Below are 118,402 nucleotides of genomic sequence, written 5' to 3' on the forward strand. Positions count from 1 at the left end.
CCTCTGTTGTACTAAATATGCAAAAAACTGAAGTGAATCGCATGTATACTGGCTTCAACAGTTCAAAGAAATTTGAGCACATTAAATCTGAGCTCAACTTTAAGTCTAAAACCGTATGTCTGTTATTAGTTCTAGAAAATGGAATAATGTAAAAGTGTTTTTTTTTTCTAGTTTCCCACTTATTCTTGTTTTTTGGTCTACATTCCACAATGTGGAAATTCCACCATTTTTCCTTTTCTAGCACTTCCATAATTTTATCCATAAACATAGCCCTGCATATTGCACCAAAAGACTTAAGTTGGATGTTCTTAATTACTTTTTTTGTTGAATTTTCTTTGTAATCAATCCGCAGAGCCTTTAATGTGATGAAACTATATTTAACTAGAAACTAGTGGCTGGCCTGCCTGGTACCTTCGGAGGGACCTGACCGATATAATCCACCACTGTGACGTTACAGGAATACAAGCCACCAATGTTATAAACAAAAACAAAAAATATTAAAAGATCAAACTTTAAGTGTTCTGCTCTAAATGCACCATTCAGATCTGGTAGTTAAAGGGATCCATCATCAGTTATAACAATAGACTTTATTTGAGAAATATTTATTTTAGATGTAAAAACAATACAGTAATAATTCTGTAGACTGTTATAGTTTTTACACATTTTAATAAAATACTGTTACACAAACGTTGCCATGTTGTTTACGCTACAATGCATTCTGGGTAAATGATGCTACTTTGTCCAATTGCAAAAGCTCCGCCAAGCCAAAACAGAAATGAATAATGCTTTTTTAGCCTTTTTAAATTGAACTTGAGTGTGTTGAAATCGACGGGAACGTAGAAATCACAAGAGGTGGTGAAGATGAGGAGGAGCAAACGGAGGAAGAGGACAGATTTGGCTGTAGGAGCTGCTGGTGTTTTGCTGCTGCTGCCTTCAGCTTTATAAATGAAACTATTCAGTACTTCTATAGATCTGTGTAAGGTCTGATAACAGCTGTTTAGGGTCCGGTCCGGTGTTTCACATTCAGTACTGGCAGCAGTAGAAACAGTTCTATTATCATCTAAAATAAACTTCCAGCGATGCTCGTCTCTGATAATTATCCCAGCATTTTCCCCCTCACTAACCAGCAGCAGTGGGGTTTAGGTGCTTTGTGGATAAAAACAGTCGGCACGGGATTTGGTTTTAGCTTGTGAAGTTTAGAATGTGGTGGAACGGGAGATTCACATCATGGATGTGCAGCCGACAAATCTGCAGCAACTGAGTGATGCCATCACGTCAATATGGACCAGACTCTCTGGGGAATGTTTCCAGTTCCTTGTTGAATCTAAGCCTTCAAGGATTAAGGCAGTTCTAAAGGCAAAAGAAGGTCCAACCCGGACCTGAGTGAAGTTTTGCCCCCTCACCTTCTTCAAATCAGATAAAATTGCTGTTAATCAACTCAACAATGTTTGTGCATCAAAAGTTTTTTTTGTGCTGCTTTGGGTTTGAAGATATTAATGAAAGTTTAAACGTCAAAAGCTCAACCAGCACCCCCACTTATACTTAATCAAAATGACCTTTAAACTTCCATTAATATCTTCAAACCCAAAGCAGCACAAACAAAAAAAATGCTGAACAAACAGAATTGAGTTGATTGATAGCAATTTTGTCTGATTTGAAGCAGGTGGAGGGGCCAACTTCACTCAGGTCCAACCTGGTACTATCAAGGTATACCTAATAAAGTGGCCGTCAGTGCAGTGCATCTGTTCAACAGAGAGTTTCTCTGACAGGAGGAGACTCTTTAGACTCAACACAGAAACACTGAGGAACCAGGGAGGTGGAGTGAAAATCCAGGATAGAGAGGTTCAGTGAATTTGAATTTGAAGGTGTGGAGGAGGATCAGTGAGTCAGAGGAGACTCTGTGGAAGGACAAAATGCCAGCAGGATAGTCCACATACACTGCTACTCTGTTAGAGACTGAGGAGGAGATGACACATTGTATGTTATTGTGCAAGACAGAGAAACCATGACGATCGGAGCATCTCAGACTCCAGCACTGATTCAGATCATACGCAAAGTCTCTCCAGCCTCTGCTGATGCTTCTGTAACTCACTGTAACACACATGTCGCCTTCCTCTCGTCTTCAGACACTTTGAGGTTTCTTCCCACTGTGTTTGTGTCGATGGCGAGTTGACAGGAATCTGATGGAGAGAACAAACACAATCCAGCTGCAGTTATTGATCATTTATTGACGCTGATGATGACTGCTGAATGAACGATGTGACAGTTTTAAGATTGTTGAATGTGAGCTGCTATGTTGTCATGAATCAACTGAGATGAGGCCAAGGTAAGACCACTCTGCCCCCATGTGGAAGTGGAGTGAACCTTCGACAAATAAACACGGAGAGAAGGAGGAAGCTCACTGTTACCTTAGACATTTGGTGACATTTTTGCCTCATCAGCTAACATCAAGGCATAGAAGACAGGCAAAATGTTTTGAATGAGTCATACATTGGGCTGCACAGTGGCACAGTTGGTAGAGCTGTTGCCTTGCAGCAAGAAGGTTCTGGGTTCGATTCCCGGCCTGGGGTCTTTCTGCATGGAGTTTGCATGTTCTCCCTGTGCATGTGTGGGTTTTCTCCAGGTACTCCGGTTTCCTCCCTCAGTCCAAAAACATGACTGTCAGGTTAATTGGTCTCTCTAAATTGTCCCGAGGTGTGAGTGAGTGAGTGTGTGTGTGTGTGTGTGTGTGTATGGTTGTGTGTCCTGTGTGTCTCTGTGTTGCCCTGCGACAGACTGGCAACCTGTCCAGGGTGAACCCACCTCTCGCCCCGAACGTTAATTGGAGATGGGCACCAGCAGCTCTCCCGACCCCATTAAGGGACAAGGGTGTTAGAAAATGGATGGATGGAGTGCTAAACTGCTAAACTGCTTTTGAAAAAATGAATGTGTTTCATACGAGCATGTAAAGGAATTTTGAAGGGGGAATAAATTATTTTTATATGTTTTACCTTCAAAATCTCTTCAGCTACATGATGGCCATCAACTCTTTGGTGGCTGTTGAAATTCATTTTTGTTTGTTACATAACATACTACAATGTTAAAGTTTAATTATGGTGCTTTTATTTTCTCTTTATTGCATGAATATTGTCCAGCTGTACTAATCTGTCCACTCACATCTTTTGCCAACACAATTTATAGAACATGCAGCAAATACAATCTGCAGCACCTTTTCTGGCTTTAGACCCAGAGCTTCCAGACGTAGCTGCACTGTGTCAGAACAGCAGGTTGTCCTGGTGCTTAGAATTGGCATTGCTGAAGGATGGTTGGCCTCTATTTTATTATTAGTAGTATTAGATATTCTAATCTTCCAAATATTCAAATATTTGACGATAGTTGTGTTGGGCGCAGTTCATACTTGCAAAAAGCCTGTGAGCAACTACTTAATGTATTAATCACATCCACTTCCATGTCAGGCTGTGTACAAATATTTGAGCCACATGCCTGTTCCAATTTGCAGCCACAGCACACAGTTATTGTTTTGGCCCAGCTTTACACATTAATCTTTTATTGAATTGCTAAGCAGAGTAATAATGACAAAAACCTTCATTCAAACATGTTGCAGTTATTCCATCGAACACTGTTGTATTCAGTTGTTGAGTCAGCTGCAGGAATTTAACCATCTTTTACATTTTTTCCAGACTCCGTTTGTGTTTTGGAAGTGGAATGAACATTATTCCTCCCTCTAAGTGATCTGGGAAAAGAGAGTCCAGAGCATGTTCCTATGACCGCAGCACATGTGTAATAATAAACCCCAACACTTTGTCGGAGGTTCAGTTCCTCCAGGAAAGGGGTTTTTGATTTTGGAGGAAACTAGACCAGCAATTGGTCAGACACTGAAAAGTACACTAGGCTGATTGACATGTGATGTCATGTCAGATGAAAAACACACTTCCTAAGACCTGGTGTCAACCTTTGGACTCCAGCAGGATCCATCCTGAAAGAAGGAGGGAAGGAAGATCATCAGTGTCTTTCAGTAGCAAACATGGACATTATGTCTCTCTGTCTTTCCTCCACTGAGACAGGAAATGTCCAACATATGGACTCATTCACGTGTTGTAAACTTCCAGAAAAAGACAGAAGAGTCAAGAGCTGACAGATGGGCTGTGATGATGAAGAAGATGAAAACATTTCAAAATGTGGTGGATGTAGGAAGGACAATTGGTGCTGCTGCAGCACAACTCATTTCTCCAAACACAGGAAAATCTCCAACAGAGAGGAGGAAGGAAATCCCTCAGTAACAACATGAAGAAACTCACTGAAGCCTAAAAGGACATCTGAAAACTAAGGAAACATTTCTAGAAGCCACCAGGTGGCGCCGACTACATTTACAATGAGACCAAGAACCAGATGCAGCCTCCTGGAGCAAAGGGTCTGAAAGTGTCCAAGGAGCATCTTGAACAAGGCCTCCAGCAGATAAAACAGTCCAAAGTCTTTGTTTGCATCGTCTCCTGTTCAGCTCTACATGCCTGTCAGAGACTTCAGCTCCTGGTGAGCCTGGAACAGACTCAGACTGTCACAAACATCCTGACATCTTCAGGGTCTGTCCACCTGGCTTTCCTGCCCCCCCCCCACCAGGCTAAGTATTGTTTGTTTTTCTCTTCGCCTCTCTCTGCTTCATGCTGTCACGTTGCTAGGCATCATGAGTTACGCTGAGGTGGGGCGAGGGACAGTTGGTGAAGGTTAGATCTGTCTAAATTCACAACTTCTCTCTTTTACGGTCTTCGTTTATTCACGGTCTTCGAAGGACCCATCTTACATAGACCGGGTCCTTCGAAGCATGCAGACCCTGAATTTGAACACGGCTTAAATTTCAACACTTCTGTCAACAAAGATTTGCGTCATAGCCTGCGACACACATTTCTCTCAATTTGGCGGGGTGCCAGGCAGGTGTTGTAAACAAACCAACGGGTGTGTGATGGGCCATGAATGGCAAAAGGAAAAAGAGAAAAATAACCGAGGAGAACAGAGGATTCAACAATCCTGGGAAATACAAATGGTTAATCAAACTTAAACTGTGTTCATTTAATCTTACCTATTTTACCTTTTCAAAAAGTAGAATAGGTCAGATTTTACCTTTTGAAAAATCTTAAAAAGTGCTGTTTTACTTTTTTAACTGCATGGTGTGTTTTATTACACTCCGTTTGCCCAGATAAGTGGCACGTTATGCAAGTTCCGTTTTGTAGAACAGGCTGCTGTTCCCGTAGCAGTGGATTTCCTCCTGTATTATTTTCCTCCAACAAATTATTCCAGTAACCGAAGCACATACAGCTTTTAACCTTCATCTTCCCATTTCTGACGCTGAAATTCAATATCCTCAAGCTCTGACATACCAGGCAGCTACAAACCACGTGTTAGCTTTAGTGGCTAAGTGTTGGCTACAGTCCGTTGTCGCCTTGATATCAGCAGGAAAATGAAAAAACTAATCACTGGATTGTACGAGCTAATTACTGGACACAACAAAACTCAGTTGTTGTACCAGTGGCTCAAAGATATTTTAACTTTTGTGTCCTGTTCATGGTACAGCTCTTACTATGGCTAAAAACAATAGAAGCAAGCAGGACCCGGAAACAATCTATGTGGCGAAAATTTAAACAGAAATACATCACCACTACTCATGGCATATAGGCCATTGATAAATTATTGAAATAACATTTACATCCTCAATGATGGAAAATAATGGAGAGAAATCTGGTTTCAACAGCATTGAGAACATTGTACCTGAGAGTTGCCAGTTTGCAGTTTGGACTCTTCAGTCCAGCATAAAGAAGCTCCACTTCTGAATCCTGAATGTCATTATTACTCAGGTCCAGTTCTGTCAGACTGCAGGTCTGGGAGCTGAGGACTGAGGTCAGAGCTACACAGCTTCTCTCTGTGAGGTTACAGTCATTCAATCTGAGGAGACATGGAGAAATATCTGGAACAATCAATCCATCAAATAAAGCTAAGAAAATCAAGAATGCAGTGGTTTGTGTTCAAAGAGTATAAAAGGTCAAAAGACAAAAGTTGATCAATCTATTGTTGAAATAACATTTACATCCTCATCGATGGAAGGTAATGGAGAGAAATCTGGTTTCAACAGAATTGATGACATTGTACCTGAGAGTTGTCAGGTTGCAGTTTGGATGCTTCAGTCCAGCATAAAGAAGCTCCACTCCTGAATACTGAAGGTCATTTTTACTCAGGTCCAATTCTGTCAGACTGCAGGACTGGAAGCTTAGAAGTGAGAACAGAGCTCCACAACTTCTCTCTGAGAGTTTACAGTCACTCAGTCTGAGGAGACAAGGAGAAACATCTGCAAGTTGACATCCATTCATCATGGATGAAATGAAGTTGAGAAAAACAAGAAAGAAGTGGTTTGCATTCAAAAGAAGAAAATGTCCACAAACAAAAGCTGATCGATCTATTATTGAAATAACATTTACATCATCATTGATAGAAGGTATTGGAGAGAAATCTGGTTTCAACAGAACTGAGAACATTGTACCCGAGAGTCGTCAGTTTGCAGTTTGGATGCTTCAGTCCAACAAATAGAATATTTGCTCCTGAATCCTGAAGGTCATTGTGACTCAGGTCCAAATCTCTGAGACAGCAGGACGGGGACCTCAGGACTGAAGTCAGGGCCACACAGCTTGTTTTAGAGAGTTTAGAGTAACTCACTCTGAGGAGACAAGGAGAAATATCTGGAATTAAACAATCATCTATCCATCCATCATGGATGAAATGAAGTTGAGAAAAACAAGAGAGCAGCGGTTTGCTTTCAAAGGGACAAAATGTCAGAAAACAAAAGTTGATCGATCCATTATTGAAATTTACATTAAGATCTAATTAGTTCATCTCACTTAAAAAAGTTATGCAAACTCATTGTATGAAAAAATTAAGCAAAGTAATCTTAAGATTAGTGCATAACTAAACCCCATTTATTTTAACAGTACTAAATCAAGTAGTAAAATTAACAAAAACATTATGTTTATGTAACTTAAACAACATTTTCTTGATTGAGTCCTTGTCTTTGTTCTCTTGCTTCTTGTTTTAAAGGTTTTATTGACTCTAGTGGTCTTTCAGGTTGGTCAGACAGGAAAGTGGGAGATGAGAGAGGAGGAAGACATGTGGCAAAGGTCATCAGGCCGGGAATCGAACCTGTGACAGCCACGTTGAGGACTAAGGCCTTCATATGGGTTGTGCTTTATCCTGAGCCCCAGCAGCACCACTCGATCCCACTTCATACAATTTATAATTACACTAAATATTTGAAATACATCATTTATACACAAAAATATTCAGTCTGATAAAATAAACAATTAATTCACTCTCTGCTCGTGCATCATAGTTACAGGAACACCAGAAGCACAAAACAAAGGTTCCAGCTTTGGACTGTTGCATGTAGAAAAAAAAGAATTAATTTCATTACTGGCTCAACAAAAGAAAACAAAACAAAACTTTAATCTAGTTGACTGTAGCCTAGCTTAAAGTAAAAATAATACATGGAGACTTGTTCTGATGTTCTGCTATGTGATTGTGCTCCTGTTCATAGAAATGCAGGGATTAGTCTCTTCATGAGTCAGATGAGATAAAATACTGACTCCAGAAAAGATAAGAAAAAACTCAAGTAAAGAATTTGTACTTGGATGCATGCAGTAGTAACACAAAGTACTCTCCAACACAGAAAATATCCAACAATTTAGAGTTGGATTTCTAAATTAAACCCTGGTGAAGGTTTTAAAGGCAGATATCTGTATATTTTTGTGTTATTTATGCTGCTCATGTTTTTTTAAATGCATAAATTTAAAAAAAAGTAATGAGAGACCTTTCAACCATAAATTCCAAGTAACTTACCAAGAGTGAGTGTTGATAGCAATTTGATGAAAACTGATTTAAGTCAACCTACTATTTTTATTTAAATATAATTTTGCATTTACAGTGTACCTCCTCATTGATGGAAGGTAACGGAGAGAAATCTGGTTTCAACAGAATTGAGAACATTGTACCTGAGAGTTGTCAGGTTGCAGTTTGGACTCTCCAGTCCAGCATAAAGAAACTCCACTCCTGAATCCTGAAGGTCATTGTTACTCAGGTCCAGTTCTGTGAGACTGCAGGATGGGGAGCTTAGAAGTGAGAACAGAGCTTCACAACTTCTCTTTGAGAGTTTACAGTCACTCAGTCTGAGGAGACAGTGAGAAATATCTGGAATTAAAGAATCATCCATCCACCCATCAAATTAAGCTAAGAAAAACAAGAATGCAGTGGATTGCATTTAAAGAGTATGAAGGTCAAAAGACAAAAGTTGATTAACTTATTGTTGAAATAACATTTACATCTGGTTTCAACAGAATTGATAACATTGTACCTTAGAGTCATCAGTTTGCAGTTTGGACTCTTCAGTCCAGCATAAAGAAGCTCCACTCCTAAATCCCAAAGGTCATTGTTACTCAGGTCCAGTTCTCTGAGACTGCAGGATGGGGAGCTGAGGGCTGAGGTCAGAGCTTCACAGCTTCTCTTTGAGAGTTTACAGCCAATCAGTCTGAGGAGACAGTGAGAAATATCTGGAATTAAATAATTAATCAAAAATGATTTTCTTTTCAGTCCCCAAAATTCTCTTTGGAAAGATTGATGGAGGGTTTTTTTCCCCATGTTATTTTTTTGTTATGAACCTTTTCATTATAAATACTGATAATATTGATGTGCATCTAATCATTAGCAGATTTATCATGATTAAAAATAAAAGTAATAACAATCTGTGTCCTTACAGAGCTTTGTTGGAGGCTTTAACCACTGGCAGCAGCCTCAGAAGAGCATACTCTGAAGCAGAGTATTTCTTCAGGTCAAACAAATCCAGATCTTCTCCTGATGACAGTAAGATGAAAGCCAGAGCTGACCACTGAGCAGGAGACAATTCATCTGTGGAGAGACTTCCTGAACTCAGAGATTGTTGGATATCCTCCTCTAGAGAACGATCATTCAGTTCATTCAGACAGTGGAACAGGTTGATGCTTTTCTCTGCAGACACATTATGACTGATCTTCTTCTTGATGTACTGAACTGTTTCCTGATTGGTCTGTGAGCTACTTTCTGCCTGTGTCACCAGACCTTGTAGAAGTCTCTGATTGGTCTGCAGTGAAAGTCCTAGGAGGAAACGGAGGAACAAGTCCAGATGTCCATTTAGACTCTGTAAGGCCTGGTCAACAGCTATCTGATGGAGATGTGGTATTTTTAGCTCCCCCCGAAATGAAGGCTGGTCAAGTATTATTAGTGTTTCTTCAATTGAAGGCATGTTAGATGTTGCGATGGACATGTGACCCATCCGGGATGTATGCCGTCTCTCGCCCAAGCTGTCTCGCTGACGATAGGCACCAGCACCCCTCCCAAACCCACTAGGGTCAAGAGTGTAAGAATATGGATGGATGGAGGGATGGATCTTTTTAAATGAAGGCATGTGAGATGTTGTTAGTATTTCTTTCATTGGGATGACCCCCAGGTGTTGGTTTGACCACTGTAAGACCTGCTCAACAGCGTTCTGATGAGGAGACTTTAGTTTAGGTATATTAGGTAATGAAGAACTGTTTTTGTTTTTTTTTTCTTCGATCCTTATTCTTTGTTTCTTGACACTAGAGTTGATGAAGGTCAGATGAACATGAAGAGCAGCCAGAAACTCCTGAACACTCAGATGGACAAAGCAGAACACCTTGTCCTGGTACAACCCTCTCTCCTCTCTGAAAATCTGTGTGAACACTCCTGAGTACACTGAGGCTGCTCTGATATCGATGCCACACTCTGTCAGGTCTGATTCATAGAAGATCAGGTTTCCTTTCTGCAGCTGATCAAAAGCCAGTTTTCCCAGAGACTCAATCATCTTCCTGCTCTCTGGACTCCAGTGTGGATCTGTTTTAGCTCCACCATCATATTTGACCTTCTTCACTTTGGTCTGAACCACCAGGAAGTGGATGTACATCTCAGTCAGAGTTCTGGGCAGCTCTCCTCCCTCTCTGGTCTCCAACACATCCTCCAGAACTGTAGCAGTGATCCAGCAGAAGACTGGGATGTGGCACATGATGTGGAGGCTTCGTGATGTCTTCATGTGGGAGATGATCCTGCTGGCCTGCTCCTTATCTCTGAATCTCTTCCTAAAGTACTCCTCCTTCTGTGGGTCAGTGAACCCTCTGACCTCTGTCACCAAGCCAACACACTCAGCAGGGATCTGATTGGCTGCTGCAGGTCGTGTGGTTATCCAGAGGAGAGCAGAGGGAAGCAGTTTCCCCCTGATGAGGTTTGTCAGCAGAACATCCACTGAGCTGGACTCTGTAGCATCAGTCAGGATCTCCTTGTTGTGGAAGTCCAGTGGAAGTCTACTCTCATCCAAGCCATCAAAGATGAACAGGACCTGGAAGTGTTCAAAGCTGCAGATTTCTTTGGTTTCAGTAAAGAAGTGATGAACAAGTTCCACCAAACTGAACTTCTTCTCTTTCAGCACATTCAGCTCTCTGAAGGTGAATGGAAATATGAAGTGGATGTTCTGATGGGTTTTGTCTTCAGCCCAGTCCAGAGTGAACTTCTGTGTTAAGACTGTTTTCCCAATGCCAGCCACTCCCTTTGTCATCACTGTTCTGATTGGTTGATCTCTTCGAGCTTGGACTTTAAAGATGTCCTCTTGTCTGATTATTGTTTCTGGTCTGTGTGGTTTCCTGGATGCTGTTTCAATCTGTCTGACCTCATGTTCATTATTGACCTCTCCAGTCCCTCCCTCTGTGATGTAGAGCTCTGTGTAGATCTGGTTCAGAAGGGTTGGACTTCCTGCTTTAGCAATCCCCTCAAACACAGACTGGAACTTCTTCTTCAGACCAGATTTAAGTTGATGTTGACAAATTGCAGCAAGATGTTCTAAATTAACAGAAAACATAAAATCAGGAAGGAAACAAAATAATCTTTGGAAGATTATTCGAATAAATGTGATTCTATCTCTTCAAACATCAATAAATGTGTCATTTATCCATCAGGTCAAATCTTTGTAGAAATCCTCTTACTGCTCTGTAGACAGTCAGCCAGCTCCTCCTGCTTCATTTTCCTCAGGAAGTTCAGTGTGATCTTCATCACTGCCTCTCTGCTGCTCCTCCTCTGCTCTTCATCCTCACCTTCCAACTCATCATCTTCTCTCTGACTCTCTGAGCATTCTGGGTCATCTGGGCTCAGAACTTTCTGGATCTTCTTCAGCTCATTCTTCACAAAAGTGACAATGTTTTCCTCCAGCAGCTGGAACAGAATAATAGATGATGGAAACATCAGACTGTTATCATGGAAAAAAACATCAGAACCATGTTGACTGACAGTCCTCTGGTCTACAAAATGCAGCATGGAAATGACTGAAAAGAATCCATGAAAAAGTAATTTTTGTACAAACCATAAATATGGAGTCCAGTTGTGTTTGGTGCTGCTGGGCAGACTGACCACTAGGAACCTCTGAGCTCTGCTGGTCCACTCTGTGGAGGAACCAGGAACAACCAGGAAGTCGGGAAATATTCATCTAACAGTTTCCACAGATGAAATCACCAAGAGCTTCACAATAAGAGTCTTCAAAACTTGAAAAGCTGAGCATCACATGAACACAATACATATAAGTTAAATAAAATAAGATTAAATAAAAGGATGACCACAAATAACACCCCCATTGTAAGGTTTTTTTTTCTGTGTATTAATTTAGGTTTCTGTGTTCAGTTGAGTCTCTGTGTTGTCCTGTCTACCCATTGATTGCTTCCAGCTCTGTCTCATGTTCCCTGATTACTCATTATGTATTTAATCCCAGCTGTGTCCCCTGCTCCTGATCAGGTCCTTGTCTATACTGTCGTTTGTCGTGTCAGCGTGTCTCCTGGGTGCCTGTTTTTTGAGTTAATTCAGATGCTACCTGTTCTGAGCTCCTAGCCTTCTGCTCACCTGCGCTGCCTGAATTTTTGTGTTTTGCATTTCATCATTAAAACCATTATCATTATTGCACTGAATCTGGGTCCTCTGCTTCAATCCTCACGATTTGAGGATTGAAGCAGAGGACACCCATCACACATTAGTTTGGCTGAGCTCCAGTATATCTCACCAATCACATGGTAAAACTTTCTTTTCCTGCTGAACTCATATTACAATGAACACAGGAACCAAGTCTTGATAAAGCAGACTGGTTTTACCATGCATTTTCCAGTGGGTTTTGGAGATGCAACACTGCAGTTACAGGCCAATATCCAACCTTCCATTCATCAGCAAAATTATTGAAGTCATTTCAACAGTTTAATAGCTTCGCAACAATGACCAACCACTTTGATGTTTTTCTGCCTGCTTTCCGTGCTCACCATAGTATGAAGACTGACCTAGTCAAAGTGTTCAATTACATCCACATGAATGCACACTGTGGAAGAACCACAGTGCTGGTTCTGCTGAATCTGACCGCAGCATTTAACACCGTTCATCATGACATACTACTGAAACCATATCAGAGTTGGGTCGGACTCTCCGGTCAAGTGCTCAACTGGTTTAAGTCTTACATAAAGAACAGGGATTTCTTTGTTTCAATAGGTAACTTATCATGGCAGTGGACAGAAGTCACATGTGGGGTACCCCTAAGCTCAATCCTAGGATTCCCTTATTTAATATCTACATGCTCCAACCAACGTTCCCTCTAATTTTTCATGTGTCTGGGCATACACAAAAGTGGTCCTCAGTGTTGCTCACTGAGGACCACTGTGAGCAACATCAGATGTGCACGCTGTAACCACACACATCACACCCGTTCAAAATCATAGCAAGTTACATGGCTTATTAAAAGAATCAAATCACAGCAGCAATTTTTGTTTAATTAGTTTACTTTTAATATAAGCGATTTGGCCCACTTAAAATGAAAGACAAAAATCTTGTTGGCGTTCATGAGATGTGTAGTACGTTATGTGAGTATAAGAGTCCTGCTTTGGATGGAATGGCACATACTCAGACAGCCATTCCATCCTAAAAGAACCGCATTTCTTTTTTACTTTGTCTTGGTGAGCGGATGTGTCGCTGCCCGTTCGTTTCGCCATAAGGGGTTGCGTTTCTTAACTCCGCCACACTGTTGTTAGCAAGCTAACCTGCACGGTGCGTATGGGCAGGACACATAGAGCTATCAACGCTATGATTGGCTGCATAACATAATTAAACCGTATCGTATCATTGGCTGAACATCTGTCAGTCACTGCGTTACATTGAAAAATGGTACGGAATAAGACATTATTGGTCTAATTTAATATATTAGATTCGGTCTAATATTAGATATTAATTAATACCTTTATGGTGGATTTTATTTTATGCGCTGCATAGATTTTCTTGTGCGCTGAGACTGTGCGAGCTTAGAGGGAACATTGGCTCCAACTAGCTCAGATTATAACAGGGAATAAAATTAGCTACCATGACGACGCGGATGATACATAGGTCTATGATAGATATTTTTCATGAACCTACACAAAAGAACCACAGACAACATATATGAATTTTATGGCCAAACTTTTGCAAAAGGAGAAGACTCAGCAAACTGCTCCTTCGAGCCATTCACAGAGCGTTCTGCCCTCTCTCTGCTAGAGCAGACCTTTTATTTCGGAAAACAAAAGTGAGATAGGATAAACAATAAAACGGATGGCAAGCTCTATCTAACACACAGGTCATCAAGCTCTTTCCCTAGAGAGCGAATTCTGGAGGGAACAATCAGTTTTCTGGAACAGAGATATTCGACACAGCAATCAAAAAGTTTTCACACAGCACGTCATTACTGATTAACATTAGACTGAATATGAACTAAAGTAATAATAAAATGATGATACAAAAAATGTCTAACAGTCTACATCACGATGTCACCAGATGACTCAGAACTCATCCAAGCACTGAATAGATAAATGTGTGGATGTGCCAAAACTTTCTCCAGTTGAAAAGAAACAAAACTGAAGTTATTATCTTTGAATCTAAAGAGGAACAGTCAGCATGCAACTTCAGTTATTGCAGCTAGAAACTAGAGATCAAGTCTGAAATCTGGGTGTGGTGATAGACCCTACGAAGACAGAGTTACAAAGTTGGTGGTCTAAAGAACATTTCCAGGATTGAAGGACTGATGTTCCAGCAGCAACGCCGAATTCATTTGTGAGGTTGGGAGGCCATGGAGTGTTTTGTCATCCCTGTTACGCACTTTGAATGTCAGGAGTGCACACTTGTTCAATTGACATGATAGCACTTGTCAATCAACTCAGTGGGTTTATCGCCATTTGTCCTGAAGTAAACATCCCTTACCTGGAGAACAAAGTTGTCAGGTCTACCATGCACTGCGTTCTGGCTATTGATTTGCTGATTGTTTGCTACTAAATGCACTGCAATCGAGATTTGGTGGAAAAAGAAAAAATTGTTAAAAGTTGTCAGTGGGGAACATGCACAAGGCACGCTTTATTTATGCCATTTTCGAAACTGGAGTCTGGAAAAATGTAAAAGATGGATAAATGCCTGCAACTGACCTCATTAATACAGTAATCAACGGTATTAAAACTCCATGTTTGTATGAAAGTTTTGTCACCATTACATCATATGCTTAAGTGAAAAAAATATATAATAAAATAGATGTCAAATGTCCTAAAGCAATCCCAATTTTGAGCAGCAGAACAATCTAATAGTTGGAGCGCATCATGACATTACTGCGCAGCGCATCTACATCTGGATGCTCTGGGTCTAAAGCCAAAAGGCTCAGATTATATTTGCTGCTTGTTTCTCAAATTGTGCAGGAAAATATGTCTGAGTGGGACAGAGAATCAGCTGAACTGCTGACAATATTTTTGCATTAAAAACAAAATGAAAAACACCGCGATTAAACTTTAATGTGCTTGTTATTTATTTACCAAACAAAAATGAATTCCAACAGCCAACAAAGACCTGAAAACCTTCAGTGGCCATAAGTATTGATGGCCACTGATAGTTTTCAGGTCTCTGTTGGCTGGCTTTTGGACGAGCAAAAATAAACAACAACAAAAAAAAACTATTCGCACAATTATTTTTCGACCTGAGCAAAAATGATCTGCTCTGGGAAAAGTGTGGGTCGACAAGGGAACGATTTATCTATTTTTTTCCATCCCAACAGCTAGTTGGAAAGAAGATATCATCGCAGTTCTCTAACTACAGCATTTGGGCCAGATGTGACACATATACCGAATTCAGTAACACTTTATGTGAAGGGGTGTGCATAAGACTGACATACTTAACAGTTCAAAAATAATTTTGAACTGTTATGCGATCTGGAGCTTTAAGTATTGAATTCAGATTTCAATGCTGTAGGTTTTGTGTGTGCCTCTGTCTGTATATACACAGAGAGATGTCAGTCACAGATTGTCAGAGTTGCATGCAGTCTGTTTAAATGTCTGATTGGACCAGCTGAAGGGCAGGGCAGGGCCGTAAAGTGGGGGGGCCAAGAGCTGGCACCTCCTGTTCCGGCACCTATGTGTTCCAGCAAGGTATGGAGAAAGTCATCCATGCATTTAATAACTGCAACAGTGTCTTTGCAAGTCTACCTAAAAAAAAAAAGAATAATCAATCCTCCAGCTGCAGCTAATCCTGCTGTTGGTGTTCTGACTAAAACCAGGAACGTCACCCAGTTCTACAGCCCTTCCACTGGCTCCATGTAGCTTAGAGAATATAATTTAAAATTCTGTTAGTTTATAAATCAGTGAACAGTTTAGAACCACAATACATTAAAGGTCTGCTGTTGTTGTATCAACCTTCCAACCCTCTCAGGTCTTCTGGTTCTGCTCTGTATGTAGAACCAGAACCAAACATGGAGAAGCAGCATTCAGCTTCTATGCACCACAAATCTGGAACAAACATCCAGAAAACTGCAAAACAGCTGAAACACTGAGTTACTGAGTGTTTACTGGGAGGCAACTGCATTTCGTTTACAAAAGAAATATTAATTTACTTAACAATCCATTCAGTTTATTAACATGTAGCAAAGAGCCAATCAGAGTGAACAACAACCCAATCTAAACATTTCACTTCAACTAGAGGCTCAAAAACGAACAGATCTGAGCAGCTAAACATGATGTAGCAGCATCCAGGATGCCTCCAACAATTATTCTTTCTTCTTTCACTGTTCTGGAGAACATTCACAATACACTATTTCACATGGGCATATTTAGGAAAAAGAACTGAGCCTTTTCTAAATGTGTTGAAATATCATGTTATTTTAACACGTGTTATTTCAAGCACATGTTGAAATAAAAACATTTCAGACTGACTCGGTTAACTGAGTAACACCAGGTAGATCCAGCTCGCCACTCTATGGTCCAAAAGATTTCTTTTTTTTTACTTTTTAATTAATTCACCAATTAGTGCATGTGAAACAAGCTTTACAGACTAACAAACACTGGCATTGATATAGAAAATATCAAATAACTAATTAAAAAAGAAGATGCACATTAACATGGGCAAAAGACAAAACAAAACATAACCAAATTATGTCAGAAAACAATTTCAATTTCATACGTAGGTTAGAGTTTTTTTCTTTCTTATAATCTTGGCAGTTATTTTTTGATTTGCATTACTATTTTACTTTTCACTAATATTCCTGGTGTTGATTAATCTAGGGTCACAGTCTATTTTGGGTAGAAATTAGACAGAGGCAGAAAAAAATAAAATAAAATAAAAGCATATGGCAGAACAATAATTAAATAAATTAAGGATAACTAAAAAAACGTGTTTTGTGATCTTAGGATCTCCCTTTTCCCTTCTGCTCTTAGTTCCTGCAATGTCAGTTCCTGATTCATTCATCACAGTTACAGCAGGTGGATCCAGCTCACCTCTCTGATGATGAAGGTCCAGAAGACTTAAACTCAATACCAATCTCCTTTGACCTGTCGCTCTTAAAGGACATACAGCTGGGTTCTGGTTCTGGATCATGGGCACGCTTCCGTCTTTCAGGAATCCTGACAAAAAAAAAAAGTTATCATTAAAAGACATTTGAATAGAGGGGAGTTTTGCATTACAAATATTTTCTATACAACTATAAACCTAAGAGCTGTGAAACAACAGAAAGAGACAGTTAAAAATATATTCTAAATAATTCCTAACTAAACTAGTTATATGTGCTCCCAAAGAACTGGAGCCCATATTTCACATAAGAGAATAGAAATGTGGCGGAAGGAGCTGAGCTCCTGTTAAAAACATGTGGGAAAAAAAACATTTCAGACTGATTCAGTTATCACTGTTACAGCAGGTAGATCCAGCTCACCTCTCTGATGATGACGGTCCAGAAGATTTAAACTCAATACCAATCTCCTTTGACCTGTCGCTCTTAAAGGACACACAGCTGGGTTCTGGTTCTGGATCATGGGCACGCTTCAGTCTTTTAGGAATCCTGACAACAACAAAAAAAAACTCTCATTAAAACATTTAACCCTTTAACTACCGCACCTAGAAAAAAACCTGTGAAAATTTTTTTCTTAGCATTTCTTTTACCCCAGGGTGATCTATAAACACAATCAATTTTTTTTTTTCAACAGACCCTGTGGTTTTGGAAATATTGATCTCTACCAAACGGTTGAGATGTCCTTTATGGTTAAAGTTCATCTCTACCAAACGGTTGAGATGTCACCTAATGGTTTAAGTACATGACATAATAAAAATACCAAGTACAATAGATAAATTAAAATAAAATGTTAATTTATAAAGAAATAAGCAATAAAAAATGTCTGGGGCATTGGATAGTTTATTTCTGTCACAATGACAAAACATTGGTTTTAATTTCAACTAAAGAAAACATTGCGTTGAACAAGGAAATATAGAATTTTTAATTTTCCCATCTTGACTGTCTGATTATTAAAGTGCAACAGCACAAAATTCTCACATTCAATCCACTTCTGATTATAGGTAACAGTGCAAAAAAAATCATTTTTACATTCAAAAAAGAAAAGAAAATACTGCAGAATAGAAACATTTATTACTTTTATATCTCAGCACACCTTTTCTGTTTTTGTGCAACAGCATGTATTTTGGGACACAACTGTCATGTATCTGGAGGATTGATTGAACTAGTGTTACTTGTTTTCATTAAAACTTTGAAAAAACATGGCAAACACAGAAAAACATCAAACATTAAAACATTTCATATGTGTTTGCAAAACAGCCTTCATTTTGTGCATTAGATGCGCTTTACCTCTGGTGATACAACTTGAAGCATTCCTGGCTCGCATTCAAACACAGGAAGACATTGCATTTCTCACATTTCCACCTGGACACTCCCTTTGGACACAGGTTGCATCTCCCTCGTTTTTCACAGTGAAGAGGCCAGTGTCCCATGTTGTCGTAGCGCACATCTGTTTGTGGTTTTGGTCGTGATGGTCTTGAGATGTAGCCTGTCTGCTCTGGTGGTGGAGAGCTGGAAGATGGTCGGCCAACTTTGGATGCTGGCTTATTGAACTGGTTCAAACTGTGGCCAACTGTTTTTTGGGGGGCCTGAGGTGTAATTTGGATTGGGGTTGTCATTTGGCTGCTCCAATCGAATAGTTTTTAGGGTGCTTTCCTTTCCTTTTCTTCTTTTTTTATGAGGTGGCTTTGTGAAAGACCTGCTTTTTGAGGGAGCCTCCTCTTCATCCAGGGATTCGAATGAGGAGTCTCCAGCATCATCTCCTTGTGTGGGCTCATAATCTGGATCTTCAACTTGGTCATCGCTCAGATCACCATCAGATTCTCGGGGATCATCTGGCACAAGGGCAAGACGAGTGCGTGGCCTCGCGCCATAGAAGGATTTAGCATCCATCTAGTGGTGGTTGAAAAGTTAAAATTAGTTACTAGTTGTGAAAATTTTGATTTTCCCACATTTATTCTAAAATGTTACCATATTTGCTAATATCAACTCAGAAAGTCGCAAAAATTATTTTGTCAGATAATGTTATAATTATTCTTTGTGTATAAGACTTTAATAACACTTATTGTTTCATATTTATACCAATAGATGAAAATAACTTGATTTTATAGCAAAAAAAAAAAAAGTTAACTACGTTAGCTTAATTAGCTACATTTACCATTAAGTGACATCTCAACCGTTTGGTCGAGCATATTTTCAAAAAATTATTTGACCTTTAATTTAGCTTTTTCGGTGATATCAAGTAACATAATTCTGTTTATTAATGTCTATAATACTATCATATGCCAGAAAACGATTCCTACCTTTCAACGTTTTACCACAACCAGTCGATATATGTGACAGAGTTTCAGGGTTCTGACTTCGTGGTTGGAGAGGAGAAGAAGAACTATTACTATTTAAAGAAACAGTGCCCTCTAGTGGATTTCTTTAGCATATCGTCCTTCAAGCAAGTGGCAGAGATGGCTCAATCAGGTTAAGCTAAGTTAGACACTCCTCATATTGAGATATAGAGACCCAAAATGTGCTCAACCAAATGGTTGAGCGGGCAGTTAAATTAATGGAGTTTTACTTGATGACTGATAGATGATTTTCTATATGACTGTAAATTAAGAGAGCTGTGAAACAACAGAAAAATTCTAAATAATTCCTAACAGAACCAGTCAAATGTAGTCCCACCGAAATAATAGCACTCCAAGGTTAAGGTATTAGATATTTACTGTAGATAACAAAAACATTGACATTACAGTCACATTTTTCAATTCCAAATATAAACAGCTTTACCTGTTAAATGAAGGATCAGATTTAGGCAGAAAACTAGCAGAATTCAAACACAAAGTGTACCATTTTACAATCTTTAAAACTGTCATTTAAAGCATGGGGTGGTTTCTTCATGTCTTCAATTGGAATATCTTGCAAAAAATTTAAATGAAATCATTGTCAGAAATTGGTGGTTTTATCTTTTTTTCAGGTTCTGCTCTGGTGGCTTGTTCCAAATTTTCTCTTAGCAAGTCACATTTAAAACCTTCAATAATCCGTCTGCATCAGAGACACAGTTGTTCTACATGTTCTTAACTTCATTCTCAGACTGCAGGTTTTACTTTGTGAAATGATCTCATGCTAACATTTCACAAAGTAGAATGGGAGGCACATCCTTCAGTTATGGTTCTTCTCCCATGGAAGCAGCTCCCAGTTTTAGTCTGGGAGGTAGACATTTTCCCCAATTGTTGGACAAGTGGGGAGTAGTAGGGATCCTCTCTGACTCAATCCAGCCAGTGAGGATCCAACCACACATACGGACCAATTAGTGCAGTTATTATCACAGATGATCATGTCATCCTCATTTTCACTGTTGGCTAACAAATATTACAGGTAATACTGTTCACCTATATCCTATCAAGGTGACTGATTTTTGGGGTAACTTGCTTCCGGTCTGCTCTTATGGGAACAATCTACTGTGAACTGGTTGTAGACATATACTAGCTGTTTTTCTTAATTTAGTTTTAAGATAATCTCAATTAGCTTAGAGCTAATTTGGCCTCATTTCCAAAACTGTTCAAAATAAACCTTGGTCTTTAAGTGTGTATATTCATACTTGACATTTTGGTGCTGATATGTACAAATCCACAGTATAGTTTGGTGCAACCCATTCTTAGTTGAAACCAAATCTGATCTAGTTTCCAAAGTCCTCTTACATAAACCTGATTCCTCAAATTTTACAGTCAAAATTTACACATTTTTTCCCCACTAGTTCCATACAGCAGCATCTCAAATCACAATGTGATAAAATGAGCACCAGGCAGCTCCTAAAGGGTTTGCCATTGCTAACAACCTCCAATATCCAATTGCAGTAGCATTTGTTCTTTACGTCTTTATCTACAAGTTCTGTGTCTTCCAGTGGCTTCATATCTGTGATCCATGCTCGGTGCCAGTAAATATTGGGTGAGAATCAATACAAAATATTGATAATGTCTTTATATCAAGTTGGTATCAGTATTGGATCAATACTAGCAAGGTTTCTCCCAGAAAACTTGCTAAACTTGGTGGTCTGGGCACCAAGGCAGTCCACCAGCCTCCGTACCCAGACCGAGAAGATGTGAAGTTGACAGGAAGTGTAAAAATATTACTGGATTATTATACATGCTTCTGGAGTGGTTCTGGAAAACATTCAACACACACCTGTCCACATATAAACATGGAAATGTGCTGAGCTAAGTAAACATTTACAAAACATTAATAAAAGCATTTCAGACTGACTCATTCATCACAGTTACAGCAGGTTGATCCAGCTCACCTCTCTGATGATGAAGGTCCAGAAGATTTAAAGTCAGTAAAAATCTCCTTTGACCAGTCGCTCTTAAAGGACACACAGCTGGGTTCTGGTTCTGGATCATGGGTATGCTTCATTCTTTCAGGAATCCTGACAAAAATTAAAGCTACTAAATTTAATGGAATTTTACTTTAAATATGATTTTCTATGTGACTAAATTAAGAGAGCTGTGAAACAACAGAAAAAGAAAGTTCACAAATATTCTAAGTAATTCCTAACAGAACCAGACAATTTATTTCCACTGAAATAGAGAATTAGTACTAGATATTTACCATATCTAATACTTTAATCTTGGTGACGTTGACGTTACGGTCACATTTTTCAGTTCCAAATAAAAACAGCCTTACTTATTAAATTAAGAATCAGAAATATTCAAGTGAAACTCAAATCTTTTTCAGAAATTGGTGGTTTTATTTCACAAGTCTAAATAATTCCCCAGAACTAGCCGTGTGTAACTCCCTTCCCTCCAAAAACAGCCATTAGTTTCAGGAAGCTCGTTCTCTGGTTTAATTAGGAGCTGCATACTTTTAAGCACACTGCAAGAAAAATGGAGAGAAAATTATGTTCCCACATTTCTCATCATTCATAGAGGAGGTTAAAAATAATCTAAGGATTCTTTTTAGTCTAGATGTCAAGCTTACATAAAGTCACAGAGCCTTCCGTTCTCTCACATTGCCGCATTAATGACTTTATGGGATTCTTTATAAATAAAATGTTTAGTCTTTATGAACCACCAAAGAGGAACAGCAGCTTCATCACCACATCTTTGACCTGATACAGAGTGAATGATGAGTGAAAGTAGCTCTGCATGGTTGGAGATCTCACCTCTGACCTCTGGTGATTTCAGATGGAGGGACTTCCTCCTCTCTGTCCTCACACTGATCCATGCTGTTAAAGTCACATACACATCATCTCTCACACACTTTGTACCTTCACCTGTAGAGGAAACACAAATCATTCATCTGCACATCAACTCTGATTATTATTTACATCAGAAGTTTTAGGAAAAAAAATCAGCTGTTCCTCTTCTGATTGGCTCTTCTTCACTTCAGCGTCAGTTGAAGTGACAGTGACTGTACTTCAGCTCCTGTACTTCTACTAAAAGTCCACTAGATGGAGTAACTGAGCAACATTACCATTCACTGACGTTGATTCAGTCTGAATTCACTTAAGGAACTTTTTTATTTCTCCATTATCAAACTCGACAAGTGGATAATCTGAATCATCAAAGATGATGATGATGATGATTAATTTAATAATCTGACTAAACCAAACACATTTCAGCCTTAATGCCATTTTAATTTGAAATGGAGGACGCAGTAGGAAGCAGCTTCCTACTTCTGGAAATGAAAACATAACGCACGTTGTTCCGTGTAGAAAACAAAGAAACGTCAGGTGTTTAATTCCACTTCATCACTAATCTAATAATCATGTAGATTTTTCTTCAAACAGAGATGAAACGTTGTTTGTTCTCCCAACATCAGAGAGCAGAAACGAGCAGGGAAGTTCCTAAAGACAAAGTGAAAGTAGGAACAATATTCGAACTTACAATTTGTTCAGTCTATGGTGTTGAAAAACATCTGAACATCACAGATAGAGGCCCAGGAGAACCGGACGAGATTTAACCTTTTTTCTTTCGCTTTCTTTTTCGACGAAACTTCCCATGTAAACATATCTAGAAGCAGGGCGGTGTTATGTCAATCCGCGTTTCCCCATCAGATACGGTCCCCTGTGTCCTCTTGCCGCTCCGCCCACGCGGCAAAATACCCACGTGCTCGTGCTGAGCACTGAGAAAGCACGCGCGTAGTGAACTACGGACGCCGTGAAAGCTCAAACAATATGTTTCGGCAAAGTTGTCACTTTCTTCACGTTTTAGCGGGAAACTAATAATAATAACAATAACAACAACAACAATAACAACAACAACAATAAATAATAATAATAATAATAATAATAATAATAATAATAATAATAATAATAATATTATTATTATTATTATTATTATTAATAAATAATAGTGATGATAAATACATGTATGTCACATAGATATTATAATTATTATAAATGTATATATATGTTTAGTTATATATACATCTATATATATTTATTAAATAAAAACAGGGCAATGTATTTTAATACTCGATATTACCCATCAGATACCGTTCCCCTTGTTTTACAGTGGGGGTTCGGTATCTGATGGACTTGTTTCGCCCATCTGTATCTAATGGGTGATTTTAACATAGGGATGGGCGAAATATGTCCATCAGATAGGGTTCCCCCACTGTAAAACAAGGGGAACGGTATCTGATGGGTAATATTGAGTATTAAAATACATTGCCCTGTTTTTATTTCATAAATATATATAGATGTATATATAACTAAACATATATATGCATTTATAATAATTATAATATCTATGACATACATGTATTTATCATTTATTTGAACATAGGGGGAATGGTATCTGATGGGCGAAATATGTCCATCAGATAGGGTTCCCCCACTGTAAAACAAGGGGAACGGTATCTGATGGGTAATATTGAGCATTAAAATGCATTGCCCTGTTATATCATATATGTATATATGTACATATATACATTTATAATAATTATAATATGTGACATATATGTATTTATCATTACTATTATTTATTATTATTATTATTATTACTATTACTATTAGTTTCCTGCAAAAACGTGAAGAAAGTGACAACTTTGCCGAAACATGTTGTTTGAGCTTTCACGGTGTCCGTAGTTCCCTACGCGCGTGCTTTCTCAGTGCTCAGCACAAGCACGCGCGTATTTTGCCGCGTGGGCGGGGCGGAGCGGCAAGAAGACGCAGGGGGAAATCGTATCTGATGGGGAAACGCGGATTGACGTAACAGCGGACACTAAATCCTCGCCCCTTCAGACCATAGACCTCACATTGGCTGTACACATCGCTGCAGCAAACAGAAAGGGTCTCATACCTCATTTGGAAATGGGACCATTGCAGAGCTGTACTTGCAGCGAGGTCTTTCTCTATAATGCATGCATGGGGTGAAACTCAAGCTCTATGCATAGACCACTTGCTGGGATTTAAATCCTTCTTATTGCAAAACAATGGGCTGTGCAGTTGGTAGAGCTGTTGCCTTGCAGCAAGAAGGTTCTGGGTTCGATTCCCGGCCTGGGGTCTTTCTGCATGGAGTTTGCATGTTATCCTTGTGCATGTGTGGGTTTTCTCCGGGTACTCCGGTTTCCCCAAAAACATGACTGTTAGGTTAATTGGTCTGTCTAAATTGCACCTAGGTGTGAGTGTGTGTGTGCATGGTTGTGTGTCTCTGTATTGCCCTGCGACAGACTGGCGACCTGTCCAGCGTGAACCCCGCCTCTCGCCCGGAACGTTAGCTGGAGATGGGCACCAGCAACCCTCCCGACCCCACTAAGGGACAAGGGTGTAAAGAAAATGGATGGATGGCACAAACAACTCTTCCACCAATTTCAAATCATTTGCAAATAAAAATCTGGAAAGTGATGTGTGCATTACTCCTCCTTTATTTTGATGCTCCTACAAAATCAAGTGCAGCTTATTGTTTTTTGAAGTCATCCGACTGGTAAATAGAGTTCATGTTCAAAATAAAGATTTTAACATTTTGATCAGCGTATATTCATATGCTAAAGTGATCCAGTCAAAGTCCAGACAACAAGAATGTGGAGAAAGAATTTGAAACTATGTTAAAGTTATTTATTTTATATAAAAAACCAAACTTTCTGGAAATTTAAACATTTTTCACACTTTCATCATTTTTGCTTTGATAAAAATGACTCACATCCAGCAGGTGGCACAATTGCACCAAAGTTCTCTTAAAATGTCTTGAGACGAGTAAGGGAGCTTTTGTTACAATCTCTTTACATCATATACTCAGTTCAGCAACACTTATCATAATGAATAAATAATTATAATTCTGATACCACCGAGTCAAATAAAGCTGATTTCTTCACACACATATATAACTGGAGTTTTCACATTATATAAAAAAGACATACATTGACTTTTCTATACATTTTAAACTTTTTTCTTGTCCATCTTCCTGTTAAACATATAAGATTGTAAAAAGTAAAATAATGATAAACTATACTTAAAGAATTCATGCCGGGGTCAGAATGAAACAAAAAACAAGAACGATCAAATGTTTCTGGACTGAACACAGGAAATGACTTGTTGAATCTGTTTAACACTGACAAGTAAAAACCTAAAGTCTCTGTCAGATTACCAAGACTGTCACATTTCCTCACACGCTGCATCCCACTGCCTACGTCCCCTTTCCGTTCAGGTGACCCATAGTCCTATTAGTCAGCACATTTCCTGTTTATATTCCCATCTGCAGCCAAACTACAGCTGCAGTCACCTTGCTGCTGCCTCAGTGAGGGACAATTACAGGGAAGTTGCTTCATTTTCTGTCAACGCCGCAACCACAAGGCAATCAGCCTGATAGCAAAGCTGAAACTTTGCTTTGCTTGTAATTTTCAACCTTTAATCCAGCATTCATGGATCTGTCAGTGACAGCAAGGCGTCCATGTTCTGAAAAGGCACGCTAACTCCACACCATCACCAAACCAGCACATTGTTTGATTGTTGCTACATTGTTCTTCTTTCTGAAATGTTGTGCCAGTTTCACCCAAGGTGATGACATCAGCCTCGTTAGCCACAGAGTAGTTTTCCTGTAGCCTTGAAGAACATCAAGACATTTCTGGCAAATCTGAGACAAACATTTGTGTTATTTTTGTTCAGCTGTGGCCCTCAGCTTAGAACCTTCCCAAAGATCTAATTTTTGTCTAATTGTTCATTCTGACAGTTGAATTATGAACACTGACCTTAAATGAGGCTTTTGTGACCTCATGGATGATATTTTGGTAGGCCGTGCAACTCAGCCAGGCTGCACCAAACTTTCACCTAATGACACTTCCTCTACTTCCATTGCCAAACCACAACCATAGACTGACTACAATTCTATAACAGCACAGAAAATCAATGTCATCGTTCACAATTTCTTCTTCTGTTCGCTGATTGGCCCAGTTGTTGAAATTCTACAGCAGAAATCCAGCTGAATGGGAGAAATCCCAGTCGACCAACTGAATCATCATGAGAATCTAGCAGAATTGCATAAATAGGCAGTAACTATATCCAGACTGATAGATACTGACTGTGGTTCTCATTTGTTCTTGGATTTGTCTAAATTGGGACACGGTGTGTTGCTTTGTGTCAACCGTGCTAAATGTTGTCATACAGGTTCTGCCAAAGCAGTTTCTCGTCTCTACAGGTTGGACAGTAATCAGAACTGGATGTGGAATCAGTGAAATATGACTCAGCTTTCAAAAAATGTGGACAATCCTCAAGAGGATGGTTTGGGAGGGTAGCTTTAGGTTTACTCCATTAATATTATCTGAATACTGGACATTTTTACTCAGGTGATCTTGGGCTATTTTTTTTCCTCAATGATCCAACACGTTCAATCATAACAATGTGAACAACTTATTAAAAGATGCGTAATTCAACAACCCAGACATGTTGTAAAGAGGATCAGCTTTGGTTACTATATGCTGAGAATTTAATCTCTTTACTTGAATGTTTGTTGAACTTCTAACTGTTGGATTTCTATTGACTTTTGTCCACATAAGGAACTTTTTAAAGATGATTTTCCAGCATTCATCCTCAAGAGGGCGCACATCCCTTTCATACATGCACATACAACAGATCCAGATTCAAGTCGAATACTTGGGTTTTCCTTCCTGTCACATGAAAGCTGACTCACTTTGAGGGTGGTCAGTGAAAGTGAATCATGGCTGAAATAATCGGTCATTGTTTGTATTTATGTGTGTCGTGGAGGGGATGAGGAGAGGGTGTCGTGATTTTAATCTCTGTCCACTGGAGCACAGCCAAAGTGAGCAAAGGCTTTCAGCGCAGATTAGACAGCATTATGAATTTAAGAGGACGCAGCGATCACGATGCTGACTCACAGTGAGACGGTCAGATGGACAGACGTTCCCCCCCAGGCGGTGAAAGGGTCACAGAGAGCACATGCCCCTTGAACCTGCATGGAGTTTAATCTGCTGATGGATTGTACAGCTGGCTGTCTCGTGGCTATCTTTATTTTGTCGGCGTCATTGTGCTGTGTCAGAGAACATTCATCTGAGAAAACACTATACTACTATAACCTTACTTAATTCAAATAGTCTAGCTGGTCCCTTTGACGATATGTTGGGTTTGAACAATGGAACATAGAGGATCGTACAGTCTAAGATTTGAATGGACACTAGGATGCACATGAAGCACCGCACAGCAGGCACCATTCATGTGGACTCTACGTTCTCAGGCCCCCTCCACTCTTAGGCCCTCATCATCCCCAAAAAGTACCTGCCCTTGCTGTAACCCCAACTCTACTCTACTCTTACCCTACTCTAACCCCAACCTAACCAAAATCACGAACTGCATTGACAATTTATCAAATTACATCTTGTTAACAAGCTTATACTGTATTATGAACCAAATTTAATTTTTTTTTCTTTATCCAGGTGCTGGAATTGGTGTCAGACTGTGAGACCTCATGGTGGTTTTGTGACCATTACTCACAGGTGCAGCCAGGAGGCCTGTGGTGGTTATGAAGAAGCTACAGAGAGCCATACCATCAATTGGGTGACTTAGATGACCAGAGAAATATTAGTCATGCAATCCACACAACTGGCCTTTGCAGAAGGATGGCAAAGGAAGAAACGTGTTATAGAGGAAGTCAAAGGAAGCACCTTTTGCTTCAAACCATTTAGGGTGCACAGCAAACTTGAAGAAGGAGGTCTTATCAATCAATCAAATTTTATTTGTATAGCACATTTCAGCAGCAAGGCATTTCAAAGTGCTTTACATAATTAAAATAAAAACAGCATGTGACATTAAATAAACAGTAAGAAAGAGAAATAGACTGGGACTCTAAACCCCGTAGAACTTTAGTTAAACGTCGTTTAACTGGGACGTTTTCCTTATACATAAATGTGACCAAAAGTTGTTGTTTTTTTAAGTTTTATTGGCTATGGTAGCCTTTATTTGAGGTCATCAGGCCAGGACTCACACCTGTAACGTTTGCATCGAGGACTAAGACTTCCATATGTGGGTTCTGCTTAACCCCTGTGCCACCACAGCACCCCAAATGTTACGTCTTAAGGTACAAAGGGCTATATGCAGCAGAAACCACACACTGCGGCTCATCCTTGAAAAAATTATAATAAAAGCACCATGCCTCTACCACCGACCAGGGAAGCTGGCCAGAATTAAATGATAGATGGATGCAGATTAATACAGGACATTGTGGAAGCTGCAATGACCTACTTGAGTCTGGGGTGGAGTTTCACCTTCGAGCAGGACATAGACTTTGTGTCTTGTAATGTCCAGAAGTTCATAGAATCAAAAGGAAAGTTGAATTCCTGCTTGAAAAGTCTGAAAGCCCTCTCCAGACCCGTGTTCACATTGAAAGGTTCACATGGGTAATACTTGCATCATTGAGAAGTATGCTAGCCAGTTTGAGACTCCTTAAATAAGCTCCACTGTTGGTATATCAGTTATGTGTCAGTGGTTATGATGTCATTGAGTTTTTCTAAAAATAACACCCTGAAAAACATTGTTAACCAATTTCATTGGTAATAATTACTAACCTTGCGAAGAAGCAAATCCCACTGGATTTTTTTTTTCTTGTTTAATTGAGCTTGGGTATGATGCAATTTCCATCTCCAAGTTGTAAGCTTTGTCAGCCTAAGTTCTGACAAATCACAGACTCACTCAGTGAATAAGTAAAGATATGAATAATGACTAAGTACATGGTTCACGGTTACTAAACATAAATTCAGCCGAGCTTTCTTTAATTATTATTTTGAGAATTTGTACTCATGTCTTAGTCACGAAAACACCAGCTGAGACAGTCTTCTTTGGAAAAGTGGAGTGATTTGTCCAGAAACAGTTCCTAGGTCCACAAATGAAACAGTCAAGGTCAAAATGATTTATACCACTGGTATACATTATATAGTTTTAAAATGATTTTCTTTCAATTAATAATTCTGTTTCTTATAAGAAGTGAAATAAGTAACTCAATGCGATCAGCTGGGCAAGCTCAGAGAGAAAACCTTTGCCATCTGTAATAATAAATCGGAATTGACTGTACAAATAATCTGAATTTCATTAATATATGCAGTCATTGGAAGGCAGAACAAATGTCGTATTTTGTTTCAAGGTCCACCAGACGCTTATGTTCCTGCCACCCCGAACTTCACATTGGTTTATCATATGAAATTCTAATAAAATATACAGAAGGTTCTGGTTGGAATGTGACAAAAAATGTAAAAAAACAACCTAAGGAGTATGAATATCTTAGCAAGGCAATGCAGTTACTGTAGGAGACCAGTCAGGATGCCTGACCAAAAGAAAGTGGAAACACATCAAACAATCAGCTGTAAATCAGATTTACAGCTGATTGGGTTCTTCTGGCTGATCTTGAAAGAAGGTATTATTTGAAGTCATGCCTTAGGGAAATGTTGTTCTGTTGTTGACACCGACTTCTCCATTCACTTCCTGTATGTACTAAAAACGGTGTAGAGTGAGGTTCAACACCTAACAACAGTTATATGTTTTAATAACCTTAATCTGCAGGTCATGAGTAAACATTTTTGTGGTACATGATTTTAAACAGCATCATTAAGTGAAATAAGTAAAAATGTTTATCAGAATACAAAACTGTCTCTGTGTTAGTTTGTTTTTTAACAGTTTGTGTCCAGGATGTGTGGCGTCTGTCATTTCCTGACCATATTTTTACCACCTGTAAAAGTCCTAAATGGAGGGTCGGTCAGTCCTAATAATCCTCTCTTGGAGACTTGTTTGTTGCAGTTTGGAGAAAAGATAATAAAGAATCAACAGAAACAAAATGTTCATTCACATGCAAGAAACTGAGTAAACAGCAGCAAAAACAAACAAAAAAAGTCAAAATGGGCATATCTGGAAAATAGCAAGGTTGTAGGAAAAGGTACACCATATCTATAAGGTGATTTTGATTAATAAATGGTTGAGATGGGTGCCCTGGTATGGTCATGATGGGATATTCTGACCAAAGTATTTCACAAAGCTTTCTTTTGACCTTTAAATAATGTGTCAATTTATAAAAAAAGAGCCTGACAGAACCAGTGGTGTGAGGCCACCATGAGAATGGTGTTGCTGTCCTTAAGGTTTCCATTTTGAAAAGCTTGATAAGATAAAAATATTTAAAAAAAAACACGCGTTCTCACAACTCATGACTGCAAAATAAGCAGAAATAATAAAATATGAACCCACATTTGATTCTTGATAGTTTTCTCATGAAATTGTGGCGATAAGTTGTTGAAAACTCAATAAAGTCACGTAGAGAGTACAATCTGAGATTTCAAAAGAATTTCTATGTACAGAGGAGAAATGTTGCAACACAGGGAACTCGGCTGCGCAACAGGCAAGATTCAGAACATTACAAAACCAGCAAAAAAAATCCTTTATTCCAGCATCAATACAGAAGCTTGCCTTGTGTACTTCAAAACTTTTGTGTTTCCCACAGCTTGCCTAAAAGAACTTCCTCAAAGGTAACACCACCCGGCAGTTTGGAACAATGAGTCTTTTGCAATGAACCGGATTGATTAAGGTGTTTATATGCAGTCTGACGCAGGCAGCATGAACACACCAGAGGTCAGGTTGGGGATCAGGCATTGTGGTGTCGCTGTGAAACATTAATTCCTACAAATTGTTACAGCATCTCATTCCAAAAAGGTCATATCTTCTCACAAAAGCTGTAGTTGGATAAGAATTTTTTTTAAAGTGTTGGTCTTACTTAATCAACACCTTCACAATCATTTGAAATATTCCTCAACAGCATTAAAATTGACAGAAGCAAAACAGCATCTGAAGCATAGCCAGTCTACAGTGCTGTCCGAATGAAGCAGAACTCTATTCAAAGCACATTTCTTGCTTGCTTGCATAAGATCTTGAAGTCAAAGGTTGACAGGGAGCTGTTGCTTGTACACAGGGTGACACATTTGGCTCCAAAGGAGAGCTAAACCTCTGACGTAAGGCTTCTCTGTGTTAACAGATCTCATTTTAAGGGCAACTAACTCTTTTATGAAGGCTATCTATGAAGGCTTGTTATGCTTGTGATGTTTGTATGATCATATTATAGCATAAAACCAAATGCTTGTTAATCTGATCAATATGGAAATCAGACTTTTTTTCATGAATTTTTCCTTTAATACCAGTCTAATCGCACAAGAATTCCAATGTGCTTAATGTACCTGTTCAAATGGAAATAAATTCTATTCTATTCTATGCTATTCTATTCTATTCTATTCTATTCTATTCTATTCTATTCTATTCTATTCTATTCTATTCTATTCTATTCTATTCTATTCATTCCAAGTCCTGCACTTGGCAATTGTTTTGTCCACCTACAAACACAATAGCTGGACGTCACTCAGCTAATGGGCTCTTGGCTTATGGAGGATGTGTCACCTTGTCTGTCTGGGTCGCAGACAGAAGATCCTGCCAGTGTTTTTCCTCTCACCTAGCACACTCTATCATCTGTCCCAACACAAGCTGCTGCCCGATACACCTGAACTCTCTGAGGGCAATCCAATTATCCAATGTGGAAAAGTGGTATTTTTCCACAGTCTCTCTTGTGTAATTGAATGACTAGCTAACATGGCTAACTGAGGCTGCATTGTCCCCCGTTTTCACATCCAAACACATGTGACCTTATTAAATGGAGTAAACAGGATCAATTAAAAATGTATTTATTTAGAGTTTTTAAAAAGATCAGCCAGTGAAAACCACAATCAAATATTTAGTGTCCCACAATGGAATGTGCTGCACGCCACTCAGCCAGCATCCGTACTTCGAGCCATGCTGATATTTTCGTAAGTGGGAATGATTTCAAGGTTGCATATTATTTTTCCTGTTCAAAGAGCCAGTAGAAGGTTGTTTCACTACAGTAGATATTTCTACATCAGTATTGGGTCAGAAAAATGCAGACGTTCCTTAATAGCAGTTAATTTGTTGTGTGAAGATGGAGTCTGTGATGGAAAGAAATTCGACTCCTGTGGGCATTGTTGGCCATTTGGGTACAGTTCATGACTTTCATTTTTATTCAAATAAAAAATAAAATCATTCAGCGAAGAAATGATGATGTTCCCCAAGGTTTAACTTTATGCTCCACTCTTTTTAAACTCTGCTGACCCTGGGGTAATGTAATTGGCAGACGTAGCATGGATTTCCAAAAAATTATGCAGATGATATTCAGTTTTTCTCACTGTGTCTACTGATAAAACAGGGCCATTAAATAACCTTTAACAGTATCTTAAAAAACAAAATGTGGATGGCAGATAATTTTCTACGGACTAATGAGAGATAAACAGAAACTCATCCAATTAAGGTCCTGACCCTTACACCTGTGGAGAGGGGAGAAGAAATCTGGCTCTTATTTTTGTATTTCCAATTAAAGGCAAAAACATGCACCTTTAGTGAAGTATTCACTGAGTTGTAATTATGTTATTTTCTTAACAGCTTATATGTATGTATTTGTAGTTAGCTATAATTCTTAATATTTTTTCTTAATACCAATTTAATATTTTTATTTTTTAAATTCTAATATGTTCACAAATACAACCCGTTCTCTCTTTTTAATGGTTTAATGTTGACGATGCCAAAAGTGTAATAAATGTTCATTTTTCTTAGCTATGACCACTTTTTATATGACAGCCATTTTGGATATTGATGCCAAGATTTGTGATAAACTTCCAACGTGAGTAACGAATCCACTTGATTTCCTCCAACTTAAAATTCTGACACTCCAGAACCAATTCAAAGCAGGACAACTATTTGGCCATCAGGTCAGCCAATTCAGAGCCTGCGTTTGTTTTATCATTACCGTGACATGGAACTTAGTGCAATCCAGCTATATGATTGGACTAGATTGATATAATTTGATTAGAAATTTCTACAGTTAGATAATGATTGGATTTGTTTGTCTTGTAAAGTGTTTTGTGTTGGCATGCAACTTACCACTAGATAAACTTCATTTCATTGACTTATGCTTTAAAACAAAACAGATGCCGGCATCTGCTTTCACAAACAAGATGACATTGTTATATTTAATCGCCCAGGGATCATTTTTGTTTATTATATTTATCACATTTTAAGTAAACAAAGAAATAAGGAACTCTGGCCTTGCTTCTTGCTTTGCTTCATTGTGCTCCTGCACAGCACTAAAGAACAGATCTTAAAAAGCAGGTCTGAAGGTTTTCTATGGTGCTTGAAACGAGTTGTTAAATTGGGTTTCTGTGTGAAGCCTCTGAGAATTGGACGAGTTCCTGCTCATTGTGGAGATGCTTAATCAGACTGGAATTTGGGCTTTAGATGCCAGGACAAAGCCTTAGTCTCTTTTCTTTGTGCTTTTCTTTGTTGTGTGAAGGAAGAGAATTATCTGGTTTGGAAGGCGCCACTAGCAGGGAGATGTGGAAAGGAGTGGGCTCTTGGTCTCCAACACTGTCCAGAAGTCAAGATTTCCAAGCAAAATATACTTTATGTAATGCTCTTTTTGATTTAATGTTGCAGCTACTTTCTTTTACTAGGGATAATTTAGGTAAGTAAATAATATGCATGAAGCATTTTCTCATTTGCAATTCAGATAGCTTGGGATTATTGCAACAAGCCCAGAAAATTCGCACCAATAAACTGAAGGGCGGAACGAGTCAAAACAAGAGTTCAGGAACAAACACAGAGAAGGCAAACCCTCAAGAATGTGTGAGCAAAGGGAGCAAACAGTGGCTCTTCAAATAAATGGCTTAGTTGCAACAAATTGGTCCAGTCAAAGGGAGGCAAAGAACTAAGAGTAGCATGAGATAGTTGATGATACACCATGACAACCACCATCATTTACTTTGGAAATCTACAACACTTGTAGATTTTATGACCATTTGCCTTTGGATATGATTCTTTTCCTTTTACTGTTGAGACAACCTGGATTTCTCAAGGCATTGACTCCATTAGCTCCCCTGAAAGTGGGGTATGCTATCTGGGACCAAGATGTTAACAGCAGATCCTGTAAGTCTTTTAAGTGTTCTGCATGGATCAGACTTGTTTGTCTTGCGCATCCCACAGATCCTGGATTGGACTAAGATGTTGGGAAACTGAAGGTCAAACCAACACCTACCAATGGCCTGAACTAAATGACCTGTACTTGTATAAGGCTTAATCAACTCCAGAGGACCCTAAAGCACCTTACACTATATTTCACCCATTGATCCACACACTCGCACACTGAGGATGGTGAGCCACAGTTGCCACCAGCATGCAAATAGAAGTTTCTTGCACAAGGACACAATGACTGAGGTAGCTGGAGCAGATTTTTGAATCAGCAACCCACCAGTTTATAAATAGGTTCTAAGTGTCAAAATATCTATGTGGATAGTCGGAGATAAAGATTTTCCAGCAGAATATTGCCCACAATGCCACAATGCAACTTTAATCCACCTTTGGACCAGATATTCCTCTGGCAATGCTGAAGCCAGTGTTGTAGTACTCGAGATCGGTCTTTGTCTCGAGACCATGTTTTGATGGTCTCTGTCTCGTCTCGGATTCGACTGCATTTGGTCTCGGTCTTGTCTTGGTCTCGGGCGCTGAGGACTCTGCATTTTATTTCAAGACCAGTCGAGACTACAACTGTGAAAATGTCACTTAACGTACAGCGTACTGTCCAGTTTATTTGTTAACATCTTTGTTTTCAGTGGATGAAAAACGCACCGATTAAAATCCCAGCAATTACATGTCTCTGTTACTCCCCCTCTCCACCTTTCACTCGCGCAGTGGACATGTGCAGTGGTTTTCTCTGAGCGGCAGATGTCTGTCTAATCATCAGTAATATAATAGCGCTGCATAAATCATAAGAAATTTGATGGCTACAGGTAACTCAGCAGCGCTCCGCTTTCACAGACGGTGGGGACTACGTCTAACTTTTATCGTCACTTGGAAAAGAAGCTCAAAGAAAGGTAAGCATCTTTGACGTGATGTTAGCAAAGCTAGCTGAACAGAGACACATAAGCATTGTGATGGAAAAAAAGTCGTCACTCACTGCTCTTAATTATTGTGAGGAGGTGTTAACTGACTTGTCGCATATATGGGACAACACTGTGTCCAAAAGTCTGCAATATAGTGATGTGACATTCAGGAACAGTGCAATTCTTCTGAAGGGCTCTTTACTTAGAAAATAGGACTGGAGTGTCACTGAGAGCCATTCTTTGTTCTTGTAATGCTTTGGGTACACTGCAGTAGCTATCATTATTTTATTTAATCATGTACATTGATATTTTTTTAATTAACAAATAAATAAAACACAAGAACGAAAGAGCACACAGAGCATGCACATTGCTCTATGATTGTTTTCGTTCAAAGTGGTAGGTGTAATGTTTGCCATGGTGTCAGACTACCTGGCTTCATGTAGCGGGAGAAAGGGTGAAAACAGTCACGGTGAGCGACTTCTGTTTGGTTACTTCTTTGTTGCTCCTTGGTCAGTGTTCATAGTTGAGCGTTATTTACCGTCCAGACATTGCCTCGATTGCTATGTTTAATGGTGCAGACAGTGATGGTTTCTGACATGTGCAATATGGGCAAACACCCAGGGTGTTATCTTATTAGGGATGGGACGAGACCACCACGGATTGTAGCACAAAGATGGAAGCATTTCATTTTAATATTTGTAAAATGTATTAAGTATTTAATATCTCGGTGTTTTTATGGGAATATGGATCTTTCAGATCAATTTGAGAAGCAATTTCGATCATATTTCACATTTTATCATGTCATTTAGCGCGGGCAAAATGACATGAAGGTCATTTTGGTAGGAGGTCAAGACCTTCTACCAAGGTCTTGACTCGGTCTCGACTTCCCTTGGTCTTGGACTCAACTTGGTCTCGGACTCTAAAAGTCTTGGTCTTGTCTCGGTCTCGATACGCTCTGGTCTTGGTCTTGGGTTAGGTGGTCTTGACCACAACTCTGGCTTAAGCATCCAAGTAATGTGAATCAAAAAAAGGAACTAATTCAAGTTATTCACTATTTTCTACTGCTTTTTAGTCTGGTTCTGATGGCCATTTATGACTGTGATGAACAGGGATCAGCATGGATTCTGACTGGTCTGTTGCAATTGCCCTCATGTGCAAAAAACTGTAGCTGCGTTTCCATTGACCATATAATTGCACAACTTGACACGTTGAACATAAATTTGCTTAATGGAAACACACATCCATCCATCCATCCATCCATTTTCTTGACACCCTTGTCCCTCAGTGGGGTCGGGAGGGTTGCTGGTGCCTATCTCCAGCTAACGTTCTGGGCGAGAGGCAGGGTCACCCTGGACAGGTCGCCAGTCTGTTGCAGGGGCAACACAGAGACACACAGGACAAACAACCATGCACACACACACACACTCACACCTAGGGGCAATTTGGAGAGGCCAATTAACCTGACAGTCATGTTTTTGGACTGTGGGAGGAAACTGGAGTACCCGGAGAAAACCCACGCATGCACAGGGAGAACATGTAAACTCCATGCAGAAAGACCCGGGCCGGGAATCGAACCCAGAACCTTCTTGCTGCAAGGCAACAGCTCTTAATGGAAACACATATTTAAAAAATAAAGAAACTTGTTTTTCGCTAAGTTTTGACACTAGGTTTTGACACAGTTACACTGTGGTTTCTCAACCACAGTGAAATTGGTGCACTTCGCAAAACTACAATGGAATGACTTTTTTTTGCATCATGTGAATCACATGATCATCAACTGGATATTATCACTGACACAAACCACAAAGAAAGTGACAGGAAGTAGTTGGAGGATGATGGCAAAATATGTTTTCTAATGGCTTGCAGCACGAGCAAACTTATTCACATGTGATTTTAATTGCATTTCTTTTTTAATGGAAACGGCACAAATGTAATTTTGTGTCTTGACATTAGCAGATTACTGACAAGGTTTTATACACATTTATAATGGAAATACAGCCAGTGATGTACTGTGGACTTCTTCAACATTTTAATCTCTAGTTGTTCATCAATTGGATCGAACCACACAGAGCAGGCTAATGTACCCTGAGATGATTTTTGTTATTCACTCTGTTACATCTGTGCTAACAGTCAACCACCTTGAAGAGGGTTTAAAAGGTTAAATTGCTCCAGGAGCAGAACTGTAACTCTTAACGCTTTTATCGGGAAACAAGATCATTTTTATTCTAATATATTCCACCTAAAAGAAGACATTCCATTTTTTAGTTCTTTGTTCTGGAGCTTTACAGTAGAATAATGCTTGGCGGCTATTGCAATTTGATTTCGAACTGAATATCAAGTCTGTTCTTTTGGGTCAGGTGATTGGTCATAACACTGTGGAGAAGCGTTGCTTCCTGGTTTAGCCCGTGTTAAACTAATCTCTGGACAGGATTTGTTGTAAACTTCCACAGTGATGTTGGCTAATAATGAAACCAAAGCCTGGATTTTCCATATTTGTTCAATGACTATTTGGAAAAAGAAAGACAGGATGAAGGAATGGTCCAGCCAAACTTTCAGTCTTATTCTGACTATAAATGTCCAAACACATCAACACCTATAGCTAAAACCTATAAGACAAAGATTAATATGTATTCATCTGCTTGATGTGTGATGATTGATCTGTTCAGTCTATTCATAACTTAATTAATGACCTAACAATGGGTAATTACATGTAGGGTAGGTAAAACCATCATTTTGAAACTGAATTTACTTGTTTTATATTCGACTAATTTTACAACTTGTTTAATGATCTAAAACATTTGGGTGTGACAAAAAGTTTCACCTAATGGACTGATTATAACTGGTCTTCACCTTATCTGGGCAAAATCTAAACGCACATTGACCCAGCTTCTTGTGTTGTAAATATTGTGAAACTTCAGTATTACCCAGACCCAGACGGCAACAGGAGGGGAGTTTGAAAGTACAACTTTCTATCCTTAAAACTGTTTCATAGTTTCTTTAATCATTGCTTGGAATTTTTCTTAAGGGTTTGGCATTACCAACATGTATCACATTCCTCCGGATATGTTGCTGAACCAGCCTTAGCGGTTACCCAAATAGCCGTTAATCCATAAAGTTTGAAAAAGACCACAGAGTACTGAAAAAAGCAACAACTTTTAATGTTACCCAAGATAGGAGTAAACAAATGCGCCTAATGAGCACTCAGACAATAAATGGCAAGATGCCGCCACATGGTTTAAGTTTAGAGGACTGAAGTTGTGGAAAGAATGTGCAGAACAAGCCTGACAATCCTTTTCCTAGGTGTTGTTGGCTGTCAACATGTTGCTAATAAGGTCAAGATCATATAATCGTGAAAAAGTGAGGGAGTCACATGTGAATTCAATTTGCAATCCGGGCTTTACTCAAGAAATAATGTAATAGTTCATTTGGTGTAAACAAAGTCTAACAGTTTGTTAGACTGCGGTATGAAAACAGTTTCTGTTTTCCCCTGGTAAAGGTTTTTCTGAAGGGGACTGGAATGCCACAAAACAAACACAAAAAAAACTGTTGACAATTTTGAGATTCAGCCGGTCAGTTGCTCTGGAATACGTTTATGCCATAAATATTTATGCTTATTTCTTACCAATCAAATCATTGGTAGTCCATCCATCCATCCATCCATCCATCCATACATCCATACATCCATACATACATACATACATACATCCTATGCGGTGCCAATTGTTGTATCTTTCTACTACGGAAGAGGATTAGGGCCACGGAAAAAAGAAAAAAGAATTCTGACTTTAATGTCAGAATTCTGAGATTTATCAGAATTTAAAGAATTGAATTAAAGAATTATGACTTTCTGACTTTAAAGTCAGAATTCTCAGATTAAAGTCAGAATTCTGAGATTAAAGTCAGAATTCTTTTTTTTTTTTTTTTCGGTGGCCCTAATCCTCTTCCGTATTCTACTGACCTAAACGCACTTATTATTTAAATTATTTAAGAAGCTTTGTTGGGGCACAAAGAGCATTTGTGATGCAGTGTGTCTGCTCCATCCAAAAAAAGCATTGTTGTGATAACCTGCTGAAGGGGGAGTGTCAGAAAGAGAAGGAGATTCTTAAAGAGACAGAGACCCAATTTCAAGGCGTCAGATGCAGCTTTCATGCAAAATCAAATTTCTTTTACTTAGTTTTTTATGCTAACAGCATTTTCCTAACAACTGAAGCCAACAAAATACTTACTACCTTAAAATCTTCTGTTTGGAAACAAAATACAGAATTTCTGTTGTGTAATTTAAAGCTAACTGAAAGTATGATCTGTGGAGGAATATAAACTAATTTATGACCAAAATACAATTCTACCTGTATGATAAATAAATAGTATTGTCCCACTACAGCGTTCTACCTTGAAATCATGGTTATTGCAAAAAGTCATGTGTTAAAGAAAAACAAGTACCACCTGAAAAATGAAAAGGTTCCTGCACCAGAAATGGTAATTAAATTTATACAAATTCAGTTCAATTCAAAAAGGCTTTATTAATCCCAGATGGAAATTAAATGCTGTGACTCATATGATCCACGTATCTTCAAATGGTCACTGTGGATGGTGATACTGTGGGTCAGAAGGATCTCCAATATCAGTCAGACTTGCAACAAATCTGTAGAAGCCTCTGACTGAAGGCTGTTGCTGCATGTTCTATAATCGAGCCGCTCATGTCGCAAAATCAGAAAGTTAAAAATGTAAAGAGGAAATCCTTCCAGCTGCACAGCATCCAAAACCACAGGGAATAATTGTCCAACCGTGCAACATCTCAACCGAAACAAATAAATAAAAGTCTACAAAAAGAGCAAATTAGAACTGGTATAATAGAGCTACTTCAACATGATGCCACCATGAGCGGTGAACTTCTAGAAAATGTAATTCCAGAAAGACTGAAAGTAAAAAGTAAAGCGTCTCCAGTTTCTTAGGTTGTGTCCATGGTAACTTCATTAAAAGATCAAAATAGCTGTTTTCTAAAAAAAAAAAAGAAATAACACATCAACAAATAACATCATACACCTCAGCTAAAGGACATACACTTTACAACCTCTCTGCAGCTGCATTTCTGTAGCGTAAATTGAAATGACAAAAATAAGCTTGCTTAATAGAAATGCAGCAATAAAAAAAATAAATAAAATTTCGGTAAAACGTTTTTGCGCTAGGATAAGATGGTTTTTCAGCTGCAATGGAATAAATGTGTTTGGCAAAACTGCAATGGAAACACTTTGTTCACATCACACGAGTCACATGATCAAAAAAATGGATGCTGCTCCTGTTGGAAATGACAAAGACGACGACAGGAAGTGATAGCAGGATGAAGGTTTGTTTTTAGTTCTTCAGGGATTTTTTTTTTCCAGGCATTGTGCAGCTGGATCCACCAGAGCTCTCACAGCATCACACATTTCAGAAAAAGTTGTGTGATTTCAGCGTGTTGAATCCGTAACTCTTCTGTAAAGTCATCGACTTCAATTTCGCCAAAACGCTGCTCCCAAGTAGAATAAGACGCCGATGTCTCCGATGATTTTTTAGATAGATTCATAATTCATCGCTGAATTATTAGTGTATCTCAGGTAACTGCTTGCAGCCGTCACTGCCATGACTTTTAATGGCTTATCACGTGAACAAGCTTAATCACGTGTGATTTTCATTTTATTTCTTATTTAATGGAAACACTGCAATTGCAAAGTTGTGTTTCTTTTTACATTAGCTGAATATCGACAAAGATTTGTGCACATTTGTAATGGAAACACAGCTTATGTTGAACTGCAATCCCTCTTAATAAACATTCACAGTCAATTTCCTCATAACTAATACAAGGACAGCTCATGAACTCTTGAAGAGCAAGAGAATGAAGCAGCTGCTGTTGTAAAGTAAGTGGTGAAAATTAAATCAAGATGTCTGTTAAATAGCTGCAACATTTTGGCACCTCCATCAATAAATCGTTTCTAAGTCAATACGTTCTGCTGCCTGGAAATGCAACTGAAGGATTTTATATGAAAGTGCATGTTGTCATCCACTTCTCCAACTCACTGACCCCGTAAACGGTTTGGAAAGAACTGCAGAAACAAATTCACAGCCCCAAACTCCGCGTTTACACCACTCTGCCCCGCTTCCCCCCGACCCCCCCACCCTGATCACCCTCCTCTCTCTGCCGCCTGGCTGAGACTACGTGAGCCTCCACACATCACTGTCTGGGCAGAAAAAGTTGTCTAGAGAAGAAGGCAAAAAGGAGGAGGAGGAAGCTGCGTGAGCAGGGCGTGTTCAGGTGGACGTGACTGCGCTCACACTGAAAACCCAGCCCCATCACTTCGCTCCCTTTCCTCCTGGTTTCTCCTGTAGATGTTAACGTTGCTATGGTCATCCCATTAGTCAGCTATCTGTAATCCCCTGGTCATGCAGGGGATTTAGAAACAGGCAGGATGCAGATATAACAGGAAGCAAGTGGCTTTGACACACTTTGTGCCAACGCTGCGCAGCGACATGTTTTTATTTTGAGGTGACGCCAGGCTGTCAATCTAGGAAGTAAACATGAGCCGCAGAGTGAAAGTTGCTCTTCCCTGCAAACATATTTGCCAACTATTTACGTTCTGCTAAAGTTGCAATAGATGGTGCTTTGCGACATAAATAACTAACCTTCAACCTTATTTTTATTTATTTTTTTACATTATAATGACAGACTTCAATGGATTTCAAGGGCCTTTTATGTGATGGCCCAACATCCACATCTGTAATCAAGCCATCAGAGTCTAGACTTGGTAGAAGTAGAGCTGAGTGATATGAGTAAAAATCGTAATAGAAGCGTACGGTGGGGTTTCAGTGTGTTTAAGACGCTTTTTAAAGTAGGTAATTAAAGTGAAACCTAATACCAATAAGCAACCCGTTTGTAGCATAAAAATTAAATTATAGATAAAATTAAATATGATTTAAATATTTTACACTTTTTTTTTTTTTTTACATTTTCTCGGCTAACAGAGAAGCTCCTGCTGGCCCTGACAGCAAACCACTGGCGTTACACATCCGTCGATATTGATAATTATTGAGTGGCTTTTGTTTTAAATATCCAAAATACAACCAAACTAGTGCCGTGACCTTTTACTCTTTAATCTACAATTTCCTCTTGAGCTGTTTTCATTTTTGCCTTTCACTCCACCCTGAACTTTTGTTTTTATTTTTAAGCAGTTATTCATGGTGCCAAACCATAGAACTGCTCCCACATACCCAGGCCTGCTGTGTGTGCCCACGCGCTGCCCAGACGGTTGAGATTTTACAGTCAAGCTACTTACTGCCTACATTTCTCGTGACAAATTCCTTCATTTCCCACAAACCACACGGATATTAGCATATTTGTTGAGCTAGCTGGGTGCTTGGCGCCGTTTCTTCTCCACCAGGGCAGACGCCAGTCAGAGTGCCCACTCTGCTGCACATTATCAGCTCGGTGTCGCAGACAGAAAAGTTCGATATGAACACCGTTACCTGCGCGAGTCACTGCAGCACTGGCAGGTTCTTAAAATGTACGTCAACAGAGTGTACCATATTTATCGATATTAATTAAAATGCTACATGCTATAAGATTCCGTATTTTCCTAGACAATGTTGGAAATCTCTTAATGAATAACTGTCATAATTGAACTAAAATATTGTAAGTTGGAAATTGCGTGTTGGACACTTTACTTATCACATAATCACATTGTGGCTATAACAGGATGAAATGTGAAAATAGTTAAGGAGCTAAACATACTTTTTTACAAGGCATTGTAATTGCCAACTTCACCAACAGCTCTGTAATCTTGAGGACGTCCAGGCTCACAAACCAAGGTAGAGTCAGGGAGGCTTCACTACCCTGTAATTAGAAGCTGTTTGTTAGTTTCTATTTTAACTGGTGTTTTACCAGTTTTACCATCAGTATCATTTACAGACATTCTATTCTTGAAAGGTAAGAGTTGGCTAAGGTGTAAGAAAATTCATATAAACTTGTTATTTACCTATATTGTCAGTTATACATTTAAACCATTGCCTCTAAGAAGCATGTAGTCAGTTTTAGAATTTATTATTTGAACATCTCATAAGTCAATAACATTATGGATGAGTTTTCCATAAACTTTTAGCATTTTTCTAATGTCCTTTCTTGTTGTGAGGCATGGATAACATGGAAACAGTAGTAAATGAACACATCGATGTTCAATGTAGATAAAAAAAAAGAAATGAATAGGAAATTTTATATTTCTCTATATGTGTGTTCTGCTTAATGCACTTTAAGGATCTAGAAGGGTAAACAAAAATAAAAGTTCAAATTTAGAAAACTGCTGTTTGCAGAGAGGCTTTATTGATCAGAGTATCGCCTGAAGTACATAAGCACAAGAGTTGCTAAATGTTACTAAAAGTCATGTGGATTGGACATTTTAAATGTGAAGTACCTCTACAGTTCAGTCATTTAATCTCCAGTAGTCTGTCTACCTGTAATTTTAATGTGAAAAATTCATGAACTTTGAGGATTTTAATGAAGTCTGAAAAAATATATATCTCAATTTTCCTTTAACATCTTAAAGAAAAACTTCTATCAGATCCTATAATTTTCCAGACAATCACTGACTGTTTAATGACCTCATGGAGTTTTTAATACATTAACTAATTGATTAGCTTCTAATTCTGGCTTCTGCTTTAACATATTTTTTCATATTAGTACTGACTACATTGGTAAAGTGACTTTCTTTTCATATTTGTTTCAAAACAGTAAATCATGAGAAGCAAATGATGTCAGAATTTTAAGGAACTATAAGAATTCTTTTCTTCTTAAAAATAAACAGGATCTGCAGACAGCATGACATGAGGAAGCTAAAGATCAGTCACACACTTGATGCAAAACAAAACTCTTCACTTCTTTAAATCCTTCTCTGACTGGAACTAAAACCTTCTGTATTAAATAGATTTTTTTTTTGTTTAAATCTAAAATCTATCTCTACAATGTATTCAGTCGCCAAAACCTGATGACTCAGTACAGTAAGACATTTTTCTGAGAGCGATGGAACTATGCAGAGAATCACGTAAGAAGGCTTTCATTTTGCCGTGTGTATATACAGGGATCACATGTAGTCTATTTAATCGGCTCTGCTCCATTCAAGGCTCACTGAAAGACTTATCCCCTCCATTCAGCGCAAAATCTCTTCCTGAATGGGTTGCTGCACAAAGAGAGAGGGGTGGGTTTTCATCTCGCTGCAGCAGTAATGCAGGTAGCGCATTCTTTAAAGGACAAAAGAGAAAAAAAACAAAAAATCATCTTTATTCTGTAAAAATGTGAGCATTAAAAAGGAATGAAAGAAACAAATATATTGAAAAAAGTATTCATACTACTTAAACTTTTTTTTAACACTTTGGCATTTTGTGTGATGGACCAAAACAAAGTGTTATGTAGAATAAAGCAAAGTTCAGTTATCATTGTTGATGCATGCTAGTGGCAGCATCATGCTACGGGGAATAATTAATTTGAAGCTGTGACATTATATAAATGAATGAATAACAAGGTAAAAGTACAACTTTGAAAAATAAAACCTTACTTTTTTATCTCCTATAACAGGTTAAATAATTTTTTTACTGTGTAACTTTACAAATGGCACACCATCCTCAAGAGTAGTACTCTGGGACTAATGCCTGAAAACCTACAGCTACGATTGTAGTAGACTAGTCAAAGTCTGGAGATCTGATCAAAAATAATTAGATAAGCAATTAGAAAGTGCAGGGGACAATTATTTCTCCCCCCTTTAGGCCAAGTAGGTTTTCATAACTTTTTTGGTACCACATAAGTGTAATTATCATCTTTAAAAAACTGCTTTTTGCATTCATTTATGTTGTCTTGGTCTCATATATTTGAGTGATTATTTTTCTTATAAAAATGGAAAACCAAAATTTGTAAGGTGGAATATACTTTTTAAAAGCACCGTAAATCAGTATCTTAACTGTAAAACACATAATTCTCAATAATTAAACTTTAAAACTCTGCTGGTTGTTCAGTTCAAGCATCAGGCTTAAGGCCTGTCTTTGAGCTGTTTCCACCACTTTCCATCTGTCAACAACCTAATAGTTTTATTGCTTCCTGGTTACCCATTAGGTTTCCAAAAGGTGGAAACATTTGGTTTAAATGCCTACAGAGCAAACTGGCACAACTAAAATGTTCCACTTCAAGAAGTCTGTAAATTGGGGTTTGATGCTGCTAAATACAGTATTTTCAATTCTGAAATTATTCTAATCCTTGTTGAAACGCTTCACAGTCCTTGTGAATGTGAAATGTGTAACAGTGCGGATTGACCAAAGGTCCCCACTTCTCTAAAATCAGTGATCTATGGACTCATACTGGTCCTCACATCATAAGTTTACCAGAGCACAACACACTTGATGTCTTCCACTTGAATGTGGTTTTTCCTTCAGTCTTAATCTTGACCAGACCAAGTGCTTTTGCTCCATCTGGCCACACTGTGGTCAGAGAGTCTATGTGACTGCTGTCAGGTTCACCACTTCTGCGCTCCTCCTACTTGAAACTCCACAATTTAACACACACACACACACACACACACACACACACACACACACACACACACACACACACACACACACACACACACACACACACACACACACAGACACACACACACATATTTGTCTTTCTATACTTGTTGGGAAACTGTCCTGCCATCCCCCATTTTTGGGGGTAACCAGACTTATGCATAACCCTAACTATCAACATACAAACGCAGGCTTTATTTCAACTTAAAGCTGGAGATGCTAATCAATTTCTTTACCCAATTTTATTCACTAAGTCTGCATCAATTTACACTTTTTGGAGATAGTCAGTAGGGCAAGTTGGCACTAAAGTCTGCAAGTATGCAAAGGGAACAGAAGCATGGATGTTGCCCACAGCCAATGGAAAAAAGAGGGTAGGATAAATCTGTTGCAAAATTATAGACACAAAATGCAATAAATAAAAGATAGGGATGATACAAAGTATGAAATAAATAATTGCATTACAATTTTGATTTATGCAGAAAGCCATGAAAAGAGCCAAAAGCCAACACAGAAACAAGGAAACTCTTGAGTCTTAAATGATTAAGAAAAAAAAATGTATTTTTAAAATAAGTAGAACATAAAGTATCAGTTTGAACATGAATATAAAAATGCATTTATCACTAGTGTAGTGTTTAAACACTATATTTATACCAATAAGGACAGCATTAAAGTTGACAATTGCTAAAAAATAAGAGAATGTTACAAACTTCCAACCGATCTTACAAAACACTGTCAAAACTATCCAAATTCACTTGTAGGATATTAACAATTATGTATTTTAAATACAATTTTTTTTTATCTTAGAGGGGAGGTGAACGAGACATGATCTGAATTTTGAGAAAATCTATTACCTACTGGGAGAGGGCATCGCGAAAGATCGAAGTTTCCACGTAAGTTTGATGCGTTCATCTGGTTTTCATTATGTGGTCTGTGATACTGCAGCAGGCCCGGTTGTTAAGTGTGGAAAACTTCTCTCTTTTAGTCACCAAACAAAATTCTGTGGAAAACAGTCTGTTAGTGAACATAACAAGTCTAACTCTGAACATTATAAAAGTTCTGGTGTGTGTAATAAGCACCTCAGCCATTACCCTAACCTGGAACCCTAATAACAACGCTCTGCTGCACTGATGCCATTATTCCCCAGTACCAATCATTGTTGAGAAGGTAGATGATTACTCCTGAAAAGGTCCTATAAAGGCTAGGTGTTATGTAAACAAGTGCACACACACATTATGGTCAAACACCTGACTGAACTTCAAAACAAACTTTGCATGCAGATTTTGCATTTTGTCGGCCACTTTCCCTGTATGCAAGTGAGCATCTATCATTTTGCATCCAATTTCCTTCGTGACTTTGCTTTTCTCTTCTCTCAATCTTTATTGCTCCTATACTCTGTGAGGTGAACTTAATGAGGTTCTGCGTGCTAACGACATGTTGCCTGGGCAACTACAGCCTGTTCCAGACTTGCATGTGGCTTGCATTTGAGAATGTGTATGTGTGTGTGGGGAGGAGAGGAGAGGAGCTGCTGAGTCAGGCTTCTCAATGGTACATGGCCTCAGTGTTAACAGGCTTGGCTAAGACACAAATAGTCATTTAATTCTGCTGTGACGAAGGACTGTGATTGATCCCCATCAGTCAGGTTACTAAGAGCTGCACACCAACTGGATCACTCGCTCGGTGAAACACCTTCCATCTAACACCTAGAAACTTGCAGAAGAAAAAAACTGTTATTTGCTTAATTTCTTTCCCAGACTGATCCGTCTGGAGCAGACAAGGTGTCATGTCTCGCTCTCTATGCTTGTCTCTCTGGACAAGCATATGACTCAGAGGCTTGTCTTCTACTTACCTAGCCTGTCCATGACACGAAATAATCTGGTGTCATGCACGGTATGCACATGCTTCCACAATCAGAGTATCTTGTAAAAGTATTCAAGCGATGCATCCAGATAGGAGTTAAAACCCTTAGTGTCAATGTATTTTAAAAAAGCATATGTAATAGTCAAGGGGGTCTGCAACCCTAACCCTCCAGATCTACCGTCCTGCAACCCTGCTCCAGCAGCTGAATCAAATGATTGAGTTACCTCTGCAGGATGCCAAAAAGCTTGGCGAAGCTCTGATATTGAGACATTCATTTGATTCAGCTGTTTTGGAGCAGGGTTGCATATTAAACTGGCAAGACAGTAGATCTCAAGGACTAGAGTTGGAGACTCCTGGAGCAGCCCAAAACAGAGGCTAACTGTGTCAAGGAAAAATGACAAATGGTTTAGATTCTGGTGTCTTTCAGGCAAACTCTAATGGGCTGCGGTTGCCACTGAATCCATCTATTAACTTGTACCGTGTACTTTTCTGTGGTGTTAGTTGTGATTCATGTTTGTTATGATTTCTCAGTTTAGTTTTCTCTCCTTCTGCAGGTGTAGAAACAGACTTCTAAAGGTGTTGACTTGTGTTCTCTCTATACCCTTTAACACACACATTAGCTACTATAAGCATTTGTTGCATAAGTTTAATATTGGGTAAAGAGTTTCTTCTGCCTGAATGTTATTTTGTAAACCCCCCTAAATAGTTTTAAATACAATTTGCGCAAAACTGTTTTTGGCCGATTGAATGACTAATATTAAAAAAAAAAGTGTTAAAATCAGTTCCTCCATTTGAGTCGCATTTGCTCTTAATTTCTTGGATGGTTACTTTTGAGTAAAAATATGAAATGATGCCACTCAATTACAATTGCATGTTAATACAGTACATTTAAATTTGCATCATGTTTACCCACAAAAGTCCCACCTCCCCAAACAGCTTCTATGAGACCATCTTCCTGTCTGCAAACTGACAGATATGCAGCTTGTGACTCACTGCATGATTCATCCGAATGAGATAATTGGAAAACTGCCATAAAGTCCATCTGTTGCAGAGCAAGTCCTTATATGGCGAGGAAAGGAATTTCAGTTATACAGAGGAATAAGGAAAATACACATTTTCGTCAAGTGAATTTATTGTTCCAGATGCAACAAAAAAAAAAAATCTGAACATGTGCACAAGACGCCTCTCGCTTTAGCCGTTCAAAAACTACATAAATATACAGAGTATTACAAAAAGAAAATTCAAGTTTGTCAAGCAGACATGTTAACAAAATATTAACTGAGAAAATGATCAGCTTCTTTGCTCAGTCAAACATAGTACAAAAAAATGACCCCGCCCCCCCAACCATGACTCCAGTCACATCCCAATCCAGTTTCTCCATATGTACACTAACATTTACAGAGATATTATTAACAGCACGCAGTGTAACAAAAATAGGTGCTTCATTTTGTGCATAGCAGTCAATGACAGCAAAACAAATTTAAATAATGTTCCATAAACAATATGCAATGTGGTAATGAAACTACAAAAAAAACTCAATACTAGACAAAGTAGCACATTGAAATGATATGTAGAGTTATTAGGTGAAATGTTTTCCCTCTCTTTGAGCAGTTGAGTCTGGAGAAAAGAGAAGCTGCTTGGGGCTTGCAGAAAGCAAGCGCTACAGGCACTCTACGGCAAAACCAAACCCAAGAAGAAGAAGAAGAAAAAAAAAAAAAAGTCACCGCTGTGCAAAACGTTGCTTTGTTTGAAACATGTCAGCATACAGAGGATTCATCGTTACGATGCAAAGAAAAGGGTGGGGGATAATATTAAAACCTCCCGTTAGTGATTTTAGTCTTTGGTCTGAAATGAACCGATATCCGGACTGGTGAGCCAACAGGAAACTCCATTTTTCCAAAATTCTCGTGAAAAATAAAAAAAAAGAAATCCCATTTGAAGTGATAAAGATGTAGCAGATTGTGTCGCTGTGACTCGCCCACGCCGTCCACTAGCAGGGCAGCAGGATGTCATGACAGACAGAGGAGCTTCTCAGGTTCTGCAAGCAAACACACAACAAGGAAACGCTTAGATTCCTCTCGGATAGCATCAGCCTGCAGGTATGCACAGAGAAGCTGACTAGCACTGTTCCAGCAAGCACTATGGCCTCAGGCCGGGCCTGGGAAACTTCACGTAGTTACATCACCCAAACATCTATTTTTAGAGGAAATGAGACGTCAGCTATCAGGTGTGTGAACAGGTTCTCTATTGTAACCAATATCTTTAGAGAAGTAAAAAAATAAAATAAAAAAAAAAAAACACACCCTGCAGCATGGTTCATACTTTCCTAATGCGACATAAAAAACTAGCTCAGAACTGGTCAGCTGTACTCATGTCAACAAAGTTCAGTGATGCTGCAGGTTGAGGTAACTTAATGGAAACCTTTTAGTAGAATCTAGATTACATGTTTAAGACTTAATATTGCTGCTAAAGCAGATGGCTGTGGACTTAGCTAGCAAGCAGAACAACATGGCAGCAGCTACAGTCCCATGAATATTCACACCCCATCAGGTTTCACATTATGCTAGGTAATTAAAATGAATTTTATATAAATGGAGAATTGGAAGTATTGCAAAAAACTCTAAAGTGTTTAACTTTTACCATTACCTCCAAATAAAACTTTGTTAAATTATGTAAGGTGACCGTTGGTGTCAAGAAAGGCACAAATAAAATGTATTGTTATTGCAACCAACCACATTCACTCAGAGTATAATTTTGCAATTGGCCTATTATAAGAAATAACCTAATGGGATGTAAAAACGATGGCAAAAAACAAAAACTAGTTCTTAAATATTACAACCAAAACTTGTTGAATTTCAGATTGTGCAGAAACTAAAGTGTGTACTAAGCTAGCCTTTATGAAAGGCTGAAAAGAAAAAAAAATAAAATGGGCAGAATATGAATTTGTCCTACAATTTTAAGAATTATTTTGTCCAAATTTCTTTGTTTAAAAACACACAAGACTCTGTAAAAAAAAAAAAAAAAGTTAAAAAATATAGGGGTGTGAATACTTTGATATGGGACTGCCTGGAACAGCTGCACAGATTTTGCAAAGTGTTTACCTTTGAAAGCTAAGATGGAAAACCACCTTTAGGTAATGGAGGATGGTGCGTCTTTAAGGAGCAAAACACAGGCCAAAAATAAACCAGACACAGAGTCAGCATGAAGCAGTTAAAGTGGGAGGTCGGGGGCAGGGGGGCAGGGGAGAGAAAAGAAACTGGCTGAGACGACACTGAAGAATCACAGGAACGCAATGCTGGGAAGTTTGAGTTCTACATGGACAAGTATGTACACTTTTCACTTCCAGAACAGTAGATTACATCATTTCCCATGATTCAACTCTGGGTTGTACAGGAGGAAGAGGAAATGTAAATGACTACTAGTTAGGAAATCTACTTCCCTCGCTTGAGTATTATGGGAAATCAATGGATGTAAAGCAAACAGACAAGGAAAAAAAGATCCTTGTTAAATACTTACAGGCAAACTTTGCCCAGCCATTGCTGTGAGGAACAGAGGAGGAGAGGAGGGAACAAACAAATGAGTGAGCAGACATGCAAAAGGCTGAGAGTGAGGAAGCAGACGCAGGTTCTGGACCATGAGGGCAAGTGGGCTGTAGTACCTGTCCGGCCAGAGCCAGCGGAATGTGAGTGGAGGTGCAGAGGGCCAGCGACGCTACGGAGCCGGGCAGCTCCTGGATGGGGGCCTCGTCCAGGTCCTCAATGCGAGGCTTCTTGATATGGGACTCCGGGCTGGTCAGGGGGGTCACGCTGTTCCTCCTGATCAGGGTGCCGGGACCCCGCTTCACTTCCTGTGGGGCGACAAAGGAAGTGAAGAACGTCAGACTGAAGAACGCCTCGGCAGCAGAGGCCTTCGTCAGGCGGGTGGGTGGGGTGGCAGCTGACCTCAGGTCTGTCTCTGTGCGTGTTCACCGCCTCCACGTTCAGGGAGATGGACTCCACCTTACAGCCGTAGGCCACCGGGGTCAGCTTCAGGACCGTGTGGAGGGGACACTTCAGGTACGGCATCTCATCTGGAGCCACATGGAAAAATTCACATTTTAGAAAATTCAAAAAGGCAAGGAAGAGATTTTTGAAGATTGTAGAGGGTGGTTTTTGTTTAAAGGTAAAATCAAAACTGGACCACTGAAGACAACAAAGCAGAACAATTAGTTTCTGCAAAACACAATTTCCTGAAACCTTAAACCCAGAGCCATCAGGCGGCAGTTCAAGAAACTGAAGGATCATTTACACAGGAAGTAGGGATTTGAGGCAGCGCCTGTGTTTAATCATAGGACTTCTGCCAAGTGAAAATGATGATTGGTTTGGATCATGTAGTTTTATTGACCAAAACCAGTTTGATGTTTGAATCTGCTCAGCTAGTAGAAGTCTGTTTCAGTCACAGTTCTTCTCCAGTTAGCCGTTAGCTTTAGCCTCTCGGAGTCAACCATGTGGATTTATGCTAAATGAAAATACAAATTGAAGAATCCAATCCCCTCAAGTCCTCTAATGAACACCATGTGTATTAGTTCCTACCTGCACTCTTATCAAGGAAGTAGGCAAGCAGACATCGCATCACGGCCTGATGGCAGACCACCAGCACGTTCTCCTGCCTCTCCAGCTCCATGATGACCGGCTCCACCCGCTGCACCAGGTCCTGGTATGACTGGAATCAGGACAATTGACAGGTTGAAGCACTGATCTAAACTCCACAACCTGCTCTACCCGCGTTTGACCATGATGAGGCTGGTGTACCTCTCCGGCTGGGTAGCGGTAGTAGTACTTGTCTTCGTCTCTCAGTGCAAACTCTTCAGGGAATTTTTCCTTCACTTCATCATACGTCATATCCTCACACAAACCCTAGAAGACAACAAAAGATGCCAATCAGATTGGGGAAGGAGAGTTAAAGTTGATACTACGGCGTTCCTCTGGTCGACACTCACAGCGTCGAGCTCGTTGAGTGCCTTCCATTGCTCGTATGGGACCCCCAGGTGCTCGGCGGTCTGGATGCTGCGGCACAGCTGGCTGGTCCACACCTTCAGGTCCTTCAGCTGCTGCTCATCAACGAACCGAGCCAAAGCGGCTGAAAACTACAAACAAGTCGATTAGCATCTTGTTTCATCATTTAGCCTGGGTTTTTCCCTCTCCGGTGACTTGTTGTACCTGTCGGCCCCGCTGCGACAGGCCCGAGTCGCCTCCCAGTCGGCCCTCCAGGTTGTCTTTGCTCTCTCCGTGTCGACACAGGTAGATGGTGCGCGGCTGGACATGGATGTTCATCAGGTAGTAGACGATTTTGCTCTGAATGTGATCTTGGATGCGGTTGACGAGGAAACGGCGGCCCACATCGATCACCTTGATGAAGGAGTGATCCCTGCAGGATGACAGGATGAGTGTTCTGCCCAAAAGGATGCAGTCGCCATGAAGAAAAGGCAGAGAGGATCCCAGCCTACCTGTCGTACTGGTCCGGATCCAGAGGCTGGTAGCTGGTTCTGTAACATTCAATCCGTTTCTGGAAGTCCATCATGGCTTCGGTTTTGTTACAGTCCTTGTAGTCTGGACAGGACACCTTCACTTCCTGTACGGGGAGGAAAACTGTCAGATGGCAAACCGCACGCCTGATGCCAAAGGAGATGTGAGCATTTATTTATTTTTTAGATCCAGTGTGCGATCAAAGATGTGGACCTTCATCATCATCAAGTGTCCTGGTCTGAAACTCACCATTATGTTTGACGCAATCACACTGGGATCCTCACAGACAGACTCGATGAAGAAGATCTGGAAAGAATGAAAAAAAGTGAGCCGATTCAGTGAATCGCTCTAGACCTGAAACACTGCAGCATCTGTTACCAAGGCAACATACCTTAAAGTCATTCTCGCTGCCAAACTTTAGGATCAGATCCCGTCGATCTCTCGTCGTGTTCGTGGCGTCAAACACCTGAAGGAAACACCAAGAAGGTCCAGTTATGGTCTGTTGGTTGGGTGTTTGTGGAGGTACAACATAAATAACCAAGAAAACTCACCGCCACTTGGCCTCCCTCATCCTTCAGGTAGGCCTCGACATCTCTCAAAGCTGCTAAGGCACATTGCCTGGAGGCAAATGCAAATGTTAAGTCAAGCCAACAACACAAGAACCGAGACTCAGTTGAGAGGAGACTTACTGCCTGATTTTCACGGCAGACTCGTTGTCGGGCTTGAAGAAGTCATAGGAGCTGTAATTTCTGACGGCCTCCCTGCGGTACTCCCCAACGTTGAAGACTGCAGAGAAACAAATATGAACGCTATGTCCCCAAGAGAGAAACATGATTCTGTGCTGTCTGCTAAGCTAATTAAGGGGGCACCGCATCTCGTTGTGTAACAGAAGTTGCTGAGCTCAAGCAGTACAAACCTTTGGTGGGTATGCCGATCCAGTTGAGGTAGCGGGTCAGTTTCTTGGAAATGTACGTCTTTCCTCGAGCAGGCAGTCCCACCATCACGATGACGGTTGGGGGGTTGGCGAAGTGTGGGGCTCCGGTGCCTGCAGGGAAGGAGCGGGTCATGAAAAATGATCGCTTACTGATCTAAAAGCTGCTCTCAGCACGGCAGACTGTTTTCTGCTTCAGACTTCTTGGAAGTGATTGACACTAGAAAAAAAACAGAAACTGAACCCGTTTAGGATTCATCACGAAGACATGATCTTCATATTTCTCTACATCCCATCAGCTAACACATGGCTGCTTCCTGCCAGAATGACCTTTTACTTCCACCTCACTGTGCATTTGACCCATTTCGGGATATGCACTGTCCTACAGAAGCCGCAATCGCTTGTTTTCACTTGGCTGTCCACACAAAAGAGGGGCTGATGAGTTTAAACCTTTTTAAATTAAAAGAAATCCCGTCTTTTGGTGCGTTCTTTGTCGTCACAGCCACTGGGTTCATCAACACAGGCCATTAATTCCCAGGTAACCTCCTGAGAGAGCCAATTTACACTTCGTCATTGCGTCTCTTAATCTTGTTTCCACAACATCAGAGTTACAATGCCTAAACGGAAAAACGACTCAAACTCTTAATTCCATTTTCGAACAACTGATTCATCACACCCATCTGATACATTTACACTGGAGTTTTATTTACTTAAAAAAATAAAATAAAAAAATCAAGGGCACTACAAATATTCCAGTTTGATATTCCATACATTTCCAGATCTTCCTTGCCGTTTGACCTCTTATTTGGCTGTGTTCTAAAGGTACATTTTACCTTTTTTTTTCTTGGCAGCTGAATCAAATTTAGGTCAGCAGCTGTAAAAATTCAAAACCTCCACTTGTCAAATATAGACTGCAGTACCCTATTAATAAAAAAGGACTAATTCACAGGATAATTTGTCATCTGTAATACTTGTTTTTGTTAGAAAAGACCCAACGTATTTTTGTAATTTTTACTGCAACCTAAAACCTTTATTCTTAATCATTTTGATTAAAAAGGATCCCGAAGTTATTGGTATCCCAATAAGTTTGTTTTTTTACGTCTTAACAAAATAATAATAAAAGATGAAACAATAAAACTTCTTGGAAATAGTTTTTGTATTTTATTTAAAAAGAAAGTCATTTAGTAAATAAGATCTTTATCCAAGTTAAGAAAAATCTAAATACAATTTTTTTTTTAGTGCATAAGAACCTTGTACAATACTGATTAAGCAGTGGGAAAACCCATTTCTGGGGTTTTATGAAGTGGGATTGACGTGCAGCACGAATAGCTCTTATTTATAAGGGCAATGAAATAGACTTTAAACTGCACCAAAAACTAGCCTTTAAAATATTTCAACAAAAGCATTTAAACAAAGTAAAAATTATTGTTCTAATTTTAAGCCAACAGTCTGCTTTTTGTCAATTAACTTGTCTACAAAGAGCTTCCTAGTATGTCACAGCTGCAAAGACAATTCCAACATCATTATTTTATTTTGTCTACAATGTATTTTTCCCCTCAAAACTACAGTTTACCAAATGCAACCCTTGTAATTCAGAAACAGCGGTGTTCGACATACGACAAAGTCACGTCGTCACGCATCACGTCCAGGAATCGAGGGCGGAAAGGGGGGTTACCGTAACCATGGTTACAGGAGTCTCGCTACTTCCCAGTTCAATAGGGGCATGATGACGTAGAACATGTGCCGACAAAGGCCGCCAATCATTTGGTTAGAAATTTAAAAATGCCGGTGTCTGCGTAGCAGGTGCGCTGAAGGTTTTATTACGGTAGGAGAATAGGTTGTAACGTGGAGATGCTACTAATGCGGTAAAACGGAACCGACGTGAAGTCCGCCATTATGGTGAGAAAAAAGGCAAGGTTTGGTATGGAGTTGAAATTATGTAGAGAAATGACAGAGGGAAAAAAAAACATATTTGCACGAGGATACGATTACGCGAGAAACATAAACGAGTCTTACCTCTTCGCTTGTCATCCTTGGTGGGAACCCAGATCTTTTGGATCCTGTTCTGGGTGAGCTCTCTTGGCATTCCTTTAGGGCTGGATAAAAAGCACACAACTACGACGGAAGCGAGTCGCTTAAATCCCGGGCTTTGAAATAAGAACGCTTAAGGAGAGCGGGATAGTATTCTGAGCCGGAGCTCCGTTCACCGTGTCCTCAATGCTGGGTGTGCTGAGCTAATCTGCCGGTCTGAGGCTCACATCCTCTATTTAACCACGCCTAGCCGGCCGGCGAAGCAACGTGACTCCTGTGACGAAAGCAGCCGTAAAACATTCACGCACAAGCACACACACCAGGGGGCTCTGGCCTGTAACACACACACACACACACACATACAAACGCATATAGGCCATCACAGCGCCACCCGGTGGTGAACTTATTTTCTTAAACTGCACTATTTAAAAATAATACTTTAGGATAATTCATCCTAAAGTGATTATTTGCGTTATTTTGTTGCGTTTTATGAGAACAAACACATTAATTATTACTTAATTAAGCTGTATAATATGTTATTTTATATTCGGATAAGTGTGTTAGATAATAAGTTTTTTCCCCCCCAATACAACACAAATGCGTTTTTGTCTCATGTGGTAATTGCAAACTAGTTTGAAATTAGTTTTCCCCACTTCGCTCTTTTTACACTATTTCAAAGACAATTCGTAGTTTGACAAAATAAAAACATTTCACTTTTCTTTTTGACGATTTTCCTTTACATTAGGTAACAGTTGTTTAATAATTTCTGACTGAAAAAAAGTTCGCAGTATTCAATTTAATTTTCATTCTGACATTGTAAAGAACGTAAGTTGAGTTACTATATATATATATATATATATATATATATATATATATATATATATATATATATATATATATATATTTATTTTTTTTATTTTTTTTACCAATTAAAACGTTATTATTAGTGCAGGAATTGCCCGACTTCAGAGGAAACCCCGTTGGTTGAGTTTCTGTTTCATTGTCAGACCTGGGGCAGACGTGCAGAGCCGCACGTTCACGCATCCCGCTTCCCTACGTGACTCAGGTTGGGCATAATTACACATAAAACATTCGGCTGCAAGTTTAACTCTGCATTTGGATGAAATGTGCTTTAATTGGAGTGATCACTATATTTAAATGTTAGGATTAATACTAGGGTTTTTCAACAAAAAAAAACCAAACATTATACTTTGAACAGAATAAATGACGAGTCATGAGTCAGAAATTGATTTATGATCTGTTGCTTAAAATCTTTTTTTAAGCTCTGTCATGTCTGAAAAGGTCTGTGCTTTGTACTATTCCTGTCAGGATGGGGTTTTCTTGCATGCACTTCCCCCTCAGCATCCAGGCAGGGATTCAGCTGCAAATGAAAAAAAGGTCAAATAAGGCGACGTGCTGCGTGCCGCTGCAGTGGTCTGCAATGGAGACGCTCTCATGCAGCGACTCTCTGAATGCATTCAGTCTCCGCTTATCGTGACTGTATTTTATGTGCTTTTTTTTTTCCAGTTTCGTAAAACGATGTACGCACAGTGGTTGTTCTTGCATGACAAAAGCGCGGCCCAAATATAACACACGTTAAAGTTGTCAAAAATTTTACATTGTTGTTTTAATGCTTCATAGTATCTAATGGGCATGCCCCTATTGTCATGGCAAAAAAAAAAAACGAATAAACACATCGTGTTTTTATGAACAAAATCTGCAGAATTTGTGTGTTTTATAATCCTGTTAATCTGCATGTCAGTTTTTAAACTATAAATGATCAAAGACAATCTGTTGTCCTAAAACGTCAGTAAAAGCTCTTTTTAATGTATAATGCTGCCAACAACCATTACTCTCCACAATAACGCTTTGAAGAATTTCAGTTAATTTGAGTTACAACCAGATTTAATTTCCCTTTGGAATCAATAAAGTATTTTTTTATTAGAATTTAAATAAGCCCATTATGTGCATTTTAAAAAGTCATCCTACTCAGTTGCATATCCCTCGGATTGTGTGTCTGATATTTCTACTCCAATAATCCCACAATATCTTCTTACAATCTTGTACAATATCTTATTACTGCTACTGTTGTTGTTACTCTTGTCATAAGTCAGAAATTTATGCCTTTTTGTTGTTCATCAATCTTTAAAAGTTTACCAAATTTCCACCGTTGCCTTAACCTGGACTCTGAACTCTCCTCTCAAAACTGAATCATGATGTTAAGCCACATCATTTTCCTGTCCACTCTGTATGCGGGTGACACTCTTTTTCCCTTTGGCCACCTGAACAAACAGGAAGCTGGGTGACTCAGAAAAAGTTAGAGCTACACAGACTGAGTAAGTCAGGCACGTGAGACAAAAATGCAAACACTGTTCATGAACTGACAAGGACACAGTCTGAAGTGGACGAGACATTAAATCTGTTGAATGGATAATTACCACAAACAGAAATTGGAGAAATGCACGTTATCATCCAGAATTTAAATATCCACAACTCGTGCATTACCAGAAGTAACTTAACACTAATTTATTTTGAGGCGTCGTATGGTAGACAGTGTCTCATAAAGATAAAAGTTGTTTGTATAGAAAATGTTTAGAGTGAAAAAGTCTTTATTTCTCAATATAAAAACGTTGAACTTCTGTTTTCCCCTTTCAGACTGTTGTAGTGAATTTGCCTCAAACCGCCTGTCGTATGTGGTTCATGCAGTTTATCACTAGCCCTGTTGATATTTAAATCAAACCAAGCATCAAATCTGATTCATCTTGCCATCAACTAGTGGTCAGTTATGTCAAAATATGCCTGATTTTCATACTAGATTCTAAAATTGAAATTCTACAGTCAACCCCCAAAATATTAGTGGTTCTGTATTTGTGGATTTTCCACCGAGGTCAACTCTAATGTATATGTTGTACTAGAAGTAGCAGTTTCTTTTTCATTTACAATCTGGCGTGAAAATAGACTTTTTATATAAATATAATTTTAATTTAATGATGTATCAGTTCAGGCAGTCGGGGCCAATCAAATCAGTTCATTCAGGTGCTGTTCACTCTGTGCTGATATTTAGCACACTTGTATGGTTTATGGTATTTGTGCCGTTTAAATTTCAGAGGACATGAAAACATTTTTCCTTTAAAGATTTTAGAAACTGAATTTCCTGTTATTTTCTCTCTTCACAATTGTGTGGTGCTCCATCACATAAAGTCCAAATGAAGCACACATAGTTTGTAGCAACATTACAAAGCATGAAAAAGATGCAGATGCTTTTGCAATGCACTACAAATTTGGACTGCTTTCCTGAAGGGCCCTTGCACCTTTTGAGTCATAAATAATACAATGCAAGATGAAGAGTGCAGGCATTTATAAAGTCTACCATGGGGCTGCTTGAGAAGGAGAAAGTTTACCCCACCAAAACAGATCCTTGCTGCTGTTGCAGCCTCTGGTCTCTTTAAAACCTCGGCGTTCGTACACAGGAGGAAGTGACAGTGATGGAGTGATGATCCTCAAGGGGATAAACTGCTTGCCTGCCTTTAAACAAGTTTTCACAAAATTAGCTGCCAACTCATGTGGGGCTGCAGTTGAGAGGAAGTAATTAAAGTTTAAGACAGGAAAACACTTGATTAAGGTTTTGGTCTGTAATGGATTTTACTTTGATGGATGTTTTCCATGTGGACTTCGAAGCATTTCTGGACAACCTTTCTACTTTTATTTGTTCTGTTAAGTTTTGCTTTCACCTATTTATCTATGTACCATTTAGGTATTGCCAAGTGTTGTTGCAGGATGTGTCTGAAGTGTGATTGGGAGACTTCTGTTATGGCTCCATTGTTGCCTTTGGGATCTTCTGTCTGAAGCATGACCCAGTTTGACCCCCGCTCTGGCAGACGTCTTCATATTTGACTGTTTTATAATGTAGTTTGTAGCTTTAACACTCTTGCCAAATCTACATAGGAACCCAAATCATAATCCCTCCAGTGCGGTGCTGAAAAGATGTTATGGTTGCTGTTATTTCAATGTCAATAAAAGACCAGTTGATCACTATTATCTCCATACCGACAGAAGCGAGCCTGACGTTCAATCGGCATCTGTGGGCCCTCTGACCACCATCAGCAGGTAAGGCGGGTGAAGTGCCTTGCCCAAGAATTGAGATGGATGAAGCGGGGTTCAAACTGGCAACTCACCAGTTACAGGATGAATTACTACCTTCTTAGCCGGTGCTGCACCTGTTGTATAAACTTGTTTTTACAATTTATACAATAAGTAAAGGATTATGGCCACATAATGCCCAGTTTCACTAAATCCCATACAAACTATAAGTCATGGCAGTGACAAAGTCTTGTTTGGCTCTTCGAGGAACCCTTGCTTCAACAAAATAAGTTCAAATTTATTTTACAAAAGAATGATTTCAAGTCAAAGCTCACAAAAAGAACAATCCATTAATGAGGTGTTCTATCAAACACACTCCCAAAACAGATTAACAGAATTTGCAAAAAGAAGTAAATACTTCTGCTCAGAGATATGCTGATTAATTTCATTGCCATCCTTCTAGCTAACTGTAAGTCATATGTGCATGTATCTAGGTCAGGTCCCATTTTCTAGAATCCTTTTGTGCAGGCGTATGTAGACAGCAACTCTGCAACATAAAGAGACCTGGAGGTCTGCAGACTACAACACTGGCTGATCGGTGGAAGGTAAGAACATCTTCAAGTTAAACAACATGAAGCTACAACTTTTTACAGTTCAAGTGTTTGTTAGAAAAGCAAATGTTGGAGTTGCTCTGTTGTAATCTGAAACATAGTGATTAGAGATCCTAAGCTTATTGACCTTAGTGTCTAAACAGGCCAGGACAACTCACCAAGAAGATCAGGGGGGGAAAAGAAGCTACAGTGATAAGCCGACAGTTTCTCAGCAGAAGACCTGCAATCAGTTCGGAACGATCTGCAAAATATCAGCAAATAAAGGAGCCCATCCTCCACCTTCATCAGGATTCTCATCTTGCATACAAACATAACAGCTTCTGCTGCAAGTCTGAAAAGGCAGCCATTCACACCTTCCAACAACTTGTCCACACCTCACTCTGAGACAAAAGCTCCCCATTCACCAACCTTCCTTCTCTCCTTAGACCCCCTGCCTGTACTAGAGGAAGACATCAATAGTTTCTTTCACCATCGGAAGACTGTTACCTCCTCATGCATGAGAACCTTTGTTGACACACTGAGCCCTATCTTTACTCAGATCTTCAACAAGTACCCTCTTGCTTTAAGCGTTCCATCATCATCCTGGTCCCCAAGAAATACATTTCCCCAGGTTTAAGCAATCACTGGTATGTCGTCCTCACATCATGAAATGCTTCAAGTGACTCGACTGGAGAATTTGGAGGATATCGGATGACCCCTGCAGTTTGCTTTGTGTGCAAACATGTTGGCAGATGATGCAGTCAGCTAGGGACTACACTTCATCCTCCTCCACCTTCACCACCCAGGGATGTGCACCAAGGCCAATTTCAGCTTGGTCTGCAACACCATCAACCCAGACATCCTCCACCAGAACCTCAACCAGTTCATGGCCCCATTGGATCACCAGCTTCCTGACATACCAGGAGTACAAGATGAGGGTGTCTGTGCACCCCTGGGGGGTTTCCGTCTTCCCACTTCTCTTCTATCTAAACAAAACCGCTGCTTGTCAGTGGACTAATCTGTGAGATGAAGATGACACTGTTGTCATTGGTCTCAACCAAGACAGACATGCAGACAGGATTGATTGGTGCAGAACCACGTTACTTAACCTGCTCAAGACAGGGGAGACGATGGTAGACCTTGAGAGAACTCTCTCTCTCTCCTCTTGCTATCCTCAATAACAGAGTGTCTACTATGAATCACTTCAGGTTCCCAGGAATCTATGATGCCTCTCACAGAAGGTCTTAACTCATACATAACCATGTTTTTAATCGTTGGGATGCATATTTGCACTATTTCAACCTCATCTTCCTCATCTATAAAAGCACTGTACATCTGCATATTTTGAAGAAATAAAATGTCCACAAACTTAAGAGTTAATTCTGATATTAGCCTACACAGAAAGGTTTTATTTAAGAGAACTTGGGATTCTACAAGTCTGGTAGTGAACTGCAACACATTAAATATCTTTAATCTCAGTTCATGATTTAACGAGGTCAGGGGGGATTGCTTTCACAAGGATGATTTAGACAGCCCCCAGCCCAATTTAAAAAACACCATCACAAACATTTAGTTGTGACACAGCAAAAATGAAGAAATCAGAAAGGGCACTGTACCTTTTTGTGTTCATATGCAATCATTTCCTTGTTACCCATATTTCCTTGACCTTTGAACCATGCCATATAAATGAAAAGATGAAATCCTTTAAATGGGTCCTCCTTCACATTTCTGTTTCATCATCCAACCCTGTGGGACGTCTTCTCTGGCTCACTTACATAAGCTCTGAATGAGGCTGAGGCTGAGGCTGCGTTCACTGTCCTAGTCCCCTTCCTATAATCTAGCGACGCTAAGTTAGGACTCCTGGACCCCAGCGGGACGCTAAAAACTCAGGAAAGGAGTATTATGTCAGAAACTAGGCCTCCGTGGCGCTTACAGGATGAAAACACAGAGGAAGGAATCCACACCCAAAAGATTGGTTTACACCTTTTATTTTGTATTGGCATAAAGGTACTTAATAATCACAAGAAAACACGAGATGACAGAATCATTATTACTACACATACATTGTTGTTTATAAAAGAAAAACATATGTACAGGTGGGGAGGTTGCTGTCGCCTCACAGGCTCAGCTGGCAGACATCACACCTGCTCCCCGAGATCCAAAACACGAAACTTGTCTAGATTGTAGAAGCAGGCCTTGACGACTCGACCCCCGAAATAACGTCCATTTAGATCCACAACGGCTGCAGAGGAAGAGGAGGTCAAAGGTCAAACGGGATCATCAATATTTTTTAGAATCATCATGCCTTTAAACTTCTGCCCTGGTTTAATGTTACATCACTACAGGGCCTCGCTTTAGTACTCACATGTCATGACCACAAACCTCAATGTATTCTGCTACGACTTGATGAAATGCTGCAGTACAATGTAGTACATAAGTGTACGGAGAATGAATTCTTTAAAATAGCAATATGAAAAAGATCGGCCGATTACCAATCACATACAATTTATGAAATTGGAACATGTTTATCAGCGCGCCCCCACTTTTAAAGGTTCCTACCAGCTGTGCACAGCAACAGCTCAGACTGGGTTCAGTTTTCAAGTCCTACCACATATTCTCCGCTAGGTTAAGTTTCAGACTTTGACTAGGCCATTCTAACGCATTATAACAACTTAATTTTATTCAAATAATTCGAGTGGAACGCTGGGTTTATGTTTAAGGTTGATGTCCTAATGGAAGCAGAATATCCTGTCTGAGGTGGTTTGTAGTTTTTCTCCAGATTTCTTGTCTATGCTAAAGAAAAATGTCCCCAAAGCATGATACATGATACAAATGGAAACACACAGTTTCCATTTGTATCAAAAAATATTGAAAAGCACGCGTTGTTTTCCTGCCACTTCCAATTCTGCACTAGTTTTGTGTGGGCGTACATAAAATCCCACTAAAATACCAGGAAGTTTCTGTGGCTGTGGATTCATTGTTATAATCCCTGCTATTTAAAAGCCCATCGTTTAAACGCAGGACTATTTAAAACCATTTGTCACACTTTAACCCGTTCGAAGAATCTGGTAAAAACGGAACCGCTTTGTTTCTTCCCAGAATAAGGGTTTTATTTTTTTTTACCAAAACACACACGTTGTCTAGGATGTGACGGCGTGTGTCATGCAAGAAGGAGTGACAGGGTGGCACACCCTCAACAAGGACAGCAGCCATTTCTGAAAGTCCACACACAGAAACGGGTCCCGTCCATTTACTTGGAAAGACATTCAGCAGAACCGCTTGTTGCAGAATCACCACTGCATAGCAACAGCAGCGTGAAGACAACCGGACGCACGCTAAGACTTCCTGTGAGACAGCAGGCTGAGTTTAACGCTGAATGTTGTCACATCCTGACTTGTTTAGAAGCACAAAAGCAGAACACAGTGAAGCAGAAATGTGCTTAAAGCAGACTAAAACTAATTTTAACAAAGCTGAAAAAATTTACTTTAAAAAATGGCTCCACAAATTTACTTTTGGAAAAAGCTGATTAATTTTACAAAAAAGCAGCATAAATCTACTTTAAAAATTTTTTTGCATGAACTTACTTTTTTTTTAAAGCGGTGTTTATTTACTTTTAAAAGACAGACCAAAAATACTTAAAAAAACACAATAAATTTACTTTTAAAAAAGAAAAGCTGAATAAATCAGCTAAACATAGCAGCACAAATTTACTTAAAAATTGGCATAAAGTTGCATAAATTTACCTTAAAAAAGTAGAATAAATTAACTTTAAGACAAAAGCTGAATAAATTGACTAAAAAAGCAACTTCAATTTACCTTAAAAAATAGCTCCATAAATTTATACATAAAAAAGCAACACAAATTTTCCTTAAAAAAAAAAAAAAAGCAGAATAAATTTACAAAAAGAAAAAGAAAGGCATAAGTTTACTGATGATGAGAATCTGGAATTATTTCTGACCTCTAGGAGAGGTCAGAAATAGAAGGGGGTTGAAGTCATTAAAGCATTTGATAAGATTTGAAACTGTTTACCCAGAGCACAGAAATATGAGGGTTATCTAAAATGAACAAAACAAGAAGCTTGTTAGATTCTCTTGTTTCTTTCACTTCTAATCCATCCAATCAAAATGAGAGAAGAATAAAACACTGCAGACAGGTTCATACTTCTGATTTCCAGCAGTTCCTGGAGTCTGATGAAACTTATTTCCAACAAGAAATTAGTCAATAGTTTCCTATTTACAGAGTTTTTTTTTTCATATTTGATTTTGAATTTCGAGAGCTGGTGTCAGTTTTTGAGACTGGTGAACTCTGGTCTGCCTGAAAACCTCGGTCTCGGTTCGGTTGAAGTGAACTCTGGTGTGGTTCCAATGTGAACGCCAATCAGACAGGAGACCGCTACAAAAGCAGGAAGTGGACTACAGCGCAAGGCACTCTGGGTAAATGCAACCAAAACAAACGCTCGAGATTAATGAGAGAAATGTCTTGTGGTCTTTTACCAGAAACAGAAGAGGAATCCTGCAACCCCTAAAATCTGACGCCACTCTATTTTTGTTTACATTTCCTGAAGAAGGAAGTTGCGCTCAGTGTTTTCTTCAGAGGTTTTTGAAGGGTTTGATTTATTTGACGCAGTGCAGTGTGAAAGGGAACCACAGCAGCTGAAAATGGATCAAACGTCACAGTTTTGGTCCCAAATCTAGCCGAGTCCACCGGACCACCATGTGTGAAAACTTTAGACTCTCTGGACTGGAATACTGTTAATTGCTCGTCTTGTAAAATGAAAGTTGTTAGAAACTACATAAAAAAACACAAACTGAACTCAAACTGAACCTGGGTAATGAGTAGATTTTTTTTTCTCCGCCCATCTCAACCCATCTTCTCGGTGTAACCCGTTCTTTGAGAGCGCGTCCCGCTTTCTGGGAGCTGTGATGTAAGCGCGGTTCTGCCGTAGGGAGTCATGACATAACACCGCAGGGAGTCGAGTCTCACCTTGATTCCGATCTGGGACGACCCAATTAAGAGTGGGACACACTATCGTCCCCCGTTATCGGAGCGGTTACACAACGGCGAAAAGAAAGCGAGGCCATTACGTAAAAAAAAAAAAAGAAAAAGAGAAAAGTTCGCCTTGGGTTAAACAAACGAGGAGAAAAACGGCGGGTAAACCCTGACCTTTGATGGCCGACTCCACCCGCTCAAATTCTAGGAATATCCTGACGGCTTCATCATCGAGAACGTCGGCGATCTGTGAAGGAGAGCAACCTTGTTTAGTGTCTTTTATATTTTTGAAATCACTTTGGATGAACTCTTGTCGAGGTTTATTCTCCACACCTCAAAAATGACACATTTCACCACTTTGCCATATTTCTCGCACTCCTCTTTCGTCTCCCCCTCCAAGTCTTCGTCCACTTCTCCTCGACCCACCATGTTCTGCGAAATCGCAACACATTTTAGGTTTCTGCTTTTTTTCTTGTTTGTTTGTTTTTTATAAAGTACATCTTGTGGGAAACAAAAAAAAACTAGAAAAACACAAACGTACCCTGAGCAGAACCACTTTGGTCGGGTTTTTCAGGATCTCCGTCAAGGGATTGGCCTCCGACTTCTTGGAAGGATCTGCTGATGGGCCAGAAAGGCATAACAAGACAACATTTACAGACGTGATAAAGATGTTTACTCAGGTCGTGAAACTATTCGAGCTGACGTTGGGTGTACTTTTCTGATACGCCGGTTGGAAAAACGAGAGGTTTTATTGTCTCGCAGCACGGCTGAGGAACGACTGACTGGGTCATTCAGCCGCGCTGCGGTTGGTGTTCCAGGAAACGCAGGAAAGGGATAAATGTCTGATGAAAACACTAAACAGAGCTGAACATTTGATCTGTCGGGAGACGCCAAAAGTTCACTTGGTTTCAGAACAATTCTCCAGTTTCAGGTTTATACGTCTTTTAAGAGTTTTCCTTTTTTTTTTATTGCTTTACATTAACTGATAGTAACTACAGGAGAAAATGAATAGAAATGGGAAATGGAAGCTGATATCAAAGTGAAAAATCTGATCTTTTCTCCTCATCAATGAACGAATCATACTGACCGGCTGACCACAACGCTCTTTACTGTTGTGCCTCAAAGCATGACTAATGGTTTTATGGCAACTAGAAATAAAGGAATAAAATGGCATGCAGACACATGTGACGTCTGCTGTCCAATCAGCTCACAGATCTGCTTTTAGACGTATGAAAGATGAATGAATGAGGCTTTTGTTCATTAGATAGAGGTTAGCCACATTTAAAGTAGGTAAAATACTATTTACACCGTTTCTAAAATAATAAAGCAGTTTTTTTATTAGAATTTAAATATGTCTATTATTTTGATTCTGATCCATGACCATGAACAATAAAATAGAGTAAACAGAGTAGCAGTTTTCTTTCACCCAGCAGCATAAGTTGTACACCACCATGGGGAACTCCAGGATTTTTACCCTGGCATCTGATGAAGGGATTTGAAATGGTAGGAACGGTATGTGCTGGAAGGCCTCACAGCTTCATCTTCACCAAAGGCTATTTCTGACTTAGCTTTATAAATTCTGCTTGAAACTGTGCGAGGAGCTCCTGTTTCTTAGCCCCAACGCCAGATGAGAAAAGCCAGTCAGAATGATCAGCAGGAGGATTTATGCATTAGACTGGTGATAAACCTGTAAGAAGGCATAGCAGTGTTTCTAATTGATCGTCCTGGCCTCCTAGCAACAAAATCGCTAAGACGGCAACAGAGGAGTTACTGTTGTTAGCCGCCCGGTGGGCAGGTCTTGTCATGGTAAATTAGAAGGGGACATGAGCTGCGTTCGCAAAACATCACTTATCGCAATCGTTTTTGAGACAATTTATCGTCTAGCAAAGTTTGTTGTCGCGACAGGTCTACTTGTGATTAACATATTTCAGGCACACTTACTTAAAAAAAAGGAATTTATGACATTTAAGACTTAAGTACATAAATTTGAGGTCTTTTTAAGGATGTTGTCGGCCTGCTGGTTAATCAGTACACACCTACCATGAGACATGACGATCTGGCACAAAACTATTTGAAAAAGACAAAAGACACAATGGCAAAACATAACATGCTGTATAGATTAAAGGTGTAAATATGGTTAGCAAACTAAAATACATGAAAAATAAGGGGCAAAATAAGAATAAGAATGAGGTTTTCATAGAGGTTTTTAGGAAACATGCATCACTAGAACAAACCTTGTTCTGCATTTAACTTCAAAATTTAGCAAAACAACATTCTAAAAAAAAAATTAAAAAAAATCAGTTCATGATAGTAGAACTGGAAGCACTAACACACATGCAGACGCACTTTTAAAAAAGCTAGACATAAAACCAGACAGAGCGTTCCACACACAAGAGTAGGACAATAGGATGGAGGCCAACCTGCAGAGCCTCCGCTGGAAGGATCAGCAGCCCCCGACTGGCTCGACCCTGCTGCTCAGTCGCACCAGCACACACACACACACACACGCATACAAAATAAAACACATGCACACAGAGTCACTGTAAAACATCCACCTGCTGCAGAATGACACCGTCTTACTCGCTGCGGCAGCTAAAAGGTGAAAGACAGCATCAGTGATGAAGACTTTAACATCAAGAAGCAAATGGAGACAGAGAAGCAGAATTAGCCGTTCATGCTGCCGATGGATAAAAACTACACCGAGCTAACAGTGGAAACATTTTACTGTGAATTAGAGACGTACGTTTTTCTGCAGCGTCCCCGATGATGATCTTCCCCCCCCTCTTGCTGGTCTTCTCCACAGACAGCGCCGTGCTCAGGCCTTGCTCATGCTTGCCGAGGCCCTGGCCTTCTTTGAAGCCGTACTTCTGCATGATCTTATGGGCCACCGTACCGCTGTGGGGGAGAACACTCGTCACATGGGGGCTTCTTATCCTGAAGCTACCGAACTGAGAGGAAGAGGCTGGAGGACTGACCCCATGTTGGCCAGGAAGGAGCTGGTGGGGGCGGGCGGCGAGCGCGGCCGCTCCGAGTCCTCGTACATGGGAGGAGGGATGGCGGCCTTGGCGCCTCTGCCGGGACGACCTTCGTCTTCGTACGGAGACGGGCCTGCAGGACAGAACACAACCACTGCTGCTGGAAACGGGGACTGGACAATACTGCCCTCTGCTGGATTCTAACTGGTTTAAAGTCTCCTCTTCCACATTTTAAAGGATTCACCATTTAAATTCTAACGCATTGATTTGATGGATTAAACTGTCCGTGTTACATTAGGGAAATGTTCAAACTCTGAAAAATGATGCCTCTTACAGGGTTCATGACATTGTTTTGGTAAAAGGTCTTCCAGAATCAGCCAAGAGCAAAATAAAAAGAAGAAAAGAAGTAAATAAATAAAGGGTGAAAGAAAGAAAAGTAAAATAAAAGAACGAAATAAAAAAATACAAAAAGGAACAATCCATGTTCTTGTGTCCAAGAAGAAAGGACACAAGTAAGTAAGGAAGAGAATGAAGGATACAAGGAAAAAACGTGAGGGAACAAGAAAAGTAGGAAGGTTTAGAGAAAAGGGGAAGAAGAAGAAGAAGAAGACCACAAAGTGTGGAAGTACAGAGTTTTTTTCATAGTCTTATATTCTGATTCCATACTGATCCAGATCTGGAAGGTGGATGGAAGCTTTTCCAGACGGCACAGGAACTCTGAACCTCACAATAACAATCTGGTTGTCGGGATGTTACAGAAGGTCACAGACCAACACCAGGCCGTCCATCACTTATGAAGCACATTTGGAAAATGTTAGTTTCCAAACACTTTGAAAATAAATTCCTAAAAATCGGCAACTTCCAGAGCAAATTTCTCATAACAATAATTCATCTGTAAACGGCCATAACTAATCATCGTTTTGTTTTTTAAACCCTGCATGGTTCTCCATCTCCTTCCCCTCCGTTCTCTCCTCTGTATCTCTACAGCTCACAGCGACACAAACAGGAGCCAGAGGGGTGTGAATGGTTCAGGAAGGCGCTGCCAGGAGTCGCCACATTTACCGTCTCTGTCCACGAGCGACGAAGGAGGGGCAATGGCTGCTCCGCCCATACCTGGAAACCATGGAAACAACCCGTCACTTCCTGTTCTCACATCAAAAACACTCGGGATGACTTCAGTAATCATTGTCTAGGCTGCAGTGACACTTGGTGGCGCAATGTGAAAATCAGGCAGAAAACAGTTCATATGTGGCAAATTGAATATCATCAAAAAATGTATTCAATGAAAAAAAATTACATTTAAATTTAAACCAATTGGATAAATTCATACACAATATAATGTAGTTCAAATGTTTATCTTGGACATCTTTTTGATGCATTAAACACATTATTCTGCCCTAAAGTCTGAAATGAACTTTTCTTCACAATTGTCTCAAGAATGCAGTTCTCGAGGGGAAGGGCTGCTCTCCAACACTGACGCTCAGAAACTGAAACTCTGAGGAGAGGCTGCAGAGCTAGGTCCACTCAGGTGTTTTGCCCAGCTGGTTGCCATGGAGATGAACTAATTTCTCTAACATGCATGATGAGGGAATAACATTATAACATGATTTAAAGCTCAAAAAGGTTAGTTTTACATAATAGTGCCTCTTTAAGGGGAGCTTCTTGCTCCTTATTGGTCGATAAACTACATATCCCCGTGGCAACAAGTACTCACTTCGTTTCCTCCACTCTTTCTCGTACTCTTCCTCCTCATCCGAGTCTTCTTCTGTTGCCGGGAAACGAGAGAATCCGCTGGGAGCGCCGCCTTCGTGTCTCTCTTTCCTCCTCCTGAAACACACCAGGTTTCAGGATTTGGATTCCAGACTTTCAGATTACATTTTAAAGTTTTAAAAAGTAAAAAAAAAAAAAAAAAAAAAAACTTCACTCACTTTTCCCTCTCTTCGATCTCCTTCTGTCGCTCCTGCTCCCTCTTGCGCTGCATCTCTTCCCGGTGGCGCTTCATCACCTTCTCATAGTCGTTGGGGAACATGGGGTCGTACTCGTCTGCCAGCGGGATCAGAACGTCCCCGGAGGAGAATCCGCTGGGAACCGCATCCTGAAGGAAACCAGATCCAATTAAAAAAAACAAAACAAGACAAAAAAACATTCTAGGGACTCTGCTGGAGCGCGAGACGGACCTTGAGTCCAACGGCAGCGTGTGGAGGAGTGTCTGTGCTGAGCCGGTCGTCACTGGAACCTCCTCTCTTCAGATCGATAACAGGAGCCAGAACGGTGGTCTGCTTCATCCGCTGAGTCTGGAACACAAACATAACCTTTATCAAACATATAATTATTTTAGTATTTTTGACACTATTCAGACTTGCGTGATTCTTCTACACATTTGACTGAAACCGAGCAGGACAGTTTTCACTTTGTCCTGCCCTCCACAATCCAGAGTTCCAGTTGTTAAATCCCTGAGGGAAGTTAAATGCTGCTGATGGCTGTGGGCAGGAATGATCTCCTGCAGCAGTCTGTATCACAGCGGTTCTCTGACTGAAGACGCCTTGTTGTTGTGTAACAATCTCATGATGACGGTTCTCAGAGTTGCTGGTTATTATTAGAGCTGCAGCTAACGATTACTTCAGTAATCGATTATTCTGACAATTAGTCGGACAAAAAATTTGAGACATTCTTGCTGATTTTTTTCTTAACCATTTAAGCCTTTTTACACAATATTAGAAACACATTAAAAGATGCAAATGAGTAAATAATTTACTTGTTAAATAAGAAAATAAAAATTAGCTGACAAGAGTTTCTGTAATCCATAAATCGCAATGAATCCGATTAATCGTTTCAGTTTTAGTTATTATTTTATTCAGTTTCTTTAGATGTAAACTTGTGAATTATGCTTCTATCTTAATCTCTGGTTCCGGCTATTTTTTTTATTTGTGAAAATCAGCGATTTCTTTTCAGAACCTTTTGGACAATTCATTTGGCCGCATTTCCAACATGGTTTAAAACTAAACTATCAGGCCACACCTGATTTTCAAATATGTGCTTTTATAACGGATCCTAATAGGTTGAGACTTCAGCAGCTATCAAAGTAAAAATTTAGTCTCTAGTCTATATAAAATCCCAGGTTTAGTTCTCTGATTAGGCAGATCTTGCTTTTGCTTGAGCAGTTGTGTCCATGTTGTAAACCATGCATTCTGGGAAATGTATGCGCCTCTCCTAGTTGTTAACAAAACACCGGAGCTGTTGCACTAGTCCCTGCTCTGCACCCTTCCTGGCAGCATGGTGAGCCACCTTAGCCTGGGTCAGGGCCGCTTTCTTCACTTTCAGCTGAGACTGGAGCAGCTTGAAGTTCTTGGACCAGCCTTCGGTCTTGGTGTCGCTTGCACCGACACCGAGATCATCGTACAGCGACATGCTGCCCCGGTCGGTGCTGCCGCTTCCTGCAAACACACAATCACACACACACAGGATTGGGCTTTCATTCAGACTCAGAGGCTTCGGTTTTTGTTATAAACACCGGTAACACCAACTAATGAACCAAGCTAGCACGCAGGTAGCATAGCTAGCTCACATCAAAAACAACAGCAGTTTAAATTGCCTGATATGTTAGCAAAGCTGACTGAATGATTGTTACAGTTTGCCAACATACGCTAAGGCTAATATCACTGCTGATTTGTATTCTCTTGGAGAAAATACGGGCAAAAATATATAATTATAAGAATTCGTTTTCAAAGTTCTTATAATACAACCATACGGATATCTAAATTAGACATAAAAGGCTTTAGCACATTTGCTTTACCTCCTTCCCTCGGTGTAGCTTGCAAGACGGAAGCAGCGGAAGAACAAGTCAAAAATAGAAGTTACGTAACAATGTTGAGCGCCGCCTAGCGATGGGAGGATTTAATAGCTTTATTTTTTATTTTATTTCTTTTACTTTATTTGTCGACGTAAGCTTATTATTATTATTATTATTATTATTTTTATTATTATTATTATTATTATTATTATTATTATTATTATTATTATTATTATTATTATTATTATTATCGCAAAATGTTTCTGTTTCTTTTTAATTCTGCAATAAAGGTGGCTGACTTGACTCGAGAACACCAGCAGGTGGCATAACCTACCAAAAAGATAGTCGTTCGGACTCTGGAGACTTCTCACGGGATGAGAAATGTGGCCTCACTTCTTGGACTTTGATCGTCATCAGATATACATTCATCTGACTGTAAGACTTTGAACCACTGAGCTACATTACTGTCTTTCTTTTTTCTCAACACATGAAATGCAATAATTGTAGTGCATGTCCAGGAGACATCTCCAGTGGCTTTTACAGCACAGATTGTTGTTATGGCTTCTGCTTGTACATCTCTTTTAATTACACTTTTTCCTTCCACTCAACTTTCTTTTCTGTTAAAAAGGAACTGTGACGTTCGCCCGTGTACACCAAAACATGACCATAAAAAAGAAAAAGAAAAAGAAAAGCAAAACTAACCGAAATGAAATGTTTGAAATGATTCTTATTGCATGTGTGTCATGAATCTATGTTATACACTAGTTTCAATTTTGCAATTAAATCACTAAAATAATAATGACTGTTTGATTATTCATTGAGTTACATCCTAAACTTGCACTTGCACTTTTCCGAAAACAACAAAAAAACTACAAATATGGCGTCGATCAAATCAAGCCAGAAGTGCGCTCCGACTTTATTGACGATGCGTAACTGAAAGTCGATGAGTGTGAAAGTGAAAGCGTGACAGCAGCGAGCCCCGCGGTGGTGGCAGGAGATCCCTCCCTGACGATGGTCTTACCGGGTGACGGCTTCCACGGGGAACATGCTGTAGAACCGCACCGCGCTGGCAGATGGATCCAGACCGATTCCCCACTTCTGTCTGCGTCCTGATGGTGTGTCTTCTCGGAACGACGCGGCTCTCCAGCGTCGGTAGGGACACAACGATCTCGTCTATATTTACACTGACATCTATGCCTACGGTTAAATCCAGGCTATTTTTGAAATACATTTGTTTTGTTTGTTTTTTTTTTTGTTGTTTTTTTTTTCCGTGGTTAAATATTGTTTTGTTATTTACTTTCTCTATACGAGGTGGAGCAGTGGTTTCAAGCGTCAGTGTAAAATTACAAAACAAAAAGCACAGCAAGTTCTTTACGTGCAACAGTGTTTTTGAAAAGAAAAAAACAACTAAATTAAGCTAATAACAAATGTATTTGGTTATTAAACAGGTTTGAATGTGTAAATTGACTAATTTTAAGGTTTTGCAGCAAACAAAATATTCTGATATGACTAGAATTTGATCCAAAATGTTATATGAAATTATATTTTATAGAAAAAAGACAGCATTTTTAAGGGGTTTTTTGGAACATCTATGAATCACTAAATCTAGAAATGTATTAAGAAAACATATTGCTTTATTAGTGTTCTGTTTATCTGAGGAATAAGCTACTTCCTCTTTGCGGTTTACTTGTGCTGAAGGCAATTTAGCGTATGATCCATCCTTTTCTGATCTACTGGACCAAATCATCATTAACTATTGAGGTCAATACATGATAAATCTGCTTTAACATCGGTATTGACTGATATTAATAAACAATGTTTGTTTCAGCCTTAAAACAAACATTATATTTTATGCAACAGTGTCAAAAGAGTACAGGGAAACATATATAACATACAGAATATGAGCTATAAAAGCAAAATCAAGATCGGATATTGATATCGGTGCAAACTGTCATATTGGTGCACTCTAGTTCAGATTGTCTTAGATATTAGAATTATTAGACAATAAATAAGTTAATGTAAATCAGTTTGCCAAGCTGTAATTTCCCCAAATGTCCCGGTTGCACCTTGCCTGAAGTGGCACCGAGACAGACAGGACGTGGAAGGTGACCTTATGTCCACCCCATCTGGCCTCAGGTTGACTGACGGTGCCCAGCAACACGTCAAAACTCTGAAAAACCTCAACAGAACTGGAGACAATCCCTGACTGTACGTGCAAAAAAATCCAACTGAGAGGGTGAAAAGTGTTGTTGTTTCAACTGGCGCTCATTGGCTCCCTGCTAACGATGCCCTGGGCGTTTCCCAATATCTAAAGCTGCCACTGATAACCTTACAGTCACGGTTGTAAAGTTCTTCAATTTTATGTTTCAGGATGTAATGGTTTGTTTTTTCTTCTTTCTGTTAAGCTCTAAAGTTACGTAATGTAAGCTTGTTTGCAGAAAACAATCCACAGCATTGTCAGCTGTCTTTTTCTAACGAAGTCAGTTGTGTAAAGCGTTGATTTTAGAAGCACATGCGGCAACCGTAACTTCAAAGTAACCGTTTTCTGTCTACAGTCATCAATCTCTGTTGTTACAGAATTTTGGTCAACCTTAATTTAATTATAAAGTTCATTTCATATTTTCATTTCTGATGAATAGCCTAATTTGAGCTGTCAGACAGATCAGATAACATCACAGTAAAATGTAAAATATGCTGGTGGTTAACTTAATGACATGCCCATTTAGCTGCTATGTTTTCACCAAACATGGCTTTGTGAAAACCAGGCTTTCTTAAAAACTAATTGTTCTACTGCGACTTCGACATGTGGCATGCTAACGTGCTAAAGGTTCTGAGGTTTTTTGTATTTATTTTGTTTTTTTGTTCTCAACATTGCTAAATCTGACAATAGGAAAAAAATCTTAACTTAGTAAGTAAACCTAAATCCTCACTCTCATCCGCCCACCACACCTAGTAGTTGGTGTGAACATCTCAGCGTCTGGTCTCAGCTTGTTAAAGCTGTTTCATTCAGACACAACTCTGTAAATCTGAATCATTTCTCTTCGCATCCCTTCCAAAAATGTGATACGTGTATCAACCATCTGGTCATGGACTTTAGCATTCGACATGCTAACTGTCACCTGTCCAGTTTGAGATGTAGTTTTTTGTTGTTGTTTTTTTTAATAGGAGTTTTACATTCTGTGGTCTTCCATGCTACTTGTTGGTTATTTTTTTCTAGCTGTGCTGTCTTGAACTCTAACTTTTAACAAACTAACTGAAGTTTGCCGGGTTTAAGGTGCAGCTCTTTTGTTGTTTTGTCATTTCTTTCACCATTGGGCCCCCACTCCTCGCTCTTATAGCTCTTTCCAGATTGTTAAACTGTTACTACTGCTTCTCCAGCATCATTGCTGATATCTTTTCTTCTTGGTGTTCATGTAAGCTCCAGAGCCACAAACTATCAAAATGGCTCCCATAGAGGTACTCACATTATCTTAATGATCTATGAATGAACAGCATTTGGGGTAGATTTCAATAACTGTAGAACTGGCTTGAGACCTGAATGACTTTTACATTCTGACGTGTGAAACCGGAACTGAAAAGAGCACCGAGTTACATTTTATCCTTCCTGGAGAAAGAGGATGTGAAAATCAAGCCATGGCGTGACATTAGCCTTCATGTTATTTTCCATGTCTGTATTTCTCTTCCAGGCCACTGTGCATGTCCAGAAATTCCCAGAAGAAATTTTACTTTGCAACCAGAAGCGGGAAACTGCTTCAATGTTAGCTACAGATATCGCTACACGTGCATTCCTGGTTACGTGAGGAGGGCCGGAACATCAAATCTCATCAAGTGCAGTAATCATTTGCAGTGGACCACTACCAAAGTTCCACTGGAGTGTATACGTAAGAGCTTTTTCTTTCTCTTCCAACGTTTAACAATGAAACTTTATCAAGTTACCGTCGTGAGGCGTTGGGTTTCGGAGAGTTTCAGAAATAGAAACTCAACTAGGACATGTTTTATGGGTTGGTGCCCTCCTATCCAGGAATACTAAATCAGAGTTTTGTTGTGAGGTGGCACGTGTAAGCTGAGAAACCATTTTTGAAGGGTGAAACTGGAGAAACTACTCTGAATCCCAGGGAACGCAGCACATGCATGTCTACACATGGAACTGGTGGGAAGAGATTCTGGCCTGCAGCTTCTTGGGTTGTTACAACTGCTGACATATCAGAACTGAAGACGACATGAGAGCAATGTTTTACATGCCTCAAAATGAAGTAAAATTACAGTCTAATACAAGGATTTGTTGGAAGCCAAGTGGATGGGAAGTAATTGGGTCTAAATCATCCTGTGCATGGGAAGCACACAGGAGGATTTAAGTGCCTTTGTAGATAGAAAACAACAACAACTTGGAAGTGTCTGAGTTTGAAAAGTCAAAAAATTGAGAGAGAAAACTGAAATTTTGAAATCACACAAATTTCCTAGAAAAATCGTGAACGTTTGAGTTTCGAAAGCTTAAAAATTTTGAGTTTTGAAACTCAATAATGTCCATTTTTTTTCCAAGAAAATTTCTGACCATATCAGAAAAAAAATGAACACCTAAGTTTTTTCTGCAATATTTCTGAGATAAGTCTCAAAATTTCAGAGGTTTCAGCGGAAATGTGCTCCTTTTTGTTCCATCTGCGACGCCGTTGTAGAAACCAAAACGGCTGAGAAAAAAGCAACAAGAAATTAAATCCAAATGATGTTAAGCAAAGTTGTGTAAGGTAAGCAAAAGCCAATATGGAACCAATAAAAACTTTAAGAAGTGAAATGAAAGGAACACAAAACTCTCACTCAGCCTGTAAACCATGACAGGACCAGCTGCTAGTCTGAGCTGGAAATAAACACTGACCCAGAGAAACCAGTTAACACAGCAGAGTGTTTATCAGTCACGGTTCAAGACTTTTGAGGATCGTTCCAAAGGCTTGTATCAGCATTTCTGACATATTGGAATAACTTCTGCTAACAGGAGTTTTACACACACTGTGAGCAGGAATTTAAAACATTCCCTGCTGATAGTAAGAGATCCGACTGCGATGAGAGTTGCGCTCTTTCTGTTGCAATTACACCATTTTCTGTCAACTACAACACCAACAGCTGAAAGAACTCCAACTTTTCCCATCCATACATCAAAGAATGATTTTGCTTTTTAGACACATTTCTGGTTAGGAAAAACATTCACGGTGAAATGTATGCTGCAGCAGGAACACATGTTGCTTTTCTGCATGAAATACAAATAATTAGATGGTATTATAATGTTTTTTGTCATATCTGTGCATTATTTGAGGTTTATCAAGTCAAGTTTATTTGTTTAGCATATTTCAGCAACAAGTAAGTTCAACGTGCTTTACAGCATAAGAACATATTTCAACAACCAATTATGAGACATTACATTTTGTCAAATGCCACCATCAAAATCATCAAGCAGATATACATTGAGAAATGTTCCAGTTATCATGATTCAAAGGCAGCTCTAAGCAGGCGGGTTTTCACCCTTCATTTAAAGGAACTCAGTGTTTTGACAGTTCTGCAGTTTTCTGGAAGTTTGTTCCAGATTAGTGGAGCATAAAAACTGAATGCTTCTCCTTATCAGGAGTATCTTATTTTTCCCATGCATAATTATGCATGGGTAGCTGCTTATTCTAAGCCTATTCTAACGTCTTACCTGCCAAACACAGCTCCTTAATTATTATAAATACAAATGAGTCGCTCCCAAAAGATAACAGCTTGTCCAGGAAACAGGTCAAGACCAGTGAAGTTCTATTATTTTTAAACAGATGATGCATTTTCTAGTTCATCCAAATGCTACTTTATGAACCTTTAAAGTGTCGTCACATTTGCCTTCGGCAGTTATTTACACAAAATTATAGAGGAGTTACATAGACAGTGGCGGTTGGAGGTGGTACGCCATAAATTATCATCCTATGCGAAACATGCACCGAGTATGAAACATGTAAAGAGTGACTGTAAAGAAATAAAATAACGTTCACTTAATATTGTTGCTTTTTACTCTAGTGTCAGATCTAGCAGCTATTCTCTGTAGGAACATTTGACATGTGTCTTTTCTGTATGTTTCACACAGGAACATTATAGGGGGCGCACCACTTTCTTTTTACCTACTTTTCCTGCTTAAGTAATAGCTGATTGCTTTGTGAATATGCAAACATGGTAATTCAGTTGGAATTATTTTTTATTTCTATAGCACCAATTCACAACAAATCTTAATGTTGTGAATTGACTTTTTACAAAAGAAGTCATTGCAATTAGTAATTGCTTTATTTTGAGCCACATAAAATAATGCATATTATAGACCATAATAGGAAAAAAAGGAAAAAAAATATATATACATATGCACTTATTGTCTTGTTTTAAGGACAAGACATTTAATTCACGCTTTATGTAATAATATGTTTAGACATAAGCAAGAATGCATTTAGCTGAAAGACATCAAGCATACATTTCAATTGATCCTCGTTAACAGTGTATTAACTTTAGTTCATTATGCAAATTAGTTTAAAAAGTGATCTATTTAAAGAAACAGAGCAGATGGCATCAAGTTGTTGATTTACTGTTTTAAAGATTCGTTAGAAAACTGGGAGCATAAACCACAGTGACGTTTCTGGGATTGGACCCCGTTAGCCGGCCTTTGTCTAGGACCCTCTTAGACTAGGTGTTTGCTTCACATGATCAAAATTCATGCTGAATGAAAACGTTAAAAAACGTATCTTCTACAGGTATGATGTTAACTGCTAATAAATGTTTAACAGAAACCCCCTTTTGACCTTGAAATTAATAAACACGCTTTTCTTGTTCCAGCTCATCCAGACTCGACTTCACACATTCCAGGTATTAAACTTTTTTTTTTTCTGTTGTTTAACATCAGAAAAAAAATGCAGCTTTATTTGATTTTAGTTAAAATTTAAAGACTTATTGAAATATATTTTAAATATAAGTGCATTGCAACAAGTGTTACAGATTCCCTGTTTGCTAAATGTAGATGCACTATGCTACCAAGGCAGTTTAACATATTGATATTGATGTATTGCTCCCTCACACTTTTAGTCTTTCATGTTATCTGTCACTGAAGAATGTTCATCATTCTGTTGCCTGCACCAGCTTGAATTACGCAGTACGTTGATACCAAAGGGTAAAAGGTGTGTTGGAACAGGGTCGAAAAGATTGAAGAAGCTGAGCGATTGTTTTCCAAGTTTGGATATTATTAGAAAATAGAAAGTTTCTTGAAAGAGAACTGAATACGTCCAGGAAAAGGTATACTCAGAGTTGTTTCAGAGCTGTTAAACCCTCTGTTCCTCTTATTGCAGTTTCTTAGGCTGGATCTGCGGTTCTTAAACAAGACCTGGTTGAACAACAATTTGCTGAACTTCCTATTTTTCTCAAAGTCTTTTAAAGAATCTGAATTGGAAAAGTGTGTTGTAGAATTTGAAAAAGGGCTGATCTGTGTTTGTATAGCTGACCAAAACATCAGTGGAAGAGTTCTTCACCACGCTGCTGAATCAGAAGCCAACTTGACCTTGTGTTGTTTCATGAGATGAGACCATAGAAAAAGAAATTAAACGAAACAAGTTTTTGTGTTTTGTACTCAGATGTTCTGAATGCTGATGGAAAAATCTGGAAGTTTTAGTCTGGAAGTATGGAGTTCTGAATCTTTGATTCAGAAAACTTAAAGGAGCTCTGAAGTTGGGAAGTTGCATTTAGACTTTTACCTAAATATGAATGGGTTGTGTTTTTCATATTTTGTTTAGGTTTGCAAATTTAGATTGCTGTTAAATTAGTTTAATAAAACATGACATCATTCAATAGTTGATAAGTTACTCAAGTCAAAAAACTGTATAATAATAATAATAATAATAATAATAATAATAATAATAATAATAATAATAATAATGTGAAAACTGTGTTGAATTTGGACATTTTGTAGGAATAGTTGCGTATCTTCTGCATACAGTGAAATTTAGTGATTGGGTTTTATCTTGTTTTTTCTTCCTCTTGATTTTTTTTTCATTATTTTTATGACCTGCTGTATTAACTGATAAGCTCTGAAGTTGATGGATGAACTATTAAATTATTCTGTTTCAGATGGTTCAAGTTTCACAACTGCGCCACCAAAGGCGTAGGATCAATGTGTACCATTGAAAGAACATGAATATTATTTTTGGTTTTTGCTGCGAATCCAAGGCGGATTGCTTTACAAATACATTTTGTTTATGTATCAACCTCTAAACCCGTATCCCTGTAGTTTATACTTAATCAGATTGCTATTTCATAACTGTAAACATAAAGTAGGTTTTTTAAATAGTTCTGTAAACCAAACGCTTTACAGCCAGTGTAGGATTAAGATTGGTCAGGCTTTACTTCTCCAGTTCTCGAGTTTATATCCGCCTAAATTTCATTCTTGAAATTAACATATGAAATAAGTTTTAGACTGTAACAGTATTTGTAGGCATGGTTACATTAGTAACAACAACATTTAATTTCCCTTTGGTAAAAAGTATTTTTGAATTGAATTGAACTTAATTAAGTCAAAAGTTTAAAAAAATTTTCAATTGTGGTGAGTGTTGTAACTTTTTGCTGCTGCTTGTTTTGATAAAGCAGCAGACACAAGACACAGGCCTGCTAAAGAAAATGAAACGTTAGGTTATGTTTTCGTGCCAGCACGTGTTCTGCAGTAGTACTTTTATCGATATGTGATTCGAGTATGTGCATAAACATATTTGTTAGGGGGCAGTACTACATGTTTTTAGGCGACAGGCTGAAACATGTTAGGATGTGGGCTACAATAAATAAAGATTCTAAATGTTGTAATTTCAGCTTGAAGCTCTAACCTTAACAAGTTTTGTTTCTTTTCTCTGTACCTTTGATGTGTTTTCCTGAACTCCTCTTGATTAAATTAAAATGAAACAATTTTTTTGACTGATCTGGGTTCAGTTAGTCTGATGGAGTTGTTCTGATGAAATCTTTATAATGTGGTGAAGTCTGGTTCCATTTTAGCAGTGCGTATTAGCTTGAATTGCTGTGAATGATGAAGTTTAGCATCTTCTAAAACTGAGGAAGTGGAAAACATAACTATGAATTTCCATTAACTGTGTACAAACTTGCGTGTTCTTTAACTGGGTCAGTTAAATCTACATTTACTCCAACTAATATAACCAGTGTCAGGTGCCAGCAAAAAAAAAAGCATTTTTCCCTTTACAGACTTTTTCTAGTTTTTTGTTTTTTCTGTTTGTTAGACTTAAATATAAGTCTAACAAATGTAAATTAAAGAAGAGATGAGTAAATGTGTAAATTCAATTTCAACTGACTTTTTCATTGGTTATGGGGAAGAAAAAGCTACCCCCTCCAGCCTGGCCCTATGTGGAAACATAATTACTCCCCTTGTCAAGTCATGACGTTAGGGTAAGAGAACCGGTTTTTGGTGTTTTTGATTCATTTTCCTCCAGGCATCATTACTGATAAACCTGTAGTATCAAAAACATCACAGAACAAGAACCAGTCTGATGAGACAGCCTTAAAATTGTCATAGTCGAATTGACTTTGTGTTTCCCTTTTTTAATTTTGCTTCCGACTCATATTTAATTTTACTCCTGTGTTTTGGGTTATTAGTGTTACTTTTACCTCAGTGCCTCAATTTCTTGGTCTTCAATAGTTGTTTCCTATCCGCTCATTCACTCACCCATGTCATCCTCTAATCATCGTCCCCGGTATAAATACACCTCAGTTCAGTTACTCCTTCTCAGACCCTCTGTTATCTTTCATTTAGGTAGATTTCCTGATCCGGTCCGCTCGTTTTACTGTGTTTCTCCACTTTGCTCCTCCCGTATCGTCTCTGTATCTGAGTCCCCAACAACACCAAGACATGACAGCAGCCCTGATCTGAAAGTTCCAAAACATTTGAGAAGCAAAGCCATCGACATCCATCAGTCTGGGAGCATTTGCAGAGAAAATCTGTGGTGTGATTTGAAGCATCCCGTTCATACTAGAAGCCCTCAAATGGGACTGAGAAGGGGGAATACTCAGCCACAATGTGTCCGACTCATCAAATTCTTAGAAATTACGCAACTGGTTGTAAAAAGTTAATGAATGAGTAAAACCATCATCTGAACATGCGCCAGGTCTCATTGCGATTTGTTTTTGCAAAATTTTTTTACTGTTGCCCCTCCCGTTAAAAGAAGCAAACAGAAATACTTAAATGACAGCTGGAAGAGAGTTGGTATTGCTAAAAAAATAACAGATGGTTACTTCTTTTTCTATTTTGCAGGAACTACCACCAGCCATCCGACTGGAAGAACCACTACTGAAACTACAAGCTCAGCTAATATGGAGCAAAGTACATCAGGTAAGAAACAGGGAATCCTATCATCGACAGCTGCTTTTGTCCAATCAATCAATCAATCAATCAATCAATCAATCAATCAATCAATCAATCAATCAATCAATCAATCAATCAATCAATCAATCAATCAATCAATCAATCAATCAATCAATCAATCATTATTTGTGGCGCACCTAAAGGGACCAAAGAGCTGCACAGGTACATAAACGTCTTTAAGTGACCAAAAAAGCACTATAAAAATATTGTGTAATTTTTTTATTATTCTAAATGAAAACATGAACTATAAGACACAAACACCTACAATAAAACAGTTTGTCATTAGGGGGCACCGATTGTAGTTTGCTGGTCGATCCCCAATCTTTATAAAACCTGATCTGATGTTTCTTGACCAATACGGGCCAACACCTGCATTGGGGCCCTAATACACTGTCAATGTTTCATTCCAAGCTGTATTAGATAATGACGCGTCTGACTGTTTAAGTATTAAAAAGCCGACAAAATTAAAGTCTTGTCATCTCAGTATGAGTGTTTTCTCAGTAGTTATCCTGTTATGTACATTTAAAGAGACGCTCTTTGGTTGGTATTAGTTCTTAACTTCTGGTTAGTTAGGTTGTCATGCCATAATCACATATCTACAGTATTTAAGATTTTGGTTTCCTTTTTTAGAGTAATTTTGTTAGAACTTTGCACCTGAGAAGGTCTGAGTTACTAGAGTGCCAAACCCTAAGGAATAGCTTTAAATGCTGTCGTACAACTTACATTAGAAGTTTATTAAAAATATGAATTCTGAGTCCTGACAAAGATGTGTAGGTTTAGAATACAACTTTGCATGAAAGAATATACTGGTTTCATTGAGGTTTCTTTTATTTTCAGATGTGACATTTTTTTATAATTAATGTGGCAAAATAATCTTTTTGTGTGTAGGAACTGAAAACACAACCACAGTGGTTTCCTATGAAACTCAGAACTCCACATACTCACCAAGTAACCATAGCATCGAAAACAGCTCTATAAAAGAAACCCACACAGAAACCTACACAGGTAATTCTATATCCCGACTTTCTGGAAAAATCTGGCTTGATGCTGGCTACAGTTATTGACACCTGTGGTAAAGATGTGTAAACGGTCTTAAAATAAATTAATCTGGCTCATTTGTCCATATCTCCATCAAATGTGGGAAATACCAAGGAGAAGGTCTGTCGCCAACTGGTGGTGTACATAGGTCTGAACCCCCTCAGCTAAATAATCAGCAAGACTGGCTATGGATACCAACTTAGAAGTAGGCCAACCTCTTCTACATGGACTGAGTTGAGCTGTATGCTAAGAGTGAGAGAGACATTGATTCACTGGTTCACACCACCAGTATACAGCAGGGACATCAGAATACCATTTGGGCTGGAGAAATGTGGCCACATGGTGACTAAAATGAGGGTCAGATAATCCACAGAGAGGGAATTGCACCTCCAGAAAGAAGAATAGTAAATGTTGAGGAAAATAAAGCGTTGGAATACCTGCAATGAGTAAGGTGAGTTCTGGGAATTCTGCTCAATGACAAGAAGAAGGTCTGGGAAGTTGACAGCTGTGTCTAATCAGATACCCTGCTAGGGTAATAAATTGATCAAGCACACAAGCTTCTTACCATTCATGGTGGATTCCACCCCAGATCCAGTATCCACAAGCTGTAAGCACACAGAAGTCTCATGAGCATCAGAGATTAAATATCCAAGCTCCCAGAGTACCATCAGGATGATGGCGCCAAGGGATGAAGTACTCGGACAATAGAAAATGGAAGAGAAGGAGGTGAAGGAACCATCATGGGAGGATAAACCCCTTCATGGAACTGGACCGTACCTCCAACAGACAACTTAAGTGGCCAATATCAGCAAATCCTACCAATGGCTGGAGAGGGTTGGACTGAAGACATGAGCAGACTTTGAGCACCAGAGCAATAGAAGCAGAGAACCATACCAGGTAAGACATGGATTTAATCGATTCAGACCAGATTTGTTAGCATTTGCAGATCCTGTGTGGATCTTCCCAGTGTTTTGGGACCGACTCAGGCATGATTACAAGCCGGTGGTTTGATTGGCAGCAGACTGCATTTGTTGACTGGCCTGTAGCGTGACATCATTGGATGAATGAAAGTGGTACTTGCAAACCACCATTTTCTTTTTTAAAGGCTGCCCAAATTGAGAAAGACAATTTGTGCACACATGTTCCTCAATTTGGCTAGAACCAAACCAGACATTAATCGGCTAGAGGGAGACTTAACAATGGAGAAGGAACTGAAGTAGCTGCTATACTGCACAGAAACATCTGTGCAAAGTACAAACTGGAGACGCCTACATCAGCGTGGAATGACCGAGTTAAGATCTAATAGGATTTCTACATTCTAATGAACCAAGTGGCAGGGCTTCATGTCTTTTGTGTACAAAACTTTTAATACTTGTGCTTGCATTTTCAGTTTGAAAGCTGGACTTCATGTCTGTCTTCTCAAAACTTGTAATTACTGAACTCAAAACTTCTGCTCTCTCTCAAATACTCACTGTGCTTTCTCAACCCGTTCTCCTCACCCTCAAAACTTGTCTCTGCTCGCTTGGCTTGAGACGAAGAGCCACTCGCCCCTCCCGGGAAGTCAAGGGTGGGTGAGAGAGCAACCATCTGGCCTATAGAGAAGCATCTAATTGTTGTGGAGACTTGGTTGCTGCATCTTGTCTGATTACCTAACAGCCAGCCATGTGTGGTGGCAGGATGAGCTCTAATCCAGCTGGGTGGCCTGTGTGTGACATAACACTTAATGCTAGGTCATTGTTGTTCATTATTGGAAACAAAAGGCTGGAGATTGCTCAACAGAAGTTCCCACAAACTTTGATCAACTCAAAAAAAAAGAAACTTTTCTTCACAAAGAATAAATGTACTCAAATGCATTTGACGATTTCTGAAAAATTGAGTGCAACTTTATGGTGCTGCAGTTTATTTTAAGGCTTGTTCCACATCTTTATCAGGGGGCAGAACAACATTATGGTTTCAATAAATGTCATTTAATGTCAAAAAAGTCTATAATTCAGAATCCATTACTTTGCAAAAATCAACATGATAATTTTTCCACTATAACAATAAGGTTGATAGAACAAGTATTTTAGCTGAGTATGTTTGTTTCTCTCTCTGTTTCCTGTTAGCAACAGACGCCAAAGCAATTGGCGTCAGTTTATCTGTGGTGATCCTATTGGTTTCCATGAGTGGCATCATCTTTGTACTATATCGAAGGTAAGCTGGAAAATAAGCACTGCTATTAAACAGAGAGCTCAAAGATTTGTGCTGACAAAAAGTCCCTTTTTGTTTTTCTTCCGTAGGAGAAAAAGACAGAGTCCCCCTCAGGAAACAGAGGAGATGGAGCGAATGAACAACCCCTCCGTGTTGTAAAATTTGTACAGAGTTTTTCAGAGGAACTACAAAAAAAGAGGAAGGAAGAACGAGCAGCCTGTATTTAAAAATGAATGTAGCCACTGTGATATCACCCTCATGTTTGTGAAATGCTGTGTTGAAGCCTGGAATCTGCCATCTTGTCACTTTATTTAAACAAAGAGGGCAGATTCCCTGTAAATATTTTATCTTTAGCTAAGATTTATTCAACATATTCTGCTGGATGTTAAATCTCCAAAAGGATTAGAGGAGACTGGAATAATTTGAGCCAAATGGTAAGTTGAGTCATCAGTTGTTTCTAGGAAACTTTAAAAAAAAAAAAAAACCATTGATCATGTGACCAAATATGAGGAAGGCATTCTTTAATGAAGTTTATGACTGTAAGAACGTCATGAAGAAGTGACTACACCTTTATTTCCCTTTACCTGCCGACGTTAAAATTACTCTAATCACTCCAGGGTGGAGCCGTAGCGTCGGCGCTAACGCCTTAATAAGCGGGATAAAAACAGTTTTTCCCACCTGAAAGTGAATTTAGTCTATCATAAGTTTCATAAAAATTGTGTTTAGACCAAAGCAAATATTTTTAATTTAGATTTTTACATCATTTGAGCAACAATATGAAGTCATAAATCAAAGACAATTTCAGATCAAGTTCAAATGCTAGCTTTGGGGTAGCATTTCAACTGCTGGTTGAGATGCTACCATCAAACCACGAATTTGAAAAAAGGATTCAGTTCTAGTGCCTTTTTTTGCTCCAAATTTTAATGTTCACTTTCCAAGCACGCTTGAAAGCATTCTGTTTTCTTTTCTTTCTTTCTTTCTTTCTTTCTTTCTTTCTTTCTTTCTTTCTTTCTTTCTTTCTTTCTTTCTTTCTTTCTTTCTTTCTTTCTTTCTTTCTTTCTACTAAACAGCACGTTATCTATTGTATCCATTGAATTGTGTACAACAACTACAGCCTAACTTATCCTGCACCTATGCTTGTTTTACCTCACACACAGGGTAAGTTGAGTCATGAGAACTTTAAAAAAAATTAATTCTATAATATCTAAATATTTTACACTAGATCCGATTATTTTAAGGGATGCATAACATCTTTAAATATATGTAAATATATAGGTTAAAGCTAATATATATGCCTTGATGTATTAGCTAAACATGAAAAATGTCTCTTCTTACCCCAGTCACTCCAAAGTACACAAATCAAAACCATAACTACCCATTAGAACTGCATTATCTTCTTATAGGAAAAAATGTTAAGTTTGATTGTTTATGTGAGTGACAAATAGTAGATGGTTTTATGCAATGTTCAAACATAGGATCTCAATCCGTGTGACTTTAGCGATATAAAAGAAACTTTGATGCTGCTAATCCATCTGGCCAGCCAGAGACAGCCCAAGATCATATGGGGCCCTGAGCAGAATTTGATTTGGACCCCCTCTAATAAATAAACTTCATGGATTTTTTTGTTGTTAGGTTTTTATGAAGGGAACAAAATAATTTTCTCAACTCTCATGTTATTCACATCAAATTTATTGCATTGCACAAAAGGAAGTAAACTGTTATCTCACTGACCTGCAGGTACAGCGTGCATGAAATGTAACTCTTGCATAAAAACAGCAGTTGAGAGCTTCCCCACAGCATGACACCTCCACTGTCTTGTTTCACCACAATTTAAGAGAAATAAACTTCTATTTTGGTCTGGCTTTGTTATTAATGTGCGCTAAACACGTGAGTTCAAGTGTGTGTGGAGAAAGATGAAGGCAAACAACATGATTGAAATTTGAAGCAAAACAAAAAAATCACTGGCCCTTTAAATTGTCAGTGCCAAATTAAATTCCTAAAGTGAAATGAAATGTTGTCAAAACTCACATATCATCCAAATATCTTCAAAGAGTCATAGTGGATGGTGATGCAGTGGGTAAGGAAGGGTCTCCAATAGCAGTCAGTACTGCAGTGACTCAACAGCTCCCTTGTGCCTTAGGCCTCCTCTATGGCCAGCACAGTGCTTAATCGATGTATATTTTATAATGTTTAATGTCTTTTTTGATTTCAGTATTTTTATTCTTTTCAATCAAATCACTAATATCAATGGTGTGCTTTAGTAGGCATGCAGTTTCACTCTTGTAGCCTTAATCTTACGTGATGCCTCAAAACTACTTTGTTGTAATGTATCAGTGGGATGCACTCTTTAGAACACTTTAATTTGTTGTGACCCTGTACATATTCTTATCTATTACTAGACCTAAACATTCATGAAATATCAGAAAGTTGGCAATTATTTTGATATATTTGTTGTTTATGCTTTCTAGACTGTCATGTATTTTTGAAATTAACTGGATTTAATAAACAACAAAATATTTACTTCTCGTTATTATGGCATCCACCGCAGGGGCCCAACTCTGCGGTCGACCCCTGCAGAGTTAGGGTCGGTCTCAACTCTGCAGGGTCGGTCTCTTGCGATTTTTAGATCTATATGCACAGACTTAAATAATTAGGTCATAAAAACTAAAACTTTTGCATTCTGATGAGGCAATCCAACTATTAGTTTCAGGTGTGACATACCAGGGATGCACCTAATAGTTGGAATGCTGAAGTCTGAGTGACACTTAGCTTTAGATGGTTAGTGGCTAGCTAGTCAAAAGAACTAGATGCTAGCTGTTAGAGTTTTGAACTAGACAAAAGCAACTGACGCAATATTTGTTTTTACACTGAAGCCACAAACATGACGGTAAGCTTTAGACAGTTAGTGGCTAGCAAAAGAACTAGCTGTGAGTTTTTAACTAGCCAAAAGCAACTGACAATGTTTCTGACACTGAAGTCACCAACTAGTATTTTCGGTCCGACAGCATTAGCATCCGATAGCAGCTATCTAGCTAGAAGAACTATGCTAGCTGTTTGAGTTTTGAACTAGCCAAAATTGACGATGTTGTTTTACACTTAAGTCTCAAACTAGTATTTTATTGGGATTGTATGTGCTGGACCAATATTAACTAGTTCCTATTTATGAAAGTGGAAGGAAATGATACGTGGCTGTAAAAGAAAATGTTTTTGCAGCCTTTAGCAGGTTTTCTTGCAGGATTCCATCTTTAGGTTGCATCCATCTTCCCGTATGCCTCTGTCCCTGTTGAAGAAAAGCGTCCCCACAGCATGATGAAGCCACCACGTTTCACTGTGGCAATGTTACGTTTAGGGTAATACGTCTAGTTTTCTGCCACACTTAGGGATGGTTTGCACTCAGACCAAACTGTTTAATTTAGTTCTCTTGGGACCAGAGCATTTCCTTCTTCTATGTTTGCTGAGTAAAATCTAATCTGACCTTTCATTTGATTTAGCTGCCATTGTTTTGTCAAATGGTGAAGAATGACCTTCATCTGCCAACTTTATGAAAGTCTCTAACTGATGGACGCCTGCATGGATACATGCAACTAATGATGTTTACATCCTCCTGTCTCTGGAGGATGTAAACTTCCTCCCCAAATGGGATGTAATTCTTATGTGAGCTCTGACACATTTCTGCAAGTTCCCAGCACTAATTTCGAAGATGAACTGCTTCGGATGATGATTTTGGAATTTTTGAGTATGTTACAGTCAGATTGTTTATTCCTATGTAAACTCTAGCAGGCGCTTTCCTTATAGCCCGACTTTAAAGTAAACAAATGAGTGGTGGGGTGTCGCCTGGATGTGTCAGCAGACCATAACGGAGCCAGAATAGAAACACATCGCCACACTTCAGTCAGTTTAGAATACATAGTTAACCTGGCATGCTGTTTTTGAAGTAACAGCAGAAGCTGGAGTAAACCCATGCATACAGACCTCACATAGAGCCGAACCTTCTGGGAGGAGATTACAGTAACCTCTGTTCTACTAGGAAGCCCATTCATTTGTAAAAGTGTCACAGTTCTACACATAAGTTGCTAAAATATTGTATTCAATGTGATTATTAAAATCTAAATTGAGATGCACTAATCAAGCAAGTAAATGTTGCAATGATCCAGAATGAGTCATTTATTTATTTATTTTCTATTGGGTCTTTAAAAACACTTCCACTGCCTATTGTAAAAGTTCAGACACCAAATATAACTTAAAATACCTTAATAGTAGAAATCGTCTTAGCACTACCATAGAGGAAAACATCCACTGTCTTTCCTATCTTTGCTCTTAGGGGTACAGCCAATCAGAAGCCACAGAAAATGCATGGCGGTCTTCGATTAGCTGCTTTGCAATAAAAAAAATTAGCATATTTGGAGGGCATATGGACTTCAATAGAAACCTGCGACAGGTGTGACGGGTATTATTATAGATTAACTGACTTTTTGTTTATTTGGGTCCTGATTAGCCGTGACAACAACTACTGTTGCAAGCTACTGTCACTGCTAATGACCTTTACAAAAAATAAACTACTACAAAGACAGTTACACACACTTAATATAACATTAGTAACACAGTACTTATACTGCGGTTCAGAGTTCATATCTGTACTTCATTTCTGAAGCCGGTCAGTTGCATCAGGTTGAACATTGGGCCATTTCTGATATGTTTGTTGATTTTGTTTTAATTTTCATGTTTTTCATTTGTTCAAAGATGTTTAATGTTGCTCCAGTAGTGAACAACAGCATGTAAAATTGTGCTTTTCTATATATTTTTTTTGTCCGCAATAGTAAAATAATTCCACTGTCTAGTTTTTTTTTTTACCCCAACTCCTTTAGCCCTTGTCCAAACACATCTGTCTGCCAAATTTGAGATGGCGGTACAATGGAACGGACCAGGAGATAAATATTTTTCTCCAGAAAACATGATGGCTTTGTAATTCTTACATCTGTTAACATGCTTTACATGTTCTTAACATTTTATTATGATCATTTTTCATGAGTGATGCTTTGGGTGCCCCCTGAGGTGCAATCCGGGATAGTGTGCGCCCATAATTCCATAATTCTCGCACTCCTTTTCATTGACCAGTGTTGAACTTGTACATCTGGAGCAGTCTTAACAAGCTGCAGCGAACACCTTGTTTGAATTAAATATGCGCAGACATTGCTGAGCAAGTTGTTCTTTTGAAGTTGGTGAAGTCTAATTGAAACGTGATGCGATCCCAGAGAGATTTACAGAACTTCAGAGAGGGAAGAGATGAAAACGTCCTCAGAGTATTAATAACGTGACTGTTTGATGGCTGCAAAATGAGGCAAAAATGCTCTGGCCACAAGCTCTATTGAACTTTCTCAGCTCCTCTTCCCCATGACCTGTTGATGAATTGGCAGATTGTTGCTTGGGAACCAGATGCTCCAAAACACAAAGCAACATGTTCTGCCATGGAACTGAACTTCAGATTATTTGAGGAAAACTCACTCGCTCACAGGTTTGTTTGTAGTGCAAATTTAAAAAAAAAATATTCACAAGAAAATGCAACTCAGAAAGTTGAGATACCTGGAAGGAAATGCACTTGGCATGCAACTACATGCTGTTTTCTTTGCTTCTGAGAGGTGTCACTTCCACACCCACACTTTCAAATTAAATATAAAAAAAAAAAACAGCAGCAAACATACATGTTTAAGTTAAATGTTAAACTTGGTGATTATATCGCTGAAATAAATTCATTTATGTGGAAAAAAAGCCAAGTGAACCTTCATCTCTTTGCTCTGGTGCTCTTGGAACTCAAGACTTTTTACAGAAACCCTACAAACAAGTGCTTCTGTATTTGATTGACCAACGATCTGACCTGCTCTAACGCCTATCTTCTATCTCAACACGTATCTACTGACAGTTTGCAGCCGCTTTCCTTGTATTGTTGCCAGGCCACATTATTAGCTCCCATCCCTCATTCCAGGTTGTTTTCATAAAAGACTCATGAGTTATGGAGAACTGTTCATTTCACTACGAGGATTTAAATGGTCGTATCTCGGGGGAAGCAAGTTTCTCTGATCATGTTTGCCAGCATCCGTCATTTGCCAAAGTACAACTACATGATTTCATCTTGTGGCCAGCCAAGGAAAAAAAAAGGATTTATTTATCCCAGGAGGAGGTTTGGGTCTCCATAAAAGCATCAACTAAAACATAAAACATGCATTCATGCGAGCATTAAATGCTAAAACTAATTTCAGAATCCACCGTTACAATAGCTCATAACAGTAGCTAAGTAAATAACTCAAAGTGATACATATTGAAAAAGATGATATAAATGATCCAATGAAAGCTACATGCTGGCAGAGTCGATACAGTTCTTGTTTTGCTCCAATGAGTTTCTTCTGCATAATGCAATGCACCGCTGCACACATACGCTAATAATTAGCTGGAATCTGGAGGGAGTCGGTGGAGTTTTGTAATGTGTGTCAGTGGTGTGTGTGTGTGTGTGCGTGCGTGTGCATGTGTGTGTGGGGAGTCGTTGGCTGGAAGCATTTGTTTCCATTAAAAGCTCTACTGGACTCCTATTGGCCGTTAACAAGCTCCGTGGATCCTGTCTAAACTAGAGTTAAGCAGAAACATGTGACTCCTGTTTTGTCTCTGCTGGTTTGTCAGGATTGTGAAAGGCAGTTTAATTCCTCTATGCCAGGGCAGCGATGTCTTATCCCCTTCCTGTTGTGGACTTCTGCTTTCATAGTTTCCATTATTTTATCCCCATTCCAGTTTACTTCCTCCATTTGTTCAGTTGAGTTTTTGGATTTGCTTTGCATTTCCTTCTTGTTTTAGCTCATTCCTTCTGTTAGTTTAGTTTGTCAACCTAAGTTTTGGATTTATTTTTGTTTCTGTTCATCAGTTTGTCTTAGCGACTTTGCCACGAAACCTTACCAAGAATTTTTTTTTTGTCTAGTTTGGTTCATATGGCCATTCCGTCCTCCTGTTTGCATTTTGTTCCAACTCAGAAGACACCAAACACGACCAGCAGTGTCAAAGTCATTTTCATTTCGGGCCACATCGAGATTATAAACGTCCTCTAAGGGAGAATGTATTTGTAGAACTGTCTGTTAAACTGCTGAAATATTTTTGTTTTCTTCTCCTCGTACACAGCAAAAAGTCCCCTTTCAAAAACAAGAAAAAAAAGTACAAAAATAGGGTATAATTTTCTTAAAATAAGAAAAATTATCTGCCAACAGAACAAGAAAATTTATCTTGTCAAGATTTCCTAAAACAAGAAAAAATATCTAACCAAGATAAACCAACAAATATCTTAAAATTAGTGTATTTTTACTTAAAACAAGCCAATTTTACTTATACGAGTAAGATATATTATCTTATTTTAAGAAAAATTATCTCAAGTAAAGAAAATGTTACTTGACACTGAATTTCTTGAAATAGCGTAAAATTTTCTTATTTTAAGAAAAATGTTCTATGTATTAAGAAAATAAATCTCATATATTCTATTTGTATTAGTCAAGACATACATTTTAAGACATATGTGTCTTAAAATGTAACCACTTTTTTAACATGAACACGGAGAGTGGATTTATTAACACAAACTGAGAGACTGGCAAAACTGCCGCCTGCAAAGAACAGCAGGACAAATCTCAGCGGATAGACAGAGAAAGTAGTGGAGAGCAATGAGGTTAACCAGGATTAAATACACAGAGGAATGAGCGCGCCGATGGAGGCAATCAGAATGAAATAAAAACAGCTGAGGGGAAATTGGAAGAGACTGAGGAACAGGCTCAAATTGCGGGAGGAAAGAACTAAAGGTCATCATTTATTTCATATACAAAAGAAAGTAGGGAATATGGAAATAATTGGAGAAAACCGAAAAAAGCAAGTAGTGATGACAAGATTGCGGCTGATAGGTAAACATCCAACAGGTAGTTGTGAGTGTGGCAGGGATATGGAAACAGTAGAACGTGTAATAATTCACTGTGAAAAATATACAGTAAGTAGAAAGAAGAAATATGATATAGAGACATTAAAACTTAATAAGATATTAATTAAACATACAATAAATAAAACAGTTATTAATTTTTTTTTTAAGGAAACAGGATTATATAGAATAATAATTTAGATTAAAGGGAGGTACTCTGGTCCACACTCCAGCATAGTAGATGGCGATAATACAGTTAGATGTCACCCGCCAGTAAAAATCAGAAAGAAGAGGAGGAACAGGCTACACAGGGAAACCAGAACCACAAGGAAAAGAATAAATACTAAGCTAAGTGAATAAAGGGGCAACATAGGTGAATAAATTAACTAACAAATGGATTCACTTAAATGGCAAGATCTAAATAAATGGACGAGAAAAAGATTATGAAAATAGAAACGAATAAACCCAACGGTCCTACAGATCATGACATCTTGCCTTTATGGACAAGCAATAAGAAGAAAATCATTACTGAAAATATTATTTTCTTACAAGCTATGAAGGGAGCAAGCATGTGGACGAAGGTGTTCAACCAAAAAAAAGGTACCAAAGAAAGAAATCAACGTTAACGTAGCGAAACTACTCTAACATGGGCAGGGCTGTTCTTGTAATAGACTGTATTAAATTTTTGTTTTTGGATAATATTCACTTTAAAGAGGCTCATCGGAGTGGAGAATTTTAAGACACGGTTTGAACCATAGGGACTTGATAGTTTAATTTTTTTATCCACCTTTCAACCCTTGGGTCTGACTGAGATCCAAGATTTCACTTGAGAGAGAGAGAGAGAGAGAAAGAGAGACAGAGAGAGAAACCTATTTGAAACAAATACAAGTAAATAAACTGTCCCAATTTAATAAGCTAAGGAAATGTGGCCTAAAAACAAGATCAAATTGTATAAGATTGAAATTATTGACAGAGCAGATTAAGAACATGTCTTTTTATTTCCAAGTTGTGATTGCACTAATGGAACCCTGAAGGACAGAAAGTCCTGAGAGAGAAGTGTGTGGCTAAGTGTTGCTAGATGCTAAGTATTCCTAAGTCTGGCTGGATGCCAAACTTAGCCACTTAGTGTGGCTAAGTGGCGCACTTAGTCACTTAGCCACACTAAGTGGATGCTAAGTGTTGTTAACTGTGGCTAGATGCTAAGTGTGGAGGCTAAATGTGGCTAAATGCAGCTGAACATTAAGAGTTGTTAATTGTGGTGGGATGCTAAGTGTGGTTGGATGCTAAGTGTGGCTGGATGCTAAGTGTGGTTGAAAACTCAGTGTGGCTAAGTGTGGCTGGACGCTAAATATGATTAGAGGCTAAGTGTGGATAAGTAACATCTAAGTAAGGTGGGAACAATCCAACAATACCTTTATAGATGAAAATGTACCACTGCATTAGTCTATGGATTCATTGTGACAGTCAACTCACCTGAAAATATAAATTCCAGTGGTGAGTGAAAGATTTAGACGTTATGAACCCTAATTCTCCAACATGCAGACAGGAGGAGCGTTCATAGGAACAACATAATTGTAATCTAATGAAGGTAGGAAGGTCTTTAAAACAAGATGCTCCCTTGCATTGAAAGAAAAGCCAGATCTGTTCTGCTCCTAAAGAAAACCCCTGGTTTCGATCTTCAACTTCTTTGCAACTTAAGTGAAAGCTGAAAACTGTTAGAAATGACGACGTTTAGTTCCACATAAATCAAAGGACTAAAGCACCGCCGTCCGGTAGATCCAGCTTTCTGGTCGGCTAGCACTGCCAGAATTATTTCCATTTGTGGAAAACCTCAAAAATGAGGTGGACAATTTGCCAATTCATAGATTTTCTGTATATCTAAGACAAACAGACACACTTTACAAGAACAATGACAGTTCTGTTCTACTCCACTGAGCTCTTTGGTTCACATGTGCTTCACAGGACAAGCTTTCCCCTCTTCCAAGCAATTCAAAGAGACTGGACCACGTCCAATCAGCATCTGGTCTTCTCTTACGCTCTGTTCAGAGCCCACCCACCAAAGTAGCCCACCATTCTATAACTTATGCGACAGCAGTTAGGAAGAAGGCGACAAATGTGAAATTCCTGCAACATTTGCTTACTTTTCCCGTCCAAGTGCACTACTGTAGCAGATCGGAACCATGTGGCGTTGGATAACGAATGGGGAACGGTTGGGAGAAATCCCTGAGGTCTAGTTTATTCAAATGTCCAGAAGCTGATGTCTAAAGGAGCTTTAAAAATATGCTTTTCACATTCAGTTCTTCAGTGACTTAGGTCCAATCAGTTTAAAAAAAAAAACCCATTGCACTTTTAGTTATTGTTCAAGTCGAACAACAATGTTTGGGCTAGCCTTTTTTGGCACTGAATTCTATCCCTGGGGTCAATTTTTCCACACTATAATACTTTATCACACTGCTTTACAGTTCACTTGCAAATTTATTTGACTTTAAAAACAGAAACAGACTAATTTCAGCTGTTATTACATTGCCTTGAAAACATTAATCGGTGCGTATACCCTTAAATTACTTTAAATTACATAAAAACAAAACACATGGTCATTTTTGGCAATTCTGTAAGCCGAGATATTGACACTAGGCCTTTTATCCTTTGATTGCAAGACAAATGTTAAAAAGTTTCCTCTTGTAGTTTAGCGGTTCCTGTTAACAGTAAGTGCAACAGTCCCAGCCAACTTTTCTATCTAAGATAACTAGCTAAAGTGAAGCCAAGGGAGTAAATCCCATCTCATTATTGGGGAGACAATAAGCAAAGAAATTTCTTAAGCGTAATTTTGAGGGGGTCAGAAAAGTTACAGTGAATTGTAACGTGATTCAAAAAGTTTTTCATGAGTTCAAGCTGCAGGAACCAAAGCGACTAGTAAGTGTTAATGTACAACAAACGTGTTTTTCTCAGTAAACAAACTGTTGGAACCCTTAGGAACCAAAATTAAAACAAACTAAAATCCAAATGTTGTTTAGATATGAGTTTGATTCAGTCTCACTGATCTAATCTTCTCTGCAAAAATTAAGACTAAATAAAAATACGTTTTAATGAGTGACTACACTTAATAAAATTCCCCATAAATAGATTTATTGTAGTGGCTCTCAATACAAGTTATGTGATATTCAAATTATAACTTGCTGTTTTATTTTTAAACCTTTTCTGGTTTTCCCATGTCCTGGATGGCTGAGAACCTGGTCGGTGAATATCTGGGAAGTATCATAACTTCAACTTAACGCTCAAAGCACCAGGGATTTTATGGAAAAATATTCAGATTTTAATGCATGGTTTTAAAGGCTCTTTCTATAATTGAGATATTTGCTACCTTAAACAAAAAAAAGCTATGTCTATTAAAGCAATGTAGCCAGTTTTGCTAGTTTTGATTTCATGCATAACAAGGCAGTTTATCATGATTCAGCCAAAGTAATGAAATGAACAAACTGCAGTCTGATTTTTATTAATGTGTTTCTTCCTGTTGAGCAGTGAAACTAAATAAAATGTGTTACATGTCTTTTGGTTTGAGTATTTACTTACTGGAGGGTATTTTGTTTGTGCTGCAGAGTCACAGCTAACAGTTAGCTCCTCTCTTCAGGGGCTCTAACGGAGCCTGTGCCTTTCAGCGCTGCTGTTGCTCCTCCCACACTTTACGCCATGCGCACACAGCCAGAGTACCCGGAGAGAACCCACCATGCGCACACAGCCAGAGTACCCGGAGAGAACCCACCATGCACACACAGCCAGAGTACCCGGAGAGAACCCACCATGCGCACACAGCCAGAGTACCCGGAGAGAACCCACCATGCACACACAGCCAGAGTACCCGGAGAGAACCCACCATGCACACACAGCCAGAGTACCCGGAGAGAACCCACCATGCGCACACAGCCAGAGTACCCGGAGAGAACCCACCATGCACACACAGCCAGAGTACCCGGAGAGAACCCACCATGCACACACAGCCAGAGTACCCGGAGAGAACCCACCATGCGCACACAGCCAGAGTACCCGGAGAGAACCCACCATGCACACACAGCCAGAGTACCCGGAGAGAACCCACCATGCACAGGGAGAACAAGCCAACTCCACACAGAAAGACTCCGGGCCGGGAATCGAACCAGGACCTTTTTACTGCAAGGCAACAGTGCTACCAACCGTGCAGCCCTTTTTAAGTAATATTCACATTTATTGAATATGATTAAAAATAATTACCAAGGTAAGGTCGGGGGCAGAGGTCAATGGAGGCACAGAGAGGCAACTCGATGCCAGGACCGACGGAGGCTCGAGAGGCGTCTCGTGTCGGACGGAGGTACAGGGAGGCGTCTCGTGCCCGGGATGTACCCCCGCTAAATCTTTTAGGGGTACGCAGTACCCGACCGTACCCGCCTACTTTCACCCCTGGCTGTAAGATGATATAATTAACATAAATTAAGCTTAAAATGTGAGTCTGCAGAGAATTAATATAGATGTGTTTTAATTTAGTTACTGAAATACATGAACTTTAAGTACCTAATCCATATTCTCTATCTTACACGTTTATCCGTAGAGGGATCATGAGTGGTGCTGGTGCATCTCCAGCGGCGAACACACACACACACACACACACACACACAGAAGCCATTCCAGCTAATGTTATTCATCTGTTTTGTTGTTGCAGATTGGACAGCTGCATCTCTGTTCCTTCGGTTTCAAACCGTCCAGTTGGTCAAAACCGCAGCGGTACACAAAGAAAGCAGCACATACTCAGAATGTTGGCCTCTCTACACTGACTTCCTGTTGCAGGGTTCAATTTCATGCTACTTCTTTTTCAGTCCCTGAAAGCTGAGCCTTTTAGTTCATCTTGGCTTCTGTTAATTCATGCTCCAGGAAAATGGATGGCGTCCCATCCAAAGTCTGAGTTCGAACCACATTGGTCACGCTGTACATTTTTATCGCATGTTGTCTTCGATTTTAGTTGAATTTGGTTCGTAAGGCACAGGAGTTGCTACATAAACAAACTTGGACTTGACATTTTGTCACATTATAACCACTAGTTCTTAGTTTTTTTGTCGGATTTTAAGAGACAAACATCCACTAGTGCATGGTTGAGGTTTTATAGCATCATTTTTATAACATAGCTGAGTATTTCACATTTTCATTTTAAGAAAAAAATGCAAGGTGGTCTGAAGTTAATTAATTACAATAAACTAACATAATTACACGTTAGTGAGCTTTGGTTTCCTGTACAGCTGGGATTTCAGCGCCATCGTCAAACGTTTGAAAGTGGCAAGAGTGGAGAAAGGGGAAAGAGCGCCCTCTGGTGTCAAGTATGTTAGTAATGATTCATTTACGCTTTCCTGATTTCCGTTTTTCCCACAATACGTTCTGCCCAGGGCTAATCTTCATTCCTCTAACTGGGTCTTTAACCTGTCAGCACTTAGTCCGTTGCAGAAAAACATGAAATAAAAAGCACACATTCCAGTCACAACACTGGTAGAATCACTTTTTATTCACTGGTCAGTCAGTTCTTTATGCAAACTTGGGTACAGAATGACTCGATCAGCTGACTGGGTTGGCATTACCATAACCGTACACTAGAGTAAAACACCCTCCCACATTGTTAGTGCATCATCAGGTATATTAACATTCACCATAACAACTAATGTGCCAAGATTCTTTGAAAACAATGTTAGCAATTATTACGGAATGTTTCCTGAGAACTACATTAAAAAGAGGTTTGATGCAATTAAGTGTTCCTAATCATCACTCAAGGAATGTCGAGCATTAAACAAATCTCATGTTGAGAATGAAAGACATTGAGAGCAAAGGTGAACATGGTTAGATCCTGCTCTCTTTCATTATTTCTTTACAGCTTCGTTGAAACGACTAACGAGACCAATATTTGAATATCAGATTAATTTAGATTAATAAGCACAAATCCATACGTTTTCCAAAAATTTCCTATCAAAATAAGGAAAATCCTCAAATCCAAAGGCACGTGTCACAGTAAAGACTAACTCTTCCTGGTTCCATCACTGCTTTAAGACGGGCAGCTCCCTGGGCTTGAAGAAGGCCTGAGCCATTCCCATGGCAAAGATGTAAACTTTGGAGTCCACAATGATCTTCTCCCTCCGGATCAGGTCTAGGCAAGAAATCAGGGTTAGCTACATTAACAGTAGCAGTCCAACAAATGTTTATATTAGATCAGTTTCACTCAAAAACTCAAACTTATTTAAACTAGCTTTGAAGGCTAAAACCACTTATCAGATTAATATAAAAAATTCTCGGCTTCATGCTAATTCACTGAGACGAACTTGAACGTGTTTCACGCCTGGGCCAAAGTCATTTTTTCGAAAACCTACCGTCGATTTTGCACTGGAACTCATCGAGCGGTAAAAGGATAACTTCGACAAACTCTGGAAGAGACGATCGAGGTCGGCGTGATGATTTGTGTCCAGAGAGAAAAATGCATTCGTGAAGGAAAAAACAAGATGAAACTCACCTCCGTCACCTGGAAAAGAGCAGAGGAGAGCCAGGTTAAGCCACTGGAAGAGCTGAATGCCGCACAGAGTTCACAGGTGACCTATTGACCTGCGTTGTTCCGGGCTGGGATGAAGAGCTGGAGCATGAACTCAGAGATTTTTAAATGGAGCTGGACTGCCGGATGATGAGCTAGTGGGCCACACCTGTTGCATGTTAAAACAGGCAACGCTTTGCAGCAACTCAAAGCAGTTGCTTCTGTGTTTGGGATCGTATTTATGCAGATGGCCAAATTTTGAGCCGACTTTCAGACAGGTGTCATATTTCCCCTCAGTTGCTATAGCAATAATTAATTTTATTTGTCTAGGTCGTGTGGAATCAATAAGCCTAAATCATCTTTTTATGTTAACAGTTGATGTTCCCCCCACGTGGCGCTATGCATTATGGGTAAAGTCATTTTTCGTGCAAGTCTCCAGATTCATTTAGAGCCAATTGTTGCAGACTGATGTCGTGCTGCCATGTTTTTATTTTGAATTAAAAGCTTCTCATTGGTCAGAAAAGTGCAAGAAGTCCTGTTTTTATAGCAAATGTCTGACTTCCTGATTATTAATTCAGTATAGAAATTAAGAAGCAATAACTTCCTGACTCTGAAAGGCAGCAGCAAGATTCATTTTATACATCTCAGGTTAGATCTAAACATTAAGCTTCACAATAGCACCACCTACTGGTCAATTTTATTTTGCTTTTCAATGTCTAAACTTGTACTAATGAAGGATTTTAATGGGAAAATCTCTTGATTTTGTTTTCAGTTGTATTAGTAGAAAGCCTGGGAAAGACACTAGAAAATAAATAGATGCAATGTTTATTGACAATCTGATTTCTGGCTAGAAATGTGAGAGTTACCTGCAGAAACACAACAAAACTAACCTAAAACAAGAAAAACTGAGAAAGAAATTTGAGTTCTGGGTTAAACTATAAATAACATTTTCCAAATTTAGACTTTTAGCCAAATATTAGATTGCAAATTCAAGTATTGTCAAGAATTCAAGAACCTGTTCAGAACCTGAAAAACGTATGTATGTAAGGTTGGAGTTTTTGTTAAACTGAAACATACGTTTAGTTTTTAAATTCCTTAGCTTCTTCAATCACCTTAGAATTACATTTTTTCTTCCCTTTTTTTTGCCTTTTATATGAATTTTTTAAGTGTTTTTAAAACCTCTGCTCACATTTGTTTTGAATTTTTTGCAGAAGTTTCTTGTTAAAATGTCACTTTATTTCCAAATATTTATTGTTTTGACTGAAGAAACTTTTGAATACAAAAGTTTCTGGGTTGTCAGTTTATAACTGTTTGACTATTGGTGTGTTTGTGGACCAGTGTGTCCTCACCCAGCTGCTGTGTGGGGTTGATGTTCTCCACGTCGTCTCCGTTGATGTTGACCAGGGCGATCTGGGTGGTGCAGTTGGACAGGCCGGGGTCCAGGCAGGTCACTGCAGTCACAACGTGCAACCGTCATCCCACTCCCACCGGCTTCAGATAAGATAGAGGAGCTACTGCAATCAGATCCACATCACTGTGTAGAAATACCTGGAGTCACTCCCACCACTTCCCCTTTGTAGCCGGTTTCCTCCTTCAGCTCCCTCAGCGCAGCCACCGCTGCCGTTTCCCCCTCATCGATCAGGCCTGAACACAGGGGGTGAGGTTAGTTAACGGGACAGGTTTTTTCAGAGGCCTAAAATATGGAGGGTTTTGGTTTGTTAGAACGGGACCTGCTGGAAACTCCAGGGTGTTGCCTCCCATTGGAGGACGGAACTGCTTCACCATGACGACGCAGTCTTTATGGAGCGTCCGCTTCAGCAACGCAATGATTCCTACTCCGTCTGCCTCCGTGTTGCTCCTCCTGGTCGTCCGCTTCGCCGTCTCCCAGGTTCTTGGAGTTGCAAACACAGACAGGAAGAAACACCATGAGCCACTGATTCACTTCTTAAAGGGGCAGTAGTATTTATTTTCCAGCCACATAGTGCCATTTTATGGCACAATCAAGTAACCATGTTACCAACTTAAGTTTAAGAACTTCAGTTGTTATAGAAATCCTCTATGTATCAGATATAACTTAAAAGAGATTTGATTTGTAATTTAATGCCTTGAATTGGGTCTCTGTCTCTTTAAGAAACTCCGCTTCCAAGCAGTCATCAGTCATCACAACACGGCTCCTCTATGCACGCTTTAACAACGTTTTCACCAGCATTTCACCGAGAAGTAGCCTCTCTATAATGATGTGGAGTTCCACCAGGTGTTTGTTAATCGATGCTGGCTAGTCTGAAGGAGCTGAGTGGGGGAGTCCCTGGGAGGGTTGCTATATAAGGCGGAAGCTCAGAAACCTGGAAACTGCAGCTTTCAGGAGGAGCTCTGTCTTGAAGGCGGGGCTAGGTCCACCCAGGCGTTTTACACAGCTGAGTGGTTGCCATGGAGATTAAAGAATTTCTCAAATACGCCTGAAAGAATCAAGGCAACACTCCTGGTATGTTTTTGGTGAGGGAATAACACCATAACAAGATAGAAAGCTTAAAAAAAAAGTCGATTTTACATAATAATGGCCCTTTATAGCATGTAAGAAGGTTGAGCGCCACCTGGTGTTTCCTGCAGGGTCCAGGTATGTGGTCTGTTCCAGCTTCACCCATTTCCCTTCTGCCAACACCTGCAACACAAACAGTTGATAAGACAACAGGTGGAATGAACAGTTTGTTCTCCTTTAACTCATTCAATGTTTTGTTCCATTAAACTAAAAGCAACTTATTAGGATTTTATGAGACCGCAATGCGTTGTACATAAACACCACCCGTTGGTAGGTCCACTATTATCCACTTAACATCAGTCTGTTATACTTGTGTTACTCCTTTAAGAGCAGAATCGCAAAAGGTGATCATGGTGATCAATGCGATATCATTTCAAAACTTGTTCATGAACTGAACTCCCTTAAGAATCGCAGGACTTTATATGGATTCATAATGAGACTTTCTCAACTACCCATATATTGATGTGGATAGTCTATTTGCAGATTAGGGAAAAAAGTACAAAAATGTATGAGTACCACCAAGAAATAATGTGAGCCAAGTTCATACCACTGGTTGCAAACTCTTCTCCATCTCGTTCAAATGCTAAATAATGGTGGCCCGACATATTGCCTGCTAGGCTACATGCACTGTCAGTCTTATTTGAAATTAAAACCTGCATTTATCAGTTTCATTAACATGCTGTGTCACACGATAAATTAATAAAATTGTTTTAATGTTCAGCACTGCATAGGAATATTCCAGATCTTTGTGTAGCTATGTATTAGAGCGAAATAAGAGAAACTGTTTAACTGATGACATTTTTTAAAATTGTATTCAGCAGAATAATTGTTGCTCTTCTTGTTTTAAGCAGTTACATCTTGTTACACATTCTTGTTTGAAACTGGCTGATGGGGCTGTGGTAGCTAATCAATAATTGGGTTCCTCAAATCTGGTCCTGCCCAGGGCCCCAGTCAATCCTGGGTCAGCGCTGTTAGAATACATTTGAATGCTGAATATTAAGTTATTTTAATGGCCCTAAAAAACACTAGAACCCCCCAAAAAACCTCTTATTTCATAAAACTTTCTAAAATGACTGGTCAGGACTTTTCTAGTTTAAACATTCTTAATTATAATTATGTAATATTCACCACATTAAAATTTGACAGCATTGATATGCACAACTGTTAAAAGTAATTACAACCATTTCCTATTCGTCGTATAGTATCAGAAAAACTCAACAAACCTCTTCTTTGATTATATGTGGTGTTGTTATCGCTTTAGGGTCCTCGGAGTTGCTCATTTTCGCTATAAAAAATGCAGGAACGTCCAGTCAGAAAGCCTGTACAAAATTAACCTACTGTTAATTATACGTGTAAGCAAACATCGTTTAAAAGCCGTAAGTTGCATTTTAAAGCTTGAAGACAGTCCTTAGTTATCCAGTTAGCTGCAACAACACAACAAAAACTGTCAATTTGTCCCTGTTTATTCAACATTATTCTGGTTCAGACCGGTTTTCTGTCCGTTAAGCAGAAGCTGTAAGCTCTGCAGTTGAAAGTGGCCCAAGGCTTCGTAGTCTACGTATTTAAAGCATTATATTTTCCTTTCAACTAAAAGAAACTAAACTTAACTCACGTGAAATCCTAGCCGTGCTTAACTAGCAGGGTAAAGAGGGTGAAGTTGTAGTGATGAGTCACTCTGACACCACTCCCTTTTGTAGGGAAAACGTCATAGACGAGCTTTTTTTTTGTTGTTGTCTTATTTTATCTGATTTATTTATTTATTTTAATGTCCAAACTTAAGTTACAGCAAAAACATATTTTAACAATAAAATTTAAAGTGTTAACAATTTTACTGAACTTTTTTTGGTAGATAAATACATCAGCACGTAATTTGATGCTCTTGACTTTATCTGTAAATGAAAACAGACAAAGTCAAGAGAAGCATTGGATAATTATTTAAACCCCTCATTTTCTGTTTAAATCAAAACTGCTAACCATATCAGTGACTCAGAAGAAATGTTTTTCTTTTATCTGTTGTAAAAATATATCACAAATTTTTACTTTTATTCTTTCCATTTTAAAAGATTTAAATTGGCTATAAACAGGACATAGTATCACCACCACAGCATGCTGCTGCCACCATTGTGTCTCACTGTAGGTGTGTTTCTGTTGTTCAGTATGCCATTTGTGATGACACCATGTGCAAACAAATTAAAGTAATAAAATATTTTTGAGAATTTTTCGTCTAATATATTTATAAGAAATTGTTAATGATTAAATTGAGTTTTTTTGTTTTGTTGCAATTGTAATTTTCTTTGGGGCGGGAGGGGGGGGGTGCAGTTTAAAAAGTTTAAAAATATATCATCACACTAATAAACGATCTATGTGCGCCTACGCAGTCATTTTACGTCCTTGTGTGCATCTCCAAAATAGCTCCTCGAGAAAAAGGAAAACATTTCACACAATGCACAGTTTTTTAAGTTAAATAAATATAAACTGTTGTATTTAAACGAATGGGAATTTTTATATATATATTTTGAGGCTGTAAACGAATTTTGAAGACCATGGCAATTTTAAAACGGTCTAAGGATTCGGAGGACATTTAGCGACGGACATGTTTCCTTCTCAGGATCTTACAGCATGAAGAAGGAGCAAGTTGTCCACTGTCAGTTCTCTGTTTGGTATCCGATATTTAAGAAGCACACGATAAAGAGGTAAACGCCAACGGTTTAGTCGGAAAAGAGGCTAGCAGCGGTTTTTTGTTTCTGTTACCGTAAAGCACGACTAACGTTAGCAACAAGACACATTCTGTTTTGTTGTTTGTATTATGAAATATTTGTCCAGCTCAGGTTAGCAGCTCCCTCTGTTTTCATTGTCTGTTTCTGATTAATTTCTGTCTCGTTTCTCAGTCTGATCCTTCCACTGCCTCAGAATGTAATAGACTATTTACTGGACGATGGGACACTGGTAGTCTCTGGAAGGTATGAAATCACACAAACACACACACACACAAAATCTACAACCAGAAATGGAACAGTCCCCGGAATGGAAAGTGGACTGGTGCATGTTTTCATTAACAATGGTGCTGAGCTTTACTTGGAATTGCAGACAAGTAAAAGTCCAAATGGGGATCAGAAACAACATAGACAATTATCGAAAATGTTTTGTAGGAAATAATTATTTAAATCGTTATGCTTCTGTAAACTATATTCTTACATTTTTCTGTGATTGAAATCGGCTCATTTTGATATTTCTTTCTTCTTTAATAACCTTTAAAGAAGGTTAAACATTCACTTAACATGTCGCAATAAGCAATTAATCGCACAAATAAAAATTAGTTCAATAATTTCCTGTCTGATTAATATATTTTTGATGAGCAATTTTATTCACAGAGGCCTGATCAGTTTTATTTTATTTTATTTTTTTCAGTTAGGTGTGGTTTTTATTTTCATTTTATGTATTATTTTCGGTTGTGTTTTATTTCTGATATTTAAAATATCAGAATCAGCCTTTATTTTCATCGCAACGAAATTAGTTTCAGTTCAGCCCATCCAAAAAAAACCCAAAAAAGACAAATAACGTAAGACATGGGTAGGGGTGCACTTTAGGCTGCAGCCATCACAGGAAGAATATTTTCCTGTTCCAGGGTTAAGTGCTATTTAGAAAATGAAAGATTATTCGTCTTTGAGAAGATGAACTTTCATTATTACATTTGCTATTGTGACAGGCCTGGTGTTCGCTGATTCTGTCTGTTTAGGGTTCATCAAGCTAAAAATTGTTTGAGTTTTACCGTAAAAACTGGCCATCTTCATCTGTAGGGCTAGTTGTACATTTATGCATGAACAATATCTAGTGAGACAGTGGCGAGGTGTGCTGTAACAGTGATAGATAGCTTCTTCATCAAGTCACTTGCGTGTCCTGCTGTGTTTACAGGTGAGGTCAGGCAGAGATCCTGGTGGATTATACTGTTTACAGATGACATTGTGATGTATATGGACAGTAGGAGGTGGCAGGAAGAGAACCTGGAGAAATGCTAGTTTACTCTGAAAAGAAGGAAAATGAAAGTGTGTAGAAGACAGAGGGTAACGGGTGGAACAGGTTCTGGATCTGGCTGTGAGCGGGTCTTGGAGTTTAATTCAAACCTCCTTTTGTCTCCCCAGTGATCACAACTCTCAGCCGATACAAACCAACAACAGTGAGTCAGATGCTGAGGAAGACGTACAGGTAAGGTCACTTTGAGAAACTTCACTCATCATCCGTTGCAGCTTTTGTGAGGGAAAAGAGGTTAGCTTGTTAGCACAATTAGAAGTTAGCACAGAGTGTACCCTCATCTGAATGTGGTCTGCTAAAGTTTGCAACGAGTGAAAAATGAAGCATTAATCAGCACATTTTGAAACCTGATGGTTTATCAGGGTAGTTTCAGGTTCAGTTCAGGACTTTTGTTCACTTTGTACTGGAGCCGTCTCTGTTCCAACATCGGCTGGTCAATACAGATGAAAGCACCTCTTCTCCACCAATCAAATTAAAGGAAATGAAGAAACTCTGGTCCTTTTGTCTCCCAACAGAATGTCTGTCAGAAAATGAACTTTTACAACAGCTCCTGTGGACCGAAGGGGTTTTTACCCGACTCAGTGCAAAGTGCACTCTGAAATTTTCTGTGCATTTAGAAACATGAATTTGCACAATTATACATTATTTTGGTATAAAAAGATTTATAAATAAACAGAATGTTAGGCTATATAGTGCAGTTAATGGCTAACATTGAGGAAATAAAGTAAATTACGTCTTCAGCACCATATGCTATGTTTTATGTTTTGCTCTTTAAATTTGGACCATCTGGCCATTTTTCAGTGTGAATCTGCTCTAAGTGTGTGTATCTGGGTTGGTCAAAATTTCAATTTACATTTGGTGGACGACTGTATAAATGACTATTATACACAATCACAGCAACATGCTGCCACCACATGTTTGAATTTCTCCTCCACAGACATTAAAATCTGATTTGTTTTCCCGCTGAGTCTCACTCTTTTCATATTTCCGTTGCTTCTCTGCTCCCCTCTAGTGGTCGGATGACGAGACGACAGCGATAGCCACTGTAAGTAGTTCAGTGGACGCGTTTTCTTGTTGGAATGTTCGTCTCATCCGGACGAAGGAACATGGAAGATTTTCTGGATTTATTTCACAAAAATGTTTTTAAGTTGAACTTATGTTGAAATGCTACTAATGAAAAAAAAACAGTGCATCATTGTCTACTTATACCTACTGAGTGTATATTGCTTATGGCGATATAATTGTGATGCCTTTTCCAAGGCTCCCGAATTCCCAGAATTCACTTCTACAGTGCTGGAGGCCATCAACGCCCTGGGTGGGTGTGTCTTCCCCAAACTCAACTGGAGCGCTCCGCGGGTAAAACACACAGAGACGGCTGAGCCTGCTAATGTAGCGGAGCATCCGGTAAAGCTTCTGTCACCTCTGACCTCTGACAGGACGCCAACTGGATCGCTCTGAACAGCTCGCTGGAGTGCCGCAGCCTCAGCGACGTCTTCCTGCTCTTCAAAAGCTCCGACTTCATCACACACGACCTCACGCAGCCGTAAGAACGCGCCCGGTTGTTCTCCCTATTGGAAAAGCATTACAAAATTTGTTTTTGTTATTATGTAAATCTTTGGGGGCGGGGGGAATTATACAGCCCCTGCAATAAAATTTTTTTCTAAGCTATGTTAGAATTTAATCTGCTGTAAATCCTATATTTTATTTTTATTTCTGCTTTAATTGTTTTGTTTTGTTTTTACAGTGGTTTTGTTTCTGTCTTCCCTTGTGATCTTTTGTAGATATAGCTCTGGAAACAATTAAGAGACCACATAAGATGATCCATTTCTCTGATTTTACTGTTTCTAGGCATGTGTTTGAGTAAGATGTACATTTTTCTTTTATTCTATGAATGAACTACTGACAAGTCTCCCAAATTCTCCAGCAAAAACTTTGTTTTTATTTGCAGAAAAGGAGAAATGGTCAAAATAACAAAGATGATGCAAAGAAAACAAGTTCATATTCCTTTAGAAACAGCAGTACTAATGTTTGAACTCAGGAAGAGTTCAGAAATCAGTATTTGGTGGAATAACCAGGAGGTTTTCAGTGGGGTTGGCTCTTCATTTTTTTCCAGAGCTGTATATTCTGCTGTTACTGGCAGTGATACCAATTTGATATATTTTTGCTAAGTGTACTAGTTACAGAGAAATATTTAATATATATTGTCTAGAAAGATTTTTTTAAATACGAAATAGTCGTTGACATTTGTTTTACATGTTTTTATACTGTTCTACTGAATAAAAAGCTACAAAAAAAAGAAAAACACTGCACAGCTGTGCACCATGGCAACCCTCAGAAACTACAGGAAGATATGAGGACTAGAGACAACAGCTTAACATAAGTAAAAAAGCTGAAATATGAATTTTATGAATCCTTCTCATAGGAAATCAATGTAAAATGAAGACCACTGCTAGCTAAACCGCTAACTAGCCTTGGTGCGATTTGCTTTGCAGGTTCCTTCACTGCAGCGACCAGGACTCTCCAGATCCCGTCATCAGTTATGAGGTACTTTAGTCTTAATTTGGAAATATGTTTTGATATTTCAGCTCCAGTGTATTCATATGTAGGAGGCTTTCTTAATGCACACAAAAACACTTAAAGCAGCAGGTTGATTTAAAAAAACACAAATCACATCTGAAAATTGAAAAAAATTAATTTTCTAAAAAATGTTTCCTTTTTGTGGTAAAAAGAAAGGGCACAGTTTCTGGGTTGTCAGGTTATAAATAGCCCAACATTAAAAGTCCAGGTTCTTAAATGTGCTTAAATACAAAAACACAGAGGAGATTCTATCTGTCGTTTTTATTCATTTTTGTGTCATTAGTATTGACAGAAACCCTCCCGACCCCACTAAGGGACAAGGGTGAAAGAAAATGGATGGATGGATAGTATTGACAGAAGCTAGAAGCTAGTATAAATACAACATGGAGACCAGTTGGTATAGATAAATGTCAACAACACCGTCATATTTAATGCTAATTAGTTAGTATTTTTGAATTAAGGCTGAAACGATTAATCTCGATTAATCGTCCAAGAAAAAAAAAATTGTCAGCTAATTTACCAATTATTTGCTAACTGGAGCATACAGGCTCAAAAGAAAATGTATTTGCTGAAAGAACAACGTTCAGAGGAGCACAAAAAATGTACACATTTCTTTATAAGATTTTAAAAATGATTTTCTGTAAATATGTTCACCCAGAACTTCTCAAGTGGGATAGTTTTAGGATCACATGGTTCAAAATCTCTAAAAAAAGAAAAACAAGATCTCCTAATAAGCAACTTTTGCTTTATTAAGAAAAAAAATTCATCAGACTAACTCTACACTGTATCAATGAGTTGAGCAGAAAGGACTCTTCACATGCTAAAAATTATGTTTATGTGCATTATATTTATATTGCTTAGGCTTAAGTGACTACATGAAAAACATGCAGACTGTACAAACGTTGTTTTCTCCGATTAATCGTCATAGTAATCGATTAAGTAAAAATAATCGTTAGTTGCATCCCTGGTTTAGATGGTAACGGTTGGCGTCTTTGTGTCCTCAGCTGGTGTTGAGGAAGTGGGCGGAGCTAATTCCTGGCGGAGAGTTTCGCTGCTTCGTCAAAGAAAACAAACTGATTGGTAAGACACGAACCCTCACGCTTCATAACATCCGGCAGATGTTTGGACGCTCTATGAGAAAAAAAAAAAATCTGAATAACAATCAAAAGCATGAGTAGAAAGCGTCTCCTGCCGAAGCAGCATTCCGGCGTGCGCCTCCGAAAACTGGAGCGCGGGCCGAGTTCGAGCCTTGCCCTGTGTTCGGCGGGCTAATTATAAAATCCAATTTGAGCTGAGCTGCGCTCACTGGCGTGTGTCTGGCGCGATCCGGCAGCCGTCTCCCAGAGGGACTACACGCAGTACTACCAGCACATCCTGAAGCAGGAGCAGCACATCTCCCAGGCCATCCAGGACTTCTTCAGCCAGCACGTTCAGTACCGCTTCCTGGACGAGGACTGTGAGTCATTATTTATTCACGGTGATACAAATGAGCTAATTACGCGGATGGAAACGGGGGGGGGAGATTAATGAGTCTGGGTTCTTTCCTGTATTGGAATTTTAATATTTCATCTCAAACGGTTCCTTTGTTGTGTGAAAGTCAAGAAAACAGTGAAATAACGTCTGTCTTTTTTTTTCTTCTTCTCACTTCCAGTTGTGTTTGACGTGTACAGAGACAGCCAGGTAACTTTTATCTATGTTAGGAGACCTCTTGTCAAGATGCAAACACAAACTTTGAGTTTTATGAAGGTTTTCTGCGATAGATTAACGGAAGGCAGCACCTAGTTGTACGCTGTAGGTTTTGACCCTTGACGCTGCTAAATAAAATTTGTTCAGGGCAACAGATTGCCCATTTTATATAAACCCCGGCTATGAAAAATAAAGTTTGATGGTTAAATGTAAGACCGTAACTTTTAATTCTGTTTTTAAGTTTAAAAACACAAAAACAAAACAAAAAAATCTATACTGCATCTTTTTTTGCCCCCCTAAATTATATATTTATGGAAAACAAAAACACTAAAAATTTAGCCAGAGCTACAGTGGAAGAAGGGTTTGAAGATGCATACCTCATATTTTAAATTGGTTTTCATTTTCTTGTGTTTGTTGCTTTTGTTTTATTTTGGATAGTTGAAATGTCTTCCAGGTCCAGCGTTCAGCGTTCTTGTACCCAATCAAAGTTAATTGAAATTCGAGAGCCATTATCAAAATGTATTTCTTGAAAATGATCTCAAAACAACAATATTGTGATGATTTTCACCCTTCTCAGATGTAAATTTTCAAAACAATCATGTATTGTTGTACCTCCTGATTCACAGTTTGAAACTTGGCTTGAATTCTTTTTGCATATAAAACCCCAGTAGTGTTTGTAATGTGACTAAAGCTGAACAGGAAGCTTAAGCACTGTTTTTCTTTTCTTTTTCTTTTTTTTTTGCAGGGCAGGGTGTGGCTCCTCGACCTGAACCCATTCGGAGAGGTGACCGACTCGCTGCTGTTCAGCTGGGACGAGCTGATGTCTGGAGAAGTCGTCGACCACCAGCAGCAGGTCAGCAAACCCAGTTTTTACCCACAGCGCACTGCTTTCGCGACACCGACTCGGATCCCTCCGTGACAGCTGGTTTGTGTGGCAGGACGGCCCGGCGTTCCGCTACACCACAAGCGAAGTGACGGTGCAGCCTAGTCCGTGTCTGAGCTACAGAATCCCGCGGGACTTCGTGGACCTGTCCGCCGGAGAGGACGCCTACAAGCTCATCGACTTTCTGAAGCTGGTGGGTGATGGTGTCTGCACGTTAGAAAATGCAACGGAGATATAAAAAGAATTTAAAAGCAGTTTCCAAACTAGCTAAAAAGTTGCTTGTACACCAGTACAGTATTGGGCAGGTACTAGTGCTAAACTGCTAATCTGTTAACCCGCTAATTTGAATAAAAATTATATCTGCCCTTGAAAGATTACAACCCTCAAGCACCAATTTAATTTTGGTATTATAATTTACATGTTGTGTCCTTAAATATTGTATTTATATCTTGTTCTCAGTCTGTTTTACTTTGTTCCTCTATGCTTGTTGCCAGAAATGAAGTTATAAGGGGGAAAAAAAATGTGAGAGGAAATGGAACTGTTACACCCACTTCAAAATAAGAGCAGAAATATAAAAGTTTAACTGCCGGAGGAATTCAAAATGGCCAAGAAAATTTTGTGTTTTGGAATTTATTTGGAAAAATTAATTTAGGTGAAGCTAAATGCGCTAAACATTTTAAAAATGAGCAAAAGTGCTAAACAAAAAATGAGTGCCATTATTAACATAATAGCAGAAGTGTACCCACCTCTGCCTAAAAAGAAAAAAAGACAACTGATTATATCTCATCTTTTTAGTGATTTCAAAATTATTTGGAACTACTTTTTTTTTTTTTTTTTACTGCCTTTTTTTTCCTCCATTGTGAAAAACAAAATAGGTCAACTAGTAAAGACGAATTAGACGCAGCTTTTTTCTAAATGTGTGAAGTTTACCACCAGGTTGGGTTTTTTCTTAAACATCTGCTCTCTAATAATGTTTCATTGAAATCTTCTTTCTACTTTGTTCAGACGAAGAGCCAGCAGGAGGAATCCGAAGAGGAGAATCCTCCACAGTGATGTCAGCTTTTTGTATAATGGTTGTGAAGAGACTCGTTTCCCCGCTGTCATTTACTTCTATACCATTTTCTTGTCCTCACGCTGCTCTGTACCACGTCTTCTGAACCGAGTCACAGCTGAGAAACAGAACTTAAGTTACCGAATCATGCTAGCAACTCCTGGAGATCATATTTTTTGTCAGGTTTTTCCCTCCTCTGTAACTGTGGAGGGTCTCACTTGTCTGCTTTTATATATTGAAATAAGTGCATGTAGAAGTTATGAAAAGTTAATGTGGAAAAAAGTAGAACACCCCAATAAATATTGACTTCTTCACACATTTGTTTGTTTTGTTTTGTTTTGTTTTTTATCTCTGGGAGATAAAGTGATATTAATGGGCTTAAACATTAAAAATTAACCTTGTTTTACTCATTATGTATGTGCTTCATAGCTGAGGTAAAAGTTAGGACACCCTTATGAGATCCACATCTGGGATTTGACTTGGCCCACAAAGTTTTCTTCTATTATTATTTATTATTTTTTAATTATATTTTTGCACAGTCTCGTATGAAACACTTGGTCCCTGGACAGGTCCCCAAACCATGACACCATGTTTCAGCCGTTATAAGGTTTTTATTCATGCTGAATTTGTTTGCCGTTTTGTGCCCAACTGCTAGCATTTTAGACATATCTGTCCAAAGAACATGTTCAAACAATTAAGAAAATGGCATGCCTTTCTTTTAAAAAAGAAAACTACTGACCAGTTTGTAAAATAATATAGTAATTTAGGGAAAGCTAAGTATGCTAAATGTTTTCAGAGTTGGCAAAAAGCGCTGAATGCTAAAATTTTCATACGTGTCAAAAGTGCCCCGTTTTGGCTAGTAAATTCCTGTTTTTCACTCCCCTTTCCCGCTGGGCTCCCGTATTGTCATAACACCTGTAGCCCCCTACTTACATTACTTTTCAACCGACTGTGACAGTAGCACCATATTCTCAATCCAAAACTTGACAGGTATGCGCTAAATTATCTCAACTATTAGCAGAAGTGTTCCCACCTCTGTGTCCTTTTTTTTTGACTACTTTTGTCAAAAAAAGTAATGGCAGTAATTTAGGGGAAGCTAAGGGTGCTAAACTTTTCCAAAGTTAGCAAAAGTGCTAAATGCTAAATTAGCTCTCCTATTAGTGGAACCATAACAACTTCTCAGTTTTTAAAAAGCGATTCTAAAATTATTAGGACTTATTTTGACTGCTGCCTCTTTCTTTTTTCCTCACTGTGAAAAACAAAGTAGGCTTAGGCTAACTAGCAAAGATGCTACAATGGTAAGTTTGAGTGTCCTCTCCTCATGTAGACTATTGTCTGTCCAGTGAGATGGCTGATTTAGACTCTCTAAAACCATTACCTCCTTCTGCTGCAGTCTTCTGTTGGAGCTTGCTGCTCCAACAGTCAGGAGCAGCAAGCTAAATGTCTGAGGTGGAGATAAAAGCAGCGAGGAATTTACTCCTGAACAAACATTGCATTATTCTGTTGGTTATCTGCATTGATGTTCTTTAATTTAAAATGAACCAGAGCATGTTCGCCTGTTTACCATTAATACCTCTTAATCACTTAGTCATCTATAATTTATAATAATTTATCTCTGCTTCTGCACCTCTAATTCCTTCGAGCCCTTTCGACACACTCATTGCTCCCAGCTGCCTCAGGGGTGCTCTCGGTCCAGTCCCGAATCCCGATTCTTCCCACCATGCATTGCTGTGGACACGAGCTCCAAAAAAGAAAAAGAAAAAATACATCACCCTCTCCCATTAAACTTTCTTGTCATATTGACCGGCTGTCTGTCCAGCGGGTGCACTAAACAAGCGAATATGAAATTGATTTAGCTTTTTACGTAACGCTTCTCATTATGCTGGGAGCTAAATGAGCTGTGCGCGCGTGGGACACGGCTCCAGTCACCCCACCCAAGCTCCCCGTTTTCACTGGATTTATGGAGCAATCATTTGGCGAAGGAGGAAGTGAGGGAGTTGAGAGTCGCAGTACCTCAGGGGAAATGCTGTAGACACGCAGCCGTGTTTGAGACACAGCTCTTGTTAGTGCTCATTAGAGGAAAAAAAAAAGAACATTTGCCAGCTAAAGTGGCCCACAGTAATCTGGGAAGTGGTCAGGTTTGACAAGGACGCCATCATAACGCATTACACAACATTTTTTGGAAATCCTGAGCACTTCGTGTTTCCATTCCATTTACTTCAAGGTCAGATCCTTGCCAGAGTTACGCAGATGCAACTTAGATGATCCAATGACAGGAGAACTGTCCCGAAATACATTGATGAAGTGTTCTTTAACAAACACTGTAATTACCAACCAGGTGCTGGTGATGAAAAGTGTCCAGTGAATAATCACCACAGTAAAAGCAGATGGTGGAAAGACATCAGCAAAGACCTGAAAGACGGAATTCATAATGTCCATCAGCGTGGGGAAGGGCACATCTCAGTAAATTAATATATCCAAAAAGTTTATTTCAGATAGATGTTTATTTTTTAAAAAATAATTATTGCTTACAGTACTAATCATTTGGGGAGATGTGAATGCACGAAAAAGCGAACTCTGGTCCACCTACGAACCTCAGCTCAGCTCAGCTGAAGTGAACTCTGCTGCAGTTCGATTATGTGAGAGCTAAGCAAAACGGAGACCAGCCAAAAGCAGGAAGCGGACTGTAGCGCAAGGCCTTCTGGGTAAATACAAGTAAAACAAAAGCTGGTCTAGCACTCAGAGGGACAAATGAATGTTTGTGTGGCACATTTGCCAAAGACAAAAGAGAATTCCTACAACCACTCCAACCTCACTCTACTCCATGTTTGTTTACGTTTCGTGAAGGAAATTGCGCTCGGTGTCTTCTTCGGAGGTTTTCCTGTTGTTTCCTTCAGCGGTTCTCGGTGCAGCGCCACCACGGGCGAGGAGGGGAACCTTTTTCAAAGGGTTCGGGTCGTTTTGACAGTGCCGTGTGAAAGTCAACCAGCTGAAAATGTGACAAATGTCGCAATTTTGGTCTCAAATTAAACGAAGTCTACTGGACTATCAGATGTGAACACACCTCTATTCTCCTGCTGATTAGCAAACTGATGGAGAACATAATGCTCGTCGGGTAAAATGTTGTTCTGTAGAGCTTCATCGCTGCCTCCCAGCGGACTTGTGTGTGTTTGTCTGGGGCTGCCAGGAATACGTCCTCTGCTTAACCCCTGCTCTCTATTGACCTTCAGCCTGGATCTACCCATCCCAGCGTCTCTCCTCTCCTCCTCTTCCCTCTGCAGCTGGGTAATCATCTTTCATCAGGGGAGGGGGGAGATGAGAGCTGCTGACTCATGGTAAAGGATTAGGATGAGCAGGAGGAAGAGATGGGGGGGTGAGGGGGTTGAGAGAGAGAGAGAGGAGTTTTCCGCGGCTGCTGCTTCTGCTGCCGCCGAGGAAGAGCTGCAGTAGTTTGCAGCCGGAATACTCATGAGGAGTTGCAACACATTGCCCCCCGCCCCCCTCCGCACCTCCTCACTCCCTTCTTTTGCTGTTGTGTTTTCCTCCAGGATTCCACACACACACACACACAGATATAACGAGGCCAGAAGCCGGGTGTAGGGCGAGCTTTAGCCATGGCACGACCTCAGCTGACCTGAGCCCACTCGCCACCCCCCTTCATCAGCTTGCAGTTGTCGCAGAGCCTCTCTGCAAACTCCTGTCTTTGGTAACCCAGGTGAACGTGCAGCTGCTGCAGCTGGGGTCCCTGCTTAATCTCATGGGGGGGTGAACTGTAACGCAGATGCCTTTGGGGGATTGCAGAAGCTGTGATGGATGCATGACGGTTGTCAGCAAATTGGTGCATTGCGAATTTGCAGCTTCAGCTTGCAAGGCCACAAACACACACATGCACACACTCATGCTGTCAAACAGGATGCATGGACAGCTATCCAATCAGCTGCCTTCTTTTAATTTATTTTTTATTACTGTCATAACAACATGGAGTGCTGTAATAACGCCACAGTCGAATGCATTCGGAGGGTAAGTGGGGATGGTAAGAATCCCCGAAAGGCTTTGCTGGGGGGTCAGGGAGCTCATCAAGCTGTCACACTGGCATCAATTAACTGCTTTTAGACAATTGCAGGTGGCGTTACAATTTCCATTAACACACAGAAGCTGCTTCATGTAGGAAACGTCAAGGAGATGCCTTCAAAATAAGATATCATCACCTTCCTAACTCAATGACCGAAGTTATCTTTTTGCCTAAAGTGATTTGCTTTTGTCTAACTCATCTTTAGGCAAAAAGGAGGTGGTGTTTTTTAATTAATTAGTTAATTAATTATTTCCAAAATCACTTTGGATCATTATTTTAGGAAGGTGACGATGTGTAGTATGACAAAAGTAGCTTTTTCTAGAAACAGGAAATCTTATTTGAGTTTGATTTGGATATTAATACTTTATTCAGCAAGTATTATTAAAATATAGATAGATAGATAGATAGATAGATAGATAGATAGATAGATAGATAGATAGATAGATAGATAGATAGATAGATTTACATACAACATTTCAGAGCAGAACCTTCGTAATTGCATGTTTCTTTTACACCTGTAAATTTGACGCACAGGCGACATCCACAAACAACAGCGATGGACGACAAAGCTGCTTCTCCTGGCACATTTCTACTTATAAAATGGTCTGATGGGATGCTGGAAAAGACTATTTCTGTGTTCAAGGTGTGCTAAAAGAAGTTAGCCTGTTAGCAAAACTATTCCAGCCTAAAATAGCATCTCAGTGCTAAACATGTTGCAGCAGCTCAGGCATCCCTAATGCTAATGTTGCTAATGCTATTTTTCAAAGAAGCTTCATTAATGGACAGAGGTTCCTGAAAGACTTGAAA

At 39.2% G+C, this 118,402-nt stretch overlaps 5 protein-coding genes and 1 pseudogene across 14 annotated transcripts; 2 read left to right on the forward strand and 4 right to left on the reverse strand.

Moving 5' to 3' along the window:
* Positions 1-568: 568 nt before the first annotated feature.
* LOC103459670 (uncharacterized) lies at positions 569-20,000 on the reverse strand (annotated as a pseudogene). The gene is made up of 13 exons (XR_014086045.1): positions 18,224-20,000; positions 17,300-17,425; positions 16,869-16,994; positions 11,432-11,510; positions 11,058-11,283; positions 8,787-10,914; positions 8,387-8,560; positions 8,028-8,201; positions 6,527-6,700; positions 6,139-6,312; positions 5,761-5,934; positions 3,930-3,976; positions 569-2,180 (listed from the first exon to the last, which is right to left on the reverse strand). The product of XR_014086045.1 is annotated as an uncharacterized LOC103459670 (transcript).
* A 28,890-nt stretch (positions 20,001-48,890) lies between these two features.
* Positions 48,891-56,488, reverse strand: pfkfb3 (6-phosphofructo-2-kinase/fructose-2,6-biphosphatase 3). 3 transcript variants are annotated; one of them, XM_008401438.3, is made up of 16 exons: positions 56,228-56,488; positions 54,197-54,325; positions 53,970-54,066; positions 53,832-53,898; positions 53,672-53,746; positions 53,530-53,586; positions 53,262-53,386; positions 52,975-53,182; positions 52,755-52,901; positions 52,567-52,671; positions 52,348-52,477; positions 51,718-51,845; positions 51,435-51,623; positions 51,293-51,315; positions 50,878-50,928; positions 48,891-49,814 (listed from the first exon to the last, which is right to left on the reverse strand). In XM_008401438.3, the coding sequence occupies exons 1-16, from the start codon at positions 56,295-56,297 to the stop codon at positions 49,808-49,810; spliced, it is 1,608 nt and encodes a 535-aa protein (XP_008399660.2). In that variant the 5' UTR covers positions 56,298-56,488; the 3' UTR covers positions 48,891-49,807. The 3 variants fall into 3 exon arrangements, with proteins under 3 accessions (XP_008399660.2, XP_008399664.2, XP_008399663.2); XM_008401442.3 differs by lacking the exon at positions 50,878-50,928 and having other exon boundaries at positions 56,228-56,486; XM_008401441.3 differs by lacking the exons at positions 50,878-50,928; positions 51,293-51,315 and having other exon boundaries at positions 56,228-56,485.
* A 6,396-nt stretch (positions 56,489-62,884) lies between these two features.
* On the reverse strand, positions 62,885-73,792 carry rbm17 (RNA binding motif protein 17). Of its 3 annotated transcripts, none has more exons than XM_008401445.3 (13): positions 73,688-73,792; positions 72,162-72,310; positions 71,054-71,170; positions 70,805-70,971; positions 70,591-70,703; positions 69,939-69,989; positions 68,877-69,009; positions 68,645-68,796; positions 68,322-68,372; positions 66,443-66,519; positions 66,235-66,333; positions 66,076-66,148; positions 62,885-63,154 (listed from the first exon to the last, which is right to left on the reverse strand). In XM_008401445.3, the coding sequence occupies exons 2-13, from the start codon at positions 72,282-72,284 to the stop codon at positions 63,051-63,053; spliced, it is 1,260 nt and encodes a 419-aa protein (XP_008399667.1). In that variant the 5' UTR covers positions 72,285-72,310; positions 73,688-73,792; the 3' UTR covers positions 62,885-63,050. The 3 variants fall into 3 exon arrangements, with proteins under 3 accessions (XP_008399667.1, XP_008399666.1, XP_081460043.1); XM_008401444.2 differs by lacking the exon at positions 73,688-73,792 and adding an exon at positions 72,670-72,767; XM_081603917.1 differs by lacking the exons at positions 68,322-68,372; positions 73,688-73,792 and adding an exon at positions 72,670-72,768.
* On the forward strand, positions 73,681-88,819 carry il15ra (interleukin 15 receptor subunit alpha). Of its 4 annotated transcripts, none has more exons than XM_017302877.2 (7): positions 73,681-73,818; positions 76,353-76,547; positions 79,501-79,530; positions 82,961-83,038; positions 83,960-84,076; positions 86,215-86,302; positions 86,389-88,819. In XM_017302877.2, the coding sequence occupies exons 1-7, from the start codon at positions 73,740-73,742 to the stop codon at positions 86,456-86,458; spliced, it is 657 nt and encodes a 218-aa protein (XP_017158366.2). In that variant the 5' UTR covers positions 73,681-73,739; the 3' UTR covers positions 86,459-88,819. The 4 variants fall into 4 exon arrangements, with proteins under 4 accessions (XP_017158366.2, XP_017158367.2, XP_081460044.1 ...); XM_017302878.2 differs by having other exon boundaries at positions 86,218-86,302; XM_081603918.1 differs by lacking the exon at positions 83,960-84,076.
* Positions 88,820-99,733: 10,914 nt separating this feature from the next.
* nudt5 (nudix (nucleoside diphosphate linked moiety X)-type motif 5) lies at positions 99,734-105,049 on the reverse strand. Of its 2 annotated transcripts, XM_008401446.3 has the most exons (9): positions 104,910-105,049; positions 104,521-104,616; positions 103,353-103,420; positions 102,492-102,652; positions 102,310-102,405; positions 102,111-102,212; positions 100,747-100,755; positions 100,607-100,660; positions 99,734-100,386 (listed from the first exon to the last, which is right to left on the reverse strand). In XM_008401446.3, exons 2-9 carry the CDS (start codon positions 104,575-104,577, stop codon positions 100,277-100,279), a joined length of 657 nt encoding a protein of 218 aa, XP_008399668.2. In that variant the 5' UTR covers positions 104,578-104,616; positions 104,910-105,049; the 3' UTR covers positions 99,734-100,276. The 2 variants fall into 2 exon arrangements, with proteins under 2 accessions (XP_008399668.2, XP_081460278.1); XM_081604152.1 differs by having other exon boundaries at positions 100,607-100,755; positions 104,521-104,582; positions 104,910-104,995.
* Positions 105,050-105,856: 807 nt separating this feature from the next.
* Positions 105,857-113,841, forward strand: cdc123 (cell division cycle 123 homolog (S. cerevisiae)). Its single transcript, XM_008401449.3, has 13 exons — positions 105,857-105,990; positions 106,186-106,257; positions 107,437-107,500; positions 108,339-108,371; positions 108,587-108,682; positions 108,763-108,869; positions 109,819-109,870; positions 110,908-110,983; positions 111,237-111,359; positions 111,555-111,583; positions 112,335-112,442; positions 112,528-112,665; positions 113,478-113,841. The coding sequence occupies exons 1-13, from the start codon at positions 105,917-105,919 to the stop codon at positions 113,523-113,525; spliced, it is 1,020 nt and encodes a 339-aa protein (XP_008399671.1). The 5' UTR covers positions 105,857-105,916; the 3' UTR covers positions 113,526-113,841.
* Positions 113,842-118,402: the final 4,561 nt, after the last annotated feature.

This window comes from Poecilia reticulata, chromosome 23 (assembly GCF_904066995.2).
Source record: "Poecilia reticulata chromosome 23, P_reticulata-male-v2, whole genome shotgun sequence".
NCBI classification, from domain to species: Eukaryota; Metazoa; Chordata; class Actinopteri; order Cyprinodontiformes; family Poeciliidae; genus Poecilia; species Poecilia reticulata.

What these genes read in the sequence shown, in the direction of transcription:
- pfkfb3 (XM_008401438.3), bottom strand. Translation starts at nt 56,297, where the DNA reads ATGCCAAGAGAGCTCACCCAGAACAGGATCCAAAAGATCTGGGTTCCC. An exon ending in CGCACAGAGACAGACCTGAG is followed by an intron (nt 51,624 to 51,717) that starts GTCAGCTGCCAC and finishes GTCGCCCCACAG; the next exon opens with GAAGTGAAGCGGGGTCCCGG. An exon ending in CGCTGGCTCTGGCCGGACAG is followed by an intron (nt 51,316 to 51,434) that starts GTACTACAGCCC and finishes TGTTCCTCACAG; the next exon opens with CAATGGCTGGGCAAAGTTTG.
- rbm17 (XM_008401445.3), bottom strand. Translation starts at nt 72,284, where the DNA reads ATGTCGCTGTACGATGATCTCGGTGTCGGTGCAAGCGACACCAAGACC. An exon ending in GAAAGAGTGGAGGAAACGAA is followed by an intron (nt 69,990 to 70,590) that starts GTGAGTACTTGT and finishes CATGGTTTCCAG; the next exon opens with GTATGGGCGGAGCAGCCATT. An exon ending in GGTGGAGTCGGCCATCAAAG is followed by an intron (nt 63,155 to 66,075) that starts GTCAGGGTTTAC and finishes CTTCCTCTGCAG; the next exon opens with CCGTTGTGGATCTAAATGGA.
- il15ra (XM_017302877.2), top strand. Translation starts at nt 73,740, where the DNA reads ATGGATCCAGACCGATTCCCCACTTCTGTCTGCGTCCTGATGGTGTGT. An exon ending in TATGGAGCAAAGTACATCAG is followed by an intron (nt 83,039 to 83,959) that starts GTAAGAAACAGG and finishes TTTTGTGTGTAG; the next exon opens with GAACTGAAAACACAACCACA. An exon ending in ATCTTTGTACTATATCGAAG is followed by an intron (nt 86,303 to 86,388) that starts GTAAGCTGGAAA and finishes TTTCTTCCGTAG; the next exon opens with GAGAAAAAGACAGAGTCCCC.
- nudt5 (XM_008401446.3), bottom strand. Translation starts at nt 104,577, where the DNA reads ATGAGCAACTCCGAGGACCCTAAAGCGATAACAACACCACATATAATC. An exon ending in CACCCTGGAGTTTCCAGCAG is followed by an intron (nt 102,406 to 102,491) that starts GTCCCGTTCTAA and finishes CCCTGTGTTCAG; the next exon opens with GCCTGATCGATGAGGGGGAA. An exon ending in AGTGGTGGGAGTGACTCCAG is followed by an intron (nt 102,213 to 102,309) that starts GTATTTCTACAC and finishes TTGTGACTGCAG; the next exon opens with TGACCTGCCTGGACCCCGGC.
- cdc123 (XM_008401449.3), top strand. Translation starts at nt 105,917, where the DNA reads ATGAAGAAGGAGCAAGTTGTCCACTGTCAGTTCTCTGTTTGGTATCCG. An exon ending in ATGCTGAGGAAGACGTACAG is followed by an intron (nt 107,501 to 108,338) that starts GTAAGGTCACTT and finishes GCTCCCCTCTAG; the next exon opens with TGGTCGGATGACGAGACGAC. An exon ending in CCGCTTCCTGGACGAGGACT is followed by an intron (nt 111,360 to 111,554) that starts GTGAGTCATTAT and finishes TCTCACTTCCAG; the next exon opens with TTGTGTTTGACGTGTACAGA.